Source organism: Mastigoproctus giganteus, chromosome 1 (genome assembly GCF_048544385.1).
Source record: "Mastigoproctus giganteus isolate SK-2022 chromosome 1, ASM4854438v1, whole genome shotgun sequence".
NCBI classification, from domain to species: Eukaryota; Metazoa; Arthropoda; class Arachnida; order Uropygi; family Thelyphonidae; genus Mastigoproctus; species Mastigoproctus giganteus.
Window position 1 is genome coordinate 174802961 of NC_143575.1, and position 144179 is coordinate 174947139.

The following is a 144179-nucleotide window of genomic DNA, read 5'->3' on the forward strand; positions in this document are numbered from 1 at the left end:
ACTGCATATGTAATGTCATTTTTAGATCACTGATATATTAAACACCAAGAGTAACTTTTAAATTCACAGTACTACAAGTGCTGAACCATTCCCAGATAGTATATCCAATTTAGAATAACGATGTTGTGGTAGTGTATATGCTGCTCTTCCATGCTGTGGCTCCTAAAAGTGACAATTGTACAATTTATTTTATACCACTGTCATTTTGTAGCATTCCTGGGGTGTATGTTTTTTTTTGATTTCCTTCATAGGTTTCTTTGTGCTCACAGGAAATAACCCTACAGTTAACTGGGGTGGTTCAGAACAATGTGTATCTTTAATTTCTGGAATTATCAAGCATAGTAGAGGTGAGATAAATCATAATACTGAATGTTTTACTTATTATTTTATTATAATAGTCTTTTTAATCAACTTTATGTACACCATATTAATGGCATTTACTTTTTTGAATAATATGCTTTGAACAATATGCATAAATAAGAATCCTGATTTTGGTAGAAACACTCTGATGATCGTGAGTTTTGTTAAAATTTTATCCAGAGATTGGGATTTTCTAAATTAATTTACAATAAGAGTTGCAGCTTAAAAATCCAAAATAAAGGCCTCAGCATCAGAAAGCTCTGCTGTTGAAGAGATCTGTGGCAAAGACCATGGCTTAGAGAAAAACCTGAAGTATATAGATAATATTTTCATCATTTGATAACATGGCCCAGCAGCCTCTATTTTATTTATAAATAGCTTATCTCCACCCTGACATGAATTTCATAGAATCCAAATTCATGTCAAGGTGGAGATGAACTATTTAAAAAAAAAAAATTTCAATCCACAAGTGGGGTTGACTAACTGCCAACCCCACTCGTGGATGTTCTTTTCATAAGTAGCCACATGGAACCATATCAGAGTTGTGGGGGTGGGGTGACGTTTATTACTTATGGGGTTATTTTTTTGTATCTTTTCCTTTTGTATTAATTTATCCCCTTTTTTTTTTAAATGTGTATCCCCGTAGTCCAATCCTCCCACTTAGCATCTGACTTGTTTGTTCTCAGAAGATTACCTGACTCGTAGGGGACCTTAATTATTTTAAGTATTTCTCCACAGGATTGGCTGAGTTTCGGAATGACAGACTCCAACACTTGAATGTAAAATAAAACAATGTTTATTAACATATCATACAGAAATTAGCAATAGTATTTGGTCAAACTATATTTGGCTGGTGACTTGTTAATTCATTAACCTTTATATGTGTAAATATCTTGTTCAGACTCAATTGTTTCATCATCAGATATTCTATTCTAATACACATTATTATTCATTATGACATGGTGTCTCTTCATGTTCTTTACAGGGACTTCAATAGGTCGTGTCATACACCTTACATAGATTCTTCCCACTCTTCTTATGAACTGTCTGTATAATAAACCAACAACTACCAGCCAATGAACTGGCTCACAAAAACCTTCAGAGTTCGTGTCTCAGTTTGTAAGAAAAATTGCATTTATTCAATCAGACACCCTTTCTGCAATCAGGTCAACAGGAAATATTAATCAATTCAATTTAACATTACCCTTCAGAACAGTTAATCCTCTATACCTTTATATATAACTTACTAATTAGCCCCTACTCAAATCAGAAATACTCTCCACAAATCAACTCATAATAAATTGAAATTTCAACCTTCAATTTCATACATATTATAAAAACCTTTCCCAACTTTAAACAATTCTCAGTTATCTATTATACCCTCTCCTTCCAGCAAGCATTAATATGAGAAGCTTCACTTCAAATTATAGGCTGCGTCCGTCTTAAATACATTACCCCTTTATTCATATATTCATTACTTAAATATACACATTTTTCTCCTAAAGTCCTTTCCTAAATAAATTAAGTACACCTATTTCGGTAAACTCTATAGCACTTACATGTTTGGCCTGGAACTTTCCTCTCTGCTCGGCTTCCTTTCATATCGGTCATTCAGGTACTGGAATGCGGGGGCGCTCATTTGGGGATCTCGGTGATTTATGGTGTCTCCCTACCGGATACTGCACGGCTGGGATCAATCAGTGTCGCATACTCTTTACCGGTCAGCATTTCTTCTTCCGTGGATAGAGGGGTTTTCGAGTAGGTCAATGGTTCGACCACTCATTCGACTGACTTTGCCTATATAATTCTCAGGGTGTGATTCTTCCTTCTTCCTCACTACGGCTTCCATGTTTACAGGTGAACATTCCTACGGGCTGTCGGGATACGCAGAATTTCTATCACTGCTTCCATCTACCTCGGGGCTGCAGCTATCACCCAAACTAGACTGCTGCTCTGCTTTGTATCGTTCTCCAACTCATTCAAATCATCCTCCAGACCGCTCCGAAAACTTCTTCCGAATCTCTCGAAAACTTTTCCAGAATGCCACGAAAACCTTTTCAGAATCTCCCTCTCAAAATTCCCTCTATTTTCTTCCTGGCCAATAGGAGATCTGCACATCGTTTTTCCTGTGTTCTCATTTGTCTCCTCTCCTCTTCCGTGGGCGGGTCTTCTTTACTCTGTGTGCCCCAACTTCCGTGAACCTCGAACATACCAGAACAATCCAGAAAGAGAAGCGGAAGTTCAGGTCAACTGAGAAGCGTCACAGCTCCTCCCGTGACCTCACGCGCGCACACCTGGTGACGTCGCCCACCTCTACTAGCGTTCCACCGTGAAATTTCTAAGAGAGCCAACTTAAGTGCTCTTGGCCCTTACTATGGTGCATCTGCCTCTGTCTTAATGGGGATTTGTCACGGTTATTTACTTTTACTGACTCGTCAAAGAACTTCTATACAAACAAGCTACAACTAAACAAGGAGTGACTGGAAGGTATTTTTGAATTCCAGTGCTTCTTAACCCAGTTGTTTTTACCAGAAAACCACTATTCGTATTACAGTTAAATTCTCATAATATTTAACCATTTTTATTAATTAATGTAAGGACGGGTCCTTACATAGCATTCCTCTTCCCCTAAAAAAATTTATATTCCATATAGAAATTTTTTTCTTTTCTGTCCTCAGACGGATATGACCCTATCCCAGATCCACTTTATCGACAGCCAATCTCCTCTAATTGCCTTTCTATTTTTTTTTCTAATTACACTTATATACCAGACATTGCTTAAACTTATATTAAGCTTCATTAACTACTCCCATCCCATATTTTCGTCGAATACTGCTCCTAGATACATTTGCTGCATCCTGTTTATTTCCTTCAGTTTGTGTGCCTTCTCCTCACTGGAAGCTTCAGTTCTGTAATTTCCTAATCCTTCGATTCCTTTAATTTCTGTTGCTCCATTTAATTTGCGATCCTTCTCATCACAGCCATTCTCTCCCCCTTCATGTGTTTTCTCTCCTGAATGTAAACCGACCCTTTCTCTCGTTTCCAAAATTCCTACGTGTAACACCCTCCCCTTCTCTTGGCACCTTCCCTCATTATTCCCATTTGTTTTGTGTAACCAGAACTTTATTATCTGTGCTTGCCTTACACCCTTCTAATTCCTCCTCACTAGCTTCCTTTGGAGTTCCCCCTTTCTCTGGCTCATACTGGGCTCTGCCGCCTGCCTTTCGCCTCCTGTCTACCTTTGGACTCGCCTGGGTATTACTGCCGAAGGTAATGCGGCCATTTCTCACATCTATCTTGGCTCTTAATTTCCTTAGGAGGTCCGTGCCTAGTATTGCGTCATGTCAACGACTGTTTATTCTGTTTGCCACAAAATATGAATGGGCCACCAAGTTATCACATCCCTGTATTCTTACCTTGTCTCTGACAATATAATCGGTGTGAATTCCTTCAGCACCTACCCCCTCCACAAGAAAATCGCGGCAACATCTTATAACTCCCTTATTCGGCCTTTTGCAGTATCTAATGAGGTAGTCCCACATTAAAATAGACCTCGAGGCTCCTGTGTCCACCAGAAACTTACCTGGTACCCCTCCTAAGCTGCCTCTCACATATAATAGGTCGTTTCTACTGCCATTAGCACTTACCGCACCTAAAGATATGGCCTTTCCTTTGGCGGTGTTTAAGTGTAATGATGGCCTCCCGCAGCGGGCATGTCTAAAAGATCCATGTCTCTTGACTACGGCATTGTTAATGCGCTCTTGTTCATTCCGATACCCCCCTTGTTTTGCGCAATGCCTTTCCTCCCTATGCTTGTCCATGTTTCTGGGGTTTTTTACGTGTGGGTACCTGTCTCGTTCCCAATACTCTTCCCTTTCCCAGCTTTCTTTAGCACCCTGTTTCACTTTGCAGTAGCGGGTCCAATGGTCTGAGTTCTGGCACTTATAACACCATTTTCGACCGCCGTCCTTGTCTCCTCCCTCGTTTGTTTGTGAAACTGTACCCAATCTTTGTTTCACTTCCGTTTGTTGCTGATTTTCTCTAGCATCATTGCTTAAAGAGAGCCTTTCCATCATCCACTCCATCTTTCTTTCGATGCTATTTAAATGTTTAGCTAACCCTTCGATTTCGCTTCCCCATTCCCTCGATTCCTTTCCTGTTTCAGGCTGCTTTCTGTCGGTCATTGCGTTTATTTCCCTTGCCCCCGTATTTTTGCTAAAGTTCTCAAGCCTTTCTTCCTCTAATGAGTGGGTGTACGCTTCTGTTAATGTTTCTGGATTTTTTCTTAGTACTTCTTTTTTAAAATTGTGCCTGAGCCCTGTGATGAACTGCCCAGTTAGTATTTTTTCGAATGCCTGTTTCTCCGATTCCGATGTTTCTGTATTTATTTTTAAATTTAGAAGTCGCTGGTGGAATTCGCTTACTGTTTCGCGAGTGGTCTGCGTGTATCCTCCCAATTTTCCTATGCTGGTTAACAAGTCATTCTTTTTCCCAAATAATTTTCTTAATGTCTCAGTGAATCTGTGGAGTGTTACTATTTCTTCTGCCACTGTAGCCTGCCTGTATTTTTCTAATGCCTGTCCTTCTAGTTTAAATTCTCCTATAGTTATGACATCCATATCGCTTAACTCTTCCTTATCCTTAATTAGCTTTAATTTATTAATAAATTTTTCCACCCTTTCACCTGATTCCCCCTTAAATGGTTTCAAATACTTGCTGTATTTGATTTGTCCTGACCCCTTTGCTACCCCGCTTACCATTCTCACCTCTGGTTTTTCTTGGCCTTCATGTTCGTCACTGTTGCCCCCAAAATTTTCGCAATCCTCGCCGCGTTTCCTACCCTTTCTTGGCATTTTTATTTTATATCTATTAATCTCTAGCTATCAACTTTAACTAATTAATATGTCTGCCGATTAATCTTTCTACAATTCTTTAACTATATTAGATAATCCAATTCAATTTACCATTAACTCAATTAGTAAAATTTCAACACCCAATAATTATAAAACTTATTAATTTTTTACCTATCTATCCTTGAAGTTTCCCTGTCCGGTCTCACTAATTAATTCAATTGTACATAAATAATAATTTCCAGTTCAACGCTAAATCAATACTGCCTCTAAAATCCACCGTTATTTACCTGTTCCATCTAAAATTCATTCAACAATAATCAACTCAGTAATACATATATAATTCTAACTTACGCTTTCTGGCTCGCCAGCTGAATTTTTTCTATCAGTTTCAGCAACTGGATTGCATGTATATATACATGTATATATATTTTCCTGTCGTTCTGAACTCAGCCTTCCGTTGTGCAGAATTATCCTGGCTTACGCTCGCCAATTGTGGGGGTGGGGTGACGTTTATTACTTATGGGGTTATTTTTTTGTATCTTTTCCTTTTGTATTAATTTATCCCCTTTTTTTTTTTTAAATGTGTATCCCCGTAGTCCAATCCTCCCACTTAGCATCTGACTTGTTTGTTCTCAGAAGATTACCTGACTCGTAGGGGACCTTAATTATTTTAAGTATTTCTCCACAGGATTGGCTGAGTTTCGGAATGACAGACTCCAACACTTGAATGTAAAATAAAACAATGTTTATTAACATATCATACAGAAATTAGCAATAGTATTTGGTCAAACTATATTTGGCTGGTGACTTGTTAATTCATTAACCTTTATATGTGTAAATATCTTGTTCAGACTCAATTGTTTCATCATCAGATATTCTATTCTAATACACATTATTATTCATTATGACATGGTGTCTCTTCATGTTCTTTACAGGGACTTCAATAGGTCGTGTCATACACCTTACATAGATTCTTCCCACTCTTCTTATGAACTGTCTGTATAATAAACCAACAACTACCAGCCAATGAACTGGCTCACAAAAACCTTCAGAGTTCGTGTCTCAGTTTGTAAGAAAAATTGCATTTATTCAATCAGACACCCTTTCTGCAATCAGGTCAACAGGAAATATTAATCAATTCAATTTAACATTACCCTTCAGAACAGTTAATCCTCTATACCTTTATATATAACTTACTAATTAGCCCCTACTCAAATCAGAAATACTCTCCACAAATCAACTCATAATAAATTGAAATTTCAACCTTCAATTTCATACATATTATAAAAACCTTTCCCAACTTTAAACAATTCTCAGTTATCTATTATACCCTCTCCTTCCAGCAAGCATTAATATGAGGAGCTTCACTTCAAATTATAGGCTGCGTCCGTCTTAAATACATTACCCCTTTATTCATATATTCATTACTTAAATATACACATTTTTCTCCTAAAGTCCTTTCCTAAATAAATTAAGTACACCTATTTCGGTAAACTCTATAGCACTTACATGTTTGGCCTGGAACTTTCCTCTCTGCTCGGCTTCCTTTCATATCGGTCATTCAGGTACTGGAATGCGGGGGCGCTCATTTGGGGATCTCGGTGATTTATGGTGTCTCCCTACCGGATACTGCACGGCTGGGATCAATCAGTGTCGCATACTCTTTACCGGTCAGCATTTCTTCTTCCGTGGATAGAGGGGTTTTCGAGTAGGTCAATGGTTCGACCACTCATTCGACTGACTTTGCCTATATAATTCTCAGGGTGTGATTCTTCCTTCTTCCTCACTACGGCTTCCATGTTTACAGGTGAACATTCCTACGGGCTGTCGGGATACGCAGAATTTCTATCACTGCTTCCATCTACCTCGGGGCTGCAGCTATCACCCAAACTAGACTGCTGCTCTGCTTTGTATCGTTCTCCAACTCATTCAAATCATCCTCCAGACCGCTCCGAAAACTTCTTCCGAATCTCTCGAAAACTTTTCCAGAATGCCACGAAAACCTTTTCAGAATCTCCCTCTCAAAATTCCCTCTATTTTCTTCCTGGCCAATAGGAGATCTGCACATCGTTTTTCCTGTGTTCTCATTTGTCTCCTCTCCTCTTCCGTGGGCGGGTCTTCTTTACTCTGTGTGCCCCAACTTCCGTGAACCTCGAACATACCAGAACAATCCAGAAAGAGAAGCGGAAGTTCAGGTCAACTGAGAAGCGTCACAGCTCCTCCCGTGACCTCACGCGCGCACACCTGGTGACGTCGCCCACCTCTACTAGCGTTCCACCGTGAAATTTCTAAGAGAGCCAACTTAAGTGCTCTTGGCCCTTACTATGGTGCATCTGCCTCTGTCTTAATGGGGATTTGTCACGGTTATTTACTTTTACTGACTCGTCAAAGAACTTCTATACAAACAAGCTACAACTAAACAAGGAGTGACTGGAAGGTATTTTTGAATTCCAGTGCTTCTTAACCCAGTTGTTTTTACCAGAAAACCACTATTCGTATTACAGTTAAATTCTCATAATATTTAACCATTTTTATTAATTAATGTAAGGACGGGTCCTTACATTAATTAATAAAATATAGGGAAAAATATAGGGAAAGAAAAATATAGGGAAAGATCAGCACTGCACGAGAATTGTTTCTGTTCTAATTTCTCTTCTGTTTTCCTTTTTAAAATTTTTCATAAGAACAGCCACTGTACTGGCTGTTCTTATGAAAATTGTTTCATTGTATTCCAGACAGATGAAGATATAAATCACACTATTGAATATCTACAAGTAGTTACAGATTTGCTACCTAATTCTAACATTATTGTATGTGCTGATGTCAACTGCCAGTCAACCTTATGGTACAGCCATGCAGAAGATAGAGCAGGCACACACACAATGGCCAGATACTCACTGAATACATAGTCACCTCCACATTTCAAGTATTAAATCAATTTAGTACTTGACATTTGTCAATGTTAAACTTCATTTGCCACCTCTCAGCCCATCTGCTCAACCTTTCCAGATCCTGTTGCAGCAACATAGTGTCAGTAGTGTCCTTGACAACCCTGCCAACCTTTGTATAGTCTGCAAACTTGGACATTAAGCTTGATATAGCATCATCAATATCATTTATAAATACAGAAAACAATAATGGACCCAACACTGAACCCTGAGGGACTCCACTAATAATATTAGTCCACGATGAGCAGGGTCCATTGATTATCACTCTGTCTTCTCCCCCTCAACCACCCCTTTATCCATAGCAGCAATTTGCCTCCAATGCCACACTGCTCTAATTTGTGCAGTCTTCCATGTGCAGCAGTATCAAAAGCCTTTCTAAGATCCAAGTATATAATATCAAAGTTATTCCCTGCATCCAGTTCTTTTGTGACTGCATCATAGTATCCAATCAAATTGGTCAGGCAAGACTTCCCCTTAACAAAACCATGCTGGTCCGAGCTATAACTGAAGTCTTGTCTATGTGATCCTGCAGTGCTTCTTTAACCAGTGCCTCCATTAATTTTCCTGGAACAGAAGTTAAACTCACAGGTCTATAATTACTTGTGTCAGCCTTTGATCCTCCTTTGTGAATTGGGGTCACATTTGCACATGTCCAGTCTGTGGGTACCTCCCCTGAGTCCAAGGAAGCTCTCATAATTATGGCTAAGGGTTTGCTTACTTCCTTTGCTGCCTCCTTTAATATAACTGGACAGATCCCATCCACCCCAGGTGCCTTTCTTGTGTTTATCTTCAACAATTTCTCCTCCACTTTACTCTCAGTTATTACAAGATTCTCTAGCTTACTGCCAGAGTTGAATACACCTCTGGCATTCCCCTTGCTGAATAATTCCTCATGTGTGAATGTCGATGCAAAATATTCATTTAGTTTGTTAGCTACCTGAGCAGGATCATCTACAGTTGACCCATCGATATCAATTGGACCAATCTGATTCATCCCCTTCCTTCTAGAGTTTACATAAGTAAAGAACTCTTTGCTGTTTTTCTTTGCACCCCCTGCCAAAGATTTCTCTTAATCTGCCTTCGCCTGCCTAACCTCCTTTGTAACTTGGTTACAGATCAACTTGTATCTATCATAGGCTTCTGTGTCACGTGTTAATTTGTATGTATCCCATGCATTTTTCTTCTCTGCCATATGTCTCATTAGTTCATCTGACATCCATTTAGGCCTAAACCTTGAACAATATTTCTTAGTTGGTATGTAAAGCCTAGTAGCTTCCATGATAAGTTCTTTGAATACTTCCCATTTTGAATTTTCTGTTGGTAACATCATCAGTTGGTCCCACTGTATAGAATTTAAGTACTGTCTCAGACCATCGTAGTTGCCTTTACGAAAGCAATAACCCTTCCCTTTACCCCTAATGGTAGTTACCTCTTTGAGTAAGTCCCACTTCAGCACACTGTGATCACTGCCACCTAGTTGTTCGTTTATCTGCAGATTCTTAATGCATGAAGAATCACTACTGATAATCAAATCAAGAGTATTACTCCCTCTAGTTGCCTCCCGAACATGCTGATGTAGAAAACAATCATCCAATAAATCCACAAAAGCCTTGCTAGTGTGAGTGACCAGCCCACAAATTCCAGTCAATATCTGGGAAATTAAAATCCCCTATTATAAGATCTCTGATGTACTGGCCCACTCTATTTCCCTGTACAGTTTCTTATTATACTCATCAGAGTCATTAGGCCTATAGCACACTCCTACTCTCAATTTTGATCTCCCAATGCTTATGTCACACCAAACTGACTCGACACTGCACTATCCAGCGATGTCGACTAGCTTCACTTCCTTGGATTTTGTTTCTTAACTAGTAGCATAACCCCTCCTCCCTTCCTATCCTGTCTATCCTTTCTGTAGACGTTGTACTCCCCAAATTCCAGTTCTGCATTCCTTATATCTGTGTGACACCACGTCTCTGATATCCCAACAATATCTGCCTTTGTTGTTTTGAGCAATACCTCAAATTCATCAAATTTATTTACTAAACTCCTAGCATTGGTGTACACGCAAGTATACATGCACCTGTTTCTATTCTTAGCTACCCTAACACAACCCACCTAACACAACCCCGCTTAACGCTGATAATTCCTTCCGGAAAAACAGAGCACTAATTGAATCTGCTGCGCTAAGTGAGCACTGCATTCCCATAAGGGAATGCAGTTCTCACAAATACATAACATATGTATTTGTGAGTTGCGGTTGGTGCTGTAGGATATTTCCTAACCAATAATAAACGGTAATGAAAAGATGCACAAACGTCAGTCAGAATATTTAATATTCAAATATTTGTACATATAAAATATTTTGCATTACATACGTATATGGCACCTCTGTAGCCAGGTGGGAAGGAGCAGCAGTGCGTAGCACACGCTTCTTGATTAGACCAGGGTTCGAGCCCGTCACCACCAAATACGGAGGATGCGGAAAGGTCAGGGAATGACCACCGCATATCCCAGAGCAATATGGCCTTAGTTAGTTGCTAATGCTCCTAAAAACCAAATAAACAAACAACAAACATACGTATATAATTATGTGGTTAACTACTTGCGTATCAAAATTCCAATTAAAATCATGAATTTAATTGATCTAAATTGATTTTAATTGATTGAATTTAATTGATGAATTTAATCATGAAAAATGTGTCGATTTTGCCCCTCTTCCTGGTAAACTAAAAGGGGTTTTAATTTTAAATCCCCCGCAGCGTTACCACCCAACAATAAAGTCAACCGGTCCTTCACCGCTTTGAAACCTGGCATGTTTTTTTCCTTCTTTCAATGAAACTTTTAGGCATTCGTTTCCAAAAAAGTCCTGCTTCATCTATGTTAAAACCTTGTTGAGAAGTATAACACATAATATTCCTCTTCAATAATTTTAACAAGTTCTTTTTTGAAAGTTTCGGCTCCTTGATCTGCACTTGGGGCTTCTCCCTCAATTTTAAAATTTAAAATCTGGATTTTAACAGCCCTTACTAGTTTTAAATGGTTCCACATTTTTTTTTTTTTTTTTTTTTTTTTTTTTGGTGAATTTTCTTCAGATCATCATATAGGCTAATCTCTCTCTTTTTTTTTCTTTTTTATAATATTTAACTTAACTGAATTCTGCGTTGGATACTATCTTCAATAAAATTAGGCTCTCCATTTGAATCCTAATAGCTGGCTCAGCCCTAGTAGCTTGCAGTGGAACAGCTGTCTTTCCCACTGCTAAAATTAATTCTTTATTTTTTATAATTTTCTTACAGTTAAACTTGCCAGTCCTAAATTAGGGCACACATCTGCTTGTTGTTGACTGGAATAGATTCGCTTCAAAACGTCTAATTTAATTTTAAAATTCAGTCTTTTTCTTACATTTATAATCTTCGTACTGCATCCAGACATTGTTGCTTTTTCATTCTTTTCCGCCATTATTAAATCTTCGAAAATGTAACTGTGTTGGTTGCATTAATTGTGATACAATGTTTGAGTAAACTGTCCGTTATGCACAATGTCTAATACTGTACCGAGTGATGACTAGACTTCGGATAAATGCATATAACGCAAATATTACAAGCAATATACTTGATCATTTTTTAAAATGTTGATTTCAGAACTATGTAAGAAGTCACTGTATTGCAATTAAATTAGCGCGAGAAAATTTCAGAGCGTGGGAAACGTTTTAATGCTGTTTTGCTATTCATTTTCAAGTTAACTGCATCAAATGAAATGATTTTGTTAAATATGCCAAAAATGCAATCTGTAAAAGAGCGTTATAGTGATTTGTGACAGCGTTATAGTCAGATACAGGTTATAATATAAGAATAGCGTTATAGTGAATCAGTGTAAAGCAAACCGCGTTGTAATGAGGGCCTGCTGTACTATTGTTACTGTGGCATATGGTTCCCCACCTCCCCTAGATTTAACAATCCTTTTCTTTAATCTACCTAATAATTTATGTACAAAATTGGTTTGAGGTTGACTCAGACTTAATTATTTTCTCAAGAAACACATACCTCTGTGACCATACTATCACTCCTTTCAGGTATTCTCCCTGTACATCCACTGGCACATTTGTTCCATTGCTGAGTGCAAGAATTTGATAGCAGTGCAGAAAGATGTAGGCCAATCACATATTCTCTTCAGGACACTACATTCCAAGAATTTATACCCTCCCAGACATTCTTTCATTAGCTTGAACAAGCTAATGAAAGAATAGAAAGAAAGTGAAACCACTGGGGATGGGGAGGCAAGTCTGGTTTGTGAGGAGAATGGTTCATGATTCCTCTGCTCATTGTCAATGCCATGGGTTGCCAGTGTCGTCATCAAAATTTATGGTTGTGCATTATCATGCAGTGTGATTATCTTCTTTGACAATTTATTTTCCATTACTTTAATATTGCAGGCTACACATTGATGTTTAGTAAGTTATAATATTGTGTATTAATAGTTAAATCTAGTATTAAAAGCTTAACATGGGTTACTTACTAGTTTTTTTTTTGGTACTATTCTTTGTTGTGCTATTCAATATCCATCTCCATAGCCTACTGGACTGCTTTGACTCATAAATAAAATGGCACATCCATGTCTTGTCACAAGTCAGTATTCACTATAGAAGGGATTGTAAACCTATAATTACTTCATGTTGATTAAAAGTAATTTTCTCATGATGCCATTTGAGGTGATTTGCAGCATTATCTTTGTCAGTGATGCTATAAGCACCACCAGAAACCACCCTTGTGACATCATGCATGCGACAGCTAGTTTTAATCGTATCTCAATAAAACAAAGCCAGACACATGCACCTGTGTTCCAATTTGATTGCAAAGCAGAGTATCCTTTCAGATTTTAAATGGAATATTTAAGGTTGTTAATCAGTGGAATAAGTTGTTTCCATGAGCGTTTGAGGCCAGTGCTTGGGGCAATTCAGAAGCCTGCTGGATAAGTAAAATTATTTTCTATTTATATTCTGAGAATAGGTCACAGCAGTTCACATGAGAGAGAGAGAGAGAGAGAGAGAGAGAGAGAGAGAGAGAGAGAGAGAGAGAGAGAGAGAGAGAGAGAGAGAGAGAGATCACTGTATTGGGTAGTCACATGTACTTCTCAAGTAGTACATGTGGCTATGCAATATGGTTATCTACTACCCTTCAGAAGTATGTGTGTATACATATACTTCTCTGCCTTTGTATTTGACCACTTAGCTGTGGTGGTTGTTAACCTGTGCAAAAGGGAATAACATAGGTATTTATTTAATTTTTTTTTTCTTGTCTGGTGCAGCAAAAGCCTCTGGCTTCCTTGCACTGTTTACTAATACTAATATGGTATCAGAAATCCCTACTCACTTTGTGTGCCAGTATTTACAAATTAACGTCAGGTTGTTATCATTCCAACTCCCTAATTTCAAAAATTCACTCTTGTCGCTATAGACTCCAGATCATGTCATCCATTGCATTTCCCCGACCCCCCCCCCCAGCAACGGATTCAATCTTAAGAATTTTCCTAAAAGGTTTCCAACCCTTTCACTACAAGAATGCATTTCCCTCTAATTCAAACCACTGTAGATGTTCCAAACATGTCTGTGGATAAAAAACACACTATTTGATTTTCTGGACAAATGTTAACATGTTTGGCCAGACCATTGTGCACAGCATATTTTTGAACAGTAGGTGGCCATGAATAATTGTTTTCATGCCTCCAACACTTATACACAGTTGGATGTAGTGTTGTTCACTGTTAATGCACTTGTCCAAAATCAATTCCTCAGCATGGTAAATGTTTGTATTGGTGACAATAGTTTCTGCTAAAAAAAATGAGCACACGGGCGCCTCCGTAGCCAGGTGGGAAGGACAGCAGTGCGTAGCATACGCTTCTTGATTAGACCGAGGTTCGAGCCCATCACCACCAAATACGGAGGATGCGGAAAGGTCAGGGAATGACCACCTCATATCCCGGAGCAATATGGCCTTAGTTGCTAATGCTCCTAAAAACCAAATAACAATAACAACAATGAGCACATGGTTCAGTTGGTGATTTTACAAGTGATGAACTTGATGCAATTTGTTGTTGAACTCAGCAACATATTGCACTTTTTAGTCAGATTAACATGTTTGGTTCTTTATGCACACATTTTTTTGAACAGGAGTTGAAAATAATTGATTTGTTTCCACTTAAAATACATCTATTGCATAGTTCAGATGCCAATATCTTGCACTGTAATACACCTGTTTCCAAAATTACTTCTATTAATGCAGAAAATGTTTTAATTGTTTTTATACTAGTGCCGCCTCTCGGAAAAAAAATAATAATAATATAAAATATAATCCAGAACCTTGAACCATCCTAATTTTTCTATTTGTAATTAAATTAATGAAAATCTGTGTAATTTTTCATTTGAAATAATTTAATAATGCTGGACTAATAATGAATATTTTTGCATAATTTTTAGCACTGAAACAAGATGACATCCAGTGTCTGAAGTATTTCTGCTGTTGTATTTCTTGGTTACTGCTTCATCAAAATAAATTGCATGATGTTTTTAAAATTTTTCATGAATTGAAAAATTTTAAATCATGTTGTAATACTATAAATGAGCAGGTAAGACTTTTAAATTATTCATTTAAATGAATATGATTTATAGTAACCATAAAACTTTTTTTTATTATTACTGAAGTTTGATGGATAGAATATTTAGAATTTTTTCTGCTGCCGAATAATTTTAAGGTACTTTCTAAGTTTTTAAACTTTCTAGAATAATTTGTTTATCAACAAATGGATTCCTTATTATACAAATGGATTCCATTATACAAATGGATAATGGAAAAAAAATTTAGATAAAAAACACTAATTATCAACTCAAGTAAATTTCATAATTTCCAACTCTGGATGTGTGATGGAAATTCCATCTTTTTGACTCATTTGACCCCTTCTTCCCCATTTCATTATTTTTTCACTATTCAGCTTAGTTTTTCTTCATCTTTTTCATAAAAAATAGTAAAACTACATTAGTTTTGTAATTTTTTTGAAAATTCTGTGAATTTTCTGCTTTTCTGTGAATTTTTGGCTTATTTTTTTTAACAAAAATAAGCCAAAAATTGGTCATTAGATGTGCTAGTCTGCATGTCATTATATATGTAGAAGTTGGAATGTTGGAAACACTTAGTCTGAACAGTGTTAACCACAGTGTTTCATTGTACTCTTGGTGTGAGTGTAATTAACAATGTCTGTCAGTAATATAAGATTTCAAAAGACATGCAAGATTTTTCATCAATTTCAAGCGGCGGGAAATATAATAAAAAAATTACATATAAATAAACATGGGGGCAATGTGCACTGCATAGAAAGGAATGAAAAAATAGACATAGCATTTCACAGTGAAAGTAATACTGTCATATGTGCCGAATGTTATTTACATTGTTATTTACATTGTTTACATTGCCAGTTTCAGCCAGCATTGGAAGGTGATTCTGCAGGATAAAATGTTGGGAATCTTATTTTGAACAACCTGAAAGCATATGGGATTCCTTTAAATGTGGAATTCCTTTAAAAACTCTTGGATACTTAGTATTGATAATGTGTGTACACATTGTCTGTCTTTGGATAAATAATTAAATGGGCTGGTAGAACAGTATAATGGCTATTTAAAGAAGAGGTTAGAAGTGGAAAAGCCATATTATTGCTTTGCAGAGTTACCAAATTGAAAAATACAGTATCAGAGTAACACTCTGATACTTAGTGTACAGGCCAGTGTTGAAAAAAATCTGTGTTTAGGGTTGTTGTAGTAGTAGTAATAATAAATAAATAAATAAATAAATAAATAAATATTCATTTATTGCAAGTACAGCAAGCCCATCACAGCACATGGCTAATACAAAGGGAATGACATAAAATAATCGAATATATGTACATAGCAGATTTCATACAGACATTAACAATGACTAGGAATTATAGTTATGAGTTAAAAAAGAATTTGCAGAACAGGACATATAGTAGTGGCATGTGATGCAAGAAAGCAAGTGTCAGCCAAAAAAAAAAAAAAAAAAAAAATTACAAAACAAATCCCACTAAATGTTTAACAAATCCAGTTCCTCCTTAAATTTATTTAACCTATCGACTTCCATGACGATAGATGGAAGTTTGTTCCAGCAATTAACCACCCGCTGGCAAAAATTGAAAGTGTCTGCAATTCTGCCTAGACACGATAGGAGGGAGTACATGATGAGAGCCTTGTCGATCAATTCAACCCTGGAGAGATTGTGCTAGGCTCAAGTGGTAGAATTTTTCTCAGCCTGGTCCCTACTTGTTAGTAGGAGAGATTGCTTCTACAGGGATGGGATTCATTTAAATAGAAAGGGTGCAAGAATATTTGTTGATGCTACGAGGCAGAGTTAGGTGGGTGGGAAACTAGCTTGGGGGATGACAGACTAATGGATTAACAGTAGCCGCTGGCAGAGGTGAAAGTGATTCTTGCACTGCTTCTATTAATATGCAATTGAGCAGCAGCCTGGAAACCAAGGCAATGGGGATTTCCAGGACTGCTGGGAGTCATAGTGGAACAAGTAAATACATGGGCTGTGTTAGGGTAACTAAGAGTAGAAAGAGGTGTATGTATACTTGCATGTACACCAATTCTAGGAGTATAGTTAATAAATTTGATGAGCTCTAATGCATTAAGGGCTTATGCCTCAAGCTGCGAAAGAGTTAGACTATGTATATCTTAGTGCACTTGCATCATTTATACACAGCCAATTATAGATTAGCAAATTTGCAATAGCGGCATTGTTTAAGTTACATCTCATATTGTGAATACCTTCACGATGAATTGCCAGGACATTGCACTACTTCGAATAAGTAACGCTTCTCCTTCAGGTGAAGCGTTACTTCGAATAAGTAACACTTCACCTGAAGGAGAAGACTGTTGTTACTTATTCTCAGTGGATACCACCACCCAGACGGCACCATTTCAAGGCTATTTGGCCCTTCTTCGGTGGGTGGGTAGGTATCCAAGTGATGTAATGATGACAAAACCAAATTTGATGAGCTTAAAATGCTAGTCAAGACATCAAACTCAGATATTGTTGGGATATCAGAGATGTGGTGTCACACAGGCATAAGCAGTGCAGAATTGGAATTTGGGGAGTAAAATGTGTATAAAAAGGATAGACAGGACAGGAAGGGAGGAGGGGTTATGCTGTTAGTTAAGAAACACACAAAAATCTAAGGAAGTGCATCCAGTTTATGTTGGGGGACAATGCAATGTTGAATCTGTTTGGTGTGACATAAGCACTGGGAAAGGAAAAAATGAGAGTAGGCATGTGTTATAGGCCTGATGAGTATAATGAGCAATTGTGAAGAGAAATAGAGTGGGCCAGTAAATCAGAGTGTCTTATAATGGGGGATTTTTAATTTTCCAGAGATTGATTGGAATTTGTGGGTTGGTCACTCACACACTAGCAAGGCTTTTGTGGATTTATTGGATGATTGTTTTCTACAGCAGCATGTTCGGGAGGCAACTAGAGGGAGTAATACTCTTGATCTGGTTATCAGTAGTGATTCTTCATGCATTAAGAATCTGCAGATAAAGGAACCACTAGGTGGCAGTGATTACAGTGTGCTGAAGTGGGATTTACTCAAAGAGATAACTACCATCAGAGGTAAAGGGAAGGGTTTTTGCTTTCATAAAGGTGACTGCTGTGGTCTGAGACAGTATTTAAATTCTATACGGTGGGACCAACTGATGATGTTACCAATAGCAAATTCAAAATGGGAAACATTCAAAGAAATAATCTTGGAAGCTACTAGGCTTTTCATACCAACTAAGAAATATTGTTCCAGATTTAGGCCTAAATGGATGTCAGATGAACTAATTAGACGTGTGGCAGAGAAGAAAAATGCATGGGATACGTCTAAATTATCGGGTGACATAGAAGCCTATGATAGATATAAGCTGGTCTGTAACCAAGTCACAAAGGAGGTTGGGCAGCCAAAGGCAGATTACGAGAAATCTTTGGAAAAGGATGCAAAGAGTTCTTTTCTTATGTAAACTCTAGAAGGAAGGGGATGAATCAGATTGGTCCACTTGATATTGATGGTTCAACTGTTGACGATCCTGCTCAGGTAGCTAACAAACTAAACGAATATTTTGCATCTACATTCACGCATGAGGAGCTATTCAGGGTGGGGAATGCCAAAGGTGTATTAAACTCTGGCAGTGAGCTAAATGAATTTGTAATAAAAATGAGAGTAAAGGGGAGGAGAAATTGTTGAAGATAAACATAAGAAAGGCACCTGGGATGGATGGAATCTATCCAGTTATATTAAAGTAGGCAGCAAAGGAAGTAAGCAAACCTTTAGCCATAATTATGAGAGCTTCCTTGGTCAGATGAAAAATACATCAGCTTCTTTTATAAAAGTAAGTATAAAAGTATAAATACATTTATACTTACCCTTCCATTTGATCTCGTGCCTGCATGCACTTTTTCTACTTAGTTTAATTATTTTAACCATGTGCTACGTGCATTTCATATCAGAAACAGAGATCTTACTTCTTGCTATATTTCCTTTGGTTTTGGCTGCTGAACCTTAATGAAGAAGTTAAAATCACTGGATCTATAGCATTAAGTACTACTTGTTAATTACTTAATGTAATTAAGTAATTACTTAATGTAATAAAAGTAATATATTACTTTTATTTTTCAGGTACCTAATGATTTTTTCCATTGTTACTACTTCCGGTTTTGTCAGCTCTTCTCCTCTTATCCTCAATCTAGTTATCTACATTCCATTATGGTCGTTGGGTATTTCTGCTATTTCTAGTAGTGCCGTAGTCCATAAACTATTTTTTTTATATATATATATATATATATATATATATATATATTTTTATAACTAAAATAAAATAAGAAATGACACTAAAAAATAAATAAAATTTAAAAAATAAAAACTCATGTCAGCAGCATGGCAAAACTGTAGAGCGAAAATAATAAATTAAATGTAATAATCAAACTGACAGGGGGAAGTGAAAAAGATAACAAGACTAAGAATATATTGTAGCAGAAACTCTCCGAAATAAATTTAGAAAATCTAAATGATGAATAATAAATGAAAGAAATCAATTAAATTTATATGCCAAATCACGTAGAGGAATAAGCGTTTTGCTTGCCTCTGATGTTTGCATTAATCTTTTATTTTCTTTTATTACCTTTTTCAACTATGTTTCATTATTCAAATATGTGTGTGTATATATTTATATATATTATATAATATATATAATATTATATATATAAAGTGATGGACATAGAGTGATAGAAGGGGAATAGAAGATAACAAAAAATATGTATAATAAGAGATAAATAATTACAAAATTGACAAAATAAGGATGTTGCCATGCAACTTAAAAAAAAAAGATAGCAACATGTGTCTTAATTTCTGATGTAAACCACAAGGTAAAAAGTATAAACATAAATAAAAATGAGAACAAAAATTTTGTTAGCAAAATAAAAGAAAATGAAAATAAAAATAAAATTTGTGAATAAAATAAATTTTTTTACAAGGATTAAAAGTTTTTTTTTTTGAAAATGGCTTGTGAACTTTATAGTTGACACTATGAAGTTGAGAAATTAAAAACTGGAATCAATAACAGAAATTTCTAGAAACAACTTATTAGTCTAATCCAAGTAAAGATAAACAGATTTGTAAACATAGTAAAAAGCAAGTAACCATGGAAAAAATAACTTACACTGTAGAGACACTTGAGGAGAAGGTGGCTACACAGGACAAAACAAAACCAAAACTGAATAACATGTGGCAATGAGATACAAATATAAAGTTATACAACAGTGGCATCTAGTCATAAAAATTTTGTCAAAGCCAGAAATAAATAGAATCTAAAAAAATGCATTCATTGCATGGAGATATCATACTAAATGTAATAAACTATTAAATAGGTGCTATATATATATATATATATATATATAATGTACAAGCCTAGATTATTTATCTGAAAATTTTTCAGATAAATAATACTTCCACAGTTTGTGCTACTCTGTCCCTCGTTATATCTGTTTATATCTCACTTTATCACCTTATTTCACAGTTTTTACTCTAAGCTTGTACATTATGTATACAGGGTGTCTCAAAAATACACAGCATAACTTCAGGAATGAGTTCCTCATATGTAGACAATAAAAATATTTTATATCAACATAGTTCCGGAAATGCTTGGTTCCCGAGTTATTAAGCGGAATGTCTTATCTCCCGCAGGTGATTTTTTTCATCACCTTGATGACAAGGTACTGACAGAATCTGGTGGTTTTCCATTCCGACCATGTACTCAAATCAGGAGCAAGCGGATATGCACTTTACGTACAGTTTGGCAGATGGCAGTGCTCTGGAGACTCATCGTTTGTACCATGAAAGGTTCCCAGAATGAAGATGTCCAGACAGGAAAACATTTGAAGGGATCCATCGCCGCCTTTGTGAACATGGGACCTTTACACCTTATGCTACCCACAGAGGACGACCAAGATCTATGACTCCTGAAGTAGAGGAGATTTTGCATATTTTTCATGCCACTCCTGGAATCAGCACATGCAGAATAGCAATTCAACTGGCTGTTCAACGTTCGAATATTTGGAGAGTGTTGCTAGAACACCAACTGTATCCTTACCATCTGCAACAGGTACAGGCCTTGTCACCAGCAGATTACCCTGCGCGAGTAAAGTACTGCCAGTGGTTCTTGCAGCAGTGTGGTACAACCCCTCACTTTCTTGCCTTAGTGATATTCACAGATGAAGCACAGTTCACATGAGATGGAATCCAAAACTTTCACAATCAGAATGTATGGGCTGAGGAAAACCCACATGCAATTCTTCCATCACATCACCAACAGCGATTCAGCCTCAACATCTGGGCGGGTGTTTTTAGTGATAAGTTATTTGGGATAAGTTACTTCCAAACAAACTGCCTGATTTCTTGGACGACATGCCACTGATCATTCGTCAACAAGCACACTACATGCACGATGGTGCTCCCGCACATTTCAGCCACCTAGCCCGCAATTACCTGAATCTAAGGTTTCCTGGTCGGTGGATAGGTAGAGGTGGGCCAACTGCCTGGCCTCCATGCTCACTGATTTAAACCCACTAGATTTCGTCTTGTGGGGCCATTTAAATCATTGGTGTATTCGACTCCAGCAGCTGATGTGGAAACTCTCCACAATCGAATTGTGGCAGGTTGTGAGACAATATGAAACATGCCAGGAATTTGGCATCATCTTCAAGAGTCCATGAGATGTCGATGTGAGGCCTATATTCAGGCAGAAGGTGGACATTTTGAACAATTACTATAAGGTGATGTGAACAGTTAATTGTCATAGACAGACCTTCAAAACTCAGAAACCAAGCATTTCCGGAACTATATTGATATAAAAATATTTTTATTGTCTACATATGAGGAACTCATTCCTGAAGTTATGCCGTGCATTTTTGAGACACCCTGTATAGATAACTATATTTGTATCTCATTGCATCTATTATTCAGTTTTGGTTTTGTTTTGTTCTGTGTAGATTTGTGTTTCTACCTTTGCTTCACATGTCTCTACAATGTAAGTTACTTTTTTTTTTTTCATGGCTACTTGATTTTTAGTTTTCAAATCTGTTTATCTTCACTTGAATTAGACTAATAAGTTATGTTTATAGAAATTTGTTATTAATTCCAGTTTAATTTCTCACCTTCATAGTGCCAACTGTAAAGTTCACAAGCTATTTTCAACCTTCCCCCCCCTTTTAATCCCTGTAAAAAAATTTTTTTCTTCACACATTTTATTTTAATTTTCTTTTATTTCGGTAACAAAATTTTATTCTCATTTTTATTTATGTTTATGCTTTTAATCCTTTGACCTGTGGTTTACATCAGTGATGAAGACATGTTGCTATTTTGCTTGCAATTCTGGCTGTTGACACCTGACGAGAAGCTGGTTGTTTAAGTTGTGTGACAACATTCTTAATTTTTTAATTATTCATCTTTTATTGTACATTTTTTTTTTTGGTTACCTTCTATCACTCACTATCTCCTTCAATTTTTTTCCCCTTACTTTATTGTCCATGCTCTGCATAGGTTTAACATTTGCTGCCTTTGACTGCTTTTAATTACTTTCTCTTTTTTCCATTTCTTATTATTTTTTTTTCATTTCCATATATATATATATATATATTTTTTTTTTTTTTTTATTTTATTTTATTTATTTATTTATTTATTTTTTTGTTTTTTCCAGAATGAAAATAGATTTGTTTTGTTGTATCCTCTTTCTCTTTCATCATCAGTTGGACCATCTTGTGATACACTTTTGAAAATATTTGAATCTTGTGCCTATATTGCAGTAAATAATTTTACTTCTGCTATCAAGATTCTAGAAGCATTGGATAATTCAATTTGGTTTCCATATGTGGCATATCTTAAAGGTATTTGTATTTATTTCATTCATGAGAGTTATTTAATTATATAAATTCTAAATTTGAAATTCAGGCAAACTGTTTTTAATGTGCACAGTGACCATATGTTAAGACTCTGTAATGTCTTTTTTTGTTTTCATTCCTTTCCTCTCTTAGTCCCATTTCTTATTCATTTTCTTCTTTTCTTTCTCCACTCAAATTATAAATTTTTGACCTTAAAATCGTTTTTACCGGCATTATTTGGAAAAAAAGCACTACATTACCTAGAAATCGTCACAAAACCCGATGCGCATGCGTTGTACTTGTTGCTGCAGTGGTGCAACAAGTACAATGCATGTGCCCAAGAAAACTCAATTGTACACAAGTGCAGTGATGCAACAAGTTGCAGTGACACAACAAGTACAATTGAGCAGTGATGCGCTACATTATACCGTTATATCAGCATAATGATTAATATGCGAGTGACTGTGCCAAAATCTACAGCCCAGCGTTCGAAGGAATATCATGAAAGAAAGTGAAGTTGGACAGAAATGTGAATCCAGATGAAATTCAACAAGAGTGTTTTACAAGAGTGTTTCGTTATGCCTGGGAGTTCTCAAACTGCACCCAAAAAAACTCAAGCTGAAATAATGAAGGAATATCTTGACCTGAAGAAAAGGAAATTAGAAATTCAAACTATTCTGAATAATAATGAAATTCAACCACAGAGTTCTACTCTGCCTGATACTTATCAGGAATCTAAAACTCCAGCAGAATAAATGAAGGAATATTGTGCAGGAAAAAAAGCGAAATTAGAAATGGCTAATAATGAGATTCCTGATTACATCCCTATAGTGTCTACATGAGCTGACAGTGAGTTTGAAAAACTAGTGTACAAAAACCCATTTGTATTTAGTTGTAATGTTTCTGATTGTTTATGGTTTCAATTAGATTTGAAACCATTTCCAACAACTTCATATGAATTACTTCAAAATGAATTTCATTTACAAGAAGGGAGTACTTTCATGACATGTAATACATGTCATACTTCATTAAAACAGGGATGGATGCCAACTATGGCCATGTCAAATGGATTTATATATCCTACTCATTTGCCTCCACTGGATGTTGTAACTGAGCGTTTGATATCACCACGATTACTCTTTATGCAAATTCGTCGTTTATGTTGTGAATATGGACAATATGGGATCATTGGATAAGTAATAAATGTACCAGTTAACGTAAATAAGATGATTCATCAATTACCTAGATAATTAGATGACGATTATGCCATTAATGTATATATAAAACAAAGACTCGAACATAAATCATCATATCTACATGGATGTGTGCAGAAGAAAATAGTGAAAATATGGTTACAGTATTTGATAAATTCTACGGCATAAAAGTGAGTGAACGATTTCTTTGGGACAAATGATGATAGTGAACAGGAACATTCAGATGACATTGTTGAACCTGTCAACAATGATGATGATGAACTTTTGCTGATTCAACAACAAACATTATTATGGTCTGAAGATAAATATTTATGTATAGCACCGGGTCAGAAATGATCTCCAACAAGTTTTATATTTGATATACATGCAGAAGAACTTTCTTTTCCAGCTATATATTTGGGACATTCACGAAAATTTAAAAATGGATTGAAAATTACTCCCTTTATGATGGCATCGAGTGAAATTCGTAGATCTGATCATCGTGGAGTAACTTCATCTTCCTCGGGGCTTTCTGATTCTTCATTTTCTTCAACGCATGTGCTACCTCATCAGGAAGGACATCGGGTATGTTGTATGTGTTACTAATTTGTGATCCATCTTCCCTACTGCTGGCATCATTCCCTTGCTCCTTGTATAATTCTCCATAGTAGTCTTCTACTATTTGAATTATGCCTTCTCTGCTATTTATAAGTACAACATCATTGTTCTTCAGTTTCAGTATCATTTGTCTTTCTGTACTACTGCTCATGGCTGCTGATTTAAGTCCTTGTTTTTCCTTAATGCTTGTTCTATTTTCCTTGTGTTAAATCTTATGTCCTCTCTGAGTCTCTTTCTAATGGCTTTGCATATTTTATCAATTTTATCCTTGTCAGTGTTTATCTTGCTCTTCATTTGTCATCTTCAGTTCATCACGACAAGTGTTTCTTGACAAATTTTTTCTTTGGATTTATTTTTACCCATAGGTTTCTTGGACTTTATCACTTTCAGAAAGCTGTAGTATTCCTTGTTGATATATCATGGTCCTGAACAGTCTCCAGAAGCTCAAACCTGTTCTTAATTTCCAGTACATACTGCTTTTTCTCCTCTTCTGTTATCTGAAAGACCTTCGGATTATTTACTCAAGTCAGTTTTTTTTCTTTCTTTTCTTACATCTTACATCAATGTGCATCTTACCATTCTGTGATCACTTCCAACATTTACCTTGTTTGGGACGGTAACATCATTCACGATATATCTTCTGTTAGTGAGGATGAAGTCTTATTTCTTTAATTGTTAATCCATTTGGGCTCTTCCATGTCCACTTGCTGTTCACCCCTTTCTTGAAGAAACCGTTCATTACTGACATTTCTCGAGATTCTGCAAATTCCACAAGTCTTTCAGCTCTTTCATTTCTTTCACCAATTCCAAAATTTCCTGTAGTTCCTCTTTCTGTGCTGTTTTGTTTATTTCCACTCTTAGGATTGAACTCCCCCTTAGTGTAGTGGGTTTTCTGCTCATCTAGAAGACTCAATTTCGGTGTACATTTCATCAGCCTCTTCATCATTATGGCTCGGTGTTGGTGCATAAATTTATTATAACCTTTAACTTGTACCTCTTAGAAACCCTGAGTAATAGTCTTGACACCCTTGGTGATATACTTTTGAATTCCAAAATGTTGTTTTTTATATCTTTATGGACCAGAAAGCCAACTCCACCTTCACTCCTTTCACTGTTTCCATTGGTATACAGCAGATTTCCACTTGATAAACTTATAAGTGATTCATTTCTTCTTCTTGTTTCAGCCAAACTGATGATATTCCAATTCACATTTTCTAATTCCTTTTCTAGCTCTAATATCCTATCTTCACTGATGAGTGATCTTATGTTGTACCAGGCCAAGTTCAATTCCTGTGCATGGCAGCTTGGTCATACCCAGAGATTCTTAGCACCCTCTGCTTCCACTCGGATCCTCTTGCTGCCATAAGAGAGGGGAGTGAAAGTTGCTGAGGACTGAGGGCCATTTGTTTTGTCATTCTGTCATGTGCTGGAGGGTTTGAGCTTTTCCTCTTCACGCTGACCAGGCGTGTTGAAGAGAACCACTGTACACCTTTGTTGCCACCTCAGTGACGTAACATGGCTTACCATCGAGAAGGTGTGCATGAGTGGGATTTATAGAGGCAGGTCAACCGGACTTCTAAATCTTCTGAAATGGAAAGATATTGGATCTATCATTGTTTTAGACTGAATGTCTGATAACACACAGAATGCCTGTTCCCCTCTAAGCTCCCTTACAACCTGTAGTACTTACTAATTTCTGGGTTGAGGATTGAGAAGACAGCAGATACTTGTTGATATTAGACTTGAATTTCTGTAATTGTAATTTTGAGGAAATACATGTGAAGGAAGGTTGTATCAGAAAATGGATTTGAAGGGATAAATGAGGAAGAACAAAAGTTGATTCTGTGAGTTTGAAGTTGGATATTTGCAGGATCTAAGAGACAACCCCCCCCATGGATTTTTTTCAGGTGGGAAAATTAGAAGGAATGTTAAAAACAGTGGGTAAAATATATTCATTTTACCTTAATGAACCATTCTTTCTCTCCATTCCTTCAAGTAATTGGACCACTTACTCTTTAATCTTTATTGGTCACATTGATATATTAGAAATTTTTGTGCCTCATTAAGGGTTAAAAAAAAAAGCAATATAAGAAGGAAAGTATTTAATTGGAGTGCTAAAATGCCATTAAAGAATTCATGGCACTTCCTAGGATTGAATAAATTAAAAGTTGAATAAATGTATACTGTATTAAAATGAATAGCAATAAGAATTTGAAATTTGCTCAAATGTCTGTAGCATTATAATAAATAACATATGTAAGGAACAATTTAATGAGGTTCTTTCATTGCTAAAAATAGGGGGGGGTAAGAATTTTAGATTGTTGTTTATATTACTTAATGATAGAGACAGTGAACAAAAGTTAAAGTGATGCTTTATTTGAATTTTGATTTAATATGTGAGTTCATTGTGTGTCCCCTATGTTTATAATAATGCATCACAGTCAAAGTGTGAAGTGGCAAAGAATGTGCTCCAATGTTTCCTCTGACACAAGTTAAATTTAATCTTCAATTGCTTTCTTCTTTGAAATCACTTCAGAGATAAAAAAAAATTACATGGGTTTAAATCAGGTGACATTGGAGGCCACTCCAGTCCTTTGCCATTCACCTAGCAGTTTTTTTGCTTATCACACCCATTGAAATGAGCATACCCTTTTTCATAAAACCAAACTTTTGTTATAGTATAAGGTCCTTGCTCTAAGAGTGTATGAATTCTATGGCAAACCGAACTCTTGCATTTGATGTTAGTGGCATGCTGAGCTGAATTTTGTAATGATATTCAGATAAGTCACTTCAGTAAATTTTCCTTACTGTTCCATAAGATATCATCATTTCTTCTGCAAGTTTATGTGAACTCTTCCTTGGGCTTCACAGCAAGATTTCCCAAGCTTTGTCAATCCTCTTTGGTGTTCTCAATGATGATCAGCCTGCATGACCTTTCCTTTCATCTAAAATAGTGTTTGATTTGTTGTTGATATTTTGTTTGAGCTGACAATTGAATTTCCACTTCTGTAGTATTCCTTAACAGTAAACATTTTTTGTCCAATGTTGTATCCCACTATTTTCTTCATGTCAGCTGGAGAATGTTCACTGTTGATAACAAAATCTCCAAACCTTTCTCTACAGAGTAATGACGTTGGTACAAAAAATTTGAAGCTTGCAAAGCAAAGAAATAGTATGAAGAATAAAAAATTCACGTGTATTTTTCCTATGCTTGATCAATTGTTGGTATTTGTTTCAGCACTATCATATTATAAGTTACGGTCCTTCAAGCAAAGTTTAGAAGTTGTTTGTGAACTTTGGAAAAATAATGGTTGTATTATGCCATGGCAGAAAGCAAGAATATGTAATCTTATTGGCTGCTGTTTGGCACAAGAGGTAAGGTTAATATAAGGAATAGTTATGTCTTCAGTTATGTATTTGCATGTGTTTTCTACTTTGCATTCTTTTATTTATTTAATGTGATGTTAGTAGCATAAATGTATATTAGGAGTTTGAATTTTAATACAAATTTAAATAATGAAATTTGATATTTTTGCAACAGCTCAAGGGCATTAATTTCATGACATATAATGCCTAGCTTTGACAATTAATGATGAATATTACTAAGCCATAAATGGAATATAATAACTGGAATAACTCATATAGAAATAGGTTTTATAATAAATTGATAACAAGTACATATAACTTATTTTAGAATTTAATTTTCTTACTTGAAACTAATAGCTTCAAGTTGATTTCTTATATAACTTCTACATTTGAGTAAAACATTTGGAGCTTCTTTTACCATTTTTGCAGTTTAAACAGTTTGCTGCATTTACACTTAACTGACTAGAGCAGGGATAAACAACCTTGTTGCACTAGCTGTTTGATTTTACACCTTCATAACATGCAACATATGACTTATCAGAAAAAAAAAACAAGGAAGGAAAAAAAATTTGCACGGGTGCATTTATTATGTATACATATATACAAGCTGATCATTTAATTTACAGACTGGACCTACCTTAATCGTAAACTCTGTCAATGTCTGCTAATTCTCTCTCTTTATTTTTCAAAATATTGTTCGAAGTGTATATACTTATGCTATTGATGAACCCACTCATAAAAGCACTTCCAGAAGCAGTTTCTTGAAGAGTTTTTGAGAATGGTCATTGTGGCTTTTTGAACTTCCTCGTTTGAGTCAGAATACCAGCCCATCAACTTAGAGAATAAAAAAAAATTAAAAAAAATCACAGGGAGTGTAGAGTCAAGAGAGTAGGGAGGTTATAAACAACAAGCTAAAAAATTGCAAATTTAAAAAGTAGAAAACTTCCTTGAGTTAATTGGAAAAAATTTCCTTAAAAATGTTCATTTTGAACACCTTTGTGGTTTGTGGTCAGTGTGATTATACCTGAACCAAATACAGTGAAACTTCCCTTTAACGGACAGAACGAAAATGTGTCCGTTAGAGAGAAGTTTCCGCTAACAAGAAGTCTGAGGGGGAAAAAAAAAAGAAAGAAAGAAAAATCGTTAAACGTTTAATGTAAAATTAAATTAAATTATATACAGATTTTGCACAATATTTTTGTAAATAATATACATACAATTGTGCTATGCATATTATGACTTTATCTTAAGAAAAATACATACAGTAATCACTTATTTTCTTCTGCACCTTCTTCCGGCTGATAATTTTGTTTTCAACATTTGTTTGGAGTGAAGAAACCATCGAAAGCCCTTCAGTATCTTCTTCAGCGACGAAAAACATTTTTAAACGATTGATTTGTATGAGCGCTTCTTCTATTTTCATCGGTGGTTCGTCGTTAATATGTTCTTCGACAGGATGACCTCCTTCCATTTCTTCATCCTCATGAGGAACTTCTTGAAAAATATCGATGATAATGTCGTTGATATCTAGAGCACCATCTTCTGTAGTGAGGTTTGAGTCTATATCTTTGTAGCCAGGGTCACTTGTAACTGAAGTATCGTACATTATCAATAGATGTTGAAGTTCTTGCTCTTCTTGGTGCTCCACATTGCTGTTCACAACTTCAGTTTTTGCATTTGAGAAGCCAGACTTTACAAAACACTTCACGACAGTTTGTTTTCTAATTGCGTTTACTGAAAAGGAAATCCATTGAATTGCATCTAGGATGCTGATTTTCTTTGCAAGGTCACTCGCACATGTTACATCGTTCATGTTTGCAATGAGATGTCTTAAAACACGTTTTCTGTAGTGAAGTTTAAAATTTTTTTTATTATCCCTTGATCCAAGGGCTGACACTCTGCAGATGTGTTTGGTGGCAGAAAAATGATTTGAATGTTGGACAATTCAATGTGCGGGTGAGATCCAGCATTATCCATGAAAAGAATAATTTTTCTGTTTTGACGAATCACGTTTTGGTTAAAGTGACTTATCCATTCGCTCCTGATATCTCATGTCATCCACGCTTTTTTATTAGACTTCCAGTCAACATCCAAAAGATTCAACTTTATGCCCTTGAAACAACGAGGATTTTGTGGGTTTCCTATAACAAGAGGTTGTTCAAAGTCTCCCAGCATATTTGTACACAATAGTACAGTCAAGCGTTCCTTAGAAATTTTTCTGCCCTGGTACTTTTCGTTTTTTAGACTCATTGTTTTTTCAGGAAGAGCTTTAAAAAAACAACCCTGTTTCGTCACAGTTGTAAATATCCTTAGCTTCAAAATCACGACATAAATCTTCCGATTTGACGGTCCACTCTGTTACAACCCCAGTATCAACAGATCCACCTTCGCCACTTACGGTTTTCCAAGAAATTTTATGCCGAGTTTTGAACTTGTCTAGCCATCCCACAGAAGCTTTGAACTCATTTACTCCCATAGATGGGAATTACGCCCATTTTTGGGTATCATTTACGCCCATTAATGGGAATTTTTTTAGCACGTGCGTGACAAATTTGAAGTCCAACAGTTTTCGGGAATGATTTTTGAACCTGATCATTTCCGTGTTGCCAAAATTGTTTGAGCAGTTCATTTTTTTCCTTTAGGATGTCGCTTACCTGCGTCTTCCCGATTTTGAATTTTGCAGCGAGATTGCGAACACTATTTTTTTTTTTTGCCGATCATACGCATTGAGTTCGACTTTATCTTTTAAAGTTAAATGTTTACGAGAAGACATTGTGCACTTCACACGACACTGAACAAAACTGAAAACTGAAACTGAAAAGATGAAAGGCCGACCAAATTCCCCCCCCCCCCTGCACACACCGAATTCATCAGAAGTTTTACACGTGCCTTAAAATTCTTGAAAAAGGGTTTAGAACCGCGACGTAAACCTTGATAAAATGCAGAGAATCGGAAATAGAAAATAAACACACGATTGAGACAATACGTGGAAGAAAGGTTCCTAGAAAAAGGGCTGTCAGCTCCCCCGCAGTCCGTTATGGGGAGATCAAATTAAGTGCTAATCTAAACGAAAAAGTGCAGATTGCCTGTCCGCGTCCGTTACAGAGAATGTCCGCTAGACAGAAGCTGAAAACACGTTAAAACCAATGGAGGAGAGTTGGGGAATTTGAAAATGTCCATTGTAGAGAGATGTCCGTCAACGAGAGGTGTCCGTTAGGAGAAGTTTCACTGTATTAAGTATAGTCACCCATCATAGCTTCATCCCTCCTGGCGCCTCCGTAGCCAGGTGGGAAGGAGCAGCAGTGCGTAGCACACGCTTCTTGATTAGACCGGGGTTCGAGCCCATCACCACCAAATACGGAGGATGCGGAAAGGTCATTCAGGGAATGACCACCGCATATCCCGGAGCAATATAGCCTTAGTTGCTAATGCTCCTAAAAACCAAATAACAAATAAATAACAACATCATCCCTCCTTCCTTAGTACCTCTTCTCCATTGGCTACATCCTGGCTGAAAACCTTTCTTTGTTCTTCGTTAATATCTGTCCAGATTTGGTCTGAAAAAAATCCATGTGAGAGTGCAGGTAATAGAGCTTGATTGGCGATTTGCATCCTCTTTTTCCTGTTACTTTCAATAAACTTTTCAACTAGATTTTTGTAATTTTCACTCTTAATGTTTCCAAGATTCACTCAAGCAACTGCCAGGTATTTTGCTCGGCATCAGTCATATTGGAATCAGATTCCAAATAAAAGTCAACTATAAATCTGCAAATCTAATCACTGATATTTTACACTGATGTGTAATTATAAAGGTTTACTATTTTATGTTTCAGTATTGAGGACAATAATGATGGCAATGTTCAGAAATTTCCTGTCGTATCAGTGGCCCATTAGTATTGGCTGTACCAATTTGTGCTAGCTGAACATTAATACTAACAAAATAGCAAGAAGACAAAAATTAAAATAATGATTCCACTTACATGATCAGATGTGCAGAATGTAAAGTCCAGTAACAGTAGAATAATAGCTGACCAAAATCTTTTTTTTTTTTTTTTTTTTTTTTTTTTTTTGTTAGTTGTTGGTGCATCAGCTTCTGTGGCCATGATGCACCTCCCAAAATTTTTTGCATTTTTTACTCTGATCCAAGCCCGAGGTGGGATTTGAACCTGCGATCTTTGGGTTTTTTTGGGATTTATTGGGCACATTTGATATCATATTTGTATCTTAGAAAGGCTTTTGATACTGTTGCACATGGAAGACTGCCGCACAAATTGGAGCAGTGTGGCATTGGAGGCAAATTGCTGCTATGGATAAAGGGGTGGTTGAGGGGGAGAAGACAGAGAGTGGTAATCAATGGACACTGCTCATCGTGGACTAATGTTATTAGTGGAGTCCCTCAGGGTTCAGTATTGGGTCCATTATTGTTTTCTGTATTTATAAATGATATTGATGATGGTATATCAAGCTTAATGTCCAAGTTTGCAGATGATATGAGGGTTGTCAAGGACACTACTGACACTATGCTACTGCAACAGTATCTGGAAAGGTTGAGCAGATGGGCTGAGAGGTGGCAAATGAAGTTTAACATTGACAAATGTAAAGTACTACATATGGGAAACAGCAACCCCAGAGCAACGTATCAACTCTGTGGTACTACACTGACAGTGGTAGAGAATGAAAGGGACTTGGGAGTGGTTGTGCAGGCAGATATGAAGTTTTCTGAGCAGTGCAGACGGGCTGCAAGAGTAGCTCATGGTGTATTGTCGATGATATATAGGAATTTTTCTAGCAGGGATAAGGAGGTGATTATTCCCTTGTATAAGGCAATGGTCAGGCCACACCTAGAGTACTGTATACAGGTCTGGAGGCCTCATTTCAAGAAGGATGTAGAGATGCTGGAACGAGTACAGAGAAGGGCAACAAAATTAGTGAATGGAACAAAGGGGTGCTCTTACGAAGAAAGTCTTAAGTTTTGCAAATTACAGTGTCTGGGGACTAGGCACCAGTGAGGTGATCTGATAGAGGTGTATAAAGCCTTGAATGGTTTGAGCATGCTCAATGCTGATAGGATTCTTCCTCTTGCTCAGAATAATCACCTGAGAGGGCATAAATTCAAATTGAGAAAAGACAGATGTAGGATAGACGTGAGGAAATTTGCCTTTAGCCAGCGGGTGGTTGGTTGGTGGAATAGACTTCCATCCCTTGTCGTGGAAGTTGATAGCCTAAATAAGTTTAAGGCTCAGCTGGACAGGTATTTCGAACGAACAGAGGGGTGAATTGGAAGTGGTTATTTTTTATTTATTTATTTATTTTTTTTTTGGCTGATGCTGCATAAGCTTGCTTTCTTGCATCAAATGCCTCTGCTAATGCTAATGCATCGGCAACTATGACCATAGTGCGCCATACATATGATAATTATGCATGTACACGATCTTTGAGTTGCTAGGTAGGCACTTTACCCACCTGGCTAGCCCGGTCGGCCCAAAATCTTGTAATCCGAATTAAATTATCCACCAGAAAATTATAATCCAACTAACACACTTCAAACTGAAATAGTGACATGTAAGATATTAAATCCAAACCAAAAATAAATTAATATTAGATATCTGTGCACCCTAGAAGTAATTTTCCAACCTGTGACATCCTTAACAATTGCTTAAGCCTATCATTACACAAACTGGTGCATATGTGGAATGTCTAATACTGGGATATTTAACTTCCCATTTCAGCATCCACCAAGACTTCATTATATAATGCCTGTTACCATCTTCTCTCAGGATTTAACAGAATTTTAGTATGAGCAAATAGTTTTAAAAGTGAATGCTTAAATAAAAGACATAGTAGAGAACTTCTCATTTTATCAAGGCTACAGAACAACATGATAGCAAACTGTTGTGTTGTGTGCTCAAAACTTGGTAATTATGCATGTACACGACCTTTGAGTTGCTAGGTAGGCACTTTACCCACCTGGCAAACCATTACATAACGATTTTTTGGTGTAAAAAACATTATGGTACAGAAAAACCCTTCTGTAAAAAAAATATACTTTGTCAATAACCTATAATGGGTGGTTACCTCTGAAGCACTTACCTCCTTTTAAGTTTACACATACAAATATCCCACCTTTTTTGTCTCATCTAGAACCATTTCATCTTATCTTACATTGCTCTCAAAATCATGTTGATTTTTTTTTTTTTCAGTATCAAAAGATTTATTCATTATGAATTTGTTTCTGCACAGCTAATTGCTAACCAAGTAATTTTGCCTTCAAGTTTTGGAATGTTTATTAATGTTAGTGTTGGCCATATAATGTAAGGGAGCACCTGGCCTTTGTTGCACCAGTCAAAAAATAAAATAAATGAATAATAATGAAATAAAATAAAACTACCTATGTGTATCCTTCCTTTCTTACTTAGGTACTGCTCTAGCTGACCTTTAAATTTACTCAAGTTGTCAGCTTCAACTGGCCATAATGGTAACTTATTGCAATAATTAGAAATCTGCTGACTAAAGGAAGGCATCTTTTGATTCAGTCTAAACCCCTTTCCTTGTTTCCTGAAATTAAAGCCTAGTCATTTGCCTTTAACAGTTAGGATGACCTCTTTATCTCTATGATCATACCCTGTGAAAGGTTCCTATATCATCAGCCCTATGATGTTACCTGGTTAGTTGGTGATGATCAGATGTAGAGTATTTTTGATATAGCATTCACATTTGTCAAGAAAATCTGAATCTTTGGTGACATGAATTTTTCTTTAGGACAGTGCACATCCCACACAGCTTTTTTTTTTTTTTGATAAAGTGATCTTTATCTGAAAAAAAATAATAATAAATAAATAAAAAAAAATCAACATTTTACAATCTGGAAATTAAGGAAATGATATAGCACTTGCAGTATTGCAGTAAAGATGCCATTTGTCTTTAAGAATCCACGCAGAAAAGTGTGGCATTTGTCTCATTATAAGATGCCTTTAGTACTTTAAAGTCCTAAAGACCTTACCCTATAATCTGTTTTAGTATTTTGTATTAGTAGTGACAAACAATGCAAGCAAGTAATGTTATATAGCATCAGCCAAAAAAAAAATAAAAGAAAGAAAACACTTTACCTGTCCATCTCCTCTAACAGTTTTTCTAGTTCTTCTGTGAATTTATTCATACTACACATATCTAAAACACCAGATGAAGGGTGTTTCAACAATCAGCTACCAGCTGGCTGGAGGTGAATTAACACACGCCTATCCTGCAGCCATCCTTCATCAGTTTGAATTTATGCCTCCTTGCATATAGCCTGAGCAAGAGGAACAATTCTGCCAGCATTGAGCTTACTCAATCCATTCAAAGTCTTAATGCTACAATTTGCAGAACTGATGCCCTTCTTGGTAAGAGCATCCTTTTGTTCTTCTCACTTAACAAAACCTTCCAATAGATCCACATTCATCCTAAAATGAGACTTCAAGCCCTGTATGCATACTCAAGATGTGGCCTTATATTATGGGATAATCACTCCTTACCTCTGCTGGCAAAATTCCTGTATATCATTGACAAAATCCCATGAGCTGTCTTTACAGCCTGTCTCCATTTCCCAGAGAACTTTATACCTGATTGTACAATAGTCTCAAGGTCTTTTTCATTCTCCACTACCTTGAGTGTAGTACAACACATTTGGTACATTAATCTGGGATTACTGCTATCCATATGCAGTATCTTTGCATTTGTCAGTGTTAAACTTCAGTTGCCACTTCTCAGACAACCTGCCTAATTTTTCTAGAACTTGTTGCAGTGGCATACCTTGATTACTGTAATTAGCCACCCTGCCAACCTTTGTATCATCTGCAAACTTAGACATTAAGTTTGAAGTGCCTTCACCGATATTATTAATAAATATTAAACACAACAGTGGTCTCAGCACTGAATCCTTGGGGACTCAACTAATAACATTAGTGCAAAAAAAAAAAAAAGCAGTCTGTCCATTAACCTCTCACTCACTCACTCACTCACTCATCTTTATCTAAAACAGTAACTTGCCCTTAATGCCACACAGCTCCAGTTTATACAGCAGTCTTTTATATGCAACAGCATATAAAAAAAACTGCAGCAGAAACTGGAGCAAAATTATGTCAGTTATTTTTTGCATCCAGTTACTGTGTCATGGTGTACAATCATGTTGGTCACATAAGATCACCTCTTAACAAATCCATGATGCAAGTACAGTATAAATGCATTCTTGTCTAGATGGTCCTGCATTACTTCTTTTACCAGTAACTCAATTATTTTCCCTGGAACAGACGTCAGGCTAACAGGTCTTTACATGTCACTCTTTAATTTCACTTTGTGAATTGGAGATACATTTACAATATCCAGTCTATAGGGACTTTCCCTGATTCTCTCATAATTATAGCTACAGGTTGCATTATAGCTACTTTGCTGCATTCTTTAATATAATTGAATAGATCCCACCCAACTTAGATGCCTTTTAGATCTATGTAGATGCCTTTTAGATCTATGTAGTTCATCCTCTTCCTTCTAGTGTTTACATAAATAAATAAGTTTTTGTTGCTTTTCTTTTCCAGAGACTTCTTGTCATCTGCCTTAAACTTGTGGTCTAAGTTCTGAACTTGTAACATCATCAGTTGGTGAAAATTTAAAAACTGTGTGAGACCACTGTAGTAAGATTTTGAAAAGCAAATGCTCTTTGTCTTACCCTTGACAATATATATTTGTCTTACCCTTGATTATATATTTAAGCAAAAGACATATCAGTGCCACCTAGTGGATCTTTTATCTGCAGATTCTTAATGTATGAAGATTTTTTGATGATCTGATCAAGAGTATTGCATTCTCTCATTACCTCTAACATGTTTGTGTAGAAAACAGTCATCCAATAAGTCTACAAAATTCAGGGTACCATGTGAATGACCAACCAATAATTTTCAGTCAGTATCTGGAAAGTTAAAAATCCCCCATTATAAGATGTTCTGATTTACTAGACCTCTTTTTGTTTCTACAGTTGTTTATTAGGCATATAGCACACTCCTACTCTCCCTACTCAGCATTGCACTGGTCACCCATGTCAACTGGATGCATTGCCTTAGATTTTGTGTTCTTCGTAACTGAATATTGACAAAAGTTAATTGGCCATTTTTGTTTAAAAGCTGAGACTATGATAGCTTGCTTTAAGACCAGTTGGACCTCTCGTCTCTAATGACAACTTGCAGGTAAAATAATTGTAAAGAAGTCATTTGATAAGAGTTGCCTGGTATATGAAATCAGTTTTCAAAGTTGTAATATAACCATAGCTATCTGTTGAAAGTAGTGCAATAGCAGGACAATTTGATACAATGACAAGTTTGTTTCCTGTGAGAATTATGATCTGTGCAATATCACTAAAGTTTAAATATTTCTGACCAGAATAACAGATAAAAGGACAAACTAGTCATTATAAATGTTTACAGATGTAAATAAGTTTAGTTGTTTGTGCTTAATATTTATAGAAATATGTTGCTTTAAAACTTCTTAACCACTGGGTATAACTCTAACATCCAGGAAATTTTAAAATCTGGCACCTCTCAATCCCAAGAGTGCTTGATTTTAGAGCATTTACCATATACAAGTATTAGAACATACATTGTACATACCTTATCTTACACATACAAATTTTACAGGTTTTTACTGAAAGACTTCAATAGTTTTTCAGTTTTTACTATTTATCAATTAAAGTCATTAGAGCAATATGATGATATTACTGAAAGGATAAACTAGAAAGTGCTTTCCAGCAGTGTTTTCATGAATGCTGAGACATGTATAAAAGTCAAAAAAGAGAGTACAGTGGATCCCTTCTTTACAATTGGTTCACTGTATGATCAAATCACTTTATGGCAGAGTTATTATTGTAACCTTACCAATTAACAGAGTTATTATTGTAACCTTACCAGTTAACAAAATTAAATGATACGAGAAAATCTGAAGAATATTTTCCATGTGTTAGCAAAATAAAAATAAAGTTATGCTTACGTACATAGCTTAATTCAGTGGTGGCCAACCTTTTACATACCATATGCCATTTTTTTCACATACGAATTCAGATGCGCCATACAACTCAAGCACCTTTTTCTACCTTCTTACGTTCATGGTTGGGGTTGGAAAATAGGGATAAGGGTAGGATCTGCTTCGTTTAGGGAAGGAAAAAGAATAACTCAAACACGCAACTAAATTAAATAATGTACGCCAGTTCAAAAGACACATGTTTATTGGAGCACCAATCTACAATAGTGAGAGATGATCTCTTGGACGAGAGGGCGACCGCTGTTGTGGAACCCGCTGATGGTTCTACAGCTGCTGGAGAGTCTCATTTGGTGAAGATAGCTCTGTACCACAGTTGTTGGATGTGATGAGAGAGAGAGCTCTGAGCGAGATGGAGCACCGAGAGCGAGATCAGGTTGGAACTTGGAGTCGTCTGTTCTCTCTGCTCACTAGAAGGAGTCCAGGCATATCCTTAACACCCTTTTTAATAAAAGTATGTTTATGAACATAATTAACATTTTTAAATGATTTAATTATTGTATGTAAAGCAATTTCTATTATAGCACATAAACATTACTTACCATTAATGAGACTTTTGAGTCTGTTTGGATTTCGCCAGTCTTTCAATGTTTGGTGTTAAATTTGTTACTGAGAGCAGCAGAGAATTCTTCAAATTTGAATCAGTCATTCACGACCTCGTTTTGCTTTTGATCAATTTCATGGATGAAAATGCTTGTTCACATCTGTATGTCGTTCCGAAACGACATATATAATTTTTTGCAAATTTTCTTAGTTCTTGAAAATGTTCACAGGGTAATGAACGCCAGAAATTAATCATGTCAGATGCACTTTGATCTGAAAAAAGCTCATCAAATTTCATTTTTAATAATGAATTTGTTTTTAAATCAATAAGTTACATTTGTATATTACTAGGCATATCAATTATGTTTTGTTCACTAAGTAAAAATGGGTTTATAAATACGAGCATGTAGTTTTTTCTTTAGCCAAATCATGAAAATGACTTTCAAATGACACTCGCAATAACTTGATTTTTTCAAGATATTTGGTCCAATTGCTATCATCCACAGCACATTCATTCTGCTCTTTCAAGTGTGGAAATTGACTTAAATCCTGATTTTCTAACTGAGAGTTGAACAGTTTTAATTTCATTTTAAATGAATTGATGCTATTTACTAAGCTAGGAAATAATTTATTCATGCCTTGTAGTTTCGAATTTAGATCACTGAGATGACTAGTAACATCAACTAAAAATGCCAAATCAAATAGCCAGTTGTTATCTAATAATAAGGTTCTTTCGTCAGGTAGTTCATTTTCCTGTTCTAAAAAATTATAAACAGCATTTTTCAATTTCCAAAATCTACTGAACCTGTCCTCCAGAAAGCCAGCGCACCTCACAATGAAGGACAAGTTCACCATATTCCAAATCTAACAACTCACAATATTCTCTCAATTCTCGTCTGTTTAGTGCTCTTGCTCTAATTTTATTCACAAATTTCACAACCGGTAACATAACATGCTGCATATTTAAAGTTTTTCCACACAGTGCCTCTTGGTGTATAATGCAGTGATATTTTAGTACAGGACGATTTAAAAAATATTCAAGCAAAGTTGTAGCGCCATTGGCTTTACCTATCATTGACGGCACTCTGTCAGTACACACACTGATGAGTTTACTATAATCTAATTTTAGATTTTCTAGGCATGATTTTACTTTTTCAAATATGTCTGATCCTCTTGTTTTACCATGCAATGACTCCAGACTGGCAAGTTCTTCAGAGACATTAAAATTATCATCAATTCCTCTTATAAAAATGCTTAACTGGGCTACACCACATATGTCCGTTGATTCATCCAAAGCTAGAGAAAAGAAAAAACAAGAATGGACAAGATCTTCCAGTTGCTGAGATACATCCTGAGAGAGTTCCTCGATATATCTCGTAACTGTCTGCCTTGATATAGCAATTTCGTCTGCTTTCCTTTCAATACCTTTATTACCAAGATGGTGTGCAAATATTTGGAGACAAGGCTTAACAATTTCTTCTCCGTCAGAAAAAGGTTTCTTTTTTTCGGCAATACTAAAGCAATTTCATAGGACGCTTCTATCATCGCCAAGTCTTCACAACTTACTTTAGCAAATATATTTTGTCTTCTTCTGATTTCTTCCTTTTTCTTAGTCACATATTCTTTTCATAGCTCAGACCCAAGAACAAGCTTAATTTTTCCTTCTATGTTAGTCTGATGCTGTGATTTATAGTGTCTATTAAGATCATGTCTTTTATTATGTGAAAGAGTACTTTCACAAACAATGCAAAACGGTTTTCCTGATGAACTTGCTATAAATAACAACTCATTTTCCCACTGTTCATTGAATTCACGCTTAATATCACTTTCTGCTTTTATTTTGCTCATTTTCTTTTGCACTGTGGTGGATAGAAGGAATAAAAAAAAAAAAAACCCAGAAAAGTACAAAACTCTAGAAGTCTAAATGTTGAAAAAGAACAAACAGATCACAAGTATGTGCGTCGTATCACACAGAATATCAATTGTAAACTGTCAAAATTTTGACGAACTGATGAGCAGGCGCGACCGGGGAGAGCTCCCCCCTACTATTTCTTGAGTTGGCAAAATGCGATTGATGGAAATTTCTCGTAGATGAAAATACCTCAAATTTATCATTTCATTGTTTCCTTTTAACTTGAAAGACTTCCGACAAAGGATCTATTTGTATATTCTCAGTCCCCTGAAAAAGTCACATATTGCATTTATTTTCCCACTTGTGCATAGAGTCGGGCGCCGGAGGCAACGGCCGTGCAAAAGAATGGACGACTAGGTGCTCGATATATTTTCATAGCCATAGATCACTTACGGTCAAAATTCAGAAATGCATTTTTTTGGAGACTATTTAATTTATTTATTTTGCTAAATTGAGGGAATTGACACGTTTATGTGCGTGTAAGTGGAAAGAAGATGGTGAGTGTCTTAAGCCATATGCGGAAGCCTGAAATGAAAGGAAATAGAACCAAAGAATTGGCAGTATGGGCTTTGGGTACTTGAGAAATTTTATGATGAAATGCGCCACTTGTAATCTTCCAAAGTGCCACATTTGGCACATGCGCCATAGGTTGGCCACCCCTAGCTTAATTAATACATACTGTAATATGTACATACTAACTAATTGATATTTCTATTAACTGACTTTTTTTTTTTTGGGTCGTAAAATTTAAAACAATAAAAAAAGATAAGCAATCAATAACAAAGAACATGATATGCTCAAGTGAGATACGGAGTAACAAGTTTATGAAACTTAAAAAGTAGGAATGAAGAGAAGATTCTGAAAATTTATTTTCAGAATCTTCTCTTCATGGAAGGGTCACATTTCACCATAATAACATAAAAATCCACAGAATTCCAGCTATCGATATTAATGCGAATGCAATAAGATTGAGTTTACTACCTGTTTATAATAGATTGCACTAACAGAAATGCCCAATAATCTGGAAACTGCAAATTGTTTTTTGTAGTGACCTCTAGAAATGTGCTTTAGAAAAATATCACAAAGGCATTCAAAATTGATTTTTTATAACTGAACATATGATAACGATGAGACTCTAGTGCATTTTAATGATTGAATTGATTTTTTGAAATTTGATTTTATAACGTGACTGATAATGTTAACTAGTGATCATGTTAACCCGTGGAAACTTAACAGCAGGATTCCGATTATCTCCGACTGGGCCACGTGGTTCTTCCTATCAGTCAATAGCTGCGTTTGTAAATGTGTTGGTTGCTTGCTTTGTTTCCACAGGTTAACATGATCACTAGTTAGCATTATCAGCCACGTTAGACTGATAATGATAACTAGATAATGCTGATAATCCTTTTTCATGCAAAAAGATATGACCTTTTTTCATGCAAAGACATGGTCATGTCAGAGACATGACCATATTTGTCTTTTGTGTAAACAGAACACTACAAATACTCTGAAACTAATGAAACAGTTTAATATCATAATTAGGCTAGCATTAATTTGCTACATTTCATTGTATATTTATTGTTTTTTTTTTCTACGACAGATATTCCATTGTCAGACGTCAGATCTTGTATGTACAACATTTCATATCTGTATTGGTTTTTTGTCTTCCCAATTGTGTGTGTGTGTGTGTGTGTGTGTGTGTGTGTGTGTGTGTGTGTGTGTGTGTGTTTGTGTGTGTGTGTGTGTGTGTGTCAGTAATAGGTTGAGCAGAATGTGAAAGATGATTACAAATGCTTATTTTGATTAATTTATACCATCTCAATTTTTTGTTATATTGTTTTTCAAGTGTTTAATTATTACTTGTTTTTGAATTGTAATTGTCACAATTATCAGGGAAATTATCACATTGCAAATCATTGGTTCAGCACAGCTGTTACAGAGGATAGTACATTTCTCTTCCCTCTTTGGAATATATCATGGTCATTTAAACAAAAAGATGATTTGAATTCAGAATTGCAAGCCTTGACAATTTTAATACAAGTAAGTGTATGGGTTTATTTTTATTGGTCTGTCATTATAGTTATTTATGTCAGTTATTTGATTTGAAATAATTCAAACCATTTTGACATTTAACATTTTAAATCTTTCACTGAAACTTTCTTATTTTTTGCTTTACATCTCAAAATTTAGATTTTTGCAGTTTTTGTCAAGAGTGTATAGCATCCAGAAAAGAACAAGTTATTTCTCATGATATATAGTGATATAATGTGACATCTTATAAAAATATCTCACCTACTATATTACCAAAAAGTATTGGTACATCTCTTCTAAAATAAAAAGAGAGAGCATCCATTTTGCACTTAACTCCACATTGTTAAGAGTTCTACTTTATAAAGAAGTAGTGCAGAAGCTGAAAGTACTGAAATTAAAATACCAAAAGGGTGAAAGTCTGAGGATTAGATGCACTATCAAAAGTGGACAAGCAGGTTGTTAGAATAGCACTAAAAAATAATAAATGTTCTGTGGTCAGAGGAATTTACACCTATCTACTTGACAAAAATATTATCATTAACTATTCCAGTTAAATATTATCAACTATTCCAGCCATTTCTCATTGTTAAACAAAAACTTTGCCAGCAGAGAAATAAAAAAAATGACTATCTTATTTATAGTAAACACACATTATAATGCTCTTGAAGGGACTGTCCCAATGGAGCACTAAGTGGGACCCCCTTTATTGGAGGCTATTTTTTATCAATATTTTGGTGGATAACATTGATTAGTTTTAAGGTGAAGGTTTTTTTCTTTAATGAAGGTTTTTAAAGTGAAGGTTTTTTTTATGAAGGTTTTTTTACACATTACACACTTTTTTTTTTTTTTTTTTTTTTTTTTGCTTAAAAAGGTTGGAAAAATTAAAATATTTCTTTAAATTAAATGAAACTGAACATATCTTGAGTATTACTATATAAACATGATTAAATAAATGTAGTATTAACATAATAATAAATCTGTCAATAATTAAATTTATTAATGCATGTTGAATATATGCACATAATACAAAAGACACAAATTACTTTACCAGCAAGAAATGTAGAAGAATAATATTGAATTAAAAATAATAATAAATAAAAATTTAAAAAAAGGCTAAGGAGAATTTACATTTGAACATTCTCCTCAACTTTTATTAATTAACTTAACTGCACGTTGTTAAGACTGCTACTTTACAAAGAAGTAGTGCAGAAGCTGAAAGTACTGAAATTAAATTACCAAAAGGGTGAAAGCCTTTTGGTATTTGGTCCCAGGTATTATTCATCAACAGCAGTTATGAACTGCTAGACATTGAGCTGTAAAGTATGATCTATCTACCTTCAAAGGTTTGAATTAAATGTTGCCTGCACTGGGAATGATTTCTATGAAGTAAACAAATTTAACAATTCCTAAAATATCTCTATCATTCCATTTCCAAAGACAAAAATCAAGTTTGTATATCCAATAAAAAATGCATAGTACTTCATGGGATGAACCATGGAACCAGAAGAAAAGAATGTTAAAAGTGGAATTGCATTATGATGGCACTTACTGTTTTAATGATATCATTGGCAAAAATTAATCTCAGTGATGTCTGTTTTCACCTACAATCATACATGTATTTTGTATGGTTGTAGGTGAAAAACTAAATGTGAGTTTATGCAATGTACATGTGTAAGCATATACTCTTTCTGACAGAATCTCATTACCATTGCCTCAACCACTACCCATCTCAGGTGCCCCCGTAGCCAGGTGGGAAGGAGCAGCAGTGCGTAGCACACGCTTCTTGATTAGACCGGGGTTCAAGCCTGTCACCACCAAATACGGAGGATGCAGAAAGGTCAAGGGAATGACCACCGCATATTCCCGGAGCAATATGGCCTTAGTTGCTAATGCTCCTAAAAATGAAATAACAAACAAACTACCCATCTCAATTGCCTTAATCATTTTCTCTATGATTCTTTTCACTTCAAAGGTAGTGCTTCAGTGCACATGTATGCTCTGATATTCCTTGTAAGAGACTTCCTAATTTGGCACTTTCTCACATTTGATATCTTTTGGCTTAAAATTTCTACTCCATTCTCCCAAATTGATCTGTTGCCTCTACCATTCTCCGAACTCCAGGTATCATTCAGAACTCTTAGACTTCCTCAATTAGAAACTCAACTTTTTCAGGCTATCTTTCCTAACAGTGAGCTAATTTTTCATGATGATTTTAATGTTCACAACTCTAGCTGGTTTGAGTTTTCTAGTTACACAGACCCGGCTGATCAAGATAGTAATGCCCTCACAAAGTTTACTCATTTATCAACCAGAATACCAGATAACCCTAACTGTACACCTAACATTCTTGATTTTTTCTCATCCTTCTAAGTGCTCAGTTAGTATTTATAGTCCTCTAGGTACCTTAGATTACAACTTGTTGGTGGCCTCTTCTTCAGTGGAGCACCCCTCTTGTGGCCATTCTCAGCCAGGTATTGTTTAGCATTACAGGAATGCAAAATGGGATGATCTGCACAATTTATATTTTTCTCACATTGAGATAATAAAATAAAACATTCCTGCAACCCAATCTAAACATCTCTCCCAGTAACTTGAATTTATGGCTCTTAGTTCTAGAATCATTTATAACCATGAAAATTTCATCCCCATTCATTTTACTATTGCCTCTCAGAGTTTTAAACACCTCACTCAAGTCACCTCTAAGGTGCCTAGTTTCCAAGCTGTGCAACCCACGTATTTGAAGTTTTTCCTCATAAGGATGTCCTTTTGCCAATCTCACCAGGCAAGTTATCCATCTCTGGACCCTTTCAAGAAGCTCAATGTCTTTTCTTTTAGGTGCGGTCTCTATACTTGAACGCAGTATTCCAAGTGTGGTCTAACAATAGCCTTATATAATGGGATTATGACATTTCTATCTCTACTAGCAAATGTTCGATAATCATCAATAGGACACCATGGGCCTTCCTTGCAACCTGTCTACAATGCTCGGATAATTTCATGTATCCCCATATCGTAACTCCCAAGTCCCCTTTCTTCCACTAGTGACTTTAATTCAACTCCACCAAGTGTATAAGTTATTTTAGGGTTACTGTTCTTCTAAGACCTTGCACTTTGCTGGATTAAATCATAGCTGTTACTTTTCTGACCATCCCTGAAGTCTATTTAGGTCACTCTGAAGAAGCTCTGCTTGGCAGTGATCATTAACTACTCTACCAATCTTTACATCATCTGCAAATTTAGACATCATGTCCTCTATCCCTTCATCAAAGTCATTTGAGAAAATCAAAAACAGCAGTGGTCCCAATACTGATCCTTGGGAACCCCACTTCTTACATTAATCCAATCTGAGGAATAGCCGTTTATCACAACCCTCTGCCTTGAAGCCAGCCTGTTATCTATTTAAGGATTTTCCCTGTGATTCTAACCTGTTCCAGCTTATAAAGTAACCGCTCATGTGAAACTGAGTCAAATGCTTTGCTGAAATCCAAATAAACAATGTTGAAATTATTCCCTAAATCCAGCTCACAAGTGACCACTTGTTAAACACTGTTGTTAAACATGATTTTCTCTTTACAAAACCATGCTGCTTATCCTTCAGAATTCCATTTCTATCCAAATGACCCTGAATTCTACATTTGAATTTTTTTTTTAGTCTCTTTTTTAACATTAAGCAGAAGATTTATGTGCACGATCATCCTCCATATATTTTATCTCCAGCAAATGATTGCTTTGTAGTTGTCTCACAGTAAATAGAGTATAATTTTGACTACTGGTAGTAATAACAAAATATAAAACAGTCAAGCTTAATTTTAACATACTTTGTCTATACATGTCTATTACTATATATATTTTTTAATGTGTCTATACAATTTGCCATTAACAGATATTAATGGCATATTTTATAGACAAAGTATGATTTTATAGACTATATATATATATATATATATATATATTTTTTTTTTTTTTTTTTTTTTCCTGTTTATTTATCTGAAATAGGCTGCTATGGGTAAAACTTCTGAATCTGACTATTATCCAAAAGGATCATTGTATAAGCTTCATTTCTGGTCTTCTAGTGAAGAGATACCATATTGGCAAGCTTTGCAGGTCTTAGCAGAAAGATATTTTTACCTTTCATCATATGCTAATGCAGCTGTTTATTATGAAAAGCTTCTAAATCTCATAAGCAGTATTGATACTTTTCATGTAAGTAAAGTTTAATACATTGTAATAGTCACATTGGGGCATGGATAAAATGTCTGATTTTTATTCAGATTTATTCAAGTTCTGTAAATCCTAAATTTTAATGAATAAACTAGTTCATAATAGTTGAGGAAGTAACCGACATTAAGTATTTGTGTTGAAATACAAGGGGCAGTCAATAAATATTTACTCTCACCCAAAAATATTTGAAACTTGGCTGATAATTTCTTCTTTCTCTATGTAGCTGCCTTCTAAGCTGCACATTTTTTTTCATCTGTGTAAAAGCTCTTTCAGGCCTCTTGAATAGCAGAAAAACCAGGCTTCCTCTTTATGCTACTCATCAGTCTGAAATTTGCCACCTTGTAATGGCTTTTTCATTTAAGAGAAGAGGAAGAAGTCTGAAGGTGATAAGTCGGGAGAGTAAATAAATTTTCTATTTATACTCCGGCACGACAACCAAGTCAGTAGAGTATTTACAATAAATCGTTAATACAAATATTTATCGTATTCAGTAGTCACGGGCTTGAACCCCGATCCACTCAAGGAATGCGTTCTATGCACACTCGCTCCTGACCACTTGGCTACGTCAGGTCTAAGGCAAGTGCTGCAGATTTTCAAAGCTACATCTGATATAAGTCCACTATGAGAGCAGCCTTGTGAGCAGGAGCATTGTTGGCTAGGAACAGACACATTTTGGTAGCTTTCTGCATTTCAACTTGAAACCTCTCTGAACTTTCCCAAGAGGTTTCTGTAGTACTCCCCAGTGATGATGACATAATCTTTTGGGATATAATCTATATGTAAGTAGGATATCTTTAGAGTTCCAGAAGGCTGACAACATGAATTTATTGGCAGAGAATTAAACCTTGGCTTTTTGGGGGTGTTGGTGAAGATATCTGTCTTGTTTTTGGGTTATAGTGATGTACCCAGCATCTTTCATCACAGTTTGGTCAGAAAAAATCATCAGCATTCTCCTTACAAAGTTCCAACAATTGTGCAGAACTCTTTCCTGTGGGGCACCTCTGTAGCCAGGTGGGAAGGAGCAGCAGTGCATAGCACATGCTTCTTGATTAGACCGGGGTTCGAGCCCGTCACCACCAAATATGGAGGATGCGGAAAGGTCAGGGAATGACCACTGCATATTCCCGGAGCAATATGGCCTTAGTTGCTAATGCTCCTAAAAACCAAATAACAAACAAACTTTCCTGTGGAGCTTTTGAGGATGTGTGAACAATCTTGAAACCCATTGGGCTGCCAACTTAGACATATAGGAGCTCATGCATTATAGTGCAAACAGACCTGTGGCTAGTGTTAACTTGATTTGTTATAAAATTTTTTAGTCATATGTTTGTCTTCAAGGATTAGCAGTTCCACTTCAGCTGCATTGACAGGGTTTGCTGCTGAGATGGGTCTTCCTTCTTTTGGGTCATCATGCACACTGCTTCTCTCAAGCCTGAACTATCTTTTCCAATTTTTCACAGTGTTATATAGTGGGCAGTCTTCCTCATGTACAGCCTTCATCTCCTAATGGATTTGTTTTGTTTCTTTGCCTTGCCAGTGAAGAAATTTTATAATGGGTCAGGCCTAAACTTTCTTCAGTATGCCATTTCTTGCTGTATTTATTCATGTCTCTAATTTGGTAACTGATGGATCTAGAAAAACAAATAAATATACATTAAATTATGAGACTTAGTAGTGTATATATGTACATAATATAAGGCCTCCCTAGCTTGAGTGGTCAGGAGTGGGAGTGCAATAGTACATGCTCTTTGAGTAGACTGGGGGTTCAAGCTTCTGACTGCTAAATGTGGTCAATCTGCAAACCTGCACTGGACCAGCATGGCAGATTATGGCCCATTCCCTCAACATGGCTTGTTGAGGAGGCCTCCCTCCATCCATCCTGTAGTGGTTTGACAATGGCTGCAGATTTATTTATTTTATTTTATATGTATATAACATCAAATCCTTAACTCAAATATTTCTAGGTGAGGGTAAATACTTATTGACCACCCCCATAATAAAATTCCTTTATTATTTTGATCTGCTGGAAGAATTCTCTGAGATTAGGTATAATAAACACGAAACAGATTCTACCAACACCAGCTATAAATGAAAATAAATTTTTATTATTTTTGTTATTTGTTTTGTGCTGCAGTGAAATATTTACACAAGTATACATAAGGAATGTGTATCTGTAAAATACATAGTTTGACCTTTTATTTAAAATTCCAAGTAGAGGAATTCATGCATATTTTTTTAAGTAACGTTAATTAGTTTTGTTTTTTTTCTTCTAGATTTCTTCTTATCACAAACATATTTCATCACTACAAAGTTTAGAAAACTTGTTTCTTAATGCATCTTATTCTCTTCTTCATGCTGGAAAATATTCAGAATGCATCAGTGTTTGTACAAGATGTATTGAAAGTTTGAGATACCGCACTATGCAAGAAAGTGCCTTTATACCAGAAATTAGTATAAGTGAAAAGGATATATCTAGTGAGAAGAAGTTTTTGAATATGAAAGCTAATTTTTCACAATTATCTCTTTTATGTGAAGATAATTTTGAAGGTAAAGTTGCCACTAGTGAAATGGGAACTGGAATCAGTCCATTTGGTGTCCGTGAGAGTTTGCAGCATACTTTTCCTGCATGTGTAATATCTCTCATGATTCGAGCAGCAGCATTTTACCATACTGATAAACCTGAAGATGCACTTAAAGATCTAAGAAGGTAAATAAATCACTAGATTATTATTTTGTATATCATTAAGAAAAAGCTATATTTAATCAAGTTTTTTTTTTTTCATTTTCCTCTTTTTTTGTTGGCATTTCTTTCCTTTCATGATTATATATTACCCTTTATTTCTAAGAAAGGTTATTATGAATTGAATATAACTGGCAGTAGTATAATTTATCTTGTTAATTTTCAGCATACTGTAATTTAATAAAATGGACATACAAAAATAATTTTTGCATCAGACTTTTATAAAATATCCTAGTAAGGAACTAAAGTAATTCACATTTTACTGTGCATTTTATTAGTGTTTCAGAGGAAATGCCTCATATGTTTTGGCATTTAATTTAAAGAATGTGTTCTTTTTGTTTAAGGTACATAAATACAAATAAACCAGATTGATGTAAATTCACAAAACACTACAAAAAACTGTAACATTACACTCTAACTGTAACATCACATTACATTAATTACAGGTGATACCCTGCTGAGTGTGGGGGTTATGTTCTGACCAATGTCTGTCTGCGCACGGTGATTCTACATTTGCAGGGTACTATTGTTATGGAAAAACGGGGGTTAGATTCTGAAACTTTATGTAGGAAATTAAAACTATAATCTCAAATGTTCAATTGATGAAACTGCCGTAACTTGATCTCGACTTCCTCCTTCTCCAGGAACCCTACTGCGTTTGCAGTAGTCTCTGGATATTCACTTATGTACCGGAAGATACAGACTACAAACCAGCTGTGTCTTGCAGCCATCATAATCTGTAACCTGGACCTCGTTGTGACCAGACCTGATTCCTTATGCACCTCACACCTGGCTGCTGCCACTGTGGAAGGCTGCTTCATCCGCATCTCAGTCCTTGCATCCTACTTTCAGTTCAGCACTGACATCCACCTGCATATTGCCACCCTGGAATGGGCTCTTGACCTGCTTGAAGATTCGCATGTTATTGTCGCAGCCAACTCCAATGCACACTCTACTAGTTGGTATAATGCCCCCGCTGATGCTAGAGATGATTTACTTGATGAATTTATTGCTGCCTGCAGATTGGAGATTGCTAATCTACCGTGTCAACCTACCACCTACTCCTCAGGAACTGGGGAATCCAACTTGGATGTTACCCTTATAACGCCCTCCCTCAGAAATTGTCTCCAACAATGGCCGGTGCACAAATATGCGACCACCAGTGATCACCGCCTTATCACATACTGTATTACTGATCAAGTTACCCCTCGCCAAATCTACATGAATGATACTTCCAGGTTCTCTATAAGATCAGTTAAATGGGATGGTTTTGATGAGGTCATCTGGGAAGCCACCTGCAGCCCCTCTGCCCTCAATAGGTATCACTCCATGAACAGTACCAAGAAAACAGATTTTGTTCAATCATTGCTCGTGAAAGCCTCACAAGCATCGATGAAGAAATGTTCTAAAAGTCCAAAGTCCATCCCCTAGTGGTCACAGGATCTTACTAACCTACGGAATGATCTTAAGCATGCTTATAGAGCATACCAGTGTAAATGCAGGACTGAGCCTCCCCACATTGCTGATCAATACAAAGAAGATTCAAAGCCCTTCACAGAGAATATTGCAATAGGATTGACCATGCCATACAAAATTCATGGTGCACACTGGTAGAAGCAGAAGGGAAGAGGAACCCTTGGGCCCTGGTGCATAAACTTGTCAGGAACAAAATCAGGTCTACAGACATCAATTCCATATGTAATAATGGCTCTCCTGAGACAACAAATTGGCTGGACACAATGAACAAAATTCTGGATGACTTGATTTACCAAGATGATGCTGCCCTGAACACAAACTTCCATAATCAAGTCACTACCTCATTTTAGGAAGGATGTAGAGTTGCTAGAACGAGTACAGAGAAAGGCAACAAGATTGGTGAGAGGAACAAAGGGGTGCTCTTACCAAGAGAGGCTTAAGTTCTGCAGTTGCAGCATCTCAAGACTAAGCACCTGCAAGGTGATCTGATTGAGGTGTATAAGGCCTTGAATGGTGTGAACAGGCTCAATGCTGATGGAATTCTTCCACTTTCTCAGATTAAGAACATGAGGGGGCATAGATTCAAATTGAAGAAAGACAGTTGTAGAATAGATGTTCAGAAGTTTGCCCTTACCCAGTGGATAGTTGATTGCTGGAACAGACTGCCATCTGTTGTGGAAGTTGATGACTTAAATAAATTTAAGGCTGAACTAGAGAAACATTTGGAGCGATCAAATTGGAGAGGGTTTTTTTTTTGGTTGATGCTGTATAAGCTTGCTTTCTTGCATCATATTCCTTAACTAATGTTATTGCTAATGCTAAACAGCAAACAGTCATCCATGCTTTTCTACTCGATTGCCAGTAAACGGGAAGAGAGGATTTATTTTTGTCTTTCAAACCCTTTGGATTTCTGAATGATACACTAATAAAGGCTTGCATTTATAATCACAGAAGTGTCACTACAAAATAGTGTTTCTGTCTTTTGACACTATAAATCCAGGTGCAACTCGTTCTTCTTTGAAAAATTTATTTATCTTGTCAGGCATTTTTTTCCCTTCCAATAGAGTACAGTTTCATCACAGTTAAAAATCTGGTCTGCCATGTATTCTCCCTCTTCTATTACATTTTTCGATTCCAGTAAAAAAATTTCCACTGCCTCTACATTGGCAGAAGCAATCTCCTTAATATTGTGCAGATTTGCTCTGATGCACTATTGGATGCACTGAAACTTGATTCACCATTTGCACTAGCAGTGTGAGACATTGTGTTGATAAATATGTTGGGCCTTGCACCTGATCATATTAGAACTGAGAGGCACATTTCTATTCCTTTGGTCTTTGATCCAAACATTCAATAACTATTGCATTTTTTCAATAAGTATATCATGTCAACTAACAAAAGTGGATTTTGCACTTGCAGAGTTTGCTGCTTGCTTTAATTTTGTCCTCACACTTTTTAATTGTTCGTATTGATGATTCATTGCACTCATATTCTTAGCTAAAGATGCATACATTCTTCCTTGCTCTATTTTCCCCAAAATAATAATTTTCTCATGCAATGACAATTTTTCTGGATTTTTTATTCCTGGAATCACTCTCAGATGTTGAGGCACACTTTGAAGCCATTATTCTAGGGTTACTATTGAAATAAAATATAAATTTGCTCAATGACAAAACACATACAACAAAGTCACTTTTCACTCAACTCGGAAACTCACACCGATGTTGTCACTAGCAAAGACTTAAAGCTGACTAAGGGGTTGTTCAAGTGTTACGTCATGCTGTTTCTGACAACTGCTGAGTTAGAAAGATACATAACGAAAAATATATTGTAATAAAAAAGTAGGTACAATGTAGAGAGGCTAAATTTTGACTGATCACAAAACTGCAAAGTGACACAAGCTGTTTCTGATAACAAAGTCACTTAGATTGAAATCGATGACATAAATTCAATCATGCTAAAACAATTACATTCTATGTAATAAGGTAGCATGGCTGAATCAGATACACCACACTACTGCAAACTTTGGGCCACATACAGCACGATCCATGTCATGCAGACTTCTACTGTGTAAGTGCAAATCTGCACACGGTGAAGCCGTACTCGCCGGGGGTCACCTGTACTTGTATATTAACAAAAATTAAGTCAAAGTAGCTAAACATATTTTATTTCTCCTTGTATTTATAAAGGATAACTCGGGAAAAAAAAAAAAAAAAAAATCACTGATTGATATGTAACTGAATTTCATGCACATTGCAAAAATTACATGCCACAATGTAGGCTAAGTTACAGTTGGTGTGAGCAGTTTCATGATGGGAAGGGGAGAGCCCTAGTCACTGCTGATGATATGGTGCAGCGTATAAGTGATATCTTTCAGTGTAACTCCCAAAAGTGCACTTAGAGATGTAGCCATGAGTTGAATATGCCTCAAAAATCATTCTGGTATTATTTTCCAGTAGCTTTTCCTTCACTATAGGATTGCAGGGGTAATTTGATGTAATATTGAAATAAAAAAAATCAAAATTCATATTCAAAAATACATATTTTTCTCTAAGTTGAACTTAAGCCCAAAGTTTAGTGCTAGGTACTCGGCACTTGATCTTCAGCAAGAGCAGGTAATGCATGAATTCTGATTTAATTTCAACTACCACAATCCTATAGTACTGAATTGTACTGTACTGTTTATGGTAAACATAACAGTTGCTATGTTTTAAAGTGGAAGTTTACTTCCATATGTCACTTGGCTGCTCATTTAGAGAAAATACTTTATTCACAGCTCAGCATATGTTTGCTACTACAGACCATCTGCCAGCTAATGAGAAGAAAATAAGCTTCGAAACTACTCTTATTTTTAATTTTAAACTAATTGACTGAATGCAGGAATCAGAGGTGCTCATAGAGTATTATGTTGAATAAATTATACATCACAAATTGATAATGTACATTAAAATTCACAAAATAACATTAAAATATGTAAAATATAATAAGAAAGTTAAAATATCACTTTAAAAAAAAAAAAAAAAAAAAAAAAAAAAAGTAAAAAAGCCTGGGCATGACCATAGCAATAGGAGCAATGCTTTTGTGGATGCAAGACATATACAGTATAATAGCCAGTGGTATTAGCATTAGCAAGGCACAATGATGCAAGAAAGCAAGATTATATAGCATCAGCCAAAAAAAAAAAAAAAAAAAAAAAAAACCTTATTTCACCCATCCACTCGCTCCAAATTTTTGTCAAGTTTTCCCTTGAATCTATTTAAGCTATCAACTTCTACAACGACAGATGGAAGTTTGTTCCAACAATCAACCACCTGCTGGCTAAAGGCAAACTTCCGCACATCTATCCTACAACCGTCCTTTCCTCAATTTGAATTTATGCCCTCTCAGGCGATTATTCTGAGCAAGAGGAAGAATCCCATCAACATTGAGCATGCTCAAACCATTCAAGGCTTTATACACCTCAATCAGATCACCTCGCAGGTGCCTAGTCTCCAGACCCTGTAATTTGCAAAACTTAAGCCTTTCTTCGTAAGAGCAACCCTTTGTTCCATTCACTAATCTTGTTGCCCTTCTCTGTACTCGTTCCAACAGCTCTACATCTTTCTTAAAATGAGGCCTCCAGACCTGTATACCGTACTCAAGGTGTGGTCTGGCCATTGCCTTATACAAGGGGATAATCACCTTATTACTGCTAGAAAAATTGCTGTATATCATTGACAAGACACCATGAGCTACTCTAGCAGGCCGTCTGCACTGCTTAGAAAACTTCATATCTGTCTGCATAATTATCCCCAGGTCCATGCTTCTTGATTAGACTGGGGTTCGAGCCCGTCACCACCAAATACGGAGGATGTGGAAAGGTCAGGGAATGATCACCGCATATTCCCAGAGCAATATGGCCTTATTTGCAAATTCTCTTAAAAACCAAACAACAACAACAACAACCCCCAGGTCCTTTTCATTCTCTACCACTGTCAGTGTGGTACCACAGAGTTGATACGTTACTTTGGGATTACTGCTTCCAATATATGTAGTACTTTGAATTTGTCAATGTTAAACTTCATTTGCCACCTCTCAGCCCATCTGCTCAACTTTTCTAGATTCTGTTGCAGCAGTGTCATTAGTGTCATTAACAACCCTGCCAACCTTCGTATCGTCTGCAAACTTGGACATTAAGCCTGATATACCATCATCAATATCATTTATAAATACCGAAAACAACAATGGACTCAACACTGAACCTTGAGGGACTCCACTAATAACATTAGTCCACGAAGAGAAGGTCCATTGATTACCACTCTCTGTCTTCTCTCACTCAACCGTCCCTTTATCCAATGCCACACTGCTCCAGTTTGTGCAGCAGTCTTCCATGTGCAACAGTATCAAAGACTTTTCTAAGATCCAGATATATGATATCAAAGTTATTCTTTGCATCCAGTTCCTTTGTGACTACATCATAGTATCCAATCAAATTAGTTAGACAAGACTTCCCCTTAACAAACCCATACTGTGTCCGAGCTATAACTGAAGTCTTGTCTAGATGATCCTGCAATGCTTCTTTAACCAGTGCCTCCATTAATTTTCCTGGAACAGAAGTTAAACTAACAGGTCTGTAATTACCTGTGTCTCCCTTTGATCCTCCTTTGTGGATTGCGGTCACATTTGCACATCTCCTGTGTATGGGTACCTCCCCTGAGTCCAGGGAAGCTCTCATAATTATGGCTCAGGATTTGCTTACTTCCTTTGCCACCTCCTTTAATATAACTGGATAGATTCCATTCACACCAGGTGCCTTTCTTGTGTTTGTCTTCAACAATTTCTCCTCCACTTTACTCTCAGTTATTACAAGATTATCTAGCTTACTGCCGGAGTTGAATACACCTTTGGCATTCCCCTCCCTGAATAACTCCTCATGTGTGAATGTTGATGCAAAATATTCATTTAGTTTGTTAACTACCTGAGCAGGATCATCAACAGTTGAACCATCAATATCAAGTGGACCAATCTGATTCATCCCCTTCCTTCTAGAGTTTACATAAGTAAAGAACTCTGCTGTTTTTCTTTGCATCCTTTGCCAAAGATTTCTCGTAATCTACCTTTGCCTGCCTAACCTGCTTTGTAACTTGGTTACAGACCAGCTTATATCTATCATAGGCTTCTGTGTCACATTTTAATTTATATGTATCCCATGCATTTTTCTTCTGTCACATATCTAATTAGTTCATCTGACTAGGAAATCAAAACCAAGAGAGGTGCATTATGGCCACAGAAGCCGATGCGCCAACAACTAATAAAATAACAACAACATTAGTTCATCTGACATCCATTTCGGCCTAAATATACAAGTTAACTTGTGTATATATATATATACACTTCTGTATATACAGGGTGATTCACTACCAGCGCGACAAACTTGCAGGAGGTGTAGGGGGGCACAAGACGAATCAGAATCACATAGCATTGCAGGGTCCGAAATGCCTTCGTCATGCGGTAGAGGACGTTGAACGGGAGAGTCGCGTGAACAGCGATCCCGCTGGAAGTCAGCATTTGCGAACCGTTTTTGTTGAAGAAACCAAGTAGCAAAAGTCCTCCGGAGTGGATAATCTGCAGGCTCCAATGATTGGACGCGTTGCGGATGGTTGAACTCATTTGGTTTGTTGACAGTATCCTCCATACAGTGGATTGGGAAATACCCAATCGTTGGCCTATCGCTCGAGTACTCGTACTCGGATTGCCTTCTGCAAGACGTAGGACATTCTCCTCATTGTCTGGCGCCCTCGTTGTTCCCTCTCGATTCATGGTACCTCTCGTGAAACAACCAGTCTCACATAACCTTCTGTGCACACGTGCGAAAATCATATGATGAGGAGCACGCCTGTCCGGGAAACGTTCCTGGACTGTACGGGCAGAGCGGCGTGCCCGTTACAGTTCGCAGCTCCATACGCGAGGTGCATGTCGGCCCAGTTCAACGTTTGAATACTCGTCCATCCTACTGCTTCGGGAACCGGTTCGCAAAATGCTGGCTTCCAGCGGGATCGCTGTTCACGCGACCTCCCGTTCAACGTCCTCTACCGCATGATGAAGGCATTTCAGACCCTGCAATGCTATGTGATTCCGATTTGTCTTTGTGCCTCCTACACCTCCTGCAAGTTTGTCGCACTGGTAGTGAATCACCCTGTATATATAGAATCAAATTACTAAAGCGTAGAACTGGGATATTATAATTACTAAACTGATGTAATTACAACAGAAACTGATAGCTCTGCCAGCCATGGGTTATGTATTTTGTAGGGGTTTAGTCCTCGACAAAGTCCCTTGCAAAGTATCTTTTCCCATGGTTGGCTAATTATGTATATTTTTTATTGAATTTAATATTTATGTTTAACCATTGTTGCCTAGGGTCCAGTTTGTTCTTGGATTTCTTCTGGTATTTTAAAGTACAGGACGGCATCTACATTTCTACATTTTTACAGTTTAACATTATTTCATTCCTGCATATATTATAAGTGTATATATATATATATATATATATAACCCAGTTATATACAGGGTGTTTCAGTTAAACGTTTCAGAACTTCTAAGAGGGGTAGGGTACATCCTGACAACTCGAAATCATATAGCAATGTGGGGTCGGAAATGCTTTCCTGAAGCGGTGTTGTACACAGAAGCACCATAAAGAAAAGAGACCGTAAGTGTGAAATCGTTTTAATAATACATGAAAAGAAGCAAAAGGTACATGGATTAAAGTAAGTGTTCGAAGTTTCTTCCACGGGCTACAATGCACGCCTCACATCTCCGACGCATGGACATCCGAACATTCTGGAATACTCCAGGCGAATTTCGAATTTCTTGAACAAGAACGGCAAGTTAGTAGGATGGATGATTACACGAACGCAGAGTTAGCCGATATGCATTTGGCGTACGGGGCTGCAAATTGTAGTGGGCCAGCCGCACAGCGTTTGTAAGCGGAACGATATCCGGCGAGGCGTATTCCCAGTCATAATTTCTTTGCAAGACTGCACCAGAGGTTAGCTGAGAGAGGTTCATTTGAAAGAGCTGACAGGGACAGGGTAAGAACAGCACGGACTCCAGCCGTCGAACAGAATGTGCTGCAGCATGTACAGGGGAATCCAAGAACGAGTACACGAAGTCTAGCAAACGCAGTCGGGGTTTCCCATTGCAGCGTCTGGAGGATTCTCCGAGAACAAGACATGCATCCGTTTCACGTGCAGCGTGTCCAGACACAGCAACCGGAGGATTATGCACCTCGTATTGCTTTCGCACAGTGGTACCTTGGAAAATGTGCTACAAATCCCCTTTTTCCTGCTGAAGTGTTGTTTTCCGATGAGGCATCCTTCACAAGGGAAGGAATTTTCAACACACATAACGACCATATCTGGGCGGTCGAGAACCCGCATGCAATACGACGTCGTGCAGCACAGATTCAATTTTCGGTCAATGTATGGGCCGGTATTATGGGAGATCACCTCATCGGACCTTACCTGTTACCGTGTCGTCTAACCGGACCTATCTACTTGATCTTTCTGCAGCAAGTATTGCCACAACTTTTGAGAGATGAACAGATTTCTGCATCGACGCAACAGACAATGTGGTTCCAACACGATGGAGCCCCTGCCCATTATAGCGGAGATGTTCATAACTACCTGGATGTCACATTTGGTCAACAGTGGATCGGACGTGGTGGTCCCGTGCGTTGGCCTGCTCGGTCACCCGACCTATCATGTCTTGATTTTTATTTCTGGGGTCATATGAAATCGCTAGTTTATGACACCCCTGTTGACAATGCTGAGGAGCTGGTTGCAAGAATCGCAGTAGCTGCCGAAGAAATTCGAAATTCGCCTGGAGTATTCCAGAATGTTCGGATGTCCATGCGTCGGAGATGTGAGGCGTGCATTGTAGCCCGTGGAAGAAACTTCGAACACTTACTTTAATCCATGTACCTTTTGCTTCTTTTCATGTATTATTAAAACGATTTCTCACTTACGGTCTCTTTTCTTTATGGTGCTTCTGTGTACAACACCGCTTCAGGAAAGCATTTCCGACCCCACATTGCTATATGATTTCGAGTTGTCAGGATGTACCCTACCCCTCTTAGAAGTTCTGAAACGTTTAACTGAAACACCCTGTATATACACTTGTTAACCCAGTGTAATATGCTATAGATTCTGATAAATAGTAATAATAAAATAAGCCATATGCTATCAATAACTAAATTGGGCAGGTAATCCTCAGGCTATGAAACCATATGTACCATTCTATTTTTTGTGGAATTTAATAAATATTCCTAGCACACCTTTATACTTTAGTTTTTTGATTAGTTTCTTAATTCAACTCTAATACAGTTATTTGTAATTATGTTAATTCCCAGTTTCTTAAACTTAATTTGGACTTTCTTAACATATATTTAACTTTATTTGATATTTTACTTATTTTGCATATTTTAATTACATTATTGATGTATAATTTATTTTTTATTTGGCAGAGATTCCTGGGGACACTGATTCTTACATTTGTTCAGTAAGTTTAAAAATATTGGCTTTCACAGTGATAGTATTATTACATTTGTGGTCTAAAACATTAAAATTTCCGAACTATTGCTTTTATCAAAATAGTTATTGGGATGATTGCTTGCACAGCAACTTTGGTTAATACATTCAGTCATTTGTTTGCCAGAGATGAAGAAATAAACATGTACATCACTATCTTATTTGTATGAATCATTCTCTTTGTTTAAATTAAGTTGCTGTCTGTCAGGTCAGTGGTCCCTTTATGCCAGAAGAAAACAAAATTAGTCTCCCCTCCCCTAACATTTAAAATAGTTTAATTAATGGCAGATGCATTCTGCCAAATAAGCCATTATTTAAAAGATATTTAAGTAATGCTGGTATGAGTAATGCATAGAAATAGATGATAGTTTTACTAATTACTTCTAATTTAATAATTGATGTGGGCTGGTCTCTGTCAAAGTTCTTATCAATTTGTGAATACAGTAGGTAGTTAGCCCTTTAATTAGTTTTGTACTTTTCAGTTTGACGATCACTTCCTTTTTTTGGATTATTTAGTATGCATAGATTCCATTTTTCACATATTGTAGTATTACTGTAGTTTTTTTTTTTTTTTTTTGCTTTGTTACTGACTGATATTTTGGATTGAAATTTAGGCTCAAAATGTTATTTTCCACATTTGCATTTAAATGTATACATCACTCACATAATGCATAATTTTAATAATGGCATTAGGGATCAACATTACGTTAATCAAAGAAGATGCACTTATTAGTAAGAATGATTACACAGAGATAGGTCAATATTCCGCAGGAGCAAATAGATCAGATGACCAAAGACAAAATTACATTTAGAGATTGCCTTCACCTCGTGTTACGGACTGACATAGCCGAGTGGTCAAGAGCGTGAGTGCAGTAGCACACTCTCTTTGAGTGGACCGGGGTTCAAGCTCGTGACTGCTAAATACAATTAACATTTGTATTGTTTGATTTATTGTAAACTCCACTGACCTGGTTGTCGTGCCGGAGTATAAACAAGAACAGCCTTCACCTCTGGATGTTAGCAGAAGTTTCTTTAGTTATATTTGATTGTTATTTATTGTTGCTAATGAAGTTTTGTTACAATTTTCTGACAATGATGTGTGTGTAATTCGCAGATATTTGTTAAATACTATTAGTTAAATAATTAAACTGAATAATTAGATATTGGCAATATTGTGGTGGTGTATTGTGTAAATTAAATCATAGTTAAACATACAAGCTTGTGTAATACATTGCATATTTTTTTTTTTGTTTTTTTTTGTTTTTTAGATTATTCTAAGGAACAGTGATGTAACAAAAGAAAATTCTTGGAATTTCTTACTTAACCTGTCGAGTGGTACTGTGTTATTTTGGTGTTGTAATGTCATAGGATAATCACATGATGTGTAAAATATCAACTGTGCTAATACTGTAGAGTTATTACAGTAGCATATGGGTTTAAGTAAACTGTAGAATGCATCTTACAGGCATAGCGATGAGGGACAGAGGGGAGAGCATTTGCCATTGGGTGCTCACTGTGGGAGCATTTTGAGGGCACTAGATTGCACTGTCCATATGTGATGCCTATAGCCTGTTCCGTTTTGTGGCTGGAAAATCACTGCTCTGCCATCACTAATGTTGTGTATTGCATCAATTTTTTTTTTTTGTAATTAATCGTTGAGTCATCAAAGATGATTCAACAATTAATTATAAGAGTCATCTTTGATGCTCTTTCTCTCTAGGAGGTATGGCATACATGTAGCAAACAAGTGCAGTGCACTGGGCTCTCCCAGATAATGAAGATCCCTAAACACTTTTGATTTTTTTTTATATAAAACCAATAAAATTAACAGTAAAGTCCCACAAAGTTGGCTTTGTGACTGTCTCTTCCTATTTTGAATTCTGCTGTTCATTTTTATACCACGGCATATGATAGAACAGTTGTATCCAAAGAGCATATTATATCTTTGGGATTTCTTTTAGCCTTAAGCCCTTTTCTTTCAACAAAAGGTATATATCTTATGATGTCTCAATGTTTACATTTGTCCATTACTGGAAAAATGCATGTGTTTGTGCGTACACACACACACACACACACACACACTCTCTCTCTCTCTCTCTCTCTCTCTCTCTCTCTCTCAGTTCAATATGTTCTCAAGGAAAATGTAATAAATTTAATGAACCTATATTTTTCCATTTGTTTGTACAAAAGATCAAATAACCAAATATTATATTCACAGTTTTATTGTCATTATTTTTACATGAGGCTATGAACATTTCAATACCCCTCACATATTATCAAGAAACATCATGCCTGCAATTGCAGAAAAATCACCCAAGGTCTATGAGCATATAGTAGACTGTTAACATGTAACTTTGTATTGTAGTAGAGACTATTAACATGTGTGATGAAGAGTATTGTATCAGGATGGTTTTTCATGGATGAGCTGAAATGCACAAATTATTTTGGGGCTCTACTTTGCACAAACTAATACCAACTCAAAATCCAGTGCTCAGCAAGCTTTACAGGGGAAACATATTTTACCATGGTATACACTTTTTCAATCCTAGTTGTGAAGTGCAGCAGTGGAAGTGTGGTGTGCTTATGCTTTTCATAGTATGGCATTGAACTTCTGATTTTTGTAAGTGGCTCAATGAATTGATTCTGCTATGATATTTTAGCCTGTGTTGCACTTGCTGATGGAATTTTACAGCTATTTACTATTAAACATTTCTGCAAGATGCTGCACCTTACTATGAAACACAAGACATGATGACTCAGTTTGAATCTTAACAAATTCCTCTCAAATTCTTCTCTGGGATGAATTAGAGAAGCATTTTTTAAGATTGACAATGGAGAATGCCTTCACATGCTGCATTAAGAGATTTCTTGTATGAGGAATGGCAAAATATTTTCATTGAAACCTTCCAAAATTGATGGAAAGTTCAACACTTAGGCTGTCTGCTTCATTGGAGAACAAGAGTGGGTGTACACCATATAAAAAATGAAAAAATAGAATTAAAATTAACATGAAAATAAAATTTAATTATTTTAATTAAAATAGAATTAAAATTCCTTTTAATTAAAATTAAAATTGGCCTGTAGCAAATTTATGTTAAAAGTTTTGTTTATTGTTAGATGTTTTGATCTTTTAGATCATTCCATCATATCTAGCAGTCTTTCTGTATTTTTTTTTTTTTCATTTTTTTTTTTTTTTTTAACAAGCCATTTTTAGTCAATTATTGACATTCCTTTTCCTTCTCAATATCACAGGAGATTGAAATACAGGTAGCTGGATTTTGTAGGCTAGAAATTAATCAAAATTCTTATTCTTATGGGTGTTGCAATACTAAATTGAACATTTGCTTGCTAAAATTAAGTGTTAGGAATTGTAAATTTCAAAATTCACAAATTTATTGGTAAAATATTATTTAACAATTAATTATATTTAAGAGTCTTCCTTACGAAGATAAATTAAATTTTTTTCCTCCGTTAGTGCAAGGAATACTCTCCTGAAGCTAAAGAAAAGTGTTATTCCAAACAAAAATGAAGAAAGCAAAGAACCTAGCAGTAATGCAGATAAGCATATTTTACCTCCTGCAAAGAAGCCACGTCTTGAAGGTATTACAGTTATTGGAACTTCATTTTAATAGAGTAACCAATGTGCTATGCTACAAAAAAAAAGTGCCACAATATTATTTGATTCTACATATGACATTACTATGACTTCTACAGTAAACTCTGTAAAACCTAGCACTTTACATCTTACAAAAAAAAAATAATAAAATAAATAAATCGCCATTTTACAATCCAGAAATATCCAGAAAGCAATCTGGCACTCATATCATTTATCACATTTGTTTTTAATAATCCATCCAAAAAAGAGTGATATATCTTTCTTTATATAATGCTTTAAATCTTCTCCTTTAATCTATCTCTGCCACTGGCATGATCTAAAATTTGATAATGCAATGGTAGATTTGCACAGTAAGGTAAACTTGCCTATGCAATGAGTTGCCCTGATATTGTACTATGTTCAAATAGATGGCCTCTCCAAAAGGTTAATTGACCATTTGTTGAAAAGTTCAGACTGCTATGACAGCCTGTTTCAGGCCTGACTGATCTTTAGATATCAGGTGGTCTCTAGTGACAGAATGTAAACAAAACAGTTGTGAAGAGGTTTTTTGATGTGAGCTACTACAAAGCACATGAAATCAGTTTTCAAAATTGTAATGTTCTGTTTAAAGTTGTAACATTGCTTTCCTGAATCTAAAATATCAAAGGAGACCAGCTGTGTCCAGAATCTCCCTACTCAATAGGCATTTGTCAGACTATTCAAGGCCTTGAATTAAAAGAGAGCCTGAGTGGTCTTTATGATTGGAGGCAGGGGGAAGGAAAGAAAAATGTATAAATCAGTAGATGGTTTATTAATTAAGAAAAAGTAAACCTGCAGCTGACCTCATAGGATATCTGGATCTGCATGTAATGCTTGCTTCCTGGTAGTAAAGAAGACTCCTAGCTATCTAACATTGATTTCATCGGAGATTTGACATAATGTAAAGAAGTTCAAGATGCCTGGTCAGCATGAAGAGGAAAAGACCAAACCCTCCAGCACATAACAACATGATGCAACAAATGGCCCTCAGTCCCCAGCGGCTCTCACTCCCTCTCTTATGGCAGCGAGAGGATCAGAGTGGAAGCAGAGGGTGCAAGGAAACTCTAGGTACGATGAGGCTGCCATACATGGAAACTGAACTTGGCTTGTTACAACCTAAGATCGCTCACTGGTGAAGATGAGATATTAGAGCTGGAAAAGGAATTAGAAAATATCAATTGGAATATCATCAGTTTGGCTGAAACAAGAAGAATAAATGAATCACTTGTAAGTTTATCAAGTGGAAATCTGCTGTACACCAATGGAAACAGTGAAGAGAGTGAAGGTGGAATTTGCTTTCTGGTCCATAAAGATATATAAAAAAACATTTTGTAATTCAAAAATACATCACCAAGGATGTGAAGACTGCTTCTTGGGATTTCTAAGAGGTACAAACTAAAGGCTATAACGGTTTATGTACCAAAATTGAGCCGTGATGATGATGAAGAGGTTGAAGAAATGTATACTGAAATTGAGAGACTTCTAGATGAACAGAACACTCACTGCACCATTATTATGGAGGACTTTAATGCCAAGGTTGGAAAGAGACAAAACAATGCAGAAATGGAAACTATAGGAAATTTTGGAATTGGTGAAAGAAATGAAAGACTTGTGGAATTTGCAGAATCTCAAGGAATGTCAGTAATGAACACTTTTTTTCAAGAGAAGGGTGAGCAGAAAGAGGACATGGAAGAGCCCAAATGGATTAACAACAAATGAAATCGACTTCTTTCTTGCTAACAGAAGATATATTGTGAATGATGTTACCGTCCTGAACAAGGTAAATGTCGGAAGTGATCACAGAATTGTAAGATGCACACTTGATATAGATGTAAGAAAAGAAAGAAAAAAATTGACTCGAGTAAATAATATGGAGTTCTTTGAGATAACAGAAGAGGAGAAAAGTGGTATGTACTGAAACTTAAGAACGTTTGAGCTTCTGCAGACCTTTCAGGACCAAGATATCGATGAGGAATACAACTTTCTGAAAGTGATAAAAGCCTGAGAAACTTATAGATAAAAAGAAATCCAAAGAAGAAAAATTTATCCGAAACAATTGTCATGATGAACTGAAGATGACAAATGAAGGGCAACATAAACACTGACAAGAACAAAATTGAGTATACTGAGTTATGCAAAGCTATTAGAAAGAGACTGAGATAGGACATAAGATTTAACACAAGAAAAGTAAGACAAGCATTAAGAGAAAACAAAATACTTAAATCAGCAGCCATGAGCAGTAATAAAGAAAGACAAATGATACTGAAACTGAAGAATAGCGATGGAGTACTTATCCTTGGCATTTGTGGATTATGAAAAGGCATTTGACTCCATACAGCATAAGGCAATATTTCAAGCACTGGAAAGACAAGGCATAGATACCCCATACATTGATTTTGAAGAAAACATATGAGAACACTACCTCCTTTATTAGACTAGACAAAGACAATAGCAAATATGAAATTGATAAAGGAGTTCGACAAGGAGACACAATATCTCTGAAGTTGTTTACTGCTGGCCTTGAAGAAGCTTCAAAGTGACACTGATCATTGTGATCTCGAAGAATTAGAGGAAAACCTTAATCAGTTAATCAGAGTTAGTAAGAATTTCAGACTAAAGATGAATATGGTTAAAACAAAAGTAATGGCAAACAAGTATGCTGCAGAAAGGGATATATAGTTATTGAAGGAGCAGTAATGGAAAAGGTTTATTCATATACTTATCTGGGACAAATCATTAGCTGTAATAATGATAAATGGCTGGAAGTCAAGAGAAGGATAAATTTCAGATGGATAGCATTCAGGAAATATAATATCCTGATTTGTCTGAAAAGTAAAATAATGAACCAACGTATACTTCCCACCATGACTTATGGAAGTGAAACTAGGGCATTCACCAAAAGAATGGAAGAGAAGCTGAAAACTACACAGCAAAGAATGGAATGTATTATATTAGGAATCAGGTTATATAAAAAGAGAAACACATGGATTAGGCAACAAACTCAAGTAAAGGACATCCTTGTCAAAACTAAAGAACTGAAATGAACTTGAGCAGGACACAGCTTGAAGACATGATGACAAATGGACTAAGGAAATAACAGAATGGTACCCAAGAGGAGCTAAAAGAAAACCTGGAAGACAACAATGGAGATGGACAGATGAAATTCAAGAGGTTGTAGGTAGTAAATGGATGGCCATTGCATTAAACAGAAGAAACTGGAAAGTTGCTAGAAAGGCCTTCATCCTGCAGTGGATTGAAAACAGTTGATGATGATGATGATGAAAGAAGCTATTTTGCTTCTCCTTGATTTCAGAGTACATAGTATACCAAGCATCATTAGTTTGATTTTCCATTAAGGGAGTTATTGAAATATCTCTTTTTCATCATTATAAGAGATGTGCTATTTGATATGGGGGATAAGAAATGAGTCAATCAAGCTGAACATTAGAGACTTTAATTATGTGTTTAAATGCACTCTACCTTTATATTTCAGATTATGACTAGAAGTCCTTAGTCATGGGCAGTTATTGAACAAATCGTGCTCACCTGATGTACTAGTTACCCTGTATGAAGGGTAGACATTTATCAGATTCCATGCAGTCAACAAGAATGTTGAGTGTAAAAATGAAAACCTGAATTCCAGGCATGAAAGACCAGCTGCAGTTGGCAATCCTCCTGGGAGGTCACTCAGCCAGCATTGTTCAAAGAGGGCCTGATGGGATTTGTTTGAGAAATGATGTTGCAAGTGGATATGTAAATAAAGAGTCTCAATTTAAGGGACAGAGTCAAGTAGATGAGTAGAAAAGGTACCTCAAGACTGAATTCTCTGAATCAGTCTGTTCACAGAAGTGCTGTACCAGGCAACTCATTGCAAAGGCAAATCGAGGTTTTTAAGGCTATTTCATTATCTATGCTGTTTAAACCTTGCTGCGTGCAAAAACATAAAGGACAAGACAGTCATTATAAATGTTTACTGATGTAAATTGGTTCAGTAGTTAGTGCTTAATATTTATTGAAATGTGCTAACCATAGGTACTCAAAAATTTAGAAAATTTTAAAATCTGGCACTTCTCAATCTCCTTAAGGGTGCTGGATTTTTGCTTTATTTAAAATACAATTTGAAGTCATGTGCTTCTATGTGTTTCTATAACTTGTGTGATTGAAATATTTATTGTGTGAGAATTGAAGAGTTGCATCAGCATATTAATAAACCCAACAGTTCTGTAATGTTTGTAGTGAACATTATTGAATAGCACAAAGAATAATTTTGTGTGTGTTCAAGAAAGTCTGCAGTCTATATTTTTGCTGAAAAATAGAAGATCAGGATAAAGTTTGGGCCACGCATATCTGTTGTGCATATTGTGCAGTGACACTTCAAGGATAGTTGAATGGAAAAATGAAATATATGCCATTTTCAATGGATGTGTCTAACACGGATGAAGAATATGCCAGCCCACCACAGTCAACTTCATTTGATTACTCAGGTGGTACTAAATGACTGATTGAAGATTTAAACCTTTCTCTAGGAACTCTTGAATTTCAATTTACAGAGATAGAATTTGTTTGCTGCAATATCTAGATATTGCAGCTGCCAAAAGGATTTAATGCAGTTTTTTAAATGACAGATTTCTAATTTAATTAATTCAAGCCATATTGATGGCTTAAAGGATGCTCTAGGCCACAAACATAACCTATAGACTGGAGACGTATAAACTCAGCAGAATGTTTATTAGCATTAGTAGAGGCACATGATGCAAGCTTATGTAGCATCAGCCAAAAAAAAAAAGCTCTGATTTCACCCCTCCATTCGTTCCAAATACCTGTCCAGCTTAGCCTTAAATTTATTTAGGCTATCAACTTCCACAACAAAAGATGGAAGGCTGTTGCACCAATCAACTACCCGCTGGCTAAAGGCAAACTTCCGCACATCTGTCCTATAACTGTCTTTCCTCAATTTGAATTTATGCCCTCTCAGGTGATTATTCTGAGCAAGAGGGGGAATCCCATCAGCATTGAGAATGCTCAAACCATTCAAGGCTTTATACAGCTCAATCAGATCACCTCACAGGTGCCTAGTCTCCAAACACTAATCTGCAAAACTTAAGCCTTTCTTCGTAAGAGCAACCTTTTGTTCCATTCACTAATCTTGTTGCCCTTCTCTGTACTCTTTCCAACAGCTCTCCATCCTTCTTAAAATGAGGCCTCCAGACCTGTATACAGTACTCAAGGTGTGGCCTGACCATCGCCTTATACGAGGGGATAATCACCTCCTTATCCCTGCTAGAAAAATTCCTGTATATCATTGACAAGACACCATGAGCTACTCTTGCAGACTGTCTGCACTGCTCAGAAAACTTCATATCTGCCTGCACAATTACCCCCAGGTCCTTTTCATTCTCTACCACTGTCAGTGCAGTACCACAGAGTTGATACATTACTCTGGGGTTACTGCTTCCCATATCTAGTACTTTACATTTGTCAATGTTAAACTTCATTTGCCACCTTTCAGCCCATCTGCTCAACTTTCCTAGATCCTGTTGCAGCAGCATACTATCATTAGTGTCAGTATGTCATTAGTGTCAGACCTCAATCAAGACTTTATAGATAAGATGGCTTCCAACACATGGCTCATGAATAGGAGGCTCTTCCCCAAGACCAAAGGATTTGTGTTCGCCCTCCAAGGCCAAGTAGTCAACCTGGAACTACAGGAAATACATCACCAAAGGCCCCAGAACGAAGCACAATATAGCCGAAGCAACTTTTGCGCTAAAAACAGCAACCACCCCAGAATGGCAGATGACATGCATTGATGATGCCTGCTCCCAGAAATAATCCAGCACATTGCCACAGGATGAAGGATGATCACCCAGATGGAGTACACTCGTAGACATGACCAAGTCGCCAGGATAATCCATCAGAAGCTAGCTCAAAAATACCGGTTGATCAAAGAAAATGCATACTGCGTTACAAGTACAAACCTCAGGCCACACTAGAAACCCCTACTCACAAACTATACTGTAACTGTGCCATAATAATGAACAAAACAATACCACACAACAGTCCAGACATAACCCTTATCTACAATTGGCTACCTACCTGATTGACACATTGGTATCCAACACCTACAGCCTCCGGAAAACCTATGAGGAAAAGATCAGGAAGTACACAGACCTAAGACAGGAAAGTAAAAGAAATGTAGAATGTGGAACAAGGAATGACCATCCCAGTCACTGTAAGCCACTGGCATGGTGCCAAAGAGCCTCCATAAGAACTTAACAGTAATAGGCCTCCCAGAGAACACTTAACATGGAACTCCAGAAAACTGCAATCCTGAACACCTGAACGATAGTAATAGAGTTCCTTGACCAACAGTAATAGCAATAATAGTAGCAAATGAACACAACCAATCCACCCCATGCTCTTGGTACCAGTACCCTTCATGGGGTGAAAAAATCTTATAAACAGAAAAAAATTTATAATAATAATCTAAACTTTCAAGTCAAATGGAAGGACTATTAATTTCAAAGGAATTGTATAGCATTCTTTTGTTAAAATTTTTTTGTTTCTTAAATTTTTTTGAATTCTTAAATTTAAGAATCAAAAAAATTTTTTGATTCTTCTTGATATTAAAAAAATATCTAATACTGATTTAAATAATCTATTACACATTACCTGTATTTAATATTGATTTTCATATTATGTCAAATATGAAAATCAATATTAAATACAGTTAATCATATAGATTCAAAATTCTATGGCATTAGAATTTTCAAAAACCAAGAATTATAAAGCTGCAATTATATTATTCAAATTATAGTGAACACTACTGCTGACTTTCAGTCCAGTTCTCAATTATAATTGAAGTTTACTTCTAAATACAGTGCCCATTTTACTATTGGTTCCTGTATGATCAAATCATTTTACAGTGGACACTCCGTATCATTGTGATCACGTTTGCAAATTGAATTATTTTAATTCTATTAATTGGCAATTCCAATAAGTGGAAAGGACTATTAAGTGGAAAGTAGGAGGATTACTATCCACAGTCTATAAAAGTAAAGATATAAAGCACAAATTTACACTTTATTACCTTACCAATTAAAAAAATTAAATAAAACATGAAAATCAGAAGAATATTTTCCATGAGTTAGCAAAATAAAAATAAATTTACGCTTACGTACATAACTTAATTAATACTAATTAATTGATATTTCTGTTCACTGACTTTTTTTTTTTTTTTGTTTTAAAACAGTAAAAAAGATAAGAATCAAAAGCAGAGAACAAGGCACACACAAATTCTAACAAGTTTATGAAGCTTAAAAAATAAGAATGAAGAGAAAATTCTGAAAATATATTTATTTTTTTTATATGATTGAAATTTTCATGGAAGGAGAAACACATTTCACAATAATAATGTAAAAACCCACGGAATTCCAGCTATCGGTATTATTGCAATAAGATAGTTTACTATTCATTTATAATAGACTTCACTAACAGAAAAGCCCAATAAACTGGAAACTGCCAATTGTTTTTATTGTTTTATGGTAGGGATCTCCAGAAATGTTCTTTAGAAAAATATCACAAGGGCATTCAAAAATGATTCTTATAACTGAACATACAATAATGATCTGACACCTACTTATTTCACTTTATGATGGACTTACAGTTGTCTTCAAATGGATCATGTGGTCCTTCCTGTCAGCCAATAGCAGAATTTGTAAAACATGTGGGCCTCGTGTTTTGTTTTTGCATCCTTTAGTTGAAGTGATTTTTTTGTGTTGTGCTTATTTGAAAATACTGTATTCAATATTCTATATGAAACTAATACAATTGCCATTATGAAAATCACCTTGTAGAGAGATGAATAGCTTAGTTATATAGCAAAATTTTCAATTTCCGAGGTCTTGGAACGAATTATCAAAAAAACAGTGTGTTTTGGGTTCACGTTATGATATTTTCATGATACGATGGTGTCTCTGGAAAGGATTAGTATTATAAACTGGGAGTCCACTGTACAACATATACAGGCGACTTCTGAAAATAAATTTGCAAAATATCTCATCTGCTACTTTTACTTTCAGGAAACAATACTGATTAACTTAATCTAATCCCTTTGGATGAAGTGTTTTGTTTAAGAATGTTTTGATTTCAAACTTCTATTTAAGTTACCAGAACTTCAAATAATGTTTTTATTTACAAGTTAGTACAATTGCATCATTTCAGTACATAGCCAACTACTTAATTAGTTATAAATTGGCATCATTAAGTATATCTCATATTGTGAATACCTTCACAACGAGTTGCCATGATATTGCAATACCTCGAATAAGTAATGCTTCAGTATTATAACCATTTCGGAGCTTATTGGCTCCTCATCAGTGGGCGGGCAGGTACCTTGGTGTTGCAAAGTATAAATCCACAATATGAGAGATGTCTGATAGTGTAGAGTAATTTAGATTATGGTATAGTTTAGGACTAAAGCCTCAGATTAAGTAGAGTTTAACTTGTACATTAGTTAAACTCTTTACATAACCTGAGGCTTTAGCCCTAAACTATACCATAATACGTTTATCCGTGTTATCCAGGAAAGATCCATATATTGATGAGTAATTTCTTTGCTAGTAACAAATTTAGAATTAACCCATCTGCTGGGTTAATTCTTATAAATTTCTGATGATATTTGATTTCTGTATCTGTATGTTTTTCATATCTTAATGTTACATTATTATTTTTAGATACACCATCAGAAGAAATGCAAGCTCTTACAGATGAAGGTAGAAGAGAAAATATGTTCTCCTTTTTGGAATCACAGTTGTACAATAACATGGCAGTGTTTTATATTAAAAATGGACTATTAAAAGATGCTGCTCACTGTTTTAGAGTGGCTCTTATTATCCATCCAGGTATGCTATAACTACAGGACCATAAAAAAAAAAAGTCTAATATGTTTTGCCTGTATTTATAGAAATATTTCACTTCAGCATTGTTTCTGATATCAGTATTTGTGAAGCACAGAGTTTATTATTGCAAAAATACTTCTAGTATGTGATCTCTGTATATCCACTAGCTTTTGTAGCGATAAGCTATAATTTTTCAGGGCAGTGGTTCCTAGCATTCCATCAGTGATGCTATCTGTAGTAGCTGTGATTTCAGCTTTCATTTCTTCAGCTGAATAGGATTATTTCTATATGTGTTCTTAAAAAATCCATGTAAGAATAATCAGATGGATTCAAGTCTGATAAGTACAGTAACTGACAATTTATCTTTAAAGTATTTAGGATACTGATTTCAGATGACATTATGAAAATACTTGCTAAGGAAATTACAAACTGCACTTGTCACATGTGACCTTGCCTCATTTTGTTGGAAATATATATTTTGTATGTTAACTGCCATCCTTGAAGAGTTGGAATAATGTAATCTTGAAGGATTTACAGATAATAACCAGTATTCACTGTCATCATGAAAGACTGGTTTAGCAATTCCAGCAGATGAAGATGCACTCTGCTCCATGCTTGCTTGCTTGTTTGTTTGTTTGTTTGTTGTGGTGGAGGTTTAATGGCACATAAGCTGCTATAGCTATAATGTTGCCTATCTGCTCCATGCATTTTTCTGGATGAAATGGTATCTCTATTACCAGAGGCAGTGTACTTGTAGCACAGTGCACTCTACTGGGACCCCCTCTGACATTCTTATATTGAGCTGATAATGTTAACAGCAGGACTCCAAAATTGAATTTTTTCACTCAAAGCCTTATAAGAGCTCACTGTGCAACCGTCCTTGACTATGGAGTAGCATATATCAGTTTGTTCCTTACTAATTATGGAAATTTCTGTTGGAGGGTATTATGTTCAGAAATATTCCCATACTTTACATGTTTTATAATAACAAATTAATATAGACAGTTTGAGTTGGAATATTTTCTTTAACCCTGTAAAAATACTATAAAGTTTGTAAAATAGATATACTTCAGAGATAAATCTCCTAAGAATAATATTGTATATAACACAATATTATTCATATTTTCAGGTATGTTATCACTACAGATGCCAGTGCAGTTTTTGTTATACATATAATCAGTAGATTTGGCTTCCTTAATTACTCTAGACATTGTATATTAAAAGCAGTAGCAGATCAATACTTAAATAGTAATTCCTGTAGTTATTAGCAGAAATATGTTTCAGTTTTGAGATGCCATAACCTCAACTTCTTTAGCCATTTCTAAAAAACTTGCTATCATCCATATATTTCTGTTTACCTTCAAATTTCACTCTTTTTATAGATGTCCAAGTAGGGTGTTTTCAATTTTTAGACAATTTCTCACTACCAGAATTGTAGTAGAATATTTTGCCTTGTTTTCCAGTTGTGATATGTTTCTTGTGTAAATGTTTACATTCAAGTTGTAAATTATTCCCATCACAAATTCAAGAAATTGTGTTTTTGCATTACATAATTCAACAGCAGAGTTGTACAGCATTGATGGAAGCAATTTGTTATACAGTATACACAAAGTTACAGAATAACATCAGCATCCCCAGAGGGGAACAATGAAACAAGAACAATGAAATTCAATGAAATGAACAAGAACAATTAAATTCATTTCCTAAACGTTCTTCCTTCTCTGTGTTGTATCATTAAAGGGCTCAGTTTTTAAATCTTCACACTTTATGCTATGGAATTTAGTATGAAGTGTGAAGGACCTCCAGATGGAATATGAAAAAATATGAGCTGAAACAAAAATGAAATTTTTGCTTCAGCTCATTTATTTTTTTGAAATATCTTTCAGCATCAAGTAAGAATATCAGTCTTACTTGATAGTGATTCAGAGTGTGCACAGACTTGTGTGTGATTTTTAGCTCATTTGTGTAAGAGTTTTGAATTCAGGTTTTCCTTATTTATCAGTATTCTTTGTTGCTCCATCTTTCTGCATGATTTGACAAATACTTGACTTGATTCAAATCCAGGGATGTAGGCCTCAAGAAAGATATTATTATATTTAGAGTGTTTTTTCCATCTTTACGATATCCTTGGCATATGTGCAGTGGTGTTGTGGTCTTGGACCATTCCATTGCTATCCAAGTATAATATCAGTAATGCAGAAAGAACTTTGATCTATAGCACTATTTAGATATACCTGAGGGTTGAGAGAGTACCTCAGGATTAATGAACAGTGCACCTTGCGATAGAAATATTGCCCAAACCAGAGGCATGGACAATACACAATAAGCAATCTGGATCCATTGCTTGATGCTACATCCTCCACACTTGTATGTGTCTTTTTGTGAAAATTATTATAAAATTGGATCCATCAGATGACATTACACATTTTTCACTACTCCAATGACCAGTTCTGCAGACATGAGTGGCTCACAGAAGTACAGCTATTTAGGCCCATTTCCCTCAGCTCCCATTATTGAAATGCTGGTTGATATAGTTACTTCCTGGTATGGCCTTTTGATTTTTTTCTGACATTGTGGAAAAGAAATCGGTGGTCCATTTCCTTCTGATCTGGTTGCAGGTTTCCCCAATCAGCAGCCACTGGTGTTATAACCTCTTGGCACCATCTTTCACATACCAGAACATTTGATTCTATAATATTTTAGTAGGGCAGTGAAAATAGCTGCAGCATTTAAAAATTACAAGAAATTTTAGGACCAAGAGAATAAGTGATTAGTTTGATGTACAGGGTATGTCAAAATTATGTTGACACTTATATGGAAAAAACATTGTCAAAATTATGTCAACACTTATATGGAATGAACATTTGAATTTCATTATTTTATTTTTTTCAGATATAATGGCAGATAGGTTAATGCTAGAAGAAAGAAGAGTGGTGGCAAGCTTTATGGAAGTGTTTTGTTCTCCAACCATAGTCTGCAACAAGTTCCAAGAACAATTTCAACGAGACCCACCAAGCTGTTTAATGATTTATCGTATATATAAAAAGTTTGTTCGAACTGGCTTGGTTGCGGACAACTACAAAGATAATGCTGGACATCCCAGAACAGGTAGAAGTGAAATGAACATCGCTGTTGTTCAGCTATCAATTCTGTGAATAGTCCAGGAAAGTCTACCAAACGATGCAGTCTGGAAACAGGGATTTCACAGAAAACTGTGGAGAATTTTAATGCAGGACCTCGGAATGCACCCGTATCATATCCAACTTGTCCAAGCATTGACAGAAGGTCAAAAATGTGTATGTGTGGAATGCTGCCAGATTTTAGCAGAAATGGCAAACATCCAACCAGACATTGTGTATCAGATGGCATTCAGTGATGAAGCCGCTTTTCACATTATTGGTCATGTGAACCAACACAACACAATCTTTTGGGGTACCGAAAATCCACGAGTACTTCATGAGCATGAATGTGCCTTCCCAAAGGTGAATGTCTGGTGTTACCGCTGCTAGTGTAATTGGACCTTACTTTTTTGACACCCCAACAGTGAATTCTTAATCCTACTTACATATGTTGCAGTCCTATGCCATCGATGAACTTCCACTGATAATACGTTCAGAACGGTGCACCTGTTCATTTTGGTCATATTGTTTGTGATTTCCTAGATCTCCCCACTCCCCTGATCTGATGCCCTGCGACTTCTGGTTGTGGGGTATGGTGAAAGAGAGAGTGTACAGCACGATAGTTCGGAATATCAATGAACTCAAGGAAAGAATTACGAATGTGGTAACATCTATTCCCACAAAGAATTGTGTGTCAGGACATTAAATGCTACTTTCAATTGTTTCCTATTGTATGTTGATAACAATGGACAACAGGTTGAGATCTTACATACATGATGTTTCACATATACAATAAATGTTGATTTCAGTAATGTTGATAAATGTTTTTTCCATAGAAGTGTTAACATAATTTTGACATACCCTGTAGGGCGCCTCCGTAGCCAGGTGGGCAGGAGCAGCAGTGCATAGCACACGCTTCTTGATTAGACCCATGACCACCAAATACAGAGGATGCGGAAAGGTCAGGGAATGACTATCGCATATCCCCAGAGAGATATGGCCTTAGTTGCTAATGCTCCTACAAACCAAATAACAAACAAACAAACATGCCCTGTATGTAGGACTTATTCAGTAACATCTTGGTAAATGATAATATATTTCTTAGAAAATTTTTGTTAAAATCCATCTTTTTCTTTCCTCTTGCTTCTCTTTTCCCTTTCTTCCTCATTTCTTTCTATTTCTTCTTTCTTTTTCTTTGAAGGTGGTAAAAGTTTTTTTTCTCACCTTCATTTTTGCAACAGATTTTTGGTTTTCATAATCCTGAAATTTATAAGAAATTCCAAGGATTCGATGCTAAAGTTTTTTTTTTTTTTTTTTTTTTTTTTTTCTCTTTCCATGGAAAAATGATGTTTCTCTTTTTTTACCCTGAACAGATGAGTTAGTTCTAACCTTCAAGCAGGGGCTGTTGTTGTTTGTTATTTGGTTTTTAGGAGCATTAGCAACTAAGGCCATATTGCTCCAGGGATATGCGGTGGTCATTCCCTGACCTTTCTGCATCCTCCGTATTTGGTGGTCACGGGCTCGAACACCGGTCTAATCAAGAAGCATGTGCTACACACTGCTGCTCCTGCCCACCTGGCTACAGAGGTGCCTCAAGCAGGGGCACTCTTGCCTAATGTGCACCCTTTAATAGCCTGAATAGGTACAAAAATAGTTCAGAATTATTCACTTTTTGATGCAGTAGCAGCTCAATACTTAAATAGTAATTCCTGCAGTTATTAGCAGAAGTACATTTCAGTTTTGAGATGCCATAACCTTAACTTCTTATTTGATTAGCCATTTCTGAAAAAACTTGCCATCATCCATATATTTCTGTTTACCTTCAAATTTCACTCTTTTTATAGATATCCAAAATTATTAGCCATATAATGTAAGGAAGTTTCAGCCAAAAAATAAGTAAATAAATAAATAAAAATAATCAAATATGAAACAAAAATATATACAAAAATAAAAGAAATTAAATTACTTGTGTTTTCTTCCTTATGTGAATAACCAGTGCTTTTTTTTGGGATGGTACACAATGGTATGCTGTACTGGCACCTTTATTAACAGTGATGTGTGACATTTGGATGTAGTACACTTCAAAATTTGTAATATTTGTAAAATTTGTAATATAATATAATGTTTACCTACTATTCAAATAAGCTTAAAGTTATTTAACTAAATCTGCATTTTTCACTGTCTATTGTTAAGATATTTTCTATATAACACTTTATAACCATTTTTAGAATTTTAAATTACTCAGTCAGACCTCTGTTTAATGAACCCCTTTTATAGTGAATTTTTTGAACTTCCCATTGGAAGTTACATTTAAAAGAGTTTCCATTGAGCGAAGAAAATTTTCATATAAAGAATGGATTAGGACAGACTTAACTCGGTACCCACTGTTCGCATTTCTTGCCTTTAGGCAATTTAGGCAATTAGTGCTGCTCCACGAATTAAGAGAGCTAACGGGATTACCATTCTACAACTTAGGGGTACTCATATTACCTGTCCGACCACCTGTCCCACATATGGAGAAGTTGTGCTGGGCAACAGTGAGCAGATCAAGGGGTATTCCTGATATTGCCAGTGGGCTTTCATCAACCGTCTACTGCAGTGGTGTCCAACCTTTTCCCCCCAGGTCAGGCTAGCAACCTCTCACTCACTCGTATTTTTTTAAAATTTTTTTTCCTGGCAATTTATTCTGGGCTGGGGGAGTCCCCCTCCTCTTTCGTCCTTCCCCCTCTTCATCTGACTCTAGTTTTATTTCCCTCCCTGGGGAACGAGTTCCCCAGGGAGGAGGACGAGCAGATAGTAGGGGAGGCCTTGCCTTCCTGTGGCTAAGGATGAGTACCTGGATGTAGAAGTCCAGGTGATCAATGCTTCCAGGTAGCCAAAAGGCCAATGCACAACACTACACTACAGAACACACACACACACACACGCTCATAGACAAAATTTGTCTGTCCTATCACTTTCTCCCGTGTGGGATGAAAATCTCCTGTCCGGGATTAAAACTTCTTTTTTCTCTCTCTGCTTCCTTTTCCCCTATCCCAGTTCAACCGGTTGGATTTTTTTTTTTTTTTTTATATATATTACATGACACACACTGGCCTTACCTTGACAGAGTCTGTAAAATCTGAACAGAGCAACCAGGCGGAGATTAACTTTTGTTCTAGAAGCCGTCCATACAAAAGCACAAATACAATTTTCCCATACAGGTGCCATATTCAAAAAAAATTCAAAGTTAGATTTCTTTTGCGGGCTGCACTGAGTGATTCAAGAAAAATTAGCGTTACATTTGCCATATTCCCCCATTACCGAGAGAGAGAGAGAGAGAGAGAGAGAGAGAGAGAGAGAGAGAGAGAGAGAGAGAGAGTGTGCGCGTCATAAGTAGAAAGGGAAAAAGCAAGAAAGAGAAGAATGATGATATTTAGCTCAGGACCCTGGATTTGCCGAGGCCATACTCACCAGATGTAAGCCCCTGGGATATATCTTGTTACATGTAAAATAAAATATTTGGAAATTTTATTAAGTACATACACAATTACAATTATTGAACAAAACATTTAATGAGAATTTTTTGATAATTAACAAAATCTAAAATTCTGTTTTAATTCACTTTCCGTGCGAGCCATAGGTTGGACACTGCTGTGAATCAACTGTAAGCGCCCCGTTCAAGAATTAGGAGAGAATGGTTTTCTTTTATCCCGTCACTAGTTCAAAGAACTAGTGACAGGATAAAAGTGACAATATCTCATCATCGATATTGTCACTAGTTCTTTGAACTAGTGACAATATCGATGATGAGAGAAGGAAAATGAGGACAACAAAGGTATTAAACCTTCTAAACGTGAAATGTTGGCATTTGGTGAAAATGAAGTTAGAAAATTGTCAATTAGGTTACAGTTAAATGAAAGAGATACAATTCGGGGATACCTAATTGATAAGACGGTTTCGGAAGAATTAAAGCATTTGATGAATGCTCTGAGTACGATACCAATTTCATCAATGAATGTGAACGAGGATATTCACAAATGAATCTGATTGTCAGCCCAACCAGAGCTTCGCTGATGACAAAAACAATTTCTTCACTACTATTTCTTAAAATTGTAAGCCGACCGATGACACTTCGATCCAGCAAATATATCGATTCATGGCTGCTTCGGAAACATCATTCAGCAACAGACACAAACAGAAGAAAGGAAATCGGCATAGTGTGTTCGGATGAGAACTTAATAAAAATTTGGAATATTCTACAAAAACTTTATATTATGAAATTATTTTTACTTATTACTTATTTTACTTATTTTTTTATATACTTAAATAACAAATTTATGCTTAATAAACTGTGTTAATATACTTAATTTGTTGTTCTTAATCCAAAAACATTACTAAAGTAACAATATCAGAAATGTTTTTTAGAGTACTTTTTGAGTTCTAAAAATCCTTTTAATTTTCATTTTTCCTGATAGCAAAGAATGAGTACCGGCACCTAATTTTTTTTTTTACAAAAAAAGCGCTGTGAATAACTATCCAGCTGACCTATGAAATTTCCCAAACCTTCAGCCTTGACTGTTGAAGAGAGTAGATTATTTCAGTAATTAATAATTACTGCCCAAAAGAAAACTTCCTACCGAGTCTGAATCTCTTTTCCTCTAATTTGCATTTATGGTTAAAATTTTGCCCTCGTTCATTTTGTAAACCTCTCTCAGAGCCTTATAGACTGCAGTGAAATCCTTCTCTAAGGTGCTTGATTTCTAATCTCTGTAGTCTACATATTCGAAGTCTTTCCTTATACAGATACCCTATTGCAAATCTCACCATGAGGTTGCCCTGTTTTTTTTTTTTTTTTTTACGTGTACCCTTCATACTTCTTTCCTATTTCCTTTCCCGTTTTTTGTGCTTTTTTTTTTATTCCTAGTGTGGGCTTACAATTGCCTTATACAGTGGGATTATGATCTATCTTTACAAGGAACTGTTCAATAAACCATCAATAGAACACCATGGATCTTCCTTGTTTCCTGTCTGTACTGCTCAGAGAACTTCACATCTGCCTGTGCCATAACTCCCAAATCATTTTCTTCCTATACAATTTTTAATTCAACCCTATCAAGTATATAAATTATTTTGGGGTTATTATTTGCTACAGTAAAACATAGCTGTCACTTTTCTGACCATCAGTGAAACCTATCCAAGTTATCCTAAAAGAGTGTTGCTTGCCACTGATCATTAACCACTCTCTCTCTCTCTCTCTCTCTCTCTCTCTCTCTCTCTCTCTCTCTCTGTCTTCACATTATCCTCAAATTTTTACATTATGTGCTCTATCCATTTGTCAGCATCATTTATGAAAATCAAAAACAACAGTGATCCCACACCAGTTCTTTTAGGATAACCATTAATCACAATCCTGTGCTTCCCGCCCTGCATTTCCACTTAGAATGCGACCATGATTCTAACATGTTTCTACTTATAGTAACCTTTATGAAAGACTGAGTTTAAGACATCTGCTGAAATGTTGAAATTATTTCCTACATCCAGCTTGTGAGGGATGATGATGTCAAAATACATGACCATTTTAGCTAAACACGATTCCCCCGCCCCCCAACAAAACTTATATCATTCAGTCTGTGTGTTGTGCTCTTTATAATGCTTCCACAGTTTTCCCTGCCATTGATGTCATACTGACCAGTCTGTAGTTTAGCTTCCCACTTTGCCCTTAGAGCTCTTTTTTTTTTTAGACTGGTGATATGTTGGCACTTCTCCAATCCAAAGGAATCACTCTCAAGTTTGATGATGCTCTAATTATTAACCTTAATGATTCAGTTCACTCTCTTGCTGCCTCAAAATTACTGGGTATATGTCATCCACTCTAGGTTCCTTACTTGCCTTTAGGCTCAAGTTTTTCTAATAAAAGACCTGGTAATTTCAGTGTTGTTAATTTGATACTGTTCAACTTCAGATTCTTGTATAGATTCCCCTCACTATGAAGGGTCATTCATCTGTAAAGGTTGATGCAGGGTACTTGTTCAGTTCATTAGCAACCAGCATCAGCTGGATTATCTAGGACATTTCTTGCATGTATTGTACAAGAATCTGATCAGATTTCTTTTCTTCTTTGTATTCACAGAGAAGAAAAAGAACAAACTCCTCATTCCTGTTTTTGCTCTCTTAGCCAGTGATTTCCCAGCCTTTGACAATCTAACATTTTTGTGATACTGTTACATGTCAGCTAACTGTTATAGACTTCAGCACTTTTTGTTGCATTGTAAATTTTCTATGCTCCTTTTCTGTTCTCTGAGAATAGCCAACTCTGTATTTATCAATTGGCATACTCTTCACGCTATATTTTCTTAGTGATGTGTTTACATTTGTGACTTCTGTGACTATTGCTTTAAAGATATTCCAGTCATTCGAAATTTAATAATTTGAATGTATTCACACTTCCAATGCCGACTGCCAAGTTTAAAAAAGCCATGTAGCAGTTTTGAATAATGTTATTTATTTTAAAATAAATTTTGAAGTATTTTTCTTTTAAATTAAAGCATACCCTTGTACACTCACATACCAATATGAAGGGGATTTGAAAAGTTCATGACATAGGTATGAAAGGGTAATGGTACAGTATTAAAATTTTCCATACTTAATGCATAACTCTTCAAATAGCACCCACCAAGCTTCATGCAGTTTTTTTATTTTTAATTACTGTTTCTGAAGTCAACAAAGTTGTGTGAATGAGAAAAAATGGAAAAATCAGTCACTGTGTAGTAATCCAATATTTGGGAAAAAAGGCACTAATGCCGAAGGCAGTTCATGAGGATATGGTTACAACATTGGGGGAGGATACCTCTTCTTCTTCCATGGTTAAGAAGTAGGCAGCAGAATTTAAACAAGGGAGGGAAAACTTTGAAGAGGACCCATGCTGTGAAGACCTGCATCCATCACTTCAGAAGTTGTTAACAGTGTGCATGATATGGTGTGAGTGACTGACAAGTGGCAGCTTGGTACATTGCCAGCTTCATGGGCATCACATATGAATGTGTGTGTATACCACACAATAACAGTGATTCTCATTATAAAAAAGGTGTCAGTGTGATGGGTCTGAAAGTTGTTGACAGCAGATCAGAAATACATGAGAGTTGTCAAATTAACATTTGCATTCAAACAGAACTAGCAAATTTCCTTCAAGGTTTATGACCATGAATGAGATTTGGGTCTGTCACTTTTCAGTCAGAGGCAAAGGAGCAGTCCAAGCAGTGGAAACTTGACACCCCCCCCCCATCTAAAAGTCAAGTTGATTTCTTCTGCTGGCAAGGTGATGGAATTGGTTTTTTTTGGGAATGCTGATGGAGTGTTGCTAGTGGATTATTTTCAGAAAGGCTAAACAGTCATGGGCATATTAAGCAGACATTGTGAGGCATTTTCATGAAAACATCAGTGACAAATTCTGAGGGGAACTTCAGCAAAGGAGTCTTGTTCCACTAGGACAATGTACGTGCTCAGTCTTTCATTGCCATGGTTGCACTGCATGAGTGTTGCTTTGAAATCTTGTACCATCCTTCATATTCATCAGAACTTGCACCGTTGTACTTTCACCTAATTTCTAATTTTAGAAAATACCTGGCTAGCATCCATTTTCCCACTGACATCATGCATTTCTGGAGGTACAAGAGAAAACTTCCTTTGCAGCTGGAATAAGTGCATTCCACCATCAGTGGCAAAAGTGTGTTAACTCCAAAGGAGACTATTGAAAAGTAACGTTATCACACTCCTCAAATAAACTTTCATCCTCAGGCCATGAAATTTTCATACAACTGTCATACATGGGTATGACTGCATATCTGTTTTACAGGAAGTTTTTAATATATCTCATTGAAAGTGGGTTTTTTTTTTTTTTTTATATATATTGCTCAGCTATGTAATTTTAATATGTTACAGTCAAATAAAAGAGTAGTTTTATTTTGTAACCTAAGTGCAGCCTTTCATGTGGATCTTTACAAGCTTATATTGCTGATGCATGACAGTATTTCTGATTGAGATTTTTTTCACTTATAGTTGATGGCTACTTTAAAAATAAATGATCATGTTGATAGTTACGGTAGTTTAGTATTATTATTTATTTTTTTTTTTTTTGGAGAACTTAAACTGGTGTTTTAGTAATTATAGAGTCATTTTCTGGCTCTTCTTTTCAATTCTATTCTGTTCTGTTCTATTCACATTCTTTAAAACAATTTTTAAATAAAATGAGCAGCATGCCAACAGATAATCTTCTGATTTCTTGAGGAGAATTCCAATGTCTACTTGAGTATTAAGTTTCTTCATGCTACAGGGAGTGGTAAGTGTTATTGCTGCAAATGCAAAGTTGGTGTGCTTCAAGAAATGGGTGCCAGAAGGATGCTGCAATTTAAGTTACACACTTCCTAATGATATGAGTGAGTGCACAGGATGTGAGAAATTAAACTTGTTATTTTTGTATGGCCACACTTCAATTCCAACACAGTTGAAAACTATGCTTGAGTAATATCTCTATGACAAATATATTAATTTTTAAATTTAAGGGGTTTTGAAGAACTTTATTAATGGACCTGCCTGTGTGTATATTAATGTAATTTTGACTTCTAGTCAATTTTAAGTACTTTTTTAGTGCAAGATAGTTTTGATTACATTATACTTAAAATAAGAGTCTTTTACTTCTGTGTATATAAAACAATTATTTTTGAAATAAAAGTAGATTCCTGTTTGGATTTAGGAAATCTGGATGCAATTTACAACTTAACATTGCTCCTTTTGAAGACTGGAAGTGAAAACAGTGCAAGCAGAACTTGGAAACAAGCAAGGAAAAATTTTAATTGGTCATCTGCTGAAAGTTCAGTGTCTTTAAAACAAATAGAAGAACTTGATGAGGTGTTATCATTTGCTGTATAAAGAAATTACTTGTGTGAAACCAGTTATTTTTGTGTGTCTGATAGGCACTCTTTCCCCCATTTGTAAAAATACATTGTTAGCATCTTGAATTTTAATAAAATATTTTTAGTTAATATTTGAATCTATATTTTCTACCTCTGTTGCATTTTATTTTTCTCACCTTGAAAGTAGAGATTTTTTATTTTTCAGTCTTCGAAAGCATATAGGGTGAAAAAAATTATGCCAATTATTTCTTTATATTTCATATGAGAAAACTTTCTAAATCCACTTAGATCCTTTAAAAAATAAATTGTGTGCCTTACAAAAATATTTAAAAATTTAGTGGTACAATAATTTTTTTTTTTTTTTTTTTATCTTCAGTGATATTTCAACAGACAATTAGAAATTATTAAGCCACCTTGTCTTCTTTCATATACAATGGATCTCCACTTTACAATATTAATTTGTTCCAGGGATACCATTGTATCGTGAAAATATAATGTGAACACTGTTTTTGGTAATTTGTTCCCAGTCCTCGAAAGTTGAAATTTTCGCTATATAACAGCTATTTATATCTCTAAAAGGTGATTTTTATGATTGAAGTTGTATTAGTTTCATATAGAATACTGTATTTTCCAGTGTATACCATGCACATTTTATCTAAAAAAAAAAAGTCTCCCTAAAATTGTGGTGCATCTTGTACATCGGAATAAACATTAAAACATTATACAAATTTTAAAAAAGAAATGCGGAAAAATGCTGATGGTGCTACATTTTTACTTATTACCCTTATCCCCAAAATGTTTAAAATGATAATTGATAATTATAAACATTAAAAAAACAAGAATGTCATTTTCATTTAACTTACCCTGGAAAAAATGTTTCAATGGTGGTGTGGTGATGGAGTTGAAAGAATCTGTTACCATCAAGATAGGACAACCTTCAGGATCTGGTATTCTTTCCAGTCACAGCCTCTTTTTACTTATGGTATTAAAAATGTCCAAAGTGGTTTGCTTTTGGTGCTTTCTCTGAAGGTTCTTGAAATAACATCTCATCTTCAAAATTGCAGGTTATTTACATGTCCTTAAAATCTTGAGTTGTTGCTACACGGTCATCCTCCTCCTCATGTTCCTCATCTTCACTGTCATGCTCACTCATCTGCTCTAATTCCTGGAGCTCTTCTGTTGTCAACTCTCTTCCATGGTTCTCAGTTAACTCCTCCACATACTTAACATCAAACTCAGCCAAGGACTCACCAAGAGTGATAATTTTCTGTTCTAGAACATCTTCAGCTTCAAATCCTTCAAAATCATGGATGACTGAAGGCCACAAGTTCTTCCAGGCTGCATTGAGGCACGAAACTGAAACTTCATTCCAAGAATTGACAACATTTTTACACAGTCTAAGATGTTATGGTCTTTCAGAATTCCCTTAAGGTGATGGCTCTGTCTCCTAAAGTTCCTTCAAAGCACTTGGCAAGCACCTTTGTGTAATTTTTTTTTTTTTTTTTAAGTTGGTAATCACTTGGTGATCTGTCGACTGAAGCAGAGGGGTGGTATTCGGTGGGAGAAATTTGACATTAACAAATTCAAATTGCTCCTCCAAAGATTGGGCAAGTTTGGGACCGTGCCCCAGAGCATTATTCAAAATTAACAGTGCCTTTAAAGGAAGTTTGTTCTTTTCTAAGTAACTTGTGACTGAAGGACAAAACACTTCAAATACCCATTCATTATCACCCAGGCCTTCTTGTTACACTGCCAGAAGACACCCAACCTGCTTTTGATGACCTTTTGCTGTTTAAACACACTTGGAGTTTCTGAGTGGTAAACCAACATTGGCTTAAGTTTAAAATTACCAGAGGCATTGGACCCCGATAGCAGAGTAAAACGTTCTTTTATCGGCTTATGCTCAGACAATGAGGCCTCTCCTTTTGTAATGAATGTTTGCCCGGTTCTTTATTTTCCAAAAGAGCTCAGTTTCATCTGAATTGAAAACTTGTTGAGGACGGTAACCCTGCTCAGTGAACTCTTGAAACCACCTTAAAGTTTTCAGCTGTTTCCTGATCAGCATTGCAAGCCTCTCCATGCCTTAATGAAACTTTTAAAATTGAACATTTTTTCTAAAACTATCGCCCCAACCTTTGCTGGCTTTAAAGTCCCCATTTCGTGTATCACTATTTGAAGGTGTTTTAGCCGTTAAGTCCTCAAAAATCTGCTTTGCACATTCACAAATGCATTGTCAAGGAATTCTACAATCAGCTCTCTGCCTTCTTGTACTGTGTTAGATTCATCACTTTTAATTTTTTCAATTAGGTTTTCGTTTCGAACAGGGCCCTGAGCTCAAATGGTCCAAATAATATCATCCATGTCTTTTTCTGCATTTCTATCAATGAGCCTACCGGCGTCTTAATTTCTTAGTTACCCATATCGTCACTCCAAGAGTGCTTGCACGAGTTGACGAAAATTGCTAGAAGTGCAGCGTACATCTTTCTCAATGTGTATGTTTCGTTTGATATCGAACATAGGACATTATTAAAAAAAATGTAATTTTCATGTTATATTCACTTTCAATGATATCTATTGTTTTTAAATTCTGGAGGTAAGGAAATAACAAACAGGGCCTGCATGTAATTCCTGAACAGGGCCCTGCAAGCAATTCTTAAACAGGGTCCTGCAAATTTTGAAGCCGGTCCTGTGTAAACGTCGTGTTGCATTTTGTCACTGGCACATTATAGCCTTAGATACTAATGCGCCATAAAATCCTGAAACAAACAAGCATTTTGTCAAACATGGTTGGCATAGAAAGGAAATAAATAAATCATTTATTGCAGATACAGCAAGCCCATCACAGCACATGGCTAGGGGCAGATAATATGGCACAAAGGAAATAAAATAATCAAATACATAGCAGATTTTATATAAACATTAACAATGAATAGGAATTATACTTATGAATTAATCAAAAAAAATGCAGAATAGCACATTTGGCTTTCAGTTGCAGTTACTGGGTTGAAGGCAGTCTGCTGTTTTTATTTCTCTTCATTTGATCGTAAATCTGCTCCTGTAGGCTTCAGAGCTGAGTAACCTTCTACAATCAATGTTGTGATGATTTATGAGGTGAAGGAATGCATTAAGAAACATTCTGTCCATTTTTTTGAGGCTGGAGAGGTTGGATTTGAATTGTTGGTTTCTTGAATTTTCTCTGTTAGGATTTTGGCCCATTATAGCCTTAGTTGCTAATGCTCCAATAAAACCCAAAAACCAACCAACCATCTCTGTTGGGAACAGCTATTATATTGGCTAAAATTGGTGAATTGCACGAGAGCAGAAGTAATTCACTTTGCAAGAAGCACGACTCGTCGATCGTCTGTTTCAGCGGCTTTTTTTTTAGGTTTTCATAAAATTGTTGCCTGGATATTGTATAGGGGAAAACGAAGCCAGAGCCGGAACTAGGCAATCCTACGCCTGGGGTAAAAGTGTTATGAGTACTCCCCAATTATATGTAGGTAGTCAATCTTTCAGTAGTGTACTAGGGTTGTCGACGCCTGGGGGGGGGGGGGCAACATGTCTTCCTAGCGCCACTGATTGTGATAGATAATTCCCTCAGTTTGCGCCCCTGAAGCTCGGCGCCCGGGGGGTAATTCCCCCTTGCTACGCCCCGCAACCTTTATGAATTTATAAAAATTACTATTGTAACTGTCTACGATTTGCATATATTTATTAATAAAATAATTTAAATTATACAATGAATAAAACAAAACAAAAATATCAAAGAAAAAGGAAACTTACAAATGTTTATATCTACAGAGAATTTAGTTCTATATAAACTACAATGAAAGTACATATAACTACAAAAAAAAAATTAGAAAACCAGATAGTTTGTTTATATATCTAGTATAAAATCATAGAAACAAAATATTGCGAAATATAGTACTTTTAACATTATAACATAACTAAAAATATGCAATGAAGGTGTATTATTTTAATTGAATCCTTCTCGCTTTGAAGGACCTTTCACAAGAAGCTACTTTTACAGGCAGGATAAGAAAAATTCATAGCGCTATTTTTATATTTATATAAGATTCTATTAGACAATACTCATGAACGAACTGGAGAAGATGTAAAGGGGTTACAGATTTTATATCCTGCAGAATTGATAAAACATGATTTTTAAAATATCTGTTGAAATATCAAAAGATATTTGAAAAATTTTGTTTGTTCTCCAGTGATTAGCACTGGAGGACAAACCAAAAAGCTCAGCGGTGTGACGTCATGAAACGGGCTATACTTTATAGAAGTTTGTAATTGGAGTTTTTCTGTTATTTTCGAAATTTGTAAAGCACTGTTCCTCCCTGATATTTTTTTCCGTATGTGATTATAAATCCCCTTTTTTCACTCTCACAAAAATTTCTGGAATCATAAGTATCACGTACAAAGATAATGCAGTATTTCTTTTAATAACATTTTTATTTTAAACAAGAACACGAGTTGACCAGAAGCTATTATCCGTGTCGGGAATATGTCTTAATCTTTTTTAAATGATTTTTTAGTAGTTCAAAAGCTTTCTTGAGATCTATGTTGTCGAAAGCACCTTTGATGTCTAAGTCAAAAACCTCGCATTGTGTCTTATCTTGAAACTTGTATGCGCACAACAGTGTCAGCTAGGCTTGGTGTTGTGGAGCGCCCTCTAGGACCACAGTGCACGTTGACAGGTGCATTATTGAAAAATGCACGTTGAAGACATGGGAGCATGATTTTTTCAATAATTTTAGTAATTGACGAAACATTGGCATTATCTCTTCAAGCTGCTCCAATAAGTAAAATTTCGTCGATATGAGGGCCATCATATTACTAGGCTACGTGGTACGTTTCTTATCAGGTAAATTGGATCAATCCAATTACCTGATAATTGTTGTAATGATCAAAGTATCAGTTACGTACTTAGTACTGCCTAGATTTCTATTTCCAGTCTCCTATATATCTTTGTGGCAAAATCAATGATTTCACTGATTAGATTTTCTTCAAATTGATTGCTTATTTGAAGCGGTGTTTAATTTTAAAGGTTTTCGTTAACTTTGTATGGTAGGGAAAGACTTAATTTTAAGTCATATTATTAAATCAACTTGATAAAATTAAATCATTTAGACTAAGAACAAACGTGAAGACAGGGGCATTCCTAGGGTATGTGGCGCTCGGATGCCAATCGCAATTTGTCGCCTGCGTACCAACTAAAATTTGGTGCCCCCTTTTAAATTTTTTTTCGTCATATGTAAGTTTCAATTTTCGGGCGCCCCTGGAACGTTGGTGCCCGGGTGCACAGCGCATACCTTTTACCCTTGGGACGGCCCGCCCCTGCGTGAAAACGTACAGCATGCGAGCCCTTTAGTGACTGAATGAAAACAACTACAAACAGCAATAATAGCGCATAAAAATAAACTCACATATTTGCAGGTTGTTGTTAAGGGTTTTAGGCACATCAGCAACTTAGACCATATTGCGCCGTATGTAATAGGTCCCTAAATTGAGTGTATTCTGTGATCAATTTGATGCTTCCTGGACGAAAAAACCCGAGAAAAAACTATGCTATCCTCGCCTGAGCCCGACTAACTCAGTCATGTTGCGAAAAAGATCCATAAAAATTCCTCGCGTCATTGACGGGATTCTAATTCAGGTCTTTTCTCGGGTTTTCTTCAGGTCTTCACTAGTTTTGCTACTCAAGAGGGCATATTTGCAGGAAGTGTGTGGAAACATTGAACCCAAATAGCGAAATACTGTATCTCAAATAAGCTACTCGTTGATGATTTGGATCAATTCTCTGTAATGAATTTATTCTACAACTAGGTGATTAAGCTATTAAAATTTACTGTAATTTTCACACTAGGCTGTGGAACACTGTTGATGTCTATAAATATATAACGATTATTTGATTCCCTTTATCTCAAAAAGAATACATTACGATTAGAAATTTAGACTTAGATAAAAACGGAAAATGAAAAAAAACTGACAATTTAACTTATCTTTTGTTTTGTTGTTTGTTTTATTCAATCATATATAGGCACGTACACGTTGAATCCGCAGAAATAAGTTGAATTTAGGATGCATTTTTTTTTTTTTTTCACTTATTAGCTGCCTTTTATGTGCTCGTTGTCGTGTGAGAAATTCTTTTCTTATAGGCTATCTTTTAGTTCATTTTCTCCTAGACGTGTGTGGCACTTTTATGAATTATAAACTCTTTCCTGGTTTAATATGAGTTATTGACAATTTCTGTAGCACACATCTGGCGTAGGACAAATGTTTAATTTCAGAGTGAAAACATTACTGCTGATTTATCAAGGAAAAACATTTAAAGATCTTTAAAATCTTGGGTGTGGTTGCTTGATTCATATCAGATAAAACCGGATGGACGGTGAGTAACAGAAGCTTTTAATATATTCCGAGTTTTCTGCCTTGAATCTTTTCTTTTATCTATCGAAAAATAGAAACTGTAAAACTAAGATATCGATTTCGAGTAAACTCTGCATAACATTCTGAAGGACGTGGCGTACAGTTTGGTATAAAAGGGATTCGGAAACTATGTGTTGCTATCAGTTGCTGTCACTAGCTACTTTTATAGTTCTGAAAATGAAAGTCCTGGTAAGTATTAACTTCATTTATTACTATTATATTAACTTTCACATAATTATATATATACTATAATATTAACTTCATATATACATAACTCCATAATTAGTTTGCACTTTATTTAAGAGTTTAAAAGTTATTGATTAAAATGCTTTATTTAGCGTTATATATATATCGTTAAATAAAATATTTTTCTTTCCTAGTTCGCCCTCACTTTCCTGGCTGTTGTAGCCTATGCCTACTCTAGTGCACTTGTAGCAGGCCCTGGTCTTGGTGTCCTAGGGGGATATGGTGTTGGTGTTCCTGTTGGACGTGCCGTTGCCTACTCTTCTTCAATCAGTCACCCTGGAGGTGTTGTTGGGCTAGGCTGGAATGGTCTTGGTCTTGGCGCAGGGTATGGACTAGGATGGAATGGTCTTGGTTTTGCTGGCCATGGACTGGGCTGGAATGGTCTTGGAGTCGGATTGGGCAAAATGTGGTAAATATTAGTACAAATGTTTTTTTGTGACATTTTACACTTAATGAAGAAAAGTTAAATGTAGCATTCCTATTGTTATCAGTAATAGTGGTTTTCTCCAATGAATGAGTGACGTGTTCTATTGAAGAAATAAAATAGTTATATGACGATATACCACTCGAAACTAAATACGATTATTTCATACTTTGGAACCGATGAGAAACTTTGTTTTATCGATTAAATGACAAAATACTGCAGCTATTTTCAGGAGATTTTCATTTTAATGATGAGTTGAAACATATACTGTATATGTCAAAGTCGAATTATGTTTAAATTGGTAATTCGCAAATCCGGTATTCCGTACCGAAGAAATATTGTGAAATGTTTGTTACCATTATCCACTGTAGTTTTTGTAAATTGAAATGTTTATATTATATTTACTTCTGTAAGCTGTTCAGTTTGTTTATATACCTTTTCGATTATTTTTCTTGATAGGTAATGATTGTTTCTCATTTCTTTTTGGAGAGTCTTCGGTGGGACGAGAAGGTGTACGCAGTTCTTCAACTTATCTTTTGTACAGCAGCAGCTTCAATAAAATAAAATAACAGTCGTTGTATTTTTTACATGTGTTGTTTTTGGATATTTCTGCAGACAATATTTTCTAATCAATGGCACTAATTTCTTTTATATAAAATTTTAAAGATATTAAGAACAGGGGATCTGAGGATACATAACAGGTATAGGGCAATATTAAGAAAAAAAGCAGCGAGTTAGGGTTAAATGTGAAAATGTCTGTAATTCTGTCCAAACATAATAGGGAGTACATGATAATGTTCTTGTTTATACTCCGGTACGACCACCAGGTCAGTGGAGGTCACAATAAATCATCAGTACAAACATTAATCGTATTTCGTAGTTACGGGCTTGAACACCGGTCCACTCAAAGAGTGCATGCTATTGCATTCACGCTCCTGACTACTCGGCTGATGAGAGCTTTGCCAATCAATTCGACCTTGGGGAGACTGCAAGGTTCACAGAGTAGTATTTTTCTCGTCATGATCTGTGCTCATTAACAGGAGATATTGTTTTTACAGGGATAGATGCACTTAAATGAGTGCAAGAATATTTGTTGATGCTGTGTTAGGTAGGTGTTGGAAAACTGATAGATTTGGGAAATACACATGCTGTTAAACTATCATGCGCCTATACACATACTGATATTTCAACTGCAGCCGCAAGCAGACATGAAATTCATTCTTGCACTCCTGTTGGCACATGCTTCACTCTGAAAAGCAAAGTGTGGGGAATTACAAGGATTGCTTCTCATGGGACAAGCAGCTATATATGAGCTGTGTCCAAGAGCAAGAACAGGCTAGTATTTACTTGTATACTAAGGGTGTAGTAAATAAATTTAATGAATTGAAGTATTGGATAAGGCATTAAATGTACAAATTATACGGATATTAGAAACCTGGTGTCATTCAAACATAGGGAATACGGAATTTGAATATGATAAGCAAAATATGTACAGAAATATGGTTTTGATTAGGAAGCACATAAAATTTAAGGCAGTGCACATGGTTTATGGGGTGGGGCAGTATATTGTTGAATCAGTTTGGTGTAACGTTGACAGCGGGATAACAAAAGTGAGAGTAGGAGTATGTTATAGGCCAAATGATGGGCATGACGAACAACTGTACAGACATATAGAGTAAGCCAGTAAATCAGAATATCTTATAATGGGGATTTTAACTTTCCAGTATTGATTGGAACGCGTGAGTGGCACTCACACAGTAGCAAAACTGCTTTGTATTTATTGGAAGACTGTTTTCTAACACAAGCATGTTAAGGAGGCAACATGAGAAAGCAATACACTTGATCTGATTACTAGCAATGACTCTAAACGCATGAACAATCCTCAGATAAAGGAAGCACTAGGTGGCACTTCCATAAGGCAGTAGTTGGGCTGCATCTTGAATATTGCATGCAGGTCTGAAAGCCTCATTTTAAGAAGGATGTAGATATGTTGAAACGACCGGAACAAGATTAATCGGGGCACCAAAGGCTACCCTTATCAATAAAGACTTCACTACTGCAATTGTAGCTTCTTTAAACTATGCACGTGCACTCAGATCCTAAACCTCCCAAACGCTTTTAAGGCTGGATTGAATAAATTAGAGGCTGATATCATTCTTATTATTTCTTTGTCGGTAAAGGCGTATGGACGCAGATTTAAATTGAAAGAAAAGGATATTTGCAGGATAAATGTGCAAAAATTTGGTTTTATAGAGAGTAAGTGATCGTTGGAAGAAATTTCCAAAAATCACTTACTTCAAAATCTGTTTTTTTTTGTTTTTTTTTGAAGTATTCAGTTTGAATAAATTAAAGGAAGGATTTAAAAAAATCATTATAGTAGTTGGGCAGTTAATGTGGATATTTATTTATTTTTTTTTTCGCTAGTGCTGTATAAGCTTCCTTGCATCCTTTGCTACTGCTGATATTAATACTAATACTTTAATATACTTATTCAAAACAAGAATACGCTTAAGATAATGTACAGACTCCCCCCCCCCTCCACTCTCTAAATGTATTTAGCTATCTGATACCTAGAAATTAACGATTGATTCCAAGAGGTCATGACAGGTATATAGCAGTACTACTTAAAAATAGGATATAAAAGGCGTGTCCATTCTAAGCCATGTAATGGAACAGAATGGGGAAAATGGACCAAGAGTCCTTCACAAGAGATGTAATAGCAGGTTGTCGCATAGTGGGCATATCCATTAGCCAGAAGCAGAAAGAGCGGGACACTCAAAATCAGCTGTTGAAACATCACGTAGCAGTTTAGGTACAAAGTAACGGACTATTCGTCCCAAGCCTGGTAGACCGCTATTAATGATCTCCAAGAGCATGTCGATAGTTGAAACCTATAGCGAGACGAAATCACAAAGGCATCCTTAATGAGGCGACTCGAGAGATACCTTACAAAATTGAGATAAGTGTAGGACTAATGACCATCAGAAAAACCTTCACAGAATGGGTGACCATGATCGCACAACAGCAAGGTGAAAGTCACTACAGGAAATCATATCAACTAGGACTGGAGTTTGTTTCTGCCACAAGAAGAATTATTTCAAGGCAGACTTTATACAGGATGAGTCAAGACGAGGGGTGTCTCTACTGAAGGCACCCAAATTCAACATCCCTTTAACTTCAGCATAAGCTTGAACTAGATATGGTAAGAGACGAATCAAGGTTAAAAATTCAAATTGATTGCTATACCTCTTTCTGGAAAGAATAATCGATGAAAAGAAAGGATACATTTTGAAAGCTTGATTCCTTCCTTTGTTCTCCTGAACGAGCAACTAGGAACCACTTCAATCTTGCATGTAGCAGACTCTGAAGGTGATTGTTATATTCTTCAGTGCAGAAGCTTACTAGTTGGTAGCTTTCGGAGCTAAGAAGTCACCCTCAAAAAACATCTCAGGACCTTTTGGCTGTATTCCCGTCTTTCGAAATTCATTTACTACCGTTATCATTGTGGCTGCCCGAAGAAATAGATTCCCATAATAACTTGGCAGTTTGGAACATTACATTACAATCTAATTTTTAAGAAGAAAAGGCAATTGGAAAGCTAATTTTATTAACATCTCGATATCCTATTTCAGTATTGATGCAACTCCATTAAAATAAGTATTAATAATTAAACGAATAAGGGCAAAGAAGGGCGTACTTCTTCATGTGGATACTATGATGTGGTCACAAAGGAACTGGATGAAGGGAATAAATTTGATATCATATATTTGGATCTTAGAAAGGCTTTTGATATCGCTGCACATGGAAGACTGCTGAACAAATTTGAGCAGTGTGGCATTGGAGGCAAATTGCTGCTATGGATAAAGGGGTGGTTGAGTGAGAGAATACAGAGAGTGGTAATCAATGGACACTGCTCATCGTGGACTAATGTTATTAGTGGAGTCCCTCAGGGTCCATTGCTGTTTTCTGTATTTATAAATGATATTGATGATGGTATATCAAGCTTAATGTCCAAGTTTGCAGACGACACGAAGGTTGGCAGGGTTCTTAAGGACACTACTGACACTACTAAAGGTGGAGCAGATGGGCTGAGAGGTGGCAAATGAAGTTTAACATTGACAAATGTAAAGTACTACATATGGGAAGCAGTAACCCCAGAGTGACGTATCAACTCTGTGGTACTACACTGACAAAGTGCAAAGTGTGTGAGTTGTCTGACGGCACCAGGGGTTTCCCCCATCTCTGCGTTGTGTACTCTGTTTGTGTAGCACAGAACTCTGTGAAGTCCGTCCAGAGATTTAAAAAGTGTGTGGGGAGTGGACGAATGGGTAGTGTTGTGTACCGTTGTTCTTCTGACCCATTAGCCGTTGGTCAGGTACGCAGTAGATTTTTGTACGCTGGCAGGTCCTGCCACCTAGTTTCCAAAGATTTCAGTGGCAAGGGCCTATGTAAAAAAAAAAATAAATAAAATAAATAAATGAATAATAAATAAATAATAAATAAAAAAAATAAATAATAAATAAAAAGGGGGTTAACGCTAGAATATAAAAGGCCAACAGTAATGTAAGCATGGATTAAATTTGGACGTTATTAATTGATAAGTTGTGTGGGGTGTACACTGTGAGTTAGACAGACTAGGGGGAGCTGAAGGCTGGGGGGAAAAGACAGAGGTATGGGAACGATAGAGAAAGCGACTCCAGAGAGTCAGGCCCAGGCCTCACCAGGTGGAAGAAGGGGGTACCGGGGGGAAGGAGACAGGAACCAATCTCTTCCCTCCGGCCGGGGAGGAGAGTAAAAGAAAACCAGGCTAGAGTGCTCGGTTTGATCGCCAATGTGGCTTGTGGCAGAAAAGCTGCTGGTGTCTCCAGTGTCTGGGTTTTGGCGTCTTCAGTGGGATCAGGTACTGGTTAATCTTCCCTGGAGATTCAGTTGCAGATATCAGCCCGATGGAACTTGGATGAAGGAAGTGAATTTCAGTTCAAATGAGCTTCGATGAGGTCCGCGGTTGATGCTATTGGAGAGGGGTGCCCAGAATCTGTCTCAAGTTATTACTCTTTGTGGTTTAGGCTCCTTAATGTTCTTCGTCTATTGAAGACATCCTGTGAAAAAGTGGTGAAGTGTTTATAATTGTCATGGTTATGAATTAGTATATGTTCTTGGTCCTTTGGCAAATTAATAATCTTCGTGATCAGAATAGATCTCAAGTCTTCATAGTCAGAACAGTCATACATTATATGGTGCCAAGATTCGTCAATGCCACAATGGCAGCGTGGATCATCTGTGATGCCTAGAGACGTTAATTTTTCTTGTATCGACCCGTGGCCTGTGAGGGGGTACGTTATGTACAGGCCAGGGGAAAACCAGCTTGGGAACATGAACGTTACTTCAGGGATGAATTTCTTTGTAATTGCTCCCTTAGTGGATGTTGTCCATCTGTCCTGCCAGACCTGCTGCAGGCGTGCGAGAAAGCGCTTTTTTTCTGTCTTGCGATTGATTGCTGGGTTGATGGTGAATACAATGGTGGTAGTGGAGATTCATTTGGACAGATGATACAACATGCCACATCTAATTATTTCAAGATCTAGAGGGAGGACTTGGAGAGCAGGAGTGCTCACCGTGCAGCAGGCTCTAGTGATGGTAATTAGTATCGCTCTTTGAATGGTAGCTAATTTCTTCTGATTTGTGACAATAGTTGCCCGATGGTACCAGACCCCTGCAGCATTTGAGATGGCTGGAATAAAGACTGCTTTGTAAAACAGGGCTAGGGTACGTCGATTTAGACCCCAGTCCCAGCGGGTGACCCTTGCCACCAATGCTGTGTAATTTCTTATTTTCTTTTGGATATACCGTAGGTGTGGGAAGAAGGACAGTTTTGAGTCCAGGATTACACCAAGGTGCTTAAGCTGGGTTCGGTGCTTGATGGTTATGGCATTGATCTTAATCTGCGGTGGTCTGATTGAGCTTAGATTCCCTTTTAGGAGGATGCTGGAGGTTTTCTCAGCCGAGATTGTCAGCTTGTGCTAGGTAGCCCACTCCTGGAGGAGCCAGAGTGCTCGGTTAGCAGAAATTTTAAGCTGGGCTCTTGAGCTGGTAGGCACGGAAAAAATTAAATCGTCTGCATAGGCTTGGGACTTAACATGCCCAAGATCTTGATTTAGGAACTCATCCAGGACCAAATTCCAGAAAGATGGTCCTAGGACCGAGCCCTGTGGATCTTTCTGTGGTACTACACTGACAGTGGTGGAGAACGAAAAGGACCGGGGGGTAATTGTGCAGGCAGATATGAAGTTTTCTGAGCAGTGCAGACGGTCTGCAAGAGTAGCTCATAGTGTCTCATAGTATCATATACAGGATTTTTTTTAGCAGGGTGATTATCCCCTTGTATAAGGCAATGGTCAGGCCACATCTTGAGTACTGTATACAGGTCTGGAGGCCTCATTTCAAGAAGGATGTAGAGCTGCTGAAACGAGTACAGAGAAGGGAAAGAAGATTAGTGAATGGAACAAAGGGTTGCTTTGTTCCATTCAAAATTTAAGCCGAAGAAAGGCTTACATTTTGCAAATTACAGTGTCTGGAGACTAGGCACCTGCGATGTGATCTGATTGAGGTGTATAAAGCCTTGAATGGTTTGAGCATGCTCAATGCTGATGGGATTCCTCCATTTGCTCAGAATAATCACCTGAGAGGGGATAAATTTAAATTGAGGAGGACAGATGTAGGATAGATGTGCGGAAGTTTGCCTTTAGCCAGCGGGTGGTTGGTTGGTGGAACAGACTTCCATCCTTTGTCGTGGAAATTGATAGCCTAAATAAATTTAGGGCTGAGCTGGACAGATATTTGGAATGAATGGAGGGGTGAAATGAGAGCGGGTTTTTTTTTTTTTTTTTTTTTGGCTGATGCTGCATAAGCTTGCTTTCTTGCATCACATGCCTCTACTAATGCTAAATGCTAATGTCCCTATTACAAGTCTCCGCCTTATCTCAAAAGTACTTTTGAGGATAAATGAAAGATAGCATAACTTTATATCAACGAATATAAATCCTTGAGGTATCTAATTAAATAATAATATTGACGAACTAATATACTGATGCATGCAACTCACCTGGTGAAATGCAAAAAATGAAAAGAATGAAATCACAGGAGTGAGAAATAGAACAAAGGCTATTGTTTGCATGGAAATGCCCCCACTGAGATCGACACCTTTTATATTGCGTTTCACTAAATTGATCTTTGATTATCTGTGGTCACAGGTAGGTGGAAGCGTTGTACAAAAAAATAAGCGCCTGCCTCCGTTTTGTTTAACGTTTCCCATCTTCCCCCACCACATATGTTTTCTTTTGCACAGTTATAGCCCTAATTTTGAGCATCTTTCTTTCTTTTGCAGAACGACTCTGTTGATTGAATGTATTTATTCCCTTGCATACTTTCCATAACTTTATATATGCGTGAGAACCTGTGACAATAGAAACAAAAAAATGTTTTCTGTAAGGTACAAAGGTATATGCAGGTACCATGACTTTACAAACTCTTCACTGCACCAAGTTAGGAGTTGAGAGAAAAGAAAAAAACCCTGGATCTGATCACGTAATAATAAAAACATCAAACCCTTTTTTGTCTATTAAAATACTAGTTCAACAGTTCAGCTGAAATGTATTTAAAAGAAAAGAGACTTGAAAGACAGAGTGCTGCAAAATTGTATTTCTGTTACTTTTAATTTTAAACACAGTTATTTATTTCATAAACTGCCATGTGAAAACCATGTTTCGAATTGATATTGAACCATGAAAGAAAACAGAGCCGTGCACATCTGTCAAATGATATTCCAACAAAAGTAATGATGAAAAGGTCATGACATTCCAACTAGTGTCTTAGCTTCTTAATTATTTTTCACATCTCTCTTGGAAGTACGTAGCAATGCGTAACACAACAAAACCGGTAATACTATATTATCTTAACAAAATGCCATCTTGTGCATTATGACCTTAATAACAGGTTCTGTCTCCTTTTACATATCAATCACTTCTTTTAGCCTTGGGAGTATTGAAAATATAAGCCCACAATGTATAGAGGTTGTCTACCACCACTAGGCGTTTTCCACAGTTGTCACATAGGGTCGTTTACCATCGATTTCAGCTGGCTCGGAAAGGCCGATCAGCTCAGCAAGGGCAAAGCCGTTCATACATGTGTTCTGTTGAGATCAGATTTCAGAACTTTTCCCAACTTGAATTCTCAAACGATACTTTTAAAAATGCAGTTAACTCGAAAATTATAATCAGTATAAAAAGTTTCGCATCAATTCAAATAATTCGAATAATAGGGTTCACATAATAATAATAATAATAATAATAATAATAATCAGAGACTAAATGTAGGTTGGCAAATCGTCAGAGTGGAAGAAATGTTAAGACTGTCTGCACAACTGATTTATTCCTGCGTTAATTTTATATAAATCAATTTGGTGTTCGTGTTTTTCATTTTTCTGATTGAGTTTATAGTTATTCCTTTTGCATTCAGAATATCAATTCATTAAGCTTCGATCAAGGGTCACTGGTTAGAGACCCATCTTGGGCATGAATATTTATATACTCAATTCCAAATAAACCAACAGGGATTCAGATTCGGAGTTTGTAGAACTTTTCGCATAAAAGTAATATTCATGTGTGGAATGCCCAGAATATTGGTATGATCTTTTCTCTCCCTTCTTCTACCAAGATAACTTATTTCTAGATTTTAAATTACACTTAATATTTGTTTGAACGAAACCACAGATTCAAATTTATGCCAGACTGTTGTTTTCACTAGGAATGAGTTGGCTATTTGCTGAAGTCCGGTGTGTCCGAACCCCTCGTATGTGCGGGCATTTTTGTACTAGGTATGAAGGATATGCTCATCATTTGAGCTACGATTGCCAATAGTAGTCATAAGTAAGAAAAATAAAATAAAATGAACAAAAAAGTACTTTTATTAATAACATCGTTTCTCTATTATGAAGTGAGAACTACGTTCAGTTTTCTCGAAAAGTACAAGATGTTACAAAAAAAAGTTCCTCTTCAGTTCTCAACGTGTTAATGATGAGCACAGCCTTCACGGAAAAAAAGGCTATGCATTATATTGCAGAACCAGGGAATATGTGGCATTTGCATTACAGTAGACCAACCCAGATCGTGAACAGTGACTAAGAATGATTAAGTGAACAAGCAAAAAAAAAAAAAAAAAAAAAGTAAAGAAAGAGAGAGAGAGAGAGAGAGAGAGAGAGGACATCAGTCATCAGACTCTGCGGAAGTAGACTACATATATTTCCCACGTTATAAGTTGGCTCTCGCTCATCATATAGAATTAAGCAATGTGTACAGATTTTGATACGGATTAGGTGTTGCCCACAGACTGGGAGTGTATGGTGCAGGATATGGTGTCAGCTACGGTAAGGTGTTTGTATAAAGGCATGTTTCAGGTTTTATATCCTTGTAAGCATGTTTTAGGCAGCCGAAAACTATCTATTATCTTGATAATACAAACATGCACCATAAAGCATATGGTTCTCTTGTCATTTGTTAGCTCATGATTCTGACAGAAGAAGTTCAACAGAATGAAGCAGATAATTAGTGACTGTTGGCTATTTCATTAAAGAAGAGAAGTGAATATAATAAGCATATTTTAAATGTCAATCTTGTTGCCAATACCATGAACCAACCAATCAATGAGTTTCAGAAGACATGCTGTTTGTTTGAAAAAAGGAACTTTAATGGTCCTTTTTTCACAACGTGGCTAAGTTAGTGGGGGCTCAGGCTTGCGTGGCATGGTTTTTCCTCTTGGAAACTCGCGTTTTTCGTCCAGCAAACAGATAATTCGATCCCAGAACATATTACAGACATAATATTTACGGCGCAATATTGCCACGTCGCTGATGCACCTGAAACTTTACAATAACAACTAGTCAACAAGTTATTGGAACCACCGATATTTTCCTCTTTCCCGTGTTCTCTAATACCTGGCTATTTATTTTTATGGAGTTTTTTTATATTAAATTCAGTTAGTTATATTGAAATTTAGGCCTTGAAATGAAATTGTAAATAAATATTAATAAAAATTGTTAGTATTGCAATAATCCTTATGTATTATTTGGGAAATAATAGTGACATCTAAGCAGGATGTGTTAATATTTGCATTTCTAATTATTTAAAACTAATTAAAGCAACCTTTAGCGACTGAGAAAAAATTAATAAGCATAATGTACTTTCAGAGTCATTCTTGGTTACTTTAAAATAAGTTATATTCTCACCCCCCACCCCCACCTCCAGAACTAAACAAAATTTTTTTTACAAAAATTTGAGTAGTTCATAAACCTGAAAACGCAAAACTTTCTTGTTTAGTTCATTGGGTGTACAAAAGAAAACTCTCTTTGAGCCCATGGCGGAATGGTATTGTCTTACCATACACTAGATGACATGATTCGGTGGGTGATTAGGGGGCACAAGGAGTTAAAAGATGCAACAGAAAGACTGTGAGGACATAGGAGGAGACTAACCAGTCAATAACACTTCTGACGACTTCAGCTCCCTGGTTCCAGCGTGACAGTAGTTTTTATTACAAAAAAAAAAAAAAAAAAAATTGGATCATTATAAAGGAAGAAGCTGATTAAAAAAGGATTTTTCTACATGTATCAGGTTTGAGTCACGAAAAACTTGAATGTGCTACTTCCGTTTCACTCAAGAAAATTTTATGTGCATGGAGGTAGTCAGCTAATTTTATCAGCATTGTTCTTGCTCCATTTGCAGCAGAACTCGTGGTCTTTTGAAAACTTGGACAGCAAAAGTTTGGAAAGCACCAAAGTCTGCTCTTGTCTTCAGTAGAAGGGCCTCACATCCAGAAGTCAGTGTTTGCACGCTGGGTGTTCGATCAATCAATTCCTCCCGTAGATCCTGATATTTGGGGCACCTATATAGAAGATGTACACAGTCTTCTCTTTTTCCTCAAGTACTCGATGAACATGCTGAAATACCTAAATCATTTAATTTTCCAAACAAGGACCCATGCCCTGTAAGCAGGAATGTTGAATATAGATTTGATTGAAATCAACTTGGCATACCCTTCCCAAACTGTTTGATGCTTGGAAGACATTTTTTGGTTATTAAACCCTTGGTGCAGCTGTTCCATCTGTTTTGCCACCGATCAATCAATTCCACGATCGTTTCTTCTTCCTCATTATAACCATCGTCACAACGAATTTCAATTGATATCCGCTCGTATGACTGTCTACGTCGCAGATGGAAGCACATTGATTTGAATACTAAGATCCGATTCAGCGGCAGCCATCCTGTTATCACCTGCAAGGCCTCATTTGACACAGGGATTCCAGATCTACTTATCTGCTTAGTGTGTTCGATTCGAGTGCTGACAAGTTTTATAAAATACTAAGATGACTTTGGATCAGGGATATGCTGCAAATGTCTCGTAATGAAGCTGAGGATCTTAATGTAGCTCTGGTGATTTCCTAAATGTAGTCGTCAAATTTGCATTTACACTGCAGAAATAGGTTCAGATTTTTGACAGTTGTTTACTCGTTTTAAGTTTGTGACCTGAAAGTTGTACTGGTTAATTCTGTAACCTCTCTAATTCTCATTACATTGTACCTGGAAGCCTGCGTAAAGAGAGAAGAAAAAGATTAAGACACTGTGGAACCACTGTGAAACAAATAATTGGCATAGCACATCCCAAACAAATATTTAAAGCTAATACTGTAGTTGCTGAAAAGCAAAGACAAAGGGAAAAAATTGTTCTCGGCAAGTGTTCATTCTAAGTGAGATACATATCAAATACTTCAAGATAATTTTAACCGAGACACTGAAATATTTTCATACGCAATCTGCTGCTGAATTTTTTTAAACAAAAGTTCAGCTTCTGAAAATACTTAGACGGATGCAACAGAACCAGAATATATCTGCCAAGTGCGAAAATTAAAAAATGTTCCTAACCAGCTATTCCTTTTTAACGGTACCGAACAGTTTACAGTGATCCATGTTGCTACTTATGATTTAAAACATGAAGGAACTGAAGACTTGGTCAAGAAATATGTAGTCGTTATGCAAAAATATCGGGAGAAGGAATAAAATATTCTTGTGTCTGTAATTCTTCCCACAAGTGAGAGGAGACCAATAATGAAAGCCTTGTGGATTAACTTTAGGCTGGGAGGATTCATGCAAGGCCTATCGGGGGGGGGGGGGTGATTTTTCTTAGCGTAGCTGCCTTAATTAATATAGGACATTTTATCTAAAGATAGAATTCATTTGAACGGAGGAGGAGGTACAAGAATTTTTGCTAGTGTCATTGAGGAGGCTTTAAGGCCTCTAAATGTCATATAATGACATGAGCCAATACCGCACTTTCCCCACACCGAGTGGAAAAGGCTAGTGTTTGAATCCTGTCCATGATGAGAGGAAAACTTCTATGGACTTTTTTCCACTCTGCGTTAGTCGGTCTCTCTCTGGCGAGCACAGCAAAGTTTCCCCCTCTCGGAAAAACTTTGTTAATGACAATGATGAGAGAATGCAATGGAAACTGTCATATTTGCTGATGATTTAAAGATAGAAGGAGCGTTTAACGACAAGATCATGACATTTTGCTTTTAAATTACTTAGTTCCGTTGCATAAATGGTCTTAAATGGCAAATTAAGTTTAATGCTTCTAAATACGGTTTTGCACCTAGGGAACAGGCATTCAGGATATACTTAGAAACTGAGAGGGTGGTTAAAAGTGGGCCAGGAAGAAAAAGGCTCAAGGGGTTACGATACAATCAGAAATGAAATTTTCCATAAATTTTCCGTAAACAGGTGATTAGGAAGGCACATGGTATCCTGTACTATAACTCAAGTGTATAGAATCTCTTATATAGTACTCGTATACAGAACCTTCGCAAGAAAGGAAAAGGATATCTTTGTTCCTTTATATAAGACGATGACGAGACTGCATTTAGAATGTTGTGTTCAGGTCTGAAGGTCACATTTGAAGATAAAATTTCTAAAATGCGTTCATAGAAGGGCGACCAGATTTTACCTCGCCCTTCTATGATAATGCTAATCGATGTCTATTTGATGAATGGCTTAGAAAGTGCTGACTACAAAGCTTGGCAACTAGACATCTCCCGGTACGGACCTGATTGACTTATATAAGGTCCTGAAGAGAATTAGTAAAATGAACGAGGAGTGTATATTCTCACTGGTAGAAGAGAAACGGACTAGGGGGAACAAATACAGAATTTTTGACAGTAGACTCGATCTTATGAATTTTACGTTCGGGCTGCATGTTGAAGATCATTGGAATGAATTTCCTGTCACAGTGGTCGAGGTGGAGAGTTGAGTAAAGTTCAAAGCAAAATTGGATAGACACTTTTGGCAACGAGGAAGCTGTGAATGATGGAAACTTTTTTTGCTCTTTTTTAGCAGATGCAGAAAAATCCCATTTCCTTGCATTATTTAGCCATTATAATACTAATACTAATGGTAATATTAATTGCTGAAAATAAAAAAGGAAAAGCAAACGAGTTATTTTCTGCCGGTGTTCATTGTAAGTGCGATATACATATAAAGTACTTCGAGATATTCTCGAAATATTTTGATAGATGCTGATTTTCTGTAATTAATCGAGACATTTAATTTTTGTTGCCATGCGGTTCTGCTGCTGAATTTTCTTAGCAAAAGTTCAGCAGTTTAAAATATTTCAAAGTCGACTGAGGACACAAAAGAGTAGAGTAGAGCAGAGCATATCATACGATTATGTTTATGCTGAGATAAAAAGAAATGAATTTCTTAAAAGATTGAGTGAGACAGTATTGCATTTATATGTTTTATTCTTGCATGTTAAGGCATTTTTGATCAATCTGTTAATAACCGTCTTGGTAGTGACCATTAAGAAATTTTATTTTATTAAGTATTCATATGAAATTAAAGGTGCACTATGAATACCCCTTCAGTTGAATAGCAGAAAAAGCCTGTTCTGAGCTTTCCTGAATACAAAATATTATCTGATAACCATAAAACTTCGTGCAGAGTGTTTCTAAGCAATTGTTGAATTTCAAATAAAATCAAATGGCACTTTATGAAGGTCATCTGCAGACTAAAACGAAAGGTCCATATATATCGAAGGCGTGGTTATTGCATCAGTATTCAATGAAACCGGAATGGCTAAGACCAACTCCTAATATATTCTTAGTTACCCACCTTGAATCTTTTCTTTTACTTGTAAATAAACATATATTAATATAAAAGAAACAAATATCAGGTAAACTACGCGTGTAGTGCTCAAGGACACCATAGCTCACTGTTTGGTATAAAAGGGGCTTCCAACTGTGTGTCGCCATCAGTTGCTCTTACTGGTTACTTTTACATCTACAACAATGAAAGCTATGGTAAGCATTGAACTTATTGTTTTACTGCATATACTTCTAGAATTTCAAATTTTTAAGCGTATTATGGTTAATGGTCTTTCTCTTTACTGTCTAGCTCGCCCTCACTCTTCTGGCTCTTGTGGCCTATGCCTACTGTAGTGCACTTGTGGCAGGACCTGGTGTTGGTGTCCTAGGAGGATATGGTGTTGGTGTTCCTGTTGGACGCGCTGTTGCCTATTCTACTTCGATTAGCCACCCTGGAGGTGTTGTTGGGCTAGGCTGGAATGGTCTTGGTCTTGGTGCCGGTTATGGACTAGGCTGGAATGGTCTTGGTCTTGCTGGACATGGACTAGGCTGGAATGGTCTTGGTCTTGCTGGACATGGACTGGGCTGGAATGGTGCTGGAGTCAGACTTGGCAAGGTGTGGTAAAGGTTAGTGCAAATTTTTGTGCCTGTTTTGTTTTTACGCTTAACGAAAAAAAAATGAATAAATAAATCGATTTCCTATATTGTGGTTTGATACCGATGTCGGTCTAAAGTTTTTGCAATGAATGATATTTTATTTTTATTTTTAATGAAATAAATTATTTCACAACGTTAGCCATTCGGAACTAAAATAATTTCAGGCGCATTTCATTTTAACAAAATTTATTTTTGTATTTAAAATTCAAATATTTTAGTTATTTTCTGCGAAGTATGAAACAAATTACTCGCACATTGAGGGAAAATTAGGATATATCAACTCTCCAAAACATAAGGATTGCCTTCTCATTGGATCATGGAGCTCTGTCAAGTCTAGTCTAGGGTGTGGGGTAGTTATTAATTTCGTGCCACACACAATCTTATTTTAAGAAATAAATTAAATTTGATTTATGTCTGCTTTACCACTGAAATTATATTTTCTTGTTTTATTTTTTTACTGATTTTATGCTCTTTTCATTGCAGGTGTTCGTTTGTTATGAGCAGTCCTTGTTGGGATGTGAAGGTGTACGCATTTATCGAATTTTTATTTTGTATAGCAGCTGTCTCAATAAAATAACAGTCACCGTCTTTGTTCCTGTTGTATGTTTTCATTTACAGATTCACTGAACGCAGGAAATACGTTGATTTAGATATGGTTTCATGGAAATATTGACACACAGTTAAAAGTGAACAGTTTTAAATGCCTCTTCAACACTGTTATGGATAAAAATGAATTTCTTGATTCGGAGAAGATGATTACAGATTAGGAATCAATGTCATGAATCAAAAACTCAGAATGAAATGTGATAGGGAATTCAGTATGGATTTTTCGATTAGATAAACCCGTACTGCATTTTCGATGCGTTTAAGAGATCGATTTTTATCCATCATGTAGGAAATGCAAGTCTTGCGAATTCAAAAACATTGTCAGCAAAATTTCCTTAGTGCTGCAGAAACTGTGGGTTTTCGCTTGACTGATGTACTTTTCAGGGTTAATCATTTGAATCTAGACTCAAGTGACTATGACTTCACAGAAGTTTATTATACTTTGCTCCATCGCTACTGTAGAATGCACAGGTCAGCAGCTGATTGCATCTCTCGAAATGAAAGGAAAGGAACAACTGGAGCGTGGCTACCGTTTTACCCTAGATGCTGAACTTGTCATGTAATGGTTTTCAAAAAGAGCTAGAAAAGTGATGCAATTTCCTTGCAAGGAACTGAAATAGTCCCGTTTATTTGCACTGACAGAACAATCACTTAATGGAATTTAGAGAACTGTGAATATTTCGCAGTGGCCACACTAAAAATGACTGATGTATTCAACGTATTCAATAACAGACTTAAATGCATGATATAGTGTGAAGAGCAATAACTATTGGATATACCAGTGATTTTAAGGGCTTCGAAAACTGACTGGGTTGTTTAGAATATTAGTCGAGGCAGCCGAGGCCATGAGGTGTCAGTATACTGGATCACAAGAGAGCAATCTTAAATAACAGGAAAGGAAAGGTTACTTAGCTTGGTCAAAGAAGAGTAAAATGCATGGTTTAGCCAACCGGAGGGTGACAGTGGAGAATTCACAATATACAACACGTCGCTTAGTTGACAATGTTTGTTTCCATCAGTAGATTATAACTGTATGACACAGTTCACTCTACAATGAACAAACTGACTCGGCAATGAAAATTGGCTATAACTATTGGATATACCAGTGATTTTAAGGGCTTCGAAAACTGACTGGGTTGTTTAGAATATTAGTCGAGGCAGCCGAGGCCATGAGGTGTCAGTATACTGGATCACAAGAGAGCAATCTTAAATACTAACTTAAACACTAGCAATCTTAAACACTAACAATAGCCTTGGCTATTGTTAGTGCTTAAACATTGGAAAGATGGAGTACAAATTTCTGTACTGCATCTTTCTAATTTCTACTCAAGATATTTTTCTCGCAATAATAAAGTTGATATTTCATACAATATCAATCCTTTTATTTATATCTCAGTTAAATACTTATATTTTTGACCACTTCCTTAATGGGCTGTGGCTTGAAATGTGACTAAGTATACTGCTCGACAAAATAAACAGAACACGTAGAAAACGTGGTGTAACTCGTGATGTAGTTCTGTTCTCTGATGAGTCCCGTTTTAGCCTACAGATTCTAGACTGTCTCCATTGTCCCTAGATTAAATAAAGTTATTTATTTCATCTGGGCACAATGAGGAATGCGGTATGATCCCTCCAACATCAGAGAAAGGGACACTTATGGTGGAGGTGGTGTTCTCGTATGGGGCGTAATAATGATCAGCGGCTGCACCCCTCTTGGTGTTTTTGATAGGGGCATCGTAACTGCGCAGAGGTACCGAGAACAGATCTTCGAACCGTATGTCTGACTTTTTAGGGGCTCGTTCGGCCCAGATTTTTGTTTCATGCACGACAGCACCACTGCACATAGAGCTCAAGTGGTGTAGGAATATTTTGAAACTGAAGATATCCAACGACTGCCTTGGCCAGCACGATCAATAGACTTCGATCCGATCGAACATGTGTGGGACGCCCTTAGCGTCGCATTGCACGCCGACAGCCAACTTCTTGGTCACTTGGTGAGGCAAAGTCTGCGCTGGTGGATTTTTGTTGCCACAGAATCATATAAACACCACAGAATCATATAAACACCGATATATCGAGCATGATTTACCGCTGTTAGGCCTGTTTAACCGTTGGAGGGAATCATACACCGTATTGAAGTCATCATCATGAACTTTGTCCGGATTAGGTATTTTAAGACCTGTTCCGTTGTAGCTCTTGGAGGTGGTCTAGATCTCCCGTATTGAAGTCATGTGACTATATTTTCGAGCATCTTGCATCGACTTCTGCGATGTGGCCTTTTTGGTAATTCTTGTACAACCCCTATATAGGGGTTGTGTAAAAAACCAAATTATTATATTACGGTCTCCCGTAAATGATTACATCTATCCATACATTTAATTTTTCTATAAATTGCGTGTGTTCTCTGGTCGATTTTCCTGTTTGCTGGACGAAAAAACCCCAAATTCTGGGGGAAAAATCATTGCTATATACGCCTGAGACCGACTAACTTGGCCACGTAGGAAAAAAGCTCACTAAAGTTCCTCGTGTCATCAACGGGATTCGAATCCGGGCCTTTTCTACCTGGTATGGGGAGGACGGTGACGATATCACTATGCTACCCGCGCTGACTGAGGTTGTACAAGAATTTGGTATGGTGGTGTACCATACCAAAATACCACAGGTATAAGGGACAGGAATAAGGAACATTTATTCCTTCGAACAAAGTATTTTATTATTTTCTGCGGGCTCCAGGGTTTCCCCTATCTGCCAAACAGGAATTCTTTCTTCTTATTCCTTCGAACAGAAAGGAATAAGAAGAAACGTGTGGCACACCATCATACCAAATTTTGTTCCTCTTTATCGCAAGCGGCACGAGTTACACCGTGTTTTCTACGGGTGTTCTGTTAATTTTGTCGAGCAGTGTATTACCGCACATTTTGATGCGATACAAAAAAATCTGAATTATTTCTGCATGGTTATGGGACAGTCGAAAAGAAGCAGTATGCAGCGGAAACAAAGGCATTCTTCCCGGATGCATTATTTACGCACTGTCCATCAGATGCTAAGGTCCATCAGCTTCTCGATTTTCATGGATTCCTGTTGCTAGACGTTAAGAAACAACTTGAAATTTCCATCAGCGCCGGGTATGTAGCCATTAACGATACGTATCCTCCTGCATGAATCAGCGAAATAATTCTTGTTATGTACGCCTTCCTTCTGAATCTATTGAATTCAATTAAGGCTATATTATGTGGAATGTGATGGGAGGTATTGGAAAATTCCCCACTTACACACGATAAATTCAGCAATGTGTCGGCAATTTCTGACTATTTTCTGTTCTTGCCAACTGCAGGAATTCTATGAAATACATTGCTCTCGCCGGCAGCACAATTGGTAGAATCGCCGTAATTCTCCCACCGAATGGAAAAGACCTTATTTCAAATCCCATTAATGAGGAGAGGAATTTTTATGGATCTTTTTCACAACATGGCCTAGTTAATCGGTCTCAGATGAGAGTAGCAAGGTTTTTTTCTTAAGGAAACTTGGATTTTTCATCCAGAAAATATGCAAATCAACTACTGATCACAAGCAATTTACAGACATATTATACACAGCACAATATGGCCTAAGTCGCTGATGCCTAAAACCCTACAACAAACAAAAAACCATGAAATGTATTATTTTGTATTAGTGAGGAGGCGCTTCTGGCTCTGGTGTGTTATGGCTGCTTTTGCAGCCATAACACACCAGAAGCTTTCAAACCTGAAAATACAATTCAAATCTGAAAACACAGCAGTATTATTCATAAGAACACAAGACAAAATTTTTTTATCTCCGGGCACTTTAAATCTGTCTGCTGAACTAAAGTTACTAAGTTAAATTTTAGAATTCTGCTAGTTTAAAAAGAGTTAAGCCAAAGTGTCCTAACTTTTATCACTAAATATAAGTAATTTCCTATTTCGTGATAATTTTTATAAATTATTACTATTTAATTATTTTTAAAAATCTTTTTTTTGTTGTTGTTGTTGTTTAAATCTCAAAATTTTGGCTCTGTTAGCTCCTATAACCATTTATTGCTCTGTCATGGATGTGAATGGATACTAAACACATCAACGAATATCCATGGCCTGAATATGATGTGTAAGTGGGGATGGCTATGGCTATTCTGCATCACTGCCATATGTTTGCTTATGATGTGTTTAGTTGTAATCACCACAAAATAATACTTTGGATTTTGGTAGGCACATCGTACGAGTTTCAATAAACCCTGAAAGAGGAAAAGCAATGCACAAATACCCAAAAGATAAATCATATTTCGTATTTAAATTTGGCTTAATATCATCTCAACTCTTAATATGCACATTCAGACACATAATCAAGGAAACCTCTAGGCTCTCACAGTAAATATAGTCACCGTCCTCTCCAAAACGGGAGTAGGTCTGAGTACGAATCCCTTCGATGACGTGAAGAATTTTTATGGGCTTTTTTCACAACGTGGCGGAGTTATTCGATCTCAGGCGAAAGTTGCATGACTTTATTTCCAGGAGGATGTGGTTTTCCTTCCAGCAGATGATTCAAGGAACGCGTGCTATGCACTCTCGCTCCTGACCACTGGGCTACGTCAGGCCTAATTACTTTTAAAACTGTTAATATAAGATGTTACTGTGCATTAATAATCCTAAAAATCGTAAGAGTTTTTAGAAGAGTACTGGTTTCAGAAAAAGTGACTTAGAATATGTAAACTTTTTTTATGTACTTTTAAAGGAATGCTTTTTGAACTATTTTGGCATTGGAACCCTGATATCTTTAAAAACAGTAATAATGAAGAAGAAATTAAAAATATACTTGTAAAATTTAAATCAGAAGTCTTCAACATTTGCCAAACTTTTGGGATGCCACTACAGAATACATTTGTAACCTACTGCTCTAGACCGTTCTGAAATTTTAGATATTTCTTAATTCATATTAAATATGAATAAAGAAATATCCAAATTTTCTCATATTTCGGATTATTCATATTCATAATTTGTATATTTCCATATTTCCTAATTCATATTAAAATATTGTTAATATTTCTATAAACCATCCTCAGATATATGTTATATAATCCTTTTTTATAAAAAAAATACGTAAAATATCATCAAAAATATTCTCTCTCTCTCTCTTTATCTCTTATTAAAATTCTTAACTAGAACTCTAGGGCTCTGTGGAATACAGCTTGAAAACAGCTGGTTTAGAGGGCATTGATCCTGGCTGCTCTGGTAATATATCTAAAAGAATTTGTGTGCATCCCTTATTGTAAATCTCAAATAATACTTCTGATTAGTTGAAGGTTAATATTTTTGTAGCTGCTGAATCCTCTACGTGATGTTTCTCAATCCAAAAGCCAGAAATGGGTTGGGAACCACTGGCCTGAGTAATGAAAATTTTACTAAAGATCATATTTCTTAAGATAAGGACAAATCCGCGTCTAAAGAAAAATGACCTCCTCACACACTGTCTGCTAAGACTGCGGTGAAAGCTGAAATGAGATGCAATTACTCAGTTATTCGAGTGACATTGAAACCAGAAACTGCGCTGAAAGATTTGACGTAGGCAGCAGCAATCGATAAATACAATTACGGGAAAAACCTGCTCTTTGTTTGAACTAGAATGACCTTACTCAAAGGGTGTCTACACGTTCCCAGTAACCTTGATTACCTTGCTAGTATTGTTCAGTATCGCTTCCTCTCATGCAGCGGGAAATAAAGGTCGTCCATCGACCGTGAGAGTTAAGCATATAAGTGTAATGTCGCTGCACGCAGTATAACTGTAGGTATCACCACTATCCATCATGAAGGCAATGGTAAGTAATTTTGTACTGCGTACAGTTGAGTCTATGCTCAAATCCTGAGTTTTATCTTTATTCTGATTAGTTTGCTGGTTGTTTACTTTTCACTTTTATCTTTATTTCTGTTACCAATATTTCGTTATGTCTTTGTAGGATTTGCTGTTCATTGGTATTAATTACTAGTTTCTTGTATATTTTTCTGTCTGAAGTGGTCTTAGGGATGGCGATACTTGATTTTAAAGGGCAAGATATGCGCAAAAATTTGGGAGCATTAAAGATTTATCGGACGCTTAAAATTTACAATACAGCTAACCCTCGTTTTAACGGACTGTGATAATAATAGAGTGTCCGTTAAATCAGGTTTTCGTCTGTGTGGAATCCAATAATACCTACTGCTAACTGCCTCATTCTGATGGTATTTATCATCAGCTAAAATATTTTCCCTGCCAGAAAGCCAGGATTTTTCTCATCATTGTCTTCCACCAGCGAGTTAGACATCAGTAGGGTATCATCTAAGCCTCCAGACAGGTTACTCAGAGGTGTCAGTATCCTTATAGCACAATGCTTTTTTCATAAAACAACATTCTAGAAAATATATTTATTTTTTTCGAGTTTGATGGATAATCGACTTTAGTGAACAGGCCTTACTCATATGTAGTCAGTTAAGATGAGATTTACTGTATTAACTATTTATATAAAAGCGATTCATATGTTCGAGATAATAAGAAACATTTTTTGTCATGAATTGTACCCAAAACAGAAGCACAAACTCTGTATATCTAAATCTGCTTTAAGAATTTAAACAAGAATATAAATTTCACTCTAAGACCCTAAAACTGGACTGTTATTTAAGGTATTCTATAGAAATTTATTATAAACCTGAAGAAATCGCATTATCAATCCATTTCAAATAGTCAACAAAGCAATTAGTTGGCCACTTTTTAAGCAACCAATATTTTATACATAATTACTCTCTGGAGCCTACCTAAGTGGTATCTAAGTATGGGTTTTATGTTTACCATACATACTTAAAAGTATGATTTTGTAATGATAGATTCTATGCTAGAACTCAAATACAAGTACTTTAAAATTTCTACAAAAATTCCGATAATTTTGGTTATAAATAAAAATTATTAATCATAAATTCGATATTCATAAATTAGTTACTAACCCATATTAATCAAGGAACTTAACAAAAACAACTGTGCAAAACTGTATAAATGTAATTTCGAAAAGTTTTATTGTTTTGCGGATGAATTTAAAACTATATTGACAGTTTATTCGCTTTGATAAATTAGCGATAGATTATCCTAATAGTACAGAGTGTCCTATAGATTATCCTTTATTAGGACACTTTTCACCTATATCAATTTAGGCATTACATTTTTATAATTCTTGCAGTTCGCCCTCACTCTTCTCGCCCTGGTGGCTTGCGCATACTCCAGTGGTCTAGTCGCTGCACCTGTTGTTGTGTACGGTAGTGGATACGCTGATGGATATTATGGCCATCCTGTTGGACGTGCTGTAGCGTATTCAACTAAAATTAATCATCCAGGAGTTTATGGAGTCGGACTCTATGGTTCAGGTTATGGATTGAACTATGGACTTGGCTACGGGTTGGGCAATGCATACGGACTAGGACACGGATTAGGTGTTGGTTACGGACTCGGCTTGTACGGTCCTGGATATAGTGTAGCATACAAAAAAGTGCTAGTGTAACGGTAAGTCTTATCTTTATCTTCGAAATTACTTTATGAATAATTAGAAACAGTTTGATAATCTAAACATTGGAGATTTTTGTTGTCCCACGAAATTAAAGTGGAAGACAAAATGCAACTCCACCTGTTTTCCAGCAAGATAATACGTTCCCTTATTTTAATAATCATCTTTTTGTTGCTTTAACTGTTATATTTCCAGATCGATGGATTGAATATTTTCCAATATTCAATCCATCGGTCTGGAAGGATTGAATATATTGGAAAATATATTCAATATAATTGGAAAATATTGGTTAATATTTTCTAATATTTTCTAATATTAACCTTTAAAATACTGGAGTTTGTTTTATTTTTCTTACAGAACTTATAAAATTCGAAAGGAAGGAGAAGAAGATAGTCAAAATTTGGAAATCTTCAGCCAATGTACAGCCGCACTTTCATTGACCAAAGAGTATTACTGATGTAAACTTTTATGGGAGTATAATAAATTAAGTCTATAATAATGTTTTCGTGTGCAGAATTCTTGCAGCCATTCTGAAACAATGCATATAAAAATAGAACCTAAAAACACTCTTCTAGGTATTTGAAACCAGCCATATTGAACACTTTTAATCACTAAACAAAATCAAAAATAATTTTTAGGAATTTTCAAAATTAAATTTTTGTGTTATCTGTCAAAATTTCATTTACTTATTGCTATGGGTAATAACCCATAGCAATAAGTAAATTAATTCATCCCTTTTTGAAGATATTATCTACACTAAGTGTTAATGATTCTCTGGACGCTTTAGCCCCCACCCTTTAGAAAATCTTGGAACCATCCTTACATCTAAGTGATAGTAACAATCCGAACGAGACTGCTGATGACGTGTATTTTCTACGTAAGAAAATAAAGTAGCAATTTTGTGAACTGGAAAACACGTGTTGAAAGGACATCAGAATCATGACATTTTCAAAATTGATTCATGCATTGTTACCATTAAGGCAAAGCGAATCTTGAAGCGTTGATCATTTGAGTAAACGCGCATCTTTGGAATTCAAAACATTATTTCTAATTTACGACTTTTTGCATAAACACATAAAATTAACTTAATATAAAAATATGATTAAAACTCTTAATTATCAAGGATGTGTGTGTCAAAGAATAGTTAAAATAAATAAAATGCAATTAATCAATTATTACTGTAAGAACTCAAGGGAGTGGTGATTGTTTCCACTGCCCCCCCCCCCTCTTGGATCTGACAGGGTGATGGTAGCAATTACATGTTCTAGTGTTGTTTGGATAATCAATTTAAGTATCATTTCTGAATTAGTGACTTTGTTTCAGATAGCATGTCCAGAAAGTTACTGGGAAGACTTCCAGAATTATTATTTTATGTTTCGTGAACGACATTCACTAATATTTAAAATTTAACCGAAGCAATTGACCTGTAGCAGCGAATACATCCTTCAGTGAATCTTTCCTTATTTATTTGCTGTAAGAACAGTTGTGACGCGTGCAAATGCATGAGTTCTCTTTTCCCATATTTTTTTATTAATGAGCAGTCTCGTTCTTTCCCTTTCTATCCACCCCCCTCCTCAGCTATTTAGCCGTTCCTCTCTTTTATCAAGTGATTCTTCTCGCATTGGCACTTAACGTTGTGTTTATCCGGCTGAAAGGTGGAGTTGTGCATTTAAAAATGTGTAATACGAGAGGAGGCAAAAACTGGTGGTATTCTGCAGAAAGTTGTTTACCTTTGAGCTGCAGTGTCCCTAGATACCTTTCGTGATTGTCCTGTGCTCGTATGCAATGGTAGCGATGATCACCACCCGGTTATTGATGTTAGATATTGACATTTCTTTCGTACGTAGTCGACGTTCCGAGTGATGTATGGAAGGTCGATCGTTTGGGCCAACCACAAAGGACCTGATTACTCCTACCGTTGGTGATTACAAAAAATGCGGCTTCTGTTGGCTGTCACCATTAGGATAATAAAGCTTTCTGCAGCACTTTTCCCGATGCCATTTCGAAGTGATCATCGTCAGAACCGTCGTTCTTTTTTTTCCTTCTCGGAAACGATGCCAGGGGAAACGAACTTCGTCAGACCTAACAACTACAACTCTATTTCTTCGTTGCTAGAGTTCAGGTTTTCGTAGACAGATCTATATATCAAAAGTCATCTCGAAAGACCTCCACCTGACCCAGTAGCGGTCAAAATTGATTATGCCAACAGCGAACGAGTTACATTTCTGATGTAAATATTTACGTATAACTGTTGTTGTATCGAGGAAAATGGAAATGCCCCAGGTTAGTTTCATTATGCTTTTACCGTGCATTGGAAACCGATACCAAATCCAATTGTGCCAATAGAAATCTTGTATCGAATTAATATAAGTATATTACCCAAAGTGTGCCACTTTGCTTTTACTTTTTGTGATGTATCTTATCCCATTCAATGTGCGCATAAACGAGAGCCATATGTTTGCTAGTAGACATCTCTACCTTATTTGTTATAAATATTGTTGCACAAACGTTTTCCCGAATTATGGTACATACGCAGACAATAAGTAATCTCCACAGCCTTAAGGGTTCGATGCAAAAAGTGGAAGGGGTGGGAATGCATTTACATTCGATCAAAACAAGAGGTGTAGGTGGTACCGTCAAGGTGGAAGCCTACATTTAGACGCTGGAATGTATAAATGCAAACGTTTTAGTGCGTTGCCCTGAAAAAAAAAACAGAAGATACTTAATGCCACACACCGTTTGTTTTTTCAATGCTTATCTTGAATTCCCCTTTCTCTCTATCTAAGTTTAAAAACTTCCTGAGCAATGTGTAAATGTATGTTTGTAAAGAGTAAATGTTTGTGTCAGTCCACTTTGCCACAAGGGCGCAGCCAACGCCTGGGCAGCTTCTGCACGGTGTCCGTCCATCGGCACGTGGAGCCGGGCTTGTGTCCCTTACTATTCAAAATGCACAAATCCTGCTTCAATTGGAAGGAGTGCTAGTTCAGTGTATGCCAGAAATCCCGTACCCATGTTGCCCATGTCTGGGTACAAGAAAAAAAAAAAAAAAACCCTTAATTACCAGTCATGAAAATACGAAACTGCTGAAAAATATTAAAATCTAAACTACTCGAAACTAATTCAGGTAACTGAGAATCATCATTTAAATCACTACTTGGAACAACTTATTTCTTAACTCATTATACAAATCACAGTCAAACAAAATGTTTCCATGTTTCATCTGCACAGCATAAGCATTGATAATCTTGTTCTCACCCTAACTGAAATAGTTTATTTTAAAGAGCTGTGTCTGGTCAATAAATATGAAGTAAACATAGCCGGGTAAAACCATTTCAATCTATTTTCCTGTAATATAAACTTTACAAAAGAGATAAATAGCCCGGTAACTGAACCAGTTAAGCTATTATTCCATCTACCTGTTAAATGTTATACAGCTTGTCTAATGACCTAATCTTTTCCATTTTTATACTATTTTCTAATGACGTTTGGGCCCCAATAATATTCATTACTCTTTTTTTTTAAGATGGTATATAACAGTCCTACACAAAATATGCAAATCAAGGGGAAGTACTCCACCAATCAACTGTAGGGCATTGGTGGACACTGTTTTATAAACTCTGTTTGTAAAGTGTATTTAGGGGCAAACTGCACCAGGGGTTTCCCCCATCTCTGCGCAATTTACATTGTGTGGTGATACAGTTCGCTGTAAAGGCCAAAGATTTAAGTGTATGGATCTTGAAATGTGTGGTGTCGTGCACCGTTTTCCTTCTGGCCATTTAGCAGTCAGGCCGACCCCTGCTGAGGCCCGACATTGTCCCAATTTCGCCCCGTGGAGGCAGACCAGGTACTTAGTAGTTTGCTTTCACTCTGGCAGGTTCTGCCACCTAATTTCCTGAGATTTCAGTGTCGAGAACCTAAAAAAAAAAAAAAAAAAAGGATGATACAAAGTTCGATTGCAAGGGAATAGCCCTTGAAAGGTGAGAGGCCGAAACGTTTCTTGATAAGGTTACACTTTGATGAGTGGGACGTGCACTAAGTTTCAGATAGAGGGGAGGAGAGTTAAGACTAGGGGAGAAAGAAAGGAAGAAAGTAGGGAAATAGGGAAGACGACCCCAGGTGGATGTCAGTGGGGCATGTCCATGCCTCACAAGAGGGATGGCGAGGGGGAAAGAAGGAAATACCCTCACCAGGGAAGGGAGGAATAGTGAGCCCGGTAAGAGAGCCGGCTCAGATCGCCAATAAGGCTCTGTAACAGCACATTTGCTGTTTATCTTGTCATAGGTGGTGATATCCCGGCAGGTTCAGTCACTAAAACACTGTGTCACATGGTTTAGTGTTGTTACTAAAACACATGGTTCAGTGTTGTACCACATGATGCGCCTCCATGTTCGGTGCTGGTGATTACTTTTGGTCTCATGATATCAGATTGGCTTTTAGGCGACTTCTAGGGAGTCGCTCAGTCCTGGGTGGTTATCATTTCCAGGTGTCTGTGTAGTAGTACCTTTGCCAGCTATCTGGTCCGTGAAATTCAAGTTCAGGGAGAGTTTTATCTGTGACTTTGTCTCCGCAGTGCTCTAGCTTCCCTGGGGTGTGGTCAGTTCCGGTCGTTGAGTCTTAAATCCGTGTGAGCAATATGCTCCCTAGGTCCGATGAATAAGCGGAGGTTATGTTGTTTGTTGTTGCTGTGGTTGCGGCACAGGGAAAATCCTTCTGCTAAAGAGGTCTTGCGAAAAATTGGCTAAGGCCCTATAGCTATATTCCTGTTTCAATACGCGGTCTTCCTGATTTAGTAGTGTGTACTGGTTTTCTGTAATTAGACGGCAGCGTAGGTCGTCATATAGATCACAGTGGTGCATCAGGTGCTCCCACGTTTCTGTTTGTCCACAGTGGCAAAGGGGTACCATCGCTTAGTCCAAAGGCTGCTAGTTTCTGTCTGATGGCACCATGGTCGGTGAGCAAATAAGTGGTTGATAGTCCTAGTGAGAACCAGTGCGGATAAGTTGGATATACATATTGTACTTTTGGCACGAATTTTCGGGTGATTGCCCCCCCTTTGGTGAATTTTCCCAGCGCATTTTCCAGGCTTGTTGAAAGTGCAGGGTAATCCTTTTTTTTTTTTTTTTTTTGCTGTTTTAGTGTCATTGTGAGGACAATCGTAAAGTTCTGGGAAGTAGCAGTTTGTCCTTTGGAGAGATGGTAAAGGAGTCTGAATCGAACGACTTCCAAGTCCAGAGGAAGGGCTTGTCTTAGGGCGCCCATGAGGATCTGGAGTGCGTGGGTGCTAACTGTGTTGCAGGCTCTGGATGTAGTAAGCAGAATATATCGTTGAGTAGTTCTTCCCTTTGTTGCAGTTGTTGCTTTTGGATACCAGGCTCCTGATGCATAAAGGATGACTGACTGGAAAACTGTTTTGTGGTAGAGGACGACGATGTGGTAGAGTCCTACTGATAATAGCGACGTCATCAGCATATGCACAGACCTGCACTGTCTTTGTGCTCATGTGTCCAGTCACTTCTAATTTTCTGACAGCAGCCTCTAAAACCAAGTTAAATAACGCAGTAGAGAGTGCATCACCTTGTCTAATCCCAGCGTTAATGTCAAAGGGAGTCGCAACTCATTGTCAATTTTCACCATTGCTTTAGAGCCAGCCAGGGTTGGTTGCTTTTATGAGCCTAACAATCTTTGCGGATATGCCCAGGAGAAGGAGATCATTTCCCGTTGGTTGAGTGAATCAAAAGCTTGTTTGAAATCTATATATAGGTTAAATAAGTGTACATTATACTCAAATGCTTTTTCCTGTATCTGCATCAAGATGAAAATCTGGTCAGTTGTTGAGTGATTGGATCTGAAACCATGCTGATATTCTCCAATGATTTTCTCTGAATATGCTGCCAGTCTGTTATAAATAACTCCCGACAAAAACTTGTAAGTAACACTCAGCAATGTAATCCCTATATAGTTAGAGAAACGCAGTTTATTACCCTTGTGAATCGGCTGTATGATTCCATGTGTCCATTCATCCGGGATTTTTAAATCAGACCATATTAATAGTATAAGATTATGTATTCTTCTCCATAGTATCACTACACCGTTCTTGAGCAACTCTGCAGTTATTCCATCAGCTCCTGGTGCTTTAAAGTTTTTTAAGCACTTAATAACTTTTCGAATTTCTTCGAAACTAGTCTTCAATGCATGGTTGTACAGTATAGTACAATAGCTGTTTTGTTTGAGTCTTACCTCCTGTCAAAATGCTCTCAAAATACTCTTTCCACCGTTTCAGAACTTCCTTTCTCTCAGTCAGCAAGTTCTCTTCACTATCCCTACATGTAGTAACCTTTGATCGGAATTCCCGTGTACTTTCTTTAATCTTCTTATGAAACTTTCTACTTTTCCTTGTTGTAATGTTCCACCATTTCGTCGACCTTCCTTCTCAAAGCTTCTCTCTTTTTCTTTCTACATATCCTAGCTGTGGCAATCCGTTTTTCCTTGTAGTGTTCACTATTCGCTCTGTTTTTCCACTGTAAACATTTCATCCTGGCTTGTCTCTTCAATTCTACTGCTACTCGACACTCGTCATCATACCATTCTTCATTTCTCGGCTTTGAGGTCTCACCCAAGGTTACGTGTACTGCATCCAGAATTGCAGCCTTTATGTAAGTCCATTCATCTTCAATCTTGTCACTGTTTTCCTGTTCCTGCAGTCTTCGGGCCAACTCTGCCTGGTACTTCGTTTCAACAAGTCTGGCTTTCAATTTCTTTACATTTCACAGCTTAGTTTTCTAAGCCTTTCCTCTTGCTACTAGAGCTATTTTATACTTCAGTCTGACTCCCACTAGAAAATGATCATAATCGGAGCTGGCGCCCCGAAAAGAACGGACATTTTCAATAGCAGTAGCCCACCTCTTAGAGAGACAGTATATGATCAATCTGATTAGCCTGATTTGTACTACGGATTTTCCATGTACCTTTATGAACATTCCTTTTTGGAAACCAGGTATTCAAGACCTTAAAGTTGTTGGCAGCATCGAATTGCGCTACTGTAAGACCATTACTGTTTGTTTCTTCATGGAGGCTGTGTCTCCCAAATACTCGTGAAAACTTCTTCCCTGCCTAGTTTAGCGTTGAAATCACCGAGAGTTTTAATAGCATCATATCTTTGAATTCTTTCACACACAGTCTGGAGTTCATCGTAAAATCCATCTGTAACGTTATCATTCGCACCTTCAGTTGGAGCAAACAAACTAAATAATTTATGAACAACCTTCCTAACCTCATCCATTACAGGTTTTGACCGTTAACAATTTATTTACGGAAGCCTCAATTTGTGATCCTCCAGACTTGCAGTACTACTAAAATTATATCCAGAAAATCCATACTTTGTGTTCATATTTGCAATTTCCACAGCTCTGTTATACTCTGCACAGGCAACATCCCGAATGCTGCAATGGTTACCATCCTTTTTCCTTCTTATACAATTACAACATTTATGTGGTTAATGTTTGTACAAACAAGCTGCATACATACGACCATTCTCTGCACAGTACCGCAGACATCAGTTTTCCGCTGACAGTTTTGTAAGGTATGACCATAGCCTAAACACTTAAAACATTTCATACTACTTTAAAATGTCTGTATTTGTGAGATGAAAACTCTATGTATATTCTTTCATTAATTAGAATAACTTTAAGCAATCTGGGGGAATATCGAATAACCCAATTCACAAGTCTTGATTTGGAACCAGTTTTGATTTTAAAAGTAATCTCTTCATCCTCTTTCGCAAACCCATAATCTTTAAAATTCTTATAGAATAAATGCTCTTTAATTTCCTTTCATGCTATTTTCCTAGGCATATCAAGTTGGATCCTTTAACTTAGGCCTGTCATATTAAACCTCTACACCACTTAGTAACTTCGAATTAACAATCTTAATTGCATCTTCTGTACTCCGAGTCTCTTATTACGCCTTTGTTTCTAATTTTAATATCCCTGAAATCCTTTCTAAATGATGTATTCTCAACTGCCTCTCTGACCTCTTGAGTGCATTGAAAATTTGACTGATCCCTCGCTCTTAGTATGATAATATTCTGCTTTTGTTTACCTGATCCTTCCTTCCTTTTACTTTCTTTTTGTTGTCTTATCACACCTTCACTTCCAGAAAATTCCCCAGTACCATTTACCTTAACTTTCTCTGCATAGTACACTGTTTGGTCAATAAAAAGCTGACCCTTGACTATATTATCAATCAAAGAGGATTTATACCGTAACTCCTGCATTCTGGCTTTTAACCTTTCGTTATCTATAATTTGCGGTGTGGTAATAGTTTTCATATCAATCTACTTATCAAGAACATAATATGATGCATATTTGGTTACTTTATTTCCTTCACTTGTCATTAATGAACTACCTGCTTTTTAAGTTTTATTACCAACCCATATATGGACGAGATAACCTTTGTACCTAATCTGTTGCTCAAGTATGTTACATCTCCACTTACACCAATATCTCTTTTTGAATCGTCTTCGAATGTAAAATCAAGCACCATATCTCTATTTAAATTTGTTTCAATGCCAATTTTCTCAACTTCAAATTGAGTTTCTGAATCAACTCCCTTATCAACTACTTGAGTTTATAAATCTGCCTCCCTACACTTTAGGAGGCAGATTTGGAAACTCGAGATTTGGAAACAATTATCGAACGACAAGCGAACCATATAACAGAATGAATTCGACTTTTTTATTTATTAAACTTGGCGGTCCCAGCCAGCTTTTCTGGTAACCCTAACACCTATATAAAATACGTACAAATAATTTATGCGATACATATATAATAGATACTGCCACTAGTTGGTTAAAATCCCTGGAACGCGGAGCCAGACAAGGGATCTGCGTACTAATAATGCCCAAAAATAAATAAAGTGTTCATGTTCTAATATCTATATTCCTGCTGGATAATCCGCTAGTTGTATTTAAGTCATTGCATCGCAAAGGGATGCTTGGAAATCTGTAGTTGGTATCGTACAGAAGAAGGAAAGAGCAATCCAGCTTGAACCATTGCATCACCAGTTGATTGGCATCATTCTGCTGTGGAGCGTGATAACTCATCTATATGCTACTTCATAGAAAAATTTAACATATTAGCAGTATTTTTACAAACAGCGAGTAACTTTTAGCAGGACAAGAAGAACAGCATATCAAAACGTACGAGGATACAAAGCTGTTGTTAGTCTGTTCCACGAATCTCAAATATTGGAGTATTTAATAGGGATTGTTTACAATCTGGGTGATCAGCTTATAAATCAGCACGCCATTTCTGCAGATATTTCCAACGGTATTGCTCTTCGGAATAAACGGCTGTAATTCCCCATATTTATTATTTATTTATTAATTTATTTAATCAGGCGAAGAAAAGTTAATTTCCACCCATAGACAGCAATCAAATGCTAGGAGGGTAAAGGCAACTATGAGAAATTAATACAATATCTATATTGGGTAAAATAAAGTATACAGAGATCAAGTTAATAATTAATTGAAGAAGTTGACAGATTATGTACAACACAATACCCTAAATGCATTCAGCGTCTGTCCAAGAAGCGTGGGGAGATGCTGGCAAGATGCTGCAGACTGTCCGGAACAAAAGGAGCGAGTATAATCCTCTAACATAGAAGCCACTTAAAGCGATGGTGAAATGAAAGACATAAAATTGCAAGATTGTGCACGTATCAGCAAACTCTTTCAACCAATTTGAAAACGCGCATCTATATCAGTATGAGTACATGGTTCAACTCCAGACCCTCCCTCGCACAGTGATGTCTTTGAAACGATCAAAGAACATTGTCTTTCGAAGCCCAGGCTTTGACACCGTGTGGTAAAAGAGCTAGATGCGGAAGATCGCAAAATTCGGTCTTGACGGTAAGAATTTTTCCGCACCGTTGTCTACTTAGTCTCAAGTGAAGATTTTGTATTTAGGTTTCAACAATTGTTCTTATTTAGAATTACTGTGAGAGTACAATGTAGTTTGTAAAACGAAAGACAGAGAATAATTAGTTCTCCAGAATGTTATTGAAACTGAATAGATTGTGGTATCGGAAATAGGCTCTCTTTTTAGAAGGATATTGATTTGAATTCATTTTAACGATGAAATGGTGGATCAACCAAGTTTGTCTGGATGGTACATCAGGAGAGCCCTATACTGTGTGAAATAACGCCATATTTAGACCCCTCCAGGACGAACGAATTGAGTGGAAAAGTATAGTACCTAATGAAGTTGCCTTGAAGTGACTTCATTAGGTACTATACCAAATGAAGTTGATTATATAACACTGTTTCAAATTGCCTGCGGGGAAAGCGAAGGTATCCAGGGTCTCTGTGGTAGAGAAAGTGTGGCTGTCATCGATGATGGTTCCATGTAGCCTGGATTGAAAGCGTTCTAATGCGTTAAAACTATTATGGGAACATCAATATTACGGGATTTAATGTACCGTGATGCTCTTAGTTTGGAGCTGATGTACTCTGAGATTCATACATATTTCCTCTTTGTTTATTTCAGCTCAAACACTATGCATGGCTAGCCTCAGAAAGTAGAGTATTTAGCGAAGGTTTCTTCCTTTACTCATGATCTCCGTTTATTTGTACTTGTTTTTAATACCGTCAGTTGCCTCTTAGGGGAGGTGTGATTTCCACAGTCGGCCGTGACGTGGTCTCCGAAAGCGACCAAGTGATTTTTAGTTGGTCTGTTAGTTGTTTTCGTGTTCAGTTGTCAGTATCGGCCTGCAGTCCTGGATATTTTCAGATTGCTGTATTCTGCGATGGGAAACTACTTCAATTTAGGGATTTTCTAATAAGTGGCGCATTACTGTTCCCTACAAAATTATGCACTCCTTTCAACTTATAATCTTAGATCTGAAGACTAAAAAAAAGTAGATGTATATGTATCTTTTGATGTGTACTGTTTTTTTAGAGTAAGAGTACAAGAATTAATTTGTTGTAGAAGAAACAGAATGAAAACAACGGGAATCAAATGGAGCAATGACTATTTATTGAATTGTTCATGCTATGTAAGTGTGCGCTCATTAAAGACAAGTTCTTCGATCACCAAATAGATGTATGTACATTGTTTTGGCCAGTCTTCTTTCCCTGAACCCTAGAGTTTTTCTTATTCTGTAAAGAAATACGGGCTATTTAGTAAATCTCAAAACACAGTAATGAATCATTCAGTAAGCATGTATATAATTAAGTAACATGGGCTTAATCATTGCAAATAATCAGATAACATACAATAATAGTAACAACTCTAATCGTGACATTAAATCAGCCATTTTCTTCTGTTAATATTTAGCTATACTAGTACTAACAGTTTAACTGTTATTAAAGATAGTCGTTATTAGGTACGAAGGTATCATTAATAGCATTTAATATTAAGTCGAGGGCAAAAGACTCAAGTTATGAAAGGTATATAAAGTCATTCTATATGGCCTCCTTCTGTACGCAGCTATGAACAAACTGAGTTACTACTTAGTGAATCGATTCCATATTGGAGAGGCACTTGCCTCGTTATTGTACTGCTCTAATAGAGAAGTTTTTTTTTTTTTTTCATTAGAACACTGCTTTTTATTTAGCGTAGTGCAATACCACGAAAAAATGTAGCGAAGTGTCCTCCAAAATATGAGATTGTTGCACTCAGTAGCACACTTCCTTCTGTAGAAGGAGGCTATAGAAGCTAACACTAATTCTTCTGATTCATCTAGAATTCATTAAATTATCTCAAATATTCTTAAAATTACACGGCGCAAAAACAGACTAATCAGAAATTACTATTTCGTGTACTTTGTGAGATTTGAGAAGCTGATACGTTTTCGTAATGCCAAAAAGTTACACTTCTCGTCAATTTATTTACTTGGATTATATACACTACAGTTCTTTTTTCATAAGACTAGGGGAGGGATATAATAATCAGAACATGCAGTTCTTTCAGCGTTATTAGAAATGGTTCCTGGAAGGAGATAAGTAGATACACGAAGCAATGCTACATGCAGTAAAACTCGTATTTCGTTTTCACATTGCGTTTCGTATTAGTAACAGGAAGACTGACAAATTTATCAAGTGGAATACAGAGTGACATTTTGCTGAAGTGGTTATGTGGTCAGTATATCAAAACCAAATTAATTTTTAAGAGATAAAACTCACCTTTACAATAGAGCCTTGCTATAGCCAACACCATATCGAGAACCATATAGGCCAAGTCCGTGGCCAATACCTAATCCATATCCCACTCCGTGGCCAATATCTAATCCGTATCCCAGTCCATAAACATTGCCTAAACCATGTCCAAGGCCATGATTCAAACTAAGTCGATAGGCGAGGCCATGGTCACGTACACGATTCAACCCATAGTTGAGCGCACGGTTCAAACCAAGTCCATAGTTTAGACGATAGCCCAGTCCATGATTCGAACCATATCCGAGTCCATAAGTCGAACCATATCCGAGTCCATAAGTCGAACCATATCCGAGTCCATGATTCAAACCATATCCGAGTCCATAATTCGAACCGTAACTGGTGCCATAGATTCCCACTCCATAAGCTATAGGATGATTAATTTTTGTTGAATAAGATACTACACGACCAACAGGGTGATCAAGTGCATAGTCTCCGCTGTAGGCAATAATGGGGGCAGCAATTAGACCACTGGAGCAGACACAAGCCACAAGGGCAAGAAGAGAGACGGCAAACTGTAAGAGAATTTTCAGAATGCAGTAATTATATATGTAACATCTTTAAATCGATTAATGAATAACAAACTTTTTAAAGATTTTAGAATTATAAAGTAGAAAGAGCTGCATTAAGTTTTTTTTTTTAATTGAATAGTTTTAAAATTCTCCGAATTATTAACTCCTCTGTATTAAGGAGAAATTGCATCGTTAAATATAAAGTACTGCTGAAATAAGTTTATTTTTCTTTTTTAAATGAGGTGACACTTAAGAATAAATGAAGTTAAATTAAAGGGAATGTTAGAACGAACGAGAGAAATGAGCGTTGAAGACAGAGATAAAACAAAGCACGTTCGAGAGAGGAAGTAAACATGCAAACTACTTACCAAAGCTTTCATGATGGCTGTAGCAATTCTTACAATGCATACCTCTTGCACGAGGATTGTACCCTTATATACCAATCTCTCATGGTCTACTTTTAGTCCTTCGCCGGAATTATGTTAAGAGAAAGTGAGATACAATCGAGGTTATGGGGTGGCGTTTAGAAAATTCTTGATTAAGGTCATTTCTTTCGTCCGATCAACGGGCGGGTTTTTCCAGCGGTATTATAACTTTTCTCTGTAACCTTCGAAGTGTTTCCGTCACAACACCCTCGTCTGTGCCTTTATTTGTTCGTTGAGTGGTAAAATGTATCAGGATTTCATTTCATTAATTAGAAGAATGACGTGCTGTAAATGCCGTAAAAAGAAGCAAAAGTGCACAAAGTGGGACATATCTTACAGGGATAGAATAGCCATTAATTCTTTTCCTTCTAGCATGCAGGAAGAAAGAGGGAATTCGATCTTGATCAGGAAAGTGTAAACCGGGATAGATAAAACTTGATCTTAGTTTACACTTTGTATTTTAATATTAAATTATTTTGCGTAGTTATTATGACAAGTATCGTACGGTTAGTGGAAGGCATCAAACTGAACGCAGCTGCTCATTTTTTGACATCTCAGAATTATTTATTCTGAGCTGTTGTTGTTGAGTTCAGTTGTTGTTATTATTAAAATTTTGTCAGTTTCACGCATTTTAAAGGACCTGATGTCCGTGCTCATCTTCATGTTTTAGCATGCCGAGAGACGTATGGATGAGACGTGTTTCACGCATTTTAAAGGACCTGATGTCCGTGCCCATCTTCATGTTTTAGCATGCCGAGAGACGTATGGATATACTCGTATGTGGTCAGTGAAAAAATCAGGAAAAGTAGTACTTGGACATACCTGCTCTTCCTCGGAGTAAGTTGTTTTCGTACTACATATGCCAGAATTTTAAATGTGAAAAAGCAGATTCGCCTATTCTGGTGATGCTGTTCAGTCTGTTTATTATATTAGAGCTGAAATCTTGTTTTGAACACAATGTTTTCGTTTAATAATGTCATGAGTAAAAGATCTGTTCAAATTAAAGGTTAGGGTATTTTGTAGCAATCCACTGTGATTGAATTTTATCAAATACCTAGATCTAACGTGTTTTTACATTTACTTGCCCTCAAGGCAGTGCAGTAATAATAATCATCCTCGTTGTTACACACTGACTGGAAAAGACATGATGCACAGAATTCTTATGAGTTTTTTTTTTTACAACAGCTGAGTTAGTAGGTTTCAAGTGCGGGTTGCATGATTTACTTTTCTCCTGGACACGGATCTCTCGTCCAGCAAGCCGACCGAAGAATATACGTAATTACAGATACAATATACCGACGCCTTAACTGCTTTGGCGATTAACGCAAATGCCACCTAATCTAAAGCAACCTACTTTATTTACACATTGCTAGTTATAATAGATTATTATCTAATATGGCTATTTAATGATTTTTTTTATAAGAAAATGAATTTAATGAAAATTTTTTTTTTTTGAAGAAATTCGGAGTTGTTGGAAACAATCCAGCAGGCAGTTTTGTGCTTCGGTCTTTAGCACTTTCAACCCAGCAACTTGCACTTCATTGCATCTTTTATACTACAACCTTTTAAGTAATTGCTTTAACTCCCAGAAACAGAAAAAAAAATTCTCTGGTGAAATTCCTTGGCGAAATTTTAACTCAATCTGTAATCGGGCGGAAGGGGGGGTTAAAACTTAACTAATATTCACCCCTGCACCAGGCCCATTGTCAAGTACCAGGATTACGACACCTTTTTACAAGAAATAAAGGTGCGATTTAAAATGAAGGCTCGCACCCAGAACTTACAACACTGGGTACTTGAAGTACCCGGCCATATCAGGAAAATCTTCCTAAAAGTAGAGAAAGTCTATATTGGTTGGACGGCCCATGGAGTCAGAGACTTCACCACTGTCACCAGATGCTACAAATGTCTGGGATATGGTCACACCTCCAAATATTGCAAGCAAACAGAAAATACTTGCGGTCATTGTGGAGTGCTGGGACACCGAACCACAGAATGCCCAAAGAAGGACTCCCCACCCATCTGTCCTAATTGCAGGAACAGGAAGAAGAGTGATCAACACACATACAGAGACCAGAGTTGTCCTGAATATTTAAGAGCCATTGACCAAACAAAAGCCAGAACGGACTATGACTGACAAAGCTGAATACGCATCTAAAGTTATGGAACACATCAAAGCCCTGAAACTCAATTGCCAAAGATCAATATCAGTAATGAACGGACTCTCTAAAATTGCTACAGAAGAGAAACTAACAATACTAGGGTTACAAGAACCCTATACATACAAAGGAAAGGTAAAAGGATTGCCCTTTGGATCCCAAATGGTGACATCAAACCCAGAAACTACTGGTACAGGAGGAAATGCAAGATGGGTCTGGGCGGCCATTACTATCCTAGACCCACAAATAACAGTCACCAAGATAAACAAACTATGCACAGAATACGCAGCATGTGCATGTCTCGAAGGCTCATTTGGCCGCATTTATGTGGCTTCAGTATACATGAGATGTAGCCAAAACATGCAGTCAATTGACCCCTTCCTCAACTATTTAGAACACCTCCTACTCACACTCTCACAATCAGCAATACTAATAATGACAGACTCCAATGCAGCATCTACCCTGTGGAACAGCCCCACAACAAACCTCAAAGGAGAACTCCTAGAGGAATTTATCCATGCAAACAGCATAAAGGTACACAATACAAAAGGTCATCCACCAACATTTGTTAGTGCACATGGACAATCTTATATTGATGTCACCATGACAAACAGGTTCTTTACATATAATCTAACAAACTGGACAGTACGTCCATCATGGACAACCAGTGATCACAACCCCATTACCTTCACGATAGCCACATTGCCTACAACACCAACCTTCCGCAGGAACTACGACACCCCAAGGTACAAAACTAAAAACGCAAACTGGGAACACTTTGACAGGAATCTAATAGATCTTACCAGGGAGCAACTGGAACAACAAAATGGGGATGTGAACAAGCTCCAGCAGAATATCACAGATACTATTAAAGAGGCGGCTAACAAAACCTTCCCACTCAAACAAAGGAAGCCCAGAACAGTCCCCTGGTGGACCCCAGCACTTGCAACACTAAGGAGGGAACTAAGAAAGGCTAGGAAGGAATTCCAAAAGGCAAAAAGAAACAACCACAATCAAGCGGAACTGGCCACTCTATATGAAACGTACAAAACAGCTAGGAACAATTATTTCAATAACATTCAAAAGGAGAAAAAACTAGCATGGGACAGACTAATTCAAAGAACACTGGGAAAAGATCCTTGGGGCTTACCGTACAAACTACTTATCAATAAGCTACATCCAACAACCCCATTAGCATCAATAGTAAAGCCTGACACAACGGAAACACTCTCCTGGAGTGCAACTATGGACACCATATTAGATGAAATTATATACCAAGATATAACTGTACCAGAAAACCTGGAACAGACAAACATTAGGATTCAGCACCTGACATATACTGCAGTGGCAGAAGAGGCACCGTTTACAGAACAGGAAATAGAAGCTGCGATCACATCTTTAAAGGATGGTAAAAGCCCTGGAATAGACCTGATTGAGGTCTCCATAATAAAAAGGGTATGGAAAACCTGCCCAGATATGCTGAGAAACCTTTATAACTCCTGTCTTGTAGCTGGCACCTTCCCTACAGCTTGGAAAACAGCCAACCTGAAAATTATATTAAAGTCCCCAGAAAAACCGACAAACCAGGCCACGTCATATCGACCAATAGCACTGTTACCCTTCCTTGGGAAAGTGCTGGAAAAACTCCTGGCCCAAAGACTCAGAAACTACTATAACTCAAAGGCACTAAATTCAAACGGGCAACTAGGCTTCACTCCACACAAGTGCACCACAGATGCAATTAACCTTATGCTAACAACAATTAAAAATTATAACCACAAATATGTCCTCGGCCTCTTCGTGGACTTCAAAGGGGCATTCGATACACTATGGTGGCCGAGTGCCCTTGCGAGGTTCCGAGAGGCTGGGGTATCAGCTCCAATCTACAAGCTTATGGACAGTTACTTTCAAGCTGCGAAAGAAAGGCGCGCAGTAGTCTCCTCGGGCTGTTGCTCAGTTATGCGAAAGATAACAAGAGGATGCCGGCAGGGTTCAGTCCTGGGACCCCTGTGCTGGAATATGGTGCTGGACGGGTGGCTAAATCTACCACATGGAGAGATTATACCCATCGCATACGCGGACGATCTCGCCCTGGTAATCCCAGGAAACTCACGCAAGGAACTCGAGGATAAAACAAACACAATCCTGCAGGAACTTTACACATGGAGCAATACTCATAAGTTGATAATATCAATACCAAAGACCAAGCAAATCCTTCTCAAAGGCCACCTCGACCTCAATAGACCACCAAATATTAAATTAGAAGGTCAAAGAATTGAACTAGTGCGTCAGCATAAATACCTGGGCATCTGGATAGATGACAAGCTATCCTTTCTGCCACACATCAGGCATATCGTCAAATCAATCAGGAAAATAGCAGGATGGCTCATTAACATCACAAAAGCCATATGGGGAATTAAATCCTCCACACTAAGCCTATACTACTCCTGCTTGTACATTCCCATTGTCTGCTATGGAGCCGGGGCCTGGGGTTACAGAGCACTGAACTCGGCTTGCAAAAAATACTTATTGCAGTCACAAAGAGTCTTTCTCCTGGCAACCTGCAGAGCATGCAGGACAATTTCTACTGAGGCCCTCCAGGTACTGTGCGGGAGACCACCCGTATACTTTGATGTAATCTACCACTACCTGGCACACAACCAACGGCTAGGCATACAGGCTACGCTGGGAGGAATTGCCAACGACACCAACCAAAGTATAAAAGAAAACAAAGCAAGAATTTATAGGGAAATAGGCACAAAATGGCAGGATATCTGGCAAACAACAACTAAGGGAAGAGACACCTTCACCTTCTTCCCACAAATATATCTGCGAGACAAATCCAGGAACTGGTGGACACCAAGCATGCATACTACTTTTCTAATCACAGGACATGGTAGTCTCAACTCCAAACTCCACAAATTAGGCCTAACTCTCTCCCCCCCTTTGTCAATGCGGCGAAGAAGAAACAGTGAAACACCTCATACTTGACTGTTACCTCTACACAGATCTGAGACATCCCCTGCTATTGGGGACTAACGTAACTAACGCTGGAGAATTCCCACAACTGATAGCTGGGGCAGAATCGCTCAAACTTCTTTCAGCTTTTGCAGGAAAATTATTCAGGCGAAGGGCGGCCCTCCAGCAGGAAGCACAGAGAGACAGTAGGTAAATGGGAAAATGAAAAGAAGGAATGAAGTGGAAGGGACTCAACAGAACAAGAAAATAGGAAGTAACGCAGAACGGAAGCACAATTATACTGAACTGAATAAGAAGCAAAAGTAAGGACTCAAGAACAAGACATCCCACAGCTTAGGAGCAGCGGAGCACACATAACTGTGATGTAGCTTCCTTGAAATTAGTGACTAACACTGAACATGCCCTAAAGAACTGGGTCGATGTCATAGGCCACATAGTGTCTTCAGTATGTGCGTTTTTTTTTTTTTTTTTTTTTTTTTTATTTATTAGTGAGGACCCTACCTTCATAGGACAGGACCGAGATCTACGAGAAGCTGAGCAATCGAGAATTTCACTTGGTTATAGCCCTACAGGACTGGGTCGAAGCCACTGGCAATAATCATGTTTCCCGTTAACTACCCTGCCACACTGGCTTGTCCGTCCTTCTACTCGCAAAACACACAATGAACTCATCTCCACACACTCTAGGACAGGATTGAGCCCTGCAAGAATGTGTGTCTTGAATGCGGTGCTTCCCCTCAAGATGAAATTAAACCCTGTAGGACGAGCAAAGATAACTGTGAACTGTATAGCTATGATAATTATAAGATATTCTTAACTACCTTAGAACTGTTAAGTTGCTGTTGCGGTAGCGCTGTGGTTAAGGACACTGGTTGTGTCTTCGGCCGTAGTGTTGTTGCGACAGTGGCTGTTTTGCCAAGTATTTATATTGTCAACTGTAAAATTGTAGTAATTACTAACTTAGAAGTGTTCACTTTTGTTCAGGTTTGCTGTGGCTCCGGGGTGCCGCGGTTGTGGTGCACTGGTTTGTGTCTGTCGCCGCGGCTCCGTCGTGGCTGCCGCAGGTGCATGGAATTGATTGTTACGCCGTGCCCTCTTCTGGCAGGATGGGCCCCTACAAGGGCCAATATTTGGTATAGATCATTGGACAACCTAAACATTGAACATGCTAAACTCACTAGAAACACCCACTACTTTACTGCTCCCCTTAACTAAATCTAAATTCATCCACACGCTATGTTTTAATCTCCTGACGAAACTTAACTTATTTTAAATTATTACCATATTGTATGTAAAACACACTAGAAACATTCACTCCATTAATTGATCCCCACTCAACTAAACCAACTCTATCCACACTTGATGATTTACTCTTTTATTGCTATATTTATCTCTATTTTAATATTATTGTATAAACATATAGAGGTTCAAGAACCTCCTTTTGTGATAACCAGACTCCCTGGAGCGCCTCCACGTGGCTAGGGACGGGAGTCAGGACGCAAGATATATCTGTTCTTGCCTCCTGGCTGCAAAGTCTCCAGGTGCCGGCATACAACACTCAACAAAACAAACACTCAAACAAAAACCTCCCCATACACACACTCGCCGGCTTAAAAAAAAAACCTACAAGAATCATTGCGGCAATAGGGGAAACCCTGGAGGCTGCAGTAAACAAAAATACTTTGAATACTTTGAATACCAGAATCCAGCTCTTGAGTTTACAATTGCGATATTTTATCCAATCAGCGTTGACTCATTGGTCACAATTTAGTCATTTCTGGAATGAATTTAAACTGGCAATGCCATTATAGTCCAAAATTACTTTGCATTTGCTTCCGTTCGTTTTGAATTTCATCGTCTCGTGGCGGTGACCCACTGTAGTTCGGCCATTTATTCATAGACCATAAAAAAGCAGTCTTATTTCTGAAAATCCTTATCTTTTTGTTATTTCAACCAACAGTTTACCGTTATATGCATTAAAACCCGAATGCAACTCGCAACCTTGCGATTTGAACATGGACTGCCATCTGTTTTCAGTGACAGTATAGTGATTTGCAACCAGTCCTTGGCTTGGAAAGATCTTGGTTAGAACTCCGTCGGAGATTCGTGGTAAGAAAGACTTCCTTAATCGGAGCTCTATTTTGCCGATCTTAGGCAGAGGGATGGGGGCCTTTTCGTGTGAGTTGTTTGGCTTTTTTTTTTGGTGAACACTTGTATAAAATAATATACCAAAGAACTGTCATAAGAACTGGCTCACTATGACCTGAGTATCCCGATGTGTCAAGTTCCAACGAACAGTACTGTTAGCCACTCATCAATGTGTAAACATATCAGAATTAGCACGCTACTTCCAGCTAAGCGTATAGAAAATAACAGGACACATTATCCGCTTTCCTAGGTCTAAAAGATTTATAATAGTCTTTTTTTTTTTCTCCCTTTAATTGGAAACCTGTACATGCTCCTATAACCCGTAGTTTCTTATACAGATTTCACCAACAGAAACGCTTAGATTAATCGGTTTTTCAAAAACTCATTTATTCACTTCTGCTTCTGTTAAACTCTACAAAACATTAGACTTCGACTATTCCATGATAATACTATTTGATATTCTTATTAGAGATATCTAATTGGCCTTTTAGAGGTATTCGGTCTAGACTAAGCAAATTGCTTTGCCTTCATGGTAATCTGATTCGCCATAAGAAAGGTTATCCAGCACTTTCTTTATAAATTTGGTCTTAATATTTTCAAAGTTCAAAAGAGTTTTTACATGGTTGTTTATTCAGCTGAAAGTTGCTTAATAGAGGCCACTTCTTTATCAATGTGCCTGAGTTGAATTTTCTGGTTCTTTAGTCAATAGGAGATTGATCTCCAATAATCAATTTGGTTAAGGTTGTTATTGAAGATGCTGTTTCCATCCTTAACCATTTAAATTTAGTATTTGTGCTTACACTTTTGAGCATGGAAGTCTACAATACAGTTTGTGCACTTTGGCACAAGCCCGTGTCAGAAGTACGCATGCTCCGCTCTAGTTCTCTGGCCTGATCTATTATTCACTTCACATAAGGCAATATATGCGCTTTTCTGGAAAGGCTGTTTGTTCATTTAATAAATAATTTTCCAAATTTATTTTTAAATATGTTTAAAGTAAGCTACGGTAATTTTATTAAGTAAATGAATGTGAATTGGAACAAAAGGGAGTAATTTGTGAAAAACTGTTGTAGTGACTACAGAAACGCATACATTAGATGGCTACTGTTTCATTATAAGTTAAAAAAAAGGAAATACGTACACCATCACTTCATTCCTCCTTAGATTGTTCTTCAGCTATTAATTATACCATCCTTAATAATCTCTGTAAGAAAAGTTCAAATTAATGAAATAGTTTTTTATCCATAAAAATGTTTTATTTTGCAATCTTATTAAATATCTCCTAAAAAGTGGCGTATTCTTGTGCACTGCACCAGAAACGTGAGCTCTTGGGGGCACAAAAGGAAGAGAGATATGACTTAGTGAGCCAATAAAGAAACATTGAACCATAGTCAAATTTGTGATAATACGTTATTTTTTTTATTTTTTGCCTCTTAAAATTTTAAATTTTTTGCATGTCTGCTTATTTTCCTGGAAGAATTACAAACTTCCTTTGCAAAATGATGTTTCATTAAAATATCAGCTTCTTCTCCGGGCCCATTAAAAAGTAAAAGTAAATTTGATATAATAAAGTTAACAGAAATGAAATACAGAAGATGAAAGTGCATGCTTTAAATGTGAAAGGCTTCATCTTTTGTGCTATGTACCTTGACAAATAAGTGAAGAGTTTCATTTAAAATTTCAAGCCATACATGTCGTAAAAAATGTGCCTTTTAAGCTTTTTTTTTTCTGCGACAAAATAAAGTTCAATGGTAACACCCACCAATACAATCAACTGTCCGAATGGACAATTATATAATTTCATTATAGATAATAGCTATACCCATTAATCGGCAACCATATTATTTATACAATCATGGAAAAAATAGGAAGCACTTTAAAAATCAAAAGACATTGAACTCGGGGAAAAATTAAAATTTAATCAAAGGTCATACTCACTTTTACAACACTTGCCGGTTCCAACTTCTCCGAGACCAACCACGCCAAGACCACCGTGCAGTCCAAGACCACCTATTCCATAGCCACCAAGTACCAGTTCTCCAACTCCAATGACACCACCGGCATGTCTTATACTGCTAGAATAGGCAACAGCACGACCAACGGGATGTCCAATTAGTCCAAGACCATCTTCGAAACCTCCAACAATTACGTCGCAGCAGACAACAGCCACATGTGGGCCAGAAGGGTGATAGAAAACTATAAAAGGGAAAAAAAATTCCTTTTATAATAATTAAATTGAAGTAATCAATGATTATTAGCGCAAATTTGTCGCTTTTAACGCTATTTAGTTCGACGGCACTTTAATCAACATTTTCTGAGCTATTATTATTTATTTTCTTATTTTATGAATTTTGTTTTAAGCATATTTTGCGATTAGTAGACCTGACGCTCCATTAATATAAGATTTTAGCTATTTCAAAATCATTAAAGCTAAAACCCTTCTCTGAAGTAAATCTTAGCTTCAGTATCTCTCATATATCAGTTGAGCCTGGATGCTTTCATCTGTTGAAATAAAGATACCCCGATGGTTACCGTATACAGAGCGGAATCTGTTATCCGAAATGCAAAGAGCAGCCCACCTCTGTAAATAGACAGCAGGTTTCTATATAAACTTTTACTTAAGATTATAGAGCTAGGGAATGGCTGTCATTCTCATCAGAATGGTTCAAAATTAAAGTCAACAAAACAAACCGCTCAGTCCTTCTAGAGAATAAAATTCCGTTCAGGAGAATAAACATGGCATATCTTCTAACAGGTCTTAGAGTATTTTTAAAATTAAGAGATTTTATAGCTTTGTATAGCGAAATTAGATAATATTAATTTTAGCACTTAATATTAGAATACGAAGCCCAATAACTGTAATAAAAGATTGCAGGAATGCGAAGATTACTTAACAGAGCCTTCATTGTTGATTGGAGTTTTGTAATACGCAGTGGAAAGACTGAATAATGAAATTTGGTTCTGATAAAGTCGTTTTATACAAAATGGAAATATTGGTGTCCTTCGGACCGAAACAAATGACATTACCGTGCAGTTTTAGTTTTATACAAATGCATCTTTTTTATACAAGAAGGAAACTCGAAGCGAAAGACCAAATGTATGGTATTTGGAAGGTCAAATTTGTTCGATAGACTTACCGGTTTCTTACCTGTTCTGGCTGATCATTCACTCTTCTACCACAGATATGTTCACCTCTTAATAATAGATTACCTTATTTAAACAAATCAGTAATCCCCTTTTCTCCATATCTTTTGGATATTGCAGGATTTTGCTCTTTTATAAACATTTGTAGGATCGTTTTTGTCTACTTTGGTTAAATTGATTAATAGTAAGGTAAAATTATTATATGATACTAAGCTTTATGCGAAAAAAAAGGTTTATGAGTGACCTGGCAACTGGATAATACTTTTTTTATCAGATTTGTTCAAAATTAAAGTCAACTTTAATAAATAAATGCTCGTTAACAGTAACAATTTATTTAAACTTTACTAATCAACATAATTAATATTTTACTAATTTTACAACTTATTTTAAAAAAAATATTTTACAACTTTACTAATCAACATACCTAATTGATAAACTTTACTAATTAACGTGGCATTATAATATCGTGAGTGAAGAAAGTATTAAATGAAAACAAGCACGGAGCGGAGAATATGGCACACATAGGTGTAGCGTGAGTGCACGCGCTTCATATCATCCTTTCTTTCCACACTTTAAAGGATTAAATATAAACATTGTAAATATGAACAAAATATAGAAGTGGATACGTAAATTATTATAGTGATAAGCAATATGAGAGAGGGAGATTTGGGGAATTTTCGGCTACTTTGGTCATATTGAACCAAAACTGTCCTTATTGTATATTATATGTTAAGCCAGATTTTAACGATACATGGACTGAAAAATCCTGATTTATATAATTAATTTCTCAGATCATTGTCTTGTCGTGGGTGGGATGGGCCTCTTACCGATGAAGAGATGGTGTCGTCTGGATGTTGCTACTCAGCTCAGAACGAATCAGAACAGTCCCCTTGAGTTGAGCCTTCTTAACCCAGTCCGATTGAAAATGTTTTTCACCTGTGGCTGCAGCAACCTCAAGAGATAGTTGATGACTGGACATCGTAGGGTTCCGTCGTGCTGTTAAAGACAGATAGCGGTCTGTTCTGGGTTAAGTAACCCTTTGGCCAGACAGCGGTCTGTTCTGGTTGACGTAACCCTCGGACGACCTTGGCCAGCTCTTCTTGTAATGGTTCCTATCATTTGAAACTGCTTTCCTAGTGCCGAGATAATACTGCGTGGCACATTAAGCCACTACGCCACCTTCGCCTGCCACTTCCCGGCTTTAAGTTGTCCAACGGCTTGCCATCTCAAAGAATCATCTAAATGACAATGACTTGCCATTCTAATTACTAGAAATGCAGCTACACCCCACTGAGCAAGCCAAAAAAACTGGAATAAAGTGATATGGTCGCAATCCTTGTTTTTATACGCATGAATCAGATGGTAGATCGTATTGGATACTCGGAATTTGCATGTCATGACTATTATATCAAATATTCGCTTTCAGCGACACTGTTCGCAATAAAATATTAATGAAAATAATTTTGTTCCGTTAATTTTGTCGAGTAGTATAGTTTAATAGCATTAGTAGAGGCATATGATGCAAGAAAGTAAGCTTGTATAGCATCAACCAAAAAACCTTCCCGTTTCACCCATCCATTCATTCAAAAAGTCTACATCTACATCTTTGATGTCTACATCTTTCTTAAAATGAGGCCTCCAGACCTGTATACAGTACTCAAGGTGTGGTCTGACCATTGCCTTATACAAGGGGATAATCACCTCGTTATCCCTGCTAGCACAATTCCTATATATCGTTGATAAGACCCCATGAGCTACTCTTGCAGCCTTTTTGCACTGCTCAGAAAACTTCATGAGCAGTGAAAATTTTTGAAATGTAGTAAATATTATGAAAATGTTTACAGCTTCTTATAGTAATCTTTTGAAATAGAACATTAGGTAGTTGAGAATTCGGTTACCACTTATAATAAATTCATAATCCCAAAAAGTATTCATTTCATATATTTCAGTAACAAATTAGGATTTGAGCACTTAAATAGCAAACCAAGCTTAACTATATTTTGGTTGTTATGTTAAAAGTTTACTTAGGCGTTTAGTAACAGGCATATGCTCCGACACTTATAACTATTCTGTTTATTTTTGTCTTTGCCTCTACAGTTCTTCGTTAAGTCTAAATACGATTAAAATAACCATCTTTAAAAGACGTTAGAGTTCATTTAGAGAATTCATTAATGATTCTTGTCTGGTACTGACTAACTGAATAATAAAAGGGACAAACTGCTTGTAATAAAATTAAATTTAATATAAATATCCCAATGTGTTGTAAAATATATACCTACTAGCATGTTTCTTTTTACATTCGTTACTGAATGATAAAACGAACTGAATTTCATTTAGCCATTGCCAGAGCAAGAAGTATTAATGAATATTATACTTATTTCGTATTATAAGAATCAATTTGTCTTGGACGGAATATTTAAGATATTGGTTGTATTCGCACAAATCCTTTACTGTTCCAAATGGGACTAATCAAAATCAGTTAAAATGTACGAACTCATTCTAAAATAAAATGTGACTATCAGTTTTCATGATAGCTTTTACATAATGATCTCTAGCATTCAATCTAATAGGTATATCAAATATGCGAATTGGGTTAGATCTCACTCACAAGGTACTGAATATTTCCTTTATATTTGTATACATTATCAGATATGTTTCTGTTTGTACCGTGCAAGATATACAAATCTAAATCATTGTACCTTAATTTCAAATTTTAAGGTTTAACAACTTTGCATTTATCTCTTGAAATTAATAACCTTAACATTTACCTGCAATTAAGCTATACTTATCAGTATTCTGCCTAAAGCAGGATCAGGCATAGATTCAACAACCACTTCTTTAGCCCTCTTCTTTATCTCCCCATAGTCATCTATCAATTGATATATCATATCTCAATCTATTAATTTACCTATCATATCTCTCAATTGACCAATAATAATTTTCCTTCAATCTCCCTCTGGGTCTCTTTCTCTTCATCATATTCTTCATCAACTTTTCACCTCACAACACATGTCCAATCCAAATTTTCGTCCGTCTTTTGATTATTTCAGTCAAACATCTCACCCGCCCCCTAAAAACCTCCTAATCTCTCACTTTATCACTTCATTTCATCTTTTCCATCCTCATCTATACCTACACCTAAAAACTTTCCAATTTTTTTAATATCTTGCATTCTCAATGTCCATGTCTCTGGTTCCATAAAGTACCACACTCCATGCCAGGCATCGTATCAATATTTTCCTTAAACGAATTCCTAATCTGCTACACAATATTCTTCTTCGCTTCTCAAAACCCTTTTCCCTCATTGCTGTTCTTATTTCTTTGCTGCTTCCATCCTTAGGCTTCCCACATACCTACACTCGCTCGCCTGTTTTATTTTTATAGTAATTTTAATATGTAAATCGCAACTTTCTCTTCCCATTCTCACAATATTAGTTGTTTTAATAGCATAACTGCCCGCTATCCAACTGGCAAATCAGTATAGGCATGCAAGCCGAATATAAACGCTTAAAATTTATTCTTGAATGTTTAGCTTAAAAATACTAATAGCCCTCTGATTTTAACGTTAATATGATTTAGTCGCCGTTGAAGAAATTAAAATAACTAACCCAACAGTCTATTGAGACTCATTCTATATCACAAATTCCAAAAGTGTGCTGTGCAGAATATATGGGATGAGATACTAGTACTTGTGTTCACAAACAACGGTAACATCGATTCAAAATCATACCCTGAAATAAGTCTTACTTTGATTAGAAAAGTGAGGTTGCTAAGAAATCATATGTAGAAATCCAATGATGCATGTTACATACATATTAATTACACACACTTATATATTAAGGCCATCCACATACAAGTATTCGAAACAAAACAGAATATTGCGTGGTTGCGAATTGAATGATAATTAACTAATTTGCATAAAAACCGGTAGGGACGTTGATTAACACGACTCGACAAGTGCCATATGGTACGTTGCTTTTATACCTTGAGTTTTATTTTTGATTACAAACAGATATTTTGTGTAAATTTGGAATTATTAGGTCGTTGTCTGTCTGGATCTGTGAAGGACACTGATTTTTGGTTTCGTATAAAAGGGATTCGGTAGACCAGTGGATATCAGTACACTCCACTGACTACGTTCCCAACTCTATTCGTCATGAAGCTGGTAAGTAAAGATATTTTATTACTTAAAATATGTCAATTTAACTTTGGATTAATTACTAAGGAGAAATAGTGTTTTAAACTGTTCGGTATTTCAATGCTCTAAATTCGTTTTTAACAATTTTTAATATAGTTTATTTAGCATATGCACAATACTATAAAATTATTTTTCGATTATAACACTAAAAGTTTAATAGCGTAACTATCCTCCATCCAACTGAATATATATACGGGAGAAGCTGTTAAAGTTTGTGGATGACTTGAAAGTTGGTTAACGATCAGAGCCGGTTATGCTACTGCTTCAAAGGATTTGGGAAGATTGCACTTATGGTCTGAACAGCGGCAGCTAAAGTTTAATGGTGTCAAATGGAAGGTATCATTGCACTTGGAGAATAGAAACCCAAGAATAATTTGTAGATTAAGCGGAAAGAATTAAATGAGTTCAGGATGAGAAAGACTTTGGAGTACGATGCAGAAAGACAAATTTCAATATGAAGTGTCAGCAAGCAACAAGAAAGGCGGGGCACATTATGTTCTTTGATTTCTCGAAAATTTGCAAATAAAGAGGAGGAGGTCGTCAATACTTCTCTCTATAAGACGGTGGTGCGATCGTACTTGGAATATTATATCAGGTCTGGATTCCGTATATAAAGAAAAACGTAGAACGTCTGAAGAAAGTGTAAAGAAGGGAGCCTAGATTGGTGTGGATTGATAAACATTGTAATTGTGAGGAGAGGTTTTAAAGATGTGGTCTACCGAATACAGATATCAGAGAAGGGACGAATTTGATTGAGGCCCTGAAGGGAATCAGTAAAATGAATGAGGGAAAGGTATATTTTCATTATCAAGTGAGTCAAGAACTTGAGAGCACAAACATAAAATCTTAGGGAGATTTTATATCTGTATAAAATAACAAAACAATAGGTCGCATCTGATAAGGTTTACCTTCAGGCAACGTGTTGTGAAACATTGGATTAAGTTGTCTACATGGGCGGATATTTTGGAAAAAAATAACAAAACAATAGGTCGCATCTGATAAGGTTTACCTTCAGGCAACGTGTTGTGAAACATTGGATTAAGTTGTCTACATGGGCGGATATTTTGGAAAAATTGAAAGAAACAATGAAATAGAGACTCTTTGACTATGGGAATAATATCACAAGGCTTGATTTTTATGAAATATCAATTTAGGCAGTTTTAATACTAATTGTGCTTATTTACGTTTAAATAGTTAAGTTTTCTTTTTTTATTTCAGTTCGCTGTCTTTCTCCTCACCCTTGTGGGCTGTGTCTACTCTGACCCAATTATGGGCGGCATTGGAATGATGGGACATCCTGTTGGTCGGGCGGTTGCCTACTCAACTGATATCAGGCATCCCGGAGCTGTAATGGGTGTTGGAATTGGAGGAATGGGACTTGTCGATGGAAGAATGGGTGTAGGAACTGGAGGATTAGGTTACGGTATGGCTGGTCTCGGAGGCATCGGAATAATGGGACATCCTGTTGGCCGTGCTGTTGCGTATTCCACTGATATTAGACATCCCGGAAGCATTGGTGTAGGAGGATTGGGAATTGGTGTTGGAGGAATGAGATTAGCTGGTATTGGCTTGGGTGGTCTTGGATATGGAATTGGTATTGGTCACGGAATGGGAATCAGCAAGATGTTGTAGAGGTAAGTGTGAAAATTTATTTATTTTTTTGAAATAAGCACTGGATTTTTATCAGTCCATTTTTCACTTTGTTTTTATTATCAAGTTGGATCTTTCTAAGTTTTAAAATTACCGAAAAACTACAGTTCATGCCTTTATTTTAAAATATGAAGTCTGCATTATAATAACCCCCATTTAAGCTTAAAACGTGAAATAATATAATTATAATACATAGTTGTAGTTAATTTAATTTGGGCATTTTTGAATAAATTGTGCTAAATATTTTAACTTCAAAATATGTTAAATTGTTAACATGTTAAGTTTTACATATATACAAAATGACAAATGTTATGTGTAAAGTATTGCACTAACATTTTGGGAAACAAAATTGCAGATGTTATTAAAATTTTGATTGATTGTATTTTTTCGTTTTAACGAAATGAGCCATTTCGTCTTCTTTTTTTCATAGGCAACGATGATCGCTATTTTCTTTCTTCAGAGCAGCCTAAAGGATGGATGCGATGGTGTATATACTGTATTTTATTTTCTTCGCTGTTTGCTGTTCATGAAAATTCATTAAAACTAATAATGGAATATTTTAGTGATCTGTCTTTTTTTCCCTCAAAAATTCAGGGAATTGCCAGCATTTATTTCAAATAACGCACAAACATCATTAACATACTGTAGGAATTAATGATTTGGATTACGATATTGTTAAAGGAACAATACAAACTGATATTGGATACTTTAAGTTAAGCATACCAGATTAACATGTGTAAGTTTTATACACT

General features: G+C 36.5%; 3 protein-coding genes across 3 annotated transcripts; all 3 read left to right on the forward strand.

The window, feature by feature from the left end:
* Positions 1 to 13320: 13320 nt before the first annotated feature.
* LOC150091278 (uncharacterized) lies at positions 13321 to 83927 on the forward strand. The gene is made up of 9 exons (XM_090389931.1): positions 13321 to 13344; positions 22461 to 22647; positions 27691 to 27827; positions 42226 to 42372; positions 46360 to 46566; positions 48858 to 49291; positions 62843 to 62967; positions 71737 to 71904; positions 83752 to 83927. The coding sequence occupies exons 1-9, from the start codon at positions 13321 to 13323 to the stop codon at positions 83925 to 83927; spliced, it is 1605 nt and encodes a 534-aa protein (XP_090246057.1).
* Positions 83928 to 90506: 6579 nt separating this feature from the next.
* LOC150091279 (glycine-rich protein-like) lies at positions 90507 to 91566 on the forward strand. Its single transcript, XM_090383051.1, has 3 exons — positions 90507 to 90538; positions 90730 to 91004; positions 91479 to 91566. Exons 1-3 carry the CDS (start codon positions 90527 to 90529, stop codon positions 91480 to 91482), a joined length of 291 nt encoding a protein of 96 aa, XP_090239177.1. The 5' UTR covers positions 90507 to 90526; the 3' UTR covers positions 91483 to 91566.
* A 24111-nt stretch (positions 91567 to 115677) lies between these two features.
* Positions 115678 to 143409, forward strand: LOC150091280 (uncharacterized). The gene is made up of 2 exons (XM_090389938.1): positions 115678 to 116284; positions 142996 to 143409. Exons 1-2 carry the CDS (start codon positions 116270 to 116272, stop codon positions 143407 to 143409), a joined length of 429 nt encoding a protein of 142 aa, XP_090246064.1. The 5' UTR covers positions 115678 to 116269.
* The last annotated feature ends 770 nt before the right edge of the window (positions 143410 to 144179 follow it).

Excerpts from the sequence above, each read along its gene's own strand:
- LOC150091278 (XM_090389931.1), top strand. The coding sequence starts at position 13,321 with ATGGTTATCTACTACCCTTCAGAA. Across the intron at positions 22,648-27,690 it reads ATATGTGGCATATCTTAAAG|CACTATCATATTATAAGTTA; the intron begins GTATTTGTATTT and ends TATTTGTTTCAG. Across the intron at positions 46,567-48,857 it reads GCAGTATTGATACTTTTCAT|ATTTCTTCTTATCACAAACA; the intron begins GTAAGTAAAGTT and ends TTTTTCTTCTAG.